Genomic DNA, 139,631 nt, shown 5'->3' with positions numbered 1-139,631 from the left:
AAGGCAAATCCGACTTCTTCAAGAGACTTCATGAAACGTTGATGGATTATTTGGATTACAATATGATAATCATGGGAGACATGAATGGCGTGGTCTCCACCAATATGGACAAGGCACAAAGACTAACAGTCACCAAAGAAGGGAGACTCCCTAAGACTTTTTTTGAAATGACTGAAAACATGGACTTGATAGACATTTGGAGAACAAGGAACCCTCTGGAAAGAGAGGGAACCTTTTTCTCCCAAGCAATGATGACCTGGACCAGAATCGATCAAATCTGGGTTACTAGTGGAATGGCTCCAAAGATTAAGAAAGTGGAAATCTGCCCAAAAACTTGCTCCGACCATAACGCCGTGAAGATGGAGATGAAGCTCACAATAACTGGTCAATTTAGATGGAGAATGAATGACACCCTCTTTCATGATAAGGAGATCCTCGCGAAGGCCCAAAAGACTCTAAAAGACTATTTTGAAATAAATTTGAGGACCGACGTGGAGAAAAGAGTGATCTGGGATGCAAGTAAAGCGGTTATGAGAGGATTTTTGATTCAACAAAATTCAATAAAGAGGAAAAAACAAAATGAGAAAAAAGAGAAGATTTTGGAAATGATAAAGGAAGGAGAGAGGAAATTAAGAACAAAACCAAAGTCTCAAGACATTCTAAGAGAGATCAAGTTATATCAAACACAATACATGGAATTGATGAACCAAGAGATTGAATGGAAGATAAAGCAAATGAAGCAAAAGACCTTTGAATCAGCAAATAAATGTGGTAAACTTTTGGCATGGCAACTGAAGAAAAGGCAGAAACTAAATACAGTTACAAGCCTTGAGGTGGATGGAAAGAATATATCTAAGCCCAATGAAATTAGAAATTGCTTTTTAAGTTACTTCAAAAAACTCTACACTCAAGGCCCACAAAATGAAGAAGATATAGACAAATTCCTTGGAAAATATGGATTACAAAACATCTCTCATCAAAGTAAGATGGATTTGAACCAGAGAATCTCAGAACAAGAGATAGAGGCTGCCATTCAGAATATGCAACTGGGCAAATCTCCGGGACCAGATGGACTGACTTCCAGATACTACAAATTGCTGAAGGAATGGTTGACTCAACCACTAAGAGAAGTTTGTAATGAGATCCTTGAGGGAAAAAGGGCGCCTGAATCGTGGAAAGAGGCATATATTTCACTCATACCAAAGTCAGAGACTGAAAAGACCCAACTCAAGAACTACCGCCCAATATCACTCCTTAATGTGGATTACAAAATTTTTGCAGACATTTTGGCAAAAAGATTTAAAAGAGTTTTGATGGAGAAGATTCATAAGGACCAAGCAGGCTTTCTCCCTAAAAGACACCTGGCAGATAATGTAAGGAATGTAATAGACATTTTGGAAAAGCTAGAGGTGAACATAAACACTAAGGCAGTATTGATCTTTGTGGATGCGGAGAAAGCCTTTGACAATATTTCTTGGAGTTTTATGAAGAAGAATCTTCATGGGATGGGGGTAGGCCGGGGTTTTGAGAATGGTATGGCTGCAATATATTCTGAACAAAAAGCTAAACTGATTGTAAACAATGTTGTGACTGAGGAACTTAAGATAGAGAAAGGAACACGACAGGGGTGCCCGATTTCCCCATTACTTTTTATTTCAGTTCTGGAGGTGTTGCTGAATATGATAAGAAATGACCAGCAGGTTAAAGGTGTGCAGGTCGGAGCTAAACATTATAAGTTAAGAGCGTTCGCAGATGACCTAGTATTGACTTTGCAAGAGCCAAACACTAGTACGAAAAAGGTATTAGAAATAATACAACAGTTTGGCCAGGTAGCTGGATTTAAGTTGAACAAGCAAAAAACCAAAGTTTTAGGGAAAAACCTAACAGATATGGAAAAGGAGAAATTTCAAGAGGAAACAGGTTTGACTGTGGTCAAGAAGGTTAAATACCTAGGGGTTTACTTAACATCTAAGAATCAGAATTTGTATAAGGACAACTATGAAAAATGTTGGTCAGAAATCAAAAAAGATTTAGAAATATGGTCAAATTTGAAACTGTCAATGTTAGGCCGAATTGCAGTAATTAAAATGAATGTATTGCCTAGAATGTTATTTCTGTTTCAGACCTTGCAGATTATTGATAAGATGGAATGTTTTAAGAGGTGGCACAAAGACATTTCGAAATTTGTCTGGCAGGGCAAAAAGCCCCGAATTAAATTTAAAATATTGACAGATGCTAAAGAAAGAGGGGGTTTTGCCCTGCCGGACCTAAAACTGTACTATGAGGCAGCAGCTTTTTGCTGGCTCAAAGAATGGATGCTCCTCGAGAATACGGACATCTTGGATCTGGAAGGTTTCAATAACGCTTTTGGTTGGCATGCATATCTTTGGTATGATAAAGTTAACAGTGCCTTTAAAAATCACATTGTCAGAAAAGCATTGTTTAATGTTTGGATAAGATATAAAGATCTATTGGAAAACAAAACCCCTAGATGGGTGTCACCAGTGGAGGCTAAAGCAGTGAAGAAACTCAATATGGAGGTCGGATGGCCGAAGTATTGGGAAATTTTAGAACAGGATGGAGATAAGTTCAAACTACAAAGTCAGGAGAAATTGAAGCATAAAGTAGAAAATTGGTTCCAATATCGCCAAATAATGGAATTTTTTAAACAGGACAGGAAAGTCGGTTTCCAGGTGGAAAAATCAAAATTAGAAACCGAACTGTTAGAACCCAATACTAAGAATTTATCTAGAATGTACAGCTTGTTGTTGAAATGGAACACACAGGATGAAACAGTTAAATCGGCTATGATTAAGTGGGCTCAGGATGTTGGACATAACATTATGTCAGCTGACTGGGAATGGTTATGGAACACCGGTATAAAATTCACGGCATGTAATGCCTTAAAGGAAAACATTATGAAAATGGTATACAGGTGGTACATGACCCCAGTCAAGCTAGCAAAAATCTATCATTTGCCCGATAACAAATGTTGGAAGTGTAAAGAGACTGAAGGTACCTTTTATCACCTTTGGTGGACATGCCCGAAGATTAAGGCCTTCTGGGAAATGATCTATAATGAAATGAAAAAGGCACTTAAATGTACCTTTCCTAAAAAACCAGAGGCCTTTCTCTTGGGCATTGTCGGCCAACTGGTGACAAAGAAAGATAGAGCTTTTTTCATGTATGCCACAACAGCAGCAAGAATACTCATCGCAAAGTATTGGAAGACACAAGATTTACCCACTTTGGAAGAATGGCAGATGAAAGTGATGGACTATATGACACTCGCCGAGATGACAGGCAGAATCCGTGACCAACGAAAAGAGACGGTGGAAGAAGAATGGAGAAAATTTAAAAGCTATCTTAAGGACTACTATAAACTTAATGAATGCTAAAATGTCGTGGTTTTCAGTAACAAAGGGGTATAGGGATATAAGGTTAGACTATAAAAGAGGACTAAGATGACAGAGATTGGAAAGTAACAATTGGGAGTTGCTAGTTGAACTATGGACATTGGGATGCAGAGAGGGGGGGTATGGGGAAGTCCAAGAAAAGAGGTTTATGAAAGTATGTTTGAAACTATACGTGTATGTTTGTCATTTTTAGTGTTTGTCTGTTTTTCTTAAAAATTTTGTAAAACCAATAAAAATTTTATAAAAAAAAAAATCAAATAAAATCCTGTTAATAACCTGCAAGGACGTTTTGCCGCTTTGTGTGAATCTGTGCTTCAGGGACCCAATAGCAGATGTGGTTGGTCCTTCATAGATGGGGGCTCGTCCGGGATAGAACAACACAAGGCTTCCTAACCCCCATCACACTCCAAATTTATTCTAGCACAGATTTGGCAAGCTCTCCCATCTTTACTTTTATAAAATTGGCAAGTGTGATTTGGTGAGGTGCTGGGAATTTTCTTTTAGGGATGCTGATGCTCTAGAGCTACAATTCCCATGGTCTCCTGGGAAGAGGGAATAATCATTACATCACTTTAACCAGGTGCAGCAGATTTGCCCAAAGTTAAGGTGCATGATACAGAAGTCCTTATATCGGATCCTGTGGCATATTTAGTGGATGGTGAATTAAGAACAATATATATTTCATAGGGTTGCCATATTTTGGAGAGCGAAAAAGAGGACATGTTTGCTGACTTCTACTTTTAACTACAGATCGCTATGACGGCTCTCATTTTAAATTTCCCTACAATGTTCTTAACTTTCAACAACAATATAAAAATAATTATAATACATATTGCTGCCTCGTTTGCCAAATGAAAGTATTTTAGCTCATGTTCACATCTTTGTAAACGTAAGTGTGCACAGAACAATATATTAAACTGTTTAGCACGTACATATGGGCTCTCCTTATGGGCAGGGTGTTGTTAACCGTTGCCCTCCCTAACGCCTTCTCCAGCATCTTGCAGCTGGGACAGCATCCTTTTAGTTCAGTCACAAGAGAAGGGATTTATACAGTACGTAGCTAGTTTAAGATGCTGCTCTGTTGCAATTCTCTGCTGCAGACTAGCTTAGCCATGTGCCTTAGATCTGAGTCTAATGCACTAGAAAACTTTCCTTGGGTTACTGTAAAGAAAAAACCTCAGACATTTTGCCACTTTAAAAATTCCACCGGGACAGAACTGTCCAGAATTTCCCAGACATAGCCGGGATTCGGCCATCTGTAAAAGTGCCCGGATTTTCACTTTTTGAAATATGGCAACCAGACATGGAGAACTCACAAACCAAGTGGTTTTTATGTTTATGGTGTATTCTTCCCTTTTGGTGTAAATTCTCTAGTGAGCAGGAGAGAGAGACAATAGTTTTGCGTCCTTATTCCCATATCAAATCATCAAGAAGAAGCAAACATTCTAATTGTTTCTATAGGGAGCTTATTGAGTTATGCTGACTTGGGGAGACTGTTGGGGAAGAACTGTGGTCACTTTAGCTTGGCTGGAGCAAGGGGAACATTTCAATATAAGCCACCTTTTGCAGGCAACAGGAAAACCCACTGAGCTTCATACAGGTAAGTCTGCTTCTTCCTGGTGTAGACCATAGTGATGTCCCCACAGTCGGTTTCCATGCTACTCTTTGCTCAGCTTAAACTTCCCATCTGGGCAGCAGACCACTTTTCTTGCACCACATTCCCATGTGCATTCAGGAAATGTGTACACAAAAGCATATGCCAAAGTGTGCATAAGAATGCATATACTGGTGAAAGTAACATAAGAATGTGGAGGTCTGAGCTTAAAATTAGAAAGTTGAGAAACTGAGAGGTCCACCCCACCCCCATCCCCAGTGCCTGAACACTAATTTCCTGTTCTCTTCTTATCAGAAGCCCAACCGATCAGCAACAAGACATTGTCTCTTCTCAAGAGTAATTTTTTCCAAGAACTGGAAATATATGACTTTCATCAGAACCATAATCCTTCATGAGTTCTGGCTATAGCTTATAATAAAGCATATAAGTTTACAGAAATAACTGAAAACCAAAAAAGGAATCCAGTCTGCCCCATGGAAGACCAAAATATTTTGATTCACATTTTTGTCCCTGCAAAAACAAAGCACGGTTTGTCATTCAAACCTCCTAATTTCCAGCTTAATCCAATGCAGTTAGCTCTTGAAGCAGCTGTAAAATCACTAAGTGATTTCATGGGTTCAAATGACATGTTTCTTTTTGTACAAGAGAGTACAAGAATATAAAGTAATGACTTTATATAGCCAGGTGAATTACTAATTCTGGTCAGGGATAGCCTAAATTCTGTCATCTATCCGGTATCCCCTAGGTTAGATTGCTGCAATGCATTATACGTAAGGCTGCCTCTGAAGAAGGATTGAAAACTTCAGCCGGTAGAGAATTCAGCAGTCAGGTAACTCACATGGGCAAGGGGGTATGAGCATATCAAACCAATCCTGCAGTGGTTGCTAATTTGTTTCTGGAACTAAATCAAAATGCTTTTCTAAAAAACCCCTCTAAACCCCTAAATGGCTCAGAACTGCAAACGAATTTATTCTGTTTTTCAGCTATTTTGCAATGCTTCCCCAGCACTACTGCTGTCCAGAGAAGCTTTAGCACAACAAAGGAGGGGAAATAATAAAACAGAACATATGTGGTATAAAAAGAATTTCAGCAGGAAATTATTATGGGATATGCACTGACAGAAAGTGAAGTCTTCTTTTTGGCAATCACTCATAGCCGAGTAAGATTGTCTTCCATAAACACAGTTTTAACAGTGAGTCCGTAGGTGACTGTGGAAGCCAATTTTGGATCCACACGTCCTTCCACAGTGGGAACGTTGGTTTCTGGGCGGGAGTTGATCATGGTGTAGATTTGCCAAGGGTGCCTTCCTCCTAGCATGTTTCTCCCAATGTCAGCCTGGAAAGACTCAAAATTACTCCTCAGATTCATTTTCTCAGCACAATGTCCTCTCAATTCACCTCAATTTCCCCACCTATTCTCTGTATCCCATCCACCAAAACTTCTAGTCCCACAATATTTGAGGCAGAAAGAGCATATCCATCTTTCACTGGTTAACTTTAGTAGTGGTTAATTTGTGAGGAGTTTCACATTGCCAGATGGAAAAAGGAAATATCTTCTTTTGCTATTGTAAAACAAAGGGGGAAATAACATATTACATTTTGTATGTCGTTTTAATAAATCCATCCCTCCAAATCACAGGTCTGCTCTATATAATACCACTGAGGGGAATGACAGCATTACTCTTCCTCTTCCCTGCATCAACTGGTGAGATCCATGGTGATGATGGAAACTGAAGGCAACCGCACGCATCTCACCAACTTCATCTTGATGGGTTTCACGACAGATCCACTCCTGAGGATCCTCTTCTTTGTTCTGTTCCTGGTCTCGTACACTCTCACATTGACTGGAAACCTGGGTCTCATCACACTGATCTACCTAGATTCCCGCTTGCACACACCCATGTATTTCTTTGTGGGCAGCCTTTCCTTCCTGGATATCTGGTACTCCTCCGTCTACACTCCCCGGATCCTGTACGACTGTGTGTCTGAGAACAACGGCATGAGCCTGGCAGGCTGTGCAGCTCAGTTCTTCTTCTCAGCTGGCTTGGCCCAAAGTGAATGTTTCCTGCTAGCTGCCATGGCCTATGACCGCTATGTGGCCATCTGCAAACCACTTCTCTATACCACTGCTATGCCTAAGAAGCTCTGCACCCAGTTGGTCATTGGCTCTTACGTAGCTGGCTTTGCTAATGCTATTGTACATACAGGAAACACTTTTCGGCTAAGCTTTTGTGGGAGCAACATTATCAACCACTACTTTTGTGATGCGCCACCACTTGTGAAGATGGCCTGTGATGATACCCGGGTCTATGAACTCATTGTGGCTGCAGTCATTGGTTGCAATGTGCTGGCAACCACTGTCCTCATCCTGGGCTGCTACACAGGCATTGTGACAGCCATCATACGCATTCGCTCAGCTGCAGGACGGCGCAAGGCCTTCTCCACTTGCTCCGCCCACCTACTCTCTGTCTCCCTCTACTATGGCTCCATCCTCCTCATGTATTCCCGACCAAGCTCACAACACACTCCAAATGCGGACAAGGCAAATGCTCTTTTCTACACTGTGCTCAACCCCCTGATCAACCCCTTCATTTACAGCTTGCGCAACAAAGATGTGAAGGCAGCCTTCAAGAAACTCCTTGGAAGATTCATAGCACCCAAATGAATGTCAGTGACGTTGCTCAGCTCCCCACATAATACAGATTTTTATCAAGGGTGGTGAATTGGTGGCCCTGCAGATGTTGATGGCCTCCAACGCTCATCAGTCCCACCAGCATGGACAATGCTCAGGGATGAAGGAGGTTGTAGTCCAGCAAAATCTTGGCAAGTCACAGGTTCTCTGCCTCTGGATTAGAGACTAGTCTCCAGTAGGTAAGAACGTAGTGGACAAGGGGAAGCACTAGAAAAGATGGCCAGTGGATAAATGGTTAAGCATCCCACCTACATGTCAGGGGCTGAAGAGGAGGGCTGAGGATCACCCCCTCCTTCTCTTCAGCTTGCCCCCACCCCTAGTAGTTTCAAGAGAAGAGGAACAGGAATGAATTACGGCAGAACTCAGAGTTGCCAAATTATGAGGTGTTAAGAGAAGGAGGGGGAGAACAGCCAATAGAGACGTCCTTGGAGAGCATAGAACCGCCGCCATCCCCATGGACTCGACTTTCAATTAGAATTCAAGAGCAAAGGGCCAAGTACTGTTGCTGGGCAAGGAAGGGGAGGAGCTCAGAGTGGGCAACATCACTAAGGAGTTAAGAACTGGGTTCTTTGTCTTGCAACTCAATGACTGAATAAAACCATACATACAAACTTTCTTGTTTCTTCCTTGATCCTTAATGCTACTGGGGAAGGAAAGAATTTCCCAAGCTTGACACTACACTACTATTCACATGGTATTTGCATTTAAGGTATACTTTTGAAAAATTAATTGTAAAAAAAATTAAAAATAAAAGAATTGGTTCAGATAATTTCCCACAAGGCTTCCTAACCCCCATCACACTTCAATTTTATTCTAGCACAGATTTGGAAAGCTCACCCATCTTTACTTTTATAAAACTGGCAAGTGTGATTTGGTGAGGTGCTGGGAATTTTCTGTTAGGGATGCTGATGCGCTAGAGCTACAGTTCCCATGGTCTCCTGGGAAGAGGGAATAATCATTATGTCACTTTAAGCCAGGAGAGCAGATATGCCCAAAGTTAAGGTGCCTGATACAGAAGGCCTTACATCGGATCCTGTGGCATATTTAGTGGATGGTGAATTAAGAACAATATATATTTCATAGGGTTGCCATATTTTGAAGAGCAAAAAAGAGGACATGGTTGCTGACTTCTACTTTTAACTACAGGTCGCTATGACAACTCTCATTTTAAAGACCCCTACAATGTTCTTAACTTTCAACAAAATAATAATAATAATAATAATAATAATAATAATAATAATAATAATAATACATATTGCTCCCTCGTTTGCCGAGTGAAAGTATTTTGGCTCATGTTCACATCTTTGTGAACATAAGTGTGCAAAGAACAATGTATTAAACTGTTTAGCACGTACATATGGGCTCTCCTTATGGGCAGGGTGTTGTTAACCCTTGCCCTCCCAGACGCCTTCTCCAGGATCTTGCAGCTGGGACAGCATCCTTTTAGTTCAGTCACAAGAGAAGGGATTTATACAGTATGTAGCTAGTTTAAGATGCTTGTTGTTGTTTAGTCGTTTAGTCATGTCCGACTTCATGACCCCATGGACCAGAGCACGCCAGGCACTCCTGTCTTCCACTGCCTCCCTCAGTTTAGTCAAACTCATGCTGGTAGGTTCGAGAACACTATCCAACCATCTCATCCTCTGTTGTCCCCTTCTCCTTGTGCCCTCCATCTTTCCCAACATCAGGGTCTTTTCCAGGGAGTCTTCTCTTCTCATGAGGTGGCCAAAGTATTGGAGCCTCAGCTTCAGGATCTGTCCTTCCAGTGAGCACTCAGGGCTGATTTCCTTAAGAATGGAGAGGTTTGATCTTCTTGCAGTCCATGGGACTCTCAAGAGTCTCCTCCAGCACCATAATTCAAAAGCATCAATTCTTCGGCGATCAGCCTTCTTGATGGTCCAGCTCTCACTTCCATACATCACTACTGGGAAAACCATAGCTTTAACTATACGGACCTTTGTTGGCAAGGTGATGTCTCTGCTTGTTAAGATGTTGTCTAGGTTTGTCATTGCTTTTCTTCCAAGAAGCAGACGTCTTTTAATTTCGCAGCTGCTGTCACCATCTGCAGTGATCATGGAGCCCAAGAAAGTAAAATCTCTCACTACCTCCATTTCTTCCTCTTCTATTTCCGGCTAGGGATTCATCCAGCCCAACCTTTCACATGATGAATTCTGCATATAAGTTAAATAAGCAGGGAGACAATATACAGCCTTGTCGTACTCCTTTCCCAGTTTTGAACCAATCAGTTGTTCCATATCCAGTTCTAACTGTAGCTTCTTGTCCCACATAGAGATTTCTCAGGAGACAGATGAGGTGATCAGGCACTCCCATTTCTTTAAGAACTTGCCATAGTTTGCTGTGGTTGACACAGTCAAAGCCTTTAGCATAGTCAATGAAGCAGAAGTAGATGTCTTTTTGGAACTCTCTAGCTTTCTCCATAATCCAGCGCATGTTTGCAGTTTGGTCTCTGGTTCCTCTGCCTCTTCTAAATCCAGCTTGCACTTCTGGGAGTTCTCGGTCCACATACTGCTTGAGCCTACCTTTTAGAATTTTAAGCATAACCCCACCTTGGAAGAATGGCAGATGAAGGTGATAGACTATATGGGACTGGCAGAGATGACCGGCAGAATCCAAGACCAGGGAAGAGAGACAGCGGAAGAAGACTGGAAGAAATTTAAGGACTATCTTAGGAAACATTGTAAAATTATTGAATGTTAGAATGACGTGGGTTTAGAAATTATGTGGTTTCTAGCTGTAATGATTAAGTAAAAAGAAAAGAAAGTCTAAAAATTTAAATGGATAACAAGGGAGAGGATTTGCTGAATTAATAATTGGAAATTGGAATACTGAAAGGGGAGGTATGAGGAAGTCGCGGAAGTAAGTTACAAGAAAATAAGGGATTGAAACTATACTTGTTTTTGTTTCTTTGTTTGTTTGTATTATTGTCTTGTTTGTTATTATATAATTTGTGAAACTTCAATAAAAATCTTTTATATTTTTTTATAAAATATTTATTGCAAATTTTAAACAAAAAATCACCAAACATATAAAATACCATCACCAAAATATAACAAACAAAAAAGTAAGCATAGAATAAAACAGGTACAACGAAAACAGCTGTCCATGAATCATATTTCCATAACCTTTGGACTTCCTCACATCTCCCTTTCCTGCGTTCTCAATAGAAAGTTATAAGCAGCAATTTATTGCCTTATTTCAGTTCTTATTTTGTAATTCTCAAATATTATGTCTCAAACTTTAAATATTTTTATCACATACTTAACTACTTAATTTAAACATAATATTGCTTCAAATTTCATCTTTTTCTGAAATATCACTTATTCTCATATATCTTTCAACTAAATTGCTGATGCCTTGTTGTTTTCTATCGTGCATTTTCTTAACATTCATACAGCTTATAATGTTTTTGTAGATAGTCCTTAAACTTTTTCCAGTCCTCTTCCACTGTCTCTTCTCCCAGGTCTCGAATTCTGCCAGTCATTTCTGCCAATTCCATATAGTCTATCAGTTGCGTCTGCCATGATTCCAGCGTGGGCAAATCTTGGGTCTTCCAATGTTTTGCAATAAGTATTCTTGCTGCTGTTGTTGCATACATAAAAAAGGTTCGGTCCTTCTTTAACACCCTCTGGCCGACAATGCCCAAAAGGAAGACCTCTGGTTTCTTAGGGAAGGTATACCTAAATACCTTTTTAAACTCATTATAGATCATTTCCCAGAAGGCCTTAACCCTCGGGCAGGTCCACCAAAGGTGAAAGAATGTTCCTTCAGTCTCCTTACATTTCCAACATTTATTGTCAGGCTTATGGTATATTTTTGCAAGCTTGACTGGGGTCATGTACCACCTATATATCATTTTCATAATATTTTCTTTCAAGGCATTACATGCCGTGAACCTCACACCGGTGGTCCATAACCTTTCCCAGTCATCAAACATAATATTGTACCCAATATCCTGTGCCCATTTTATCATGGCTGATTTCACTGTTTCGTCTTGAGTCTTCCATTTTAACAGCAAGTTGTACATTTTTGAAAGTACCTTAGTCTTAGGTTCCAACAATTCTGTTTCTAGTTTCGATTTTTCCACCTAGAAACCTGTTTTTCTATCCAGATTAAAGACCTCCCTAATCTGAGCATAATGTAGCCAATCTCGCACTTTATCCTTTAGTTTCTCAAAACTCTGCAGTCTCCAAGTATCTCCAACTTTTTCTAATATTTCCCAATATTTCGGCCATTTGGCCTCCATATTGAGTCTTTTCTGAGCCTTAGCTTCCATAGGTGACAACCACCTTGGGGTCTTGTTTTCTAATAAGTCTTTGTATTTTATCCAGACATTAAATATTGCTTTCCTGACAATATGGTTCTTGAAAACCTTATGAATTTTTACCTTGTCGTACCACAATAAAAATCTTTTTTTAAAAAAAGAATTTTGAGCATAACCCTGCTAGCATGTGAAATGAGTGCAATTGTGCGGTAGTTGGAGCATTCTTTGGCACTGCCCTTCTTTGGGATTGGGATGTAGACTGATCTTCTCCAATCCTCTGGCCACTGCTGAGTTTTCCAAACTTGCTGGCATATTGAGTATAGCACCTTAACAACATCATCTTTTAAAAATTTAAATAGTTCAGCTGGAATATCATCACTTCCACTGGCCTTGTTATTAGCAGTGCTTTCTAAGGCCCATTTGACTTCACTCTCCAGGATGTCTGGCTCAAGGTCAGCAATCACACTACCTGGGGTGTACGAGCCATCCATATCTTTCTGGTATAATTCCTCTGTGTATTCTTGCCACCTCTTCTTGATGTCTTCTGCTTCTTTTAGGTCCTTACCACTTTTGTCCTTTATTATGGTAATCTTTGTACGAAATGTTCCTTTCATGTCTCCAATTTTCTTGAACAGATCTCTGGTTCTCCGCATTCTGTTGTTTTCCTGTATTTCTTTGCATTGCTCATTTAAGAAGGCTTTCTTGTCTCTCCTTGCTATTTTTTGGAAATCTGCATTCAATTTCCTGTATCTTTCACTATCTCCCTCTCATTTTGCTAGCCTTCTTTCCCCCGCTTTTTGTAAGGCCTCGTTGGATAGCCACTTTGCTTTATTGCATTTCCTTTTCATTGGGATGGTTTTCATTGCTGCCTCCTGTATAATGTTGTGAGCCTCCATCCACTGTGTGGAACTGAGGAACAGGTTCTCTGTTGCAATTCTCTGCTGCAGACTAGCTTAGCCAGGTGCCTTAGATTTGAGTCTAATGCACTAGAAAACTTTTCTTGGGTTACTGTAAAGAAAAACCCCCAGACATTTTGCCACATTTAAAAAATCCACCCAGACAGAAATGTCCAGAATTTCCCAGACAAAGCCAGGATTCGGCCGTCTGTAATATGGCAACCCAACATGGAGAACTCTCAAACCAAGTTGTTTGTTATATTTGTGGTGTTTTCTTCCCTTTTGGTGTAAATTCTCTAGTGAGCAGGAGAGAGAGAGAATAGTTTTGCGTCCTTATTCCCATATCAAATCATCAAGAAGAAGCAAACATTCTAATTGTTTCTATAGGGAGCTTATTGAGTTATCCTGACTTGGGGAGACTGTTGGGGAAGAATTGTGGTCACTTCAGCTTGGCTGGAGCACAGGGACGATTTCAATATAAGCCACCTTTTTCAGGCAACAGGAAAACCCACTGAGCTTCATACAGGTAAGTCTGCTTCTTCCTGGTGTAGACCATAGTGATGTCCCCACAGTCGGTTTCCATGCTACTCTTTGCTCAGCTTAAACTTCCTAGCTGGGCAGCAGACCACTTTTCTTGCACCACATTCCCATGTGAATTCAGGAAATGTGTACACAAAAGCATATGCCAAAGTGTGCATAAGAATGCATATACTGGTGAAAGTAACATAAGAATGCAGTCTGCTAGGGAGGATTATTTCTCACCGCCCCCCAAAAAATGTACAGGAGGCAAAATTACATACAAATATATAGTAGGTAAAACTTGCCCTAAGATGCTAGTGAATGTTAATGATGGGGTTTTTTAAAATCACAAACCAACATCGAAATGTGGAGGACTGAGCTTAAAATTAGAAAGATGAGAAACTGAGAGGTCCGTCCCCCCATCCCCACTGCCTGCAAACTCATTTCCTGTTCTCTTATCAGAAGCCCAACTGACCAGCAGTAAAACAGTTTCTCTTCTCAAGAGTATTTTTTTTGCAAGAACTGGAAATATATGACTTTCATCATAACCATAATCCTTCATGAGTTCTGGCTATAGGTTATAATAAAGCATATAAGTTTGCAGAAATAACTGAAAACCAAAAAAGGATTTCAGTCTGCCCCATGGAAGACCAAAATATTTTGAGTCACATTTTTGTCCCTGCAAAAAGAAAGCAAGGTTTGTCATTCAAACAACCTAATTTCCAACTTAATCCAATGCAGTTAGCTCTTGAAGCAGCTGTAAAATCACTAAGTGATTTCATGGGTTCAAATGACATGTTTCTTTTTGTACATGAGCTATTTAATGGCTTTATATAGCCAGGTGAATTACTAATTCTGGGCAGGGATAGCCTGAATTCTGCCATCTATGCTCTGGTATCCCCTAGGTTAGATTGCTGCAATGCATTATACGTAAGGCTGCCTCTGAAGAAGGATTGAAAACTTCAGCCAGATCAGAATTCAGCAGTCAGGTTCCTCACCTGGGCAAGGGGGGTATGAGCATAAAAAACCAATCCTGCAGTGGTTGCTAATTTGTTTCTGGAACTAAATCAAAATGCTTTTCTAAAAAACAACTCTAAACCCTTAAATGGCTCAGAACTGCAAATGGGTTTATTCTGTTTTATCAGCTGTTTTGCAATGCTTCCCCAGCACTACTGCTGTCCAGAGAAGCTTTAGCACAACAAAGGTTGGGAAGAAATAAAACAGAACATATGTGGTATAAAAAGAATTTCAGCCGGAAATTATTATGGGATATGTACTGACAGGAAGTGAAGTCTTCTTCTTTGGCAATCACTCATAGCCGAGTAAGATTGTCTTCCATAAACACAGCTTTAACAGTTAGTCCGTGAGTGACTGTGGAGGCCGATTCTGGATCCACACCTCCTTCCACAGTGGGGACATTGGTTTCTGGGTGTAGATTTGCCAAGGGTGCCTTCCTCTTAGCACATTTCTCCCTTGCGTCCTGAGTTTGAGTGTCTTCAAAGCCCATGACATCTTTGGTATAGGCTGTTCTCCAACTGGAGCACTTGCAGGCAAATGTTTCCCAATTGTTGGTGTTTATACTACATTTTTTATGATTTGCCTTGAGACGGTCTTTAAACCTCTTTTGTTGACCACCAGCATTACACTTTCCATTTTTAAGTTCGGAATAGAGTAGTGTGGCCATCCCATGCAGATGCAAACTGCGTTGAAAACAGGACTGTGGATAACTGCCCTCAGAGCAAATCATCATGAGGACCTCTTGGCCTCCCTCCTCTTCTGCGTCTGCTTCAGCTTTTGACTCTGTATTTCTCTGTTCCACAAACTCTCCCTTCTCACTTAAACCCTGTTACCTCTTGAGCTTCTGACACCTCCTCTTCCTAGTCTTCTCCCTCTGACCACTCACTGTCATCCTACCACCGATCCCTGGGCTCTGAGCTGTCTTCCCTTAGAGAGTCCCCAGCTGGTGCCTCCTATCATTCCTCTGTGACCAAGCAGTCCCTGACGGCTGTGAACACACTCAGGTTGGATAAAGCATATCCAAAGGACATTCTTTTCCTTAAAGAATTATGTGCATTTTATTTTACCACTCACAGAGTTACACTTGCCAGTAACCCTTAACAGAGTGTAGTGCCTAGAATTCTTTCAGGCAGAGAATGTGTTTCAGATATGCTTTAACGGTATTGTGCTGCCATATGCTGCCGGTTAAACTGTTTCTTGATAAGGCATGTAGAATTATTTGTTTACACATAGTTTTGTCAATTCCTTGCCTGAGTATGCTCTCTGGTGCTGAGTTGCAGTAATTCCTCTTGTGGCATTTCTTTTATAAACCATACTCTGGACAGTTACACCACAGTAAACTTTTTCGATTTAGCTCCCAGGAAAAACACTTTTGAAGAGTTTTACATTTTCTAATATAACCTTTCAACTGGAGGGTGGGTGGGAATATTCCACATTCAGTTATTTAGAGATAGCCAGTATTAAGAAGGGTTTGAAAGGCTGCAATATACTACTTAATCAGAGTTGGAGGTGAATTCCATTCTACTAATCTGACTTTGGCCAATACTCTGGTGTTTCCTGCAGTATATATTTTAAAAGGTAAAAAGATGAGGGATGTAATACACCAGAGGTGGACAACCTGCGGCCTTCCAGATGTTGCTGGACCACAATTCCCATCATCACTGACGAGTACTAGCTGGGACTTTCTGACTGAGTTTCGGAACTTTTTAAGGAAATTTTGGCACGATTTAAACCCCCACTGCCTGTTTTCCAAGACATTTGTCCTATTTCTGAAAAATAATCCAGGAGGCCATTTTCGGAGGCGAATTCCAGGACATGTCCTGAAAAATTAGGATGTATGCCAACCCTAGACTGATGGGAGGCCACCAGGGTCTTCCAAACTCAATCATAGACTGTGGGATACTGATATAACTATAGACAAGGCCAAATTGCTGCAAATACCTTTTCCCCTTTTTGTCACTTGCAGGATTCCCTGTGACATCAACTGCATCATTCATCTTCATGATTCATATCTACAAAATGTGCCTTAAGAATTGATCAGGTGAGTGCAAGGAGTCTGCGTTCCAAATTGTATGTCTCCCCTTAGCGTATAATCTCAGTAGAAGGTGAGCAATTGCTTCACGTGTTACTTTCCTCCATAACACATTGGTGAGTGCCTTCCCTATGTGTGTACCTGGAACAGAACAGAACAGAAGATGTTTGTGCTACCTTCCACATATGAGAAGGCATCTTGCTTTTACCAGCATGGTTGTCAATAACCATGGCATAGCATAGTCAACTACATCAAATGTCCAGCAATGGACAAGTGATCCACCAAATGTAGCACACTAATGTGCAACCAGCCTGTCACCTGCATTGCACATATCTTGCTACAGCTGTTATCAAGTTGTCAGTCATGCAACTTTGGTTTTGGCGACCAAAGTCAGCCTGCAAAGGCTCAAAATTACACCTCAGATTCATTGTCTCAGCACAATGTCCTCTCAATTCACCTCAATTTCCCCAGCTATTCTCTGTATCCCACCACCAAAACTTCTAGTCCCACAATATTTGAGGCAGAGAGAAACCATCTTTCACTGGTTAACTTTAGTAGTGGTTAATTTGCGAGGAGTTTCACATTGCCAGGTGGAAAAAGGAAATATCTTCTTTTGCTATTGCTATTGTAAAACAAAGGGGGAAATAACATATTACATTTTGTATGTCGTTTTAATAAATCCATCCCTTCAAATCACAGTTGTGCTCTATATAATACCACTGAGGGGAATGACAGCATTCCTCTTCCTCTTCCCTACATCAACTGGTGAGATCCATGGTGATGATGGAAACTGAAGGCAACCGCACGCATCTTACCAACTTCATCTTGATGGGTTTCACAACAGATCCACTCCTGAGGATCCTCTTCTTTGTTCTATTCCTGGTCTCGTACACTCTCACATTGACTGGAAACCTGGGTCTCATCACACTGATCTACCTAGATTCCCGCTTGCACACACCCATGTATTTCTTTGTGGGCAGCCTTTCCTTCCTGGATATCTGGTACTCCTCCGTCTACACTCCCCGGATCCTGTACGACTGTGTGTCTGAGAACAACGGCATGAACCTGGCAGGCTGTGCAGCTCAGTTCTTCTTCTCAGCTGGCTTGGCCTACAGTGAATGTTTCCTGCTAGCTGCCATGGCCTATGACCGCTATGTGGCCATCTGCAAACCACTTCTCTATACCACTGCTATGCCTAAGAAGCTCTGCACCCAGTTGGTCATTGGCTCTTATGTAGCTGGCTTTGCTAATGCTATTGTACATACAGGAAACACTTTCCGGCTAAGCTTTTGTGGGAGCAACTATATCAACCACTACTTTTGTGATGCGCCACCACTCGTGAAGATGGCCTGTGATGATACCCGGGTCTATGAACTCATATTGGCTGCAGTCATAGGTTGCAATGTGCTGGCAACCACTGTCCTCATCCTGGGCTGCTACACAGGCATTGTGACAGCCATCATACGCATTCGCTCAGCTGCAGGACGGCGCAAGGCCTTCTCCACTTGCTCCGCCCACCTACTCTCTGTCTCCCTCTACTATGGCTCCATCCTCCTCATGTATTCCCGACCAAGCTCACAACACACTCCAAATGTGGACAAGGCAAATGCTCTTTTCTACACCGTGGTCAACCCCCTGGTCAACCCCTTCATTTATAGCTTGCGCAACAAAGATGTGAAGGCAGCCTTCAAGAAAGTCCTTGGAAGATTCATAGCACCCAAATGAATGTCAGTGACATTGCTCAGCTTCCCACAAAGTACGCAGAAGACCAGGGATGTGGAATCTGTGGCCCTCAAGATGTTGTTGGACCCCAGTTCTCATCCGCCCCACCCAGCATAGCCAATGCTCAGGGACGATGGGGGCTGTACTCCAGCAACATCTTAGTGGGCCACAGGCCATGACTTTGGATTAGAGAATGAAGAACCACTCTCTGGTATCCTTATTAATTTAAGAGACAGCAGAAACCAGCAGGAGACCAAACTGATAACTTTGTGGTGATGCTGTATGTTAGGCACTATCTAGTGCTCTACTTCTCAATACTTCCCTGCCCACCCTCCATGGATGGTTTGTCTCCTCCTGCCCTATTTCCTCATAGCCACATCCACAGTTTTGTAGCACCTGAGAAAGAGGGAGACAAAGCCATCATGGGACAGTAGAGACCTATTAGGCATTGGGAAAGGTGGACACTCATGGGCCATTTTCCAACTCGCTTGTCATGCCACCCATCCTTCAGCTATATGGCCCTTGGGCATCATCTTCTCTCTCTCTCCCGCCCCGTAAATTGTACTGCCTTGAGCTGGGTCTCTGATAGGTATTTCCAGACTCTTTTTTTAATTTCCGCTGCCACCCCAGATACCAAGTATTTGAATGTTTTCCACCTCTAGCGTAGGCAGTCAAGCGAATGTGTGAATGAGACGTCCATTTGTTGAAGCCAAATGAATAAAAGCTTTTATGATAATTCAGTATGGTTTCAGTTATGTACTTTCTCATTGGTTACTTTAATTATACAGTGGTGCCTCGGGTTACATACGCTTCAGGTTACATTTGCTTCAGGTTACGGACTCCGCTAACCCAAAAATAGTGCTTTAGGTCAAGAACTTTGCTTCAGGATGAGAACAGAAATCGTGCTCCGGCGGAGCGGCAGCAGCAGGAGGCCCCATTAGCTAAAGTGATGCTTCGTTTAAGAACAGTTTCAGGTTGTGCTTTCTCAGTGGTTACTTTAATTCTATAGAACAAAGACTAACAGCAATGTTGACCCTGCTCTATCAGACTATAACCCTGCCACCTTGTCTCTCCATAATCTACCTCCAACTCCTCCCTCCAAACTGTTTCTCCCCGGTGTTGAAATCACCTTTCAAAACTCCTGTCCAACTCAAGACCAAGATTCCAAGCTGTCCTTCTTCCACCCTATAACATCTACCCTAAATCATATAAAATGTCAGGAGAATATTCATGACTCTCCTGTAATATTCATTAATATCCACAGGTCTCCTGCGTCACCCCAGGTTTAGCCTTCAAAGAACCCATGAGGAGAGTGGTGCAGAAGTTCTCTCTTCAAAGCCCAGGGAGACAGTGTCTGCTGTAGCTTCTTTTCGTCATGGAAAAGAGCCACACATGTTGTCTAAAGTTGGCATTTGGTGCTGCTTTTTCTACTACTGTAAAGAAAATAGCAAGTGGTGTCTTGGAATGAGTAGAGGGCACACCAGTCAGGAAACTAGACAGGAACTTTATTTGTCTCTCTTGAACCAGATCAGGAAGCTCCTGCCTCCACCTGGATTGAAAAAGAGCTATCAATCTGTCACCTAGGACTCAGCTATACAGCTGCATATAAAATGTTTTAAGTGTGTTGTAAAGTGCAATATACAAATGTGACACTAGATGGTGACAGTGAGCTATAGCAAATTTGACATATTTTCCAAAACGTTTTCTAAAAATACATTTTCACAGCGTTTTTTATATGTGTGTAGATTCCACCTTAGTGGCTGAAAATAGATGGTGATACTTTCCACATAGCTAGGCCCTCCTTAGCTACTGCCATTATCATCTGGGGGACCCAAATCCTCTTGCCGCAGAACGTGGCTCCTACTTGGAGAGGAGAAATATATGAAACCTAGGAAGCTGCCTTCTACAAAACAGGCCACTGGTCCATCTAGCTCAGTATTGTCCATACTGACTGGTATAGAGATGCCACACACGTTCTCCATTCTCATCTTGTTCGTTAAAACATTTATTGTAATTACAGATGGGAAATGAGCATAGCAGAAATTCCAAGCCTAACCCAATGCTGTGCGGCTTATAGCAGAACCAGTGAATTAATCCCAATCTATAACTGCAAAAGATTATCTGCAGTTCACAGCTAGTTAAGCAGAGCCTTTTGTCCCTGTTTGAATGAAGAGCTGTTCCATGTTGCAGACAAATTGGGATCATTCATTACTTCCGAGGGAGTGCGGGGGGGGGGGCAGTTTAGGAACTTCTTGCTCTTGAAACAACAGGGAACCTGCTGTCAATACAAGCAGAAAAACATTGCACTGCATCTCCTCAGCTGACCACCTACATTTGCTTGTCTCTTGGCTTGGGCATAGAATAATAGTACACTGAAGGGAAGGATATAAGTTTTCTAAATAGAATTGGGCCAGCAGCCAAAGCACATCGGTGTCTGTCGAAACCTCTGCCCACGGTGGGGAGGAAGATCGGGTGTGTGTGTTAGGGAACCAGTTGTCTGGGTTAGCAGCTGATGAGAGAGAGAAAAAAGCTGAGGTGCTTAATAAGAGAGAGATCTATGGAATGGGGAGAGGTCCATGCTGGCGGGGGCAGACATAGAAAGCCCTTGGTAAATGAACCTAGAATCATAGAATCATAGAGTTGGAATAGACCACAAGGGCCATTGAGTCCAACCCCCTGCCAAGCAGGAAACACCATCAGAGCACTCCTGACATATGGTTGTCAAGCCTCTGCTTAAAGACCTCCAAAGTAGGAGACTCCACCACACTCCTTGGCAGCAAATTCCACTGTCAAACAGCTCTTACTGTCAGGAAGTTCTTCCTAATGTTTAGGTGGAATCTTCTTTCTTGTAGTTTGGATCCATTGCTCCGTGTCCGCTTCTCTGGAGCAGCAGAAAACAACCTTTCTCCCTCCTCTATGTGACATCCTTTTATATATTTGAACATGGCTATCATATCACCCCTTAACCTCCTCTTCTCCAGGCTAAACATGCCCAGCTCCCTTAGCCGTTCCTCATAAGGCATCGTTTCCAGGCCTTTGACCATTTTGGTTGCCCTCCTCTGGACATGTTCCAGTTTGTCAGTGTCCTTCTTGAATTGTGGTGCCCAGAACTGGACACAGTACTCCAGGTGAGGTCTGACCAGAGCAGAATACAGTGGCACTATTACTTCCCTTGATCTAGATGCTATACTCCTATTGATGCAGCCCAGAATTGCATTGGCTTTTTTAGCTGCCACGTCACACTGTTGGCTCATGTCAAGTTTGTGGTCAACCAAGACTCCTAGATCCTTTTCACATGTACTGCTCTCAAGCCAGGTGTCACCCATCTTGTATTTGTGCCTCTCATATTTTTTTTGCCTAAGTGCAATACTTTACATTTCTCCCTGTTAAAATTCATCTTGTTTGTTTTTGCCCAGTTCTCTAATCTGTCAAGGTCGTTGACCTCCAAGTCACCAGGTGTCTATCCTTCATCAGGGTCCATGTACACAGCAATTCCTATATTTAAAAGGCTCAAACATGTTGTAGGGTGTGCATCATCCACCTCAAAATCTGAATAAAATAAAATTTTGTTGTTATTGTTGTTGTTGTTAATATCCCTTCATCCAAAGATCCCAGGGCGGTGTACAACATTAAGAATATAACTTACTTGGCATGTATATTTATGGTATGAGAAGACGAAAGTGCATAAAGGGATTTTTAATCACTTGGAAAGACTATCAATTTATGGTGTATGGGGGAAATATAAAAACCTGTTAGAGCAGAAGACACCGTGGTGGCTTTCCCCATTGGACGCGATATCCTTGAAAAAGACTAAGGCAAAAAGTGAATGGGCAACCTATAAAGAGTTGCTCATGGAAGTAGAACAACAAATGAAATTGAAAAGCTTTGAGGACATAAGACATTTAGTAACAGACTGGTTGCAATATCACCAATTAAATGATGTGTTTAAAATGGATAAGAAAAATGGATTTAGTTAGGAAATTTCAAGATTTGAAAAAAAATTATTGGAAAATAATATGAAGTTACTTTCTAAAATATGTAAATTGTTACTAGGGTGGCATACTAAGGATGATGAAGTTAAATCAGTAATGATACAATGGGCACAAGATATTGGGCACAATATCCAATTTTCATCTCGGGAAAAGTTATGGAGGGATGACTTAAAATTTACAGCATGCTGTGCGTTGAAGGAGAACTATATGAAAATGATATATCGGTGGTATTTAACACCTACAAAATTAGCTAAGATGTATAGAACTGCTTTAAATGTATGTTGGAAATGTAAGGAGAAGGAAGGCACATTCTACCACATGTGGTGGACATGCAATATGACAAAAGCATTCTGGGAAATGATATATAATGAGTTGGGGGGAAATGTTTAAAACAACATTTGTGGGAAAACCAGAGGATTTTTTACTAGGAATTTTAGGTGCGGAGATACCAAAGGAACAGAGACGATTATTTCTATATGCAACAATAGCAGCACGGATACTACTGGCCCTGAAATGGAAAGAAGATAAAGTCCCGACCAGAGATGAATAGGTGGTGAAAATGATGGACTACGCCGAAATGGTGAAATTGAACGGGAAAATCAGAAACCAGGAAGAGAAGAACTTTAAAAAGGAATGGGAAAATTTTATGTTGTACTTAAGAGAACACTGTAAACAACTAAAACCTTCGGTAGGATTTGAGTAACGTTTGTAATGTACTAAAAACTAAGGTAAAAATGTTTTAAATAAGAAAAATAGAGAAAGTTAGTGAAGCAGTGGGAAAAGTTTGAAAATAGAAACCATGGATGGGTGGAGGGGAGTCAAGGGATTCAGGGAATCCTAAATGATGGTGGTGTTTATTGTTTGAATTTAAATTTGCAATGTAAAACTCAATAAAAAATATTTTTTTAAAAAAAGAATATAACTTACTCAGCATAATAATACAAAGCATGATGATAACAGCCCCCCCCCCCCGCATTTAATAGGACATAGATAATTTAATGGCTGAAGGCTTGGGTAAAGAGAAATGTTTTCACCTGGTGCCTAATATATTTATGTATCTGCTTTAGCCTCTGCCTTACATTTATGCAAGCAAACTGCTTAGAGGGGTGTTTTCTACAGCATAGATTTTCTTGTTTATTTTGATGATCAACAATCTTGTTAAATAAAATAAAGAAAAAGAAATCAGTACAAATGCTCAACAAACAGGTCATCTGAAGAAGCACTCAACATGAACCTGAACAAATTTCAGTTTGTTCAGTAACAAACTTTTCCCCCTGTCACTAAATACTGGGAAGAAGTAACCATCTTCTCCTTTCTTGTGGTTTCTTCTGTAAGTTTCGCCATCTGAATTACAGCTAATGATTTCTAAGAAAAGACGTGCAAAGGAAAGCAAGTGATTTGAAACCCTTCACTTCCGCATGGGACAGTTTTGCAAGAATCAAGTCTGCAATGTGTACTCAGTAAACCAGCAGAGAGAACTATTGCTTGGCAAGACAGTCCTCCTTTTTCCTTTTCCTGACACATGGATATATTTGGGGGGGGGCAATTGGCCATTTAAGTATTTTTATTTATTTACTTGATTTAGGGGGCCTTCCCTGGCTATGTCCATGTCCTGACACCTGTATCCCAGTGCATAATGGATATTGGGGGAAAGGTTGTAGCAGAAAGAAGGCCACAAATCAAGGACAACCCATCAGAATTAGCAGCCACAAGAGGAACACAGTAACAACGTATTTAAAGAACATTGCAAAGGATTCTGGGAAACACATTTAGCAAGTTCAACGGCTTGGGTCTTTTTCAGAATGAGGATCAGAAACTTGCTTATTGTTTCACTTCCCGTCTCTCTCCCTTCCAACTCCTTTTTGTACATTTCTTACGAAATCTCTGAATTTAACCCTGACTTCCCTCTTAATGACGATTCCTTTCCAACTCTCCTTTTTTGTTGCGCTATCTGCCATAATGATGTGGCTGCGTGCAGGTGCCTGCACACCTATGCAAGCATGTGAGAGAATAAGCCTAGGCATGTTTTACTCCCAAGTAAGTCCTTACTTTCTCCTTTAGGGCTTACACCCTAATAAGTGTAGTTAGGATGTGCTTCCATTAAACAGATGAATTATATTTCTTTTTAAACTTTAATAATTATTGCTAGATTTTGCCTCTGGTAATGACACACATGACGTAACAGGCTGTATGTAACAGTATAACTTCTATTTCAAAAAACAATTCAACATATCATGCCACAATATGTAATTCCATAGACCAAATTATCATATGAGTGGAACATATTCTGAGAGATTAAAGTCCAGTGGATTGTTCAGGAGATACAGTCTATTCAGTTCTTATATTAGCAATAACCACAATGTGAAATGCTTATTTCAATCTTGTAGTGTTCCACGTGTCGATGCTTTTGAGAATTCTAGCATTCCTTGTAAGTAGGTATCAGATGAAAAACTTGAAAGTATGGCACATGCAGAAAATAAGACAAGGATTCCAGGATAATTCCTTGTTTCGCCCAACTGGGCTTCGTCAGCCGTGCATACGTTGGATTATATAAACGAACATAATGTAATGTAATTTTATATAAAACTAAGTAACATAACGTAAACATTAAACAATAAATTTACATACTATATTCTTGTGTACCAGAAACATGGAACATGGAACATAATGGATTCAGTCATCACAATAACTGATCAGAAGTTTCTTTATATGAAGAGAGGCAATATTGACTCCAACTGTTCATAAAAAATGGGCATGTGCACATATCATAGAATCATAGAATTGTCCCTTGGAAGATGCTCACGAGTGTCATCTAGCCCAACCCCCTGCAATGCAGGAATCTTTTGCCAAACGTGGGGCTTGAACCCACAACCCTGAAATTCAGAGTCTCATGCTCTACCCCCTATGCTGTAAACATGTGTCTTATTTTGTCCTCTTCTTTGGTGATCTTTAAGTGGATGTCCTATCCTCCACTTGAGCCCTTAAGTAGCATTGAATCAAGAAAAGGAAGCGACCTTTTATCATATGTGGTGGGAATGTAGAGAGATTAAAAATTGGGAAATGATATATAATGAATTGAAGAAAATGTTTAAAATGACATTTGTAAAAAAAAACCAGAAGCATTTCTGTTAGGGATTGTAGGACAAGACCTGCCAAGAAAAACAAAGAATTTATTCATGTATGCTACAACAGCGGCAAGAGTATTGATAGCACAAGGATGGAAGAATGAGGAAATCCCAACAAAGGAACAACGGTAAGAGAAACTGATGAGCTATGCAGAATTGGCTAAACTGGCATACAAACTGCAAGATAAGGACAACTGTGACTTTAAAGAAGAATGGGAACTTTTTGCAAATTACTTTAAAAGACAACAAAATGAACTGCACTCCTTGGCAGGCTTTGAATAAACATAAACAAATTTATTGATCGATAATATGGTAGATAGATAATATAAAGATCTATACAATTCTATAATATGCAGAGAATAACGTGTTGAGAAATCAGAAAGAGGAGCTGAGGGAAGTCTCGAGGGGAGGGAGGGTATATTGGGGAGGGGGAAAATAATGAATATGATATGTTTTTGACATTTTGTTATGCTGAAATTGCAAATAAAAACTTTAATGAAAAAAGTAGCATTGAATCATTCGTCATTTTTCCTGTGCTTTCTCTCTCCCCACTCTTCATTTTTACCTTCCTCTGAATTTCTAGGAAATCTCTTTCCTTTTTCCATGGTTTGAGCAATTATTACATGAGGCAATCCCCTCAAGTTCTTCATCGCACCATACATTTAAAGCACCACGATACCACTCCTATTCCCCTCAGAGAACCACAATTCCAAGAGTTCCTGGTGAACAGGGATTGACTGTTAAACCACTCTGGAAGCTTGGGGCACACGCCTATGATGTAAAGTTGCCTCTGAGTATATTAGGATGACCGGTGCCTGAAGTCTCATGGGCTCTGTGGCTGCATGCACACGATACATTGAAAGCACATGACTTCCCCCAAAATAATTTGGGGAACTGTAGTTGAACTAGGAGCTGTAACTGTGAGAGGTAAACCACCATTCCCAGGATACTTTGCAACGGGATCAGGTGCTTTAAATATACATTGTGTACACAGTGTGCCCAGCCACCCTTTAAGCAAAGTAAAAGGAAGGAAGGAAGGAAGGAAGGAAGGAAGGAAGGAAGGAAGGAAGGAAGGAAGGAAGGAAGGAAGGAAGGATTTTAAAGGGAGGGATTAGACAAGAAATCCAGCACCCTGTTCCAAAGACTCTGGGCCACATCCTAACAATTCCCAGGGCTGCAGCCTTACGAATTATATCAATTTTTGTAAACAATTTTGTTCTTGAATAACAGCTCAGAGTGAGTGAACCAAATGCCTCTAGTTCAACTTTCCAGCCTATTTAGGAACTCCTTAGAGAAGCCCCTCTCAGCCTCAGCAACCACACAGCTCACCTGCAACTTGAGGATAATACTTACCCGACCTTGCAGGGCTGCTGCTGCAACAATGACTTTAATAACGCATGAAAAGCATTTTGAACGCCCTAAAAACAACGTTTGCGCACCTTTATCGATGCTAATAACGTTGCCTACCGGTAAGGTTGCGTCCCTCTCTTTTCCCTCACTCTTTCCCTCTCCAAGCCCCCGATTTTGACAAAGCTATAATTGTAACTGTTCTGGCAGGTAGGCAAGAATGTGTTTATTGCACAAGAAGAACTCCGGGAGCAGAAAGGCAGCTCACGAACGCCAACTATCAGCTCCATTCTGCCCCCTGCTGGATCCTGGCCATTCGTTTCCAGGGAGAGAAAGGCAGGCGAAAGCTAAGCTCTAGGAGGATCCCTCGCGACCATTTGCACGGGAGACACCAAGAGAGAAACAGAGGCGGTAAACATTATCTAGACACGGATCCTGGCTTCCACTGACGCGCCTTCCAAAAGGGCGAGACCAACCTTTGCAAACCCCTCATTTTGCAGGCGAGCACGGCTTCATCGGAGGTGAGCTTGTCCCTCCTGTTTGCATCCCCTGCTCCAACATGAGCGTGCTTTTGGGGGGGTTGGGGGAGGAAAGAGTGGCAGGTGGGGGATAAATCTGCAGCTTAGTGGAAACCCCAAGGCAGGAGGGAAGTGTGTGCATCAGATACAGTTGAGGAAACGTCCCCCGCCCTAAAAAGAAGAAAACCCACAGGATAATTTGACAGCTCGTGAGAGAATCAATTCCCGTCTTTGATCATCGTTGCCTTTTTAAATATATATATATATATATAGACTGCTCCACATTTGCTTCCGAAGCAGCCAAGGGTGTTGCGGCAGCTTAAAGACTAGTAACAAATGTATTCTGGCAGAAGCTTTCGTGGGCTAGAGTCCATTCATCGGATTCGTGAAGTGTTCTCCGTAGTACATGGGGGAAGAGCATAACAGTGAGGTCACAGAGAAATACAAGACTGGCAGTCCAAACAGGGATAAGTACGTAGTTAACCGTGGCCATTCACAAAACAGTTGTTGATGGTAATGCATTATCTCGACATGGACAAACTAATGAATCACAGGCCGTTGTTTTAATGGGGGGGTATTAAACAGCATTAAACCTCTTAATGACCTGTTGCCTCCCTCTGCAATTCCTTTGTTCAAGGATGGACACTTTAAAATCAGTTACAAAGTGGTTGAAATACCCACCCCCAGTTTTTACCCCAGTTTTTTTATTGCCGTTACTGATGTCAGAATTGTGCGTTCTTTTGCTTGGAGACTGACTTGTTTGTCTTATGTAAGAATGCAGACGGGTATTTGCTTCTGTGCTGATTCTCTGCTTGCTTTTGTCCAGTTTCGTAACAGTCCCCTTGTCAAATCACCCTCCTTTTATGCCATGTCTTAGTCACATTATATATAATTTGGAGCACGGGTCTTGGACAGGTGGGTTGTTGTCATAACCTATTTCTGGGTTGCACCCCCAGTCTGAGGAAGAAGAAGAAGAGTTTGGATTTGATATCCCGCCTTTCACTGCCCTTCAGGAGTCTCAAAGCGGCTAACATTCTCCTTTCCCTTCCTCCCCCACAACAAACACGCTGTGAGGTGAGTGGGGCTGAGAGACCTCAGAGAAGTGTGACTGGCCCAAGGTCACCCGGCAGCTGCATGTGGAGGAGCGGAGACGCGAACCCAGTTCCCCAGATTACGTGACTACCGCTCTTAACCACTACACCACACTGGCTCTGCGCCAGAGAGATCAATGCCTTTTAAAATGTTGTTTAAAACACAGAGGAAGAAGGAGAGAGTAGAAGAGTGACTCAAGAGTGTCAGCATTTTGTACCAGAATTTTAGCTTTGCGCATTTAGGCTGTGTAAGCATTACCAGCTTAAAACACAAGTACATCCTTCTTTAGGTTCTCTCCCCCCCCCCCCGCTGCCGCCGCCGCCCAATTCTGATCTATGCAGGTTTGAGGGGAAAATGCATCAAAATGTAAATATTTCATTTTAAAAAGTGCAAGATAGGTGTGGACTTTGGTTAATGTTGTGTGCCTGTCACTTCCCAAATCAGCAGAGGTGATATATACTGGATGCAGTGTGCACACAGTCTTAAAGTTCTCTGTAGACCTGCACATTTTGATTTCATCGCCATAAGTGAAAGGGTAACAGACTTCTTAAAACAAGTGAAAGCTGGATATTCAGGCTATACTCAGTCGGAATATCCAACAAGAAGCCAGGTGTGCGCTTCTGACCCCCATCCCCACCCCCACCCTGGCCACTCTTGCTTGGGTGCCCTGACGGATGACCTCGGGGAGAGAGGCAGGAAGTGTGACCCTGTTGTTCCCACCACATTTCTCAGCTGCCTTTTGATACCATAGCTGCAATATTGGTGTTGCATACATATCACTGAAGGCAGCTGGTGCGCAAATGTTTCATGCATGCGCATTACTGTGGAAATTGCCCTTACGAAGAAGGCTTTTGTGGCAGCAACAATGGCAGGAAGAAATATATAAATTGGTCCCCTTAAGATGTCACAGGGGTCTGCTTGCTAAATCAGCATTATTTCTTTAATGCCACCCATGCAATTGCTAACATGTGCGAATTGCTCCTCTGTTGGCTAGAGCTAGGCCCTTGGTGTGATGATGCTGCTCTTTTGCTCTTTCCTAACTTGTTGTTTTACAATATGTTACCATCCTCTCTGGAACCCAAGGGTGTTCCTGCTAGGACTGCAACATTAGAACAAATTGAGCAATCCCATGTAGAATATGAGGCAATAGGGAGGAATTAGTTATCATGAGAGTTTTTGACCACAGTGACGAGCCCATCATGGTTTTTGGTGAAACCAGAGAATGTTCTTAGGGTTAGCAGGGTGAGAGAGCACCAGTCATCCCTTGCGGCCCATATTTGGCCAGGGAAGGGGCTTCCAAGTATACTGGCAGGAGGTCTTCCTTTGAAGGATGTCCTTTCATGGACAACAGTGTCCAAAGCTGGCAAGTGAGAGTAAAACTGGAGTCTATTCAGCCTCTGTTAAAATGCTGAGCAGGCCCCAAAGAAAGAACTGTTCTTGCTGCCACAGGTGAGAATGGAGGCTTCTTAGGTTTTTAGCATATTTTGGAGAGGAGATGACATAAGAAACTCGTCACAATTCTTGTATATTAAATGATGCTCTCCAGAGTGACCGCAGTGGAGCCATATAGTTCAGGGCTGCCAACCAGCAGCCTTAATCGGTTTGAGAGTTTGCAGGTATTACTGAACAGAGCTGGGAAGATAACACCTCCTTTTAGGTAAAGAGACGCCATCCACTCGTGAGTGCTACCAGTGCATCCTGCGACAAAATGCAGAGTGCTCCTAGTCAAGGTGCCAGCTGCACCCTTTTTCAGGATGCTGCATTCTGTCTCACCTGCCGACAGCCAGGTAACATTCTGCGTCCACTGTGTCTGCTTTGGCTGGTCATTTGGGGGGCATGGGGGAGCAAGGGGTCCTTACTAGAGTTTTTTGTGCTTCTGCAAACCTCGAGGTTCCCTTAAGCCTCCTGCTTTTGTGTGAATGGTACCATCTAGGCCACATAAGTATAGGAACTTGGAGGATGAGTTGCCTAATATGTATGGAACATAGCTCCCAATGCAGACTGGGGCATGGTGCCATTCTGTAGAGAGCATACATGTGCATGTTATGAGCAGCCTCTGGTTCCACCTTGTTCTGCTCATCCCCTGCTTACTAAGTCCATTATCCTCTCTTTTGTCCAGAAATGTCCACCACTGTGACAGAATGCGGAAACGTGAGGATCATCTCAAAAGTCGTTCAGCCAGGCCAGCAGGAAGCAGGCACAGCAAATACGTCGGGAACTACTGTCACTGTATCGCACGGTGCATCAACCTATAGCAAAAATACCAAGAATATGCTTCCCAAGGCCCTTGGGGTAAGGCCCTATAGGCTTGTCAAACTAGGCCCAAATCCTGGAGGGACCCTATGTTCTGTCTCTATAAGGTAGCTTTCTATGTTCCTCATAGTGATGAGGGAGGTAATTAGAAACAGAACAATTTGTAGGTAACGCTAACATGTGGAGGAGGAGAGTGGTGGTGAAGCTGGCAAGGGTTATAGCACTTGTCCACGATTACTGATCCACAATACCATTGTTCTTCCCCTCCAGACTGTGCAGATCATCATGGGGGCTATAGAGATATGTTTTGGAGTTGCCCTGACAGCAGCACAAGAAGATTCAAAGACCCTGACTGTGAAGAGTGGGCTCTACTTCTGGTTCGGGATCTTGGTAAGCAGACTTTGGCTGAGAGGCTTGGAGGCTCTTTCACCTACCAAAGCTTCTGAGGAGGCCTCTCTTATTTTAGACACAGAGGCCTAGAGCCACAAAGAGGCTGAATCCTAAACCAAGGTAACCATTTCCCATTAGGGCAGTGTTTCCCAACCACTGTTCCGCAGCACACTAGTGTGCCGCGAGATGTTGCCTGGTGTGCCGCGGGAAAAATTAAAAAATTCGAAAGATTTTTTTTTAAAGTCAAATTTTTGATTGGGGCGCCGTCACTAGATGACCCCTGGGGTTCCCTCCCTCCCTCCCGCTCTGCGCCTCCCTCCTCCTCCTCCTCCGGGGAGGCCCTTCCTGGCTCTCGGCGAAGGCTTGGCGGCTGCCGCTCACTCACTTGCTCGCCCACCCGTCCCTCCATCCCTGCACCCGGCCTCTCCCCCTCCGTCCCCGGCGCGGGGGCTGCCGGGATCCGTAGTCCCCTCGCCCTTGGGCTCCGCGCCCGCGCGGGGTGCGCAAACTACGTTTCCCAGCGTGGCCTGGCGGGCCGGGCGTTTTGTTTGAAGCGCTCTTCTCCTGGCCATGGAATGAGCGCAGCGGCGGCGGCCGGGCGGGCAGGGGCTCTTCTGCGCAGACCCCGTGCAGCCTGCCTGCGCCCCCGCGGAGATCGGGCGGCAGGATGGAGCCCGGGGATCCCCGCGGAGGCGGAGGCTGCCCCCCAGGTAGGGCTGCGTCAGGGGTTTTTTATTTTTGCAATGCTGCATCCGCGCCGGAGGGGACGCATCGGACCGCGGGGAGACCCCTTGGCGGGCGTGCAAGGCAATGCATGCGTGCAGGCGTTGCATGGAGTGCAGTGCAATGCAATGGCAATGCGGCGCCCTGCATGCATGCATGCAACTTCCACCGGCGCTCCGGACTTGGCAGGTGAGGGGGGTCCCCAGTGGGTGGCAGAGAGAGCCGGGAGGGCGAAGGGGAGTCGGGGGGAGCAACGCTGCTCCCCGAGCCGAGCCCGGGGGGAAACTTCGGCGTCGTTGCGCCGGGTGTTGGAAGCGGAGGCTGGCGGGGGCCCCTCACCTGCAAAACCTGGTCGCCTCTCATATATTTCGTGCATTGCATTCATCGCCCGCTTTCTCCTCCAAGGAGCTCCCGGGGGCGCGCGTGGTTCTCCCCGTGTTATCCTCACAACAACAGCCCTGCGAGGTGGGTCAGGCGAGTGGCCCAAGGGAGCACCCAGGGATTGTCCTGGCCAGGTGGGGTGATTTGAACCCTGCTCTCTGCCCGGTCTTCGTCCTCATTTAGCCCCCACATGTGCATGACTCTGCATGACTGAGGTTTTCCCCCCTCGTCTTGGCTATGGTGTGAGTCTGTGCTGTTAATTAATGGGGTTCTGCCTTCGGAGAAGATGAGCCAGCCCTCAAGGAGGTGATTATGTAATTTGCTAGCAATTCATGTCCCTCCCGGCGTGACGCTGCGCGCTGACGTCACGGGGCTGTAATGGTGGTGTGCCTCGAGATTTTTTTCATGAAACAAGTGTGCCTTTGCCCAAAAAAGGTTGGGAAACACTGCATTAGGGTATCCATGTTGGTGTGTTGTAGCAAAAACAAAAATGAATCGTGCAGCACCTTAAAAGGCTAACAGAAATATTATGGCAGAAGCTTTTGTGGATTACAATGCACAAAAGCTTCTGCCATAATAAATTGTTGGTGCTTGAGGTGCACCAAGACATGAGGTACTCAACACCCCTGCCTGTGGCCTTATCGTCTTCCAAGGCAACTACTCTATTCCCAACTTAAGAATGGAAAGTGAAATACTGGTGGACAACAAAAGAGGTTTAAAGACACTCTCAAGGCAAATCTTTAAAAATGTAGTATAAGCACTGATAACTGGGAAACACAGGCCTGCAAGCACTCCAATTGAAGAACAGCCTTTACCAAAGGTGTCGTGGACTTTGAAGACGCATGAACTCAGGATGAAAAGGAGAAATGGGCTAAGAGGAAGGCATGTTTGGCAAACCCTCACTGTGATCAAATCCCACCTGGAAACCTATGTCCCCACTGTGGAAGGACATGTGGATCCAGAATTGGCCTCTACACGGACTCACTGTTAAGACCGTTTTCATGGAAAACAATCTTACTCAGCCACGAGTGATCGCCAAAGAAGAAAACTCAACACCTCTGCCTGTGGTCTGCCCAAGTGTTTGTTCTGCTGCAAATCTATTTGGGGAGATGCCATTCTGTCTAATAGGTACTTGCATCTTCTTCCCAAACAACAGTGTTTGTTTAGTACTCAAGCTTAAGACTCTTTACAGAGGTAGCTTTTGAGTTGGTTCACATGTTACTAACCTCAGTTGGTAATGTAAAAAAGCCTCTGGTTGGCGTGAGCTTAGGAGGTGGTGGGGTTAGAGAAGGTTTTGGCCTTTCTGACCAATGCAACCTGACTTGAGAGTCTCTGTGCTCTAGTTTCTGTATGGAATGAGACTCAGCCTGGTGATTGTTCTTGGTTTTTCCTTCCCTGTGTAGCTCCTGATCTCTGGGTCATTGTTGGTAGAAATGGAGAAAAGAGATCTTCAATGGCTGGTAAATATTCTCCTGGGTATCTTTTTCGAAAAATTGACATGATAAAGGTATGTCTAAAGTTGTTGCCAATACGTCTTCAGGGTTATTTGCTGGGCAAACAGATCCTTGGTTTGTTCTGGCCAAGGCCTTAAGAAGACAAAGCTCAAATAAAGATAATTGTTGTAATGGAGGCAAGGTGAAGTTGCTGAGAGGTGGTCAGGTTATTTTCGTAGGATATGTGAGTCAGTTTAACAATTCTCTAATACAATCATAATGTCTGTGTTGTTGTGAGAAAGTCCAAATTTGGGACATTCACTGCAATCTTTCACAGGCAATCTGCCTAGCACAGGGTGAGGAAAGTGTAGTCCCCCAAATGTTCTTGGACTACAGCTCCCAACATCCCTGACCATTGGCCATTTGGGCTGGGGCTGATGGGAATAACAGCATCTGGAGGGCCACAGCTTCTCCATCTGTAGCCTTAAAAAAAACTTGTGAATATTGGCAATCAGGAAAGCAAACTTCTAGAGCACAGGGATCGCTCAGGAATGTATATGTAGGGCTCCAAAGAAATCAAGGCTGTAAATTCTGAGACCAACTACAGGTGATTACTTTCAGAGACATGGAAGTGATGTAATAGAGCAACTCTTAATTTATTTTATTTCAATGTACTGATATAGGTGAAAGCTAGCTCCGCTGCCAACTTGCTAGTTTGTGTTGCTGCATTGGTTGCTGTAATCCTCCATAGTACTGAGATTGCACAAACCCATCAACAAGGAGACTTGTGTGACGATTCTGCTATGTATTATGGTTATTGCTTCAATGCTATTCCGGTAAGTTTTCCCCCATCTCTTCATGTGCATGTAGTAGCAGTCCATAATTTGCTAAAAGTGATCTGATTCAGCAAAGGCTTCAGGCATCTAGAGACTCTTCAGAACTGTTCTGTGCCTAAATGAAATAATTCTGCCTTTGTGTTGTTGTTTAGTTGTTTAGTCGTGTCCGACTCTTCGTGACCCCATGGACCAGAGCATGCCAGGCACTCCTGTCTTCCACTGCCTCTCGCAGTTTGGTCAAAAATTCTGCCTTACCGTTGGCTTATAGGAAGCCAAAAATAGCTAATTCACAAGTGAGAGGCTCTACTAACCCTCATAAGACTTTGTCAGTGACCAGCAAGGAGCATAAAGACATGGTGTCTCCCAGTGGATCAAAATTCATTTTGTATAAAATTTATTTTTTGGTGTGATATTTTAGCACACTATGGAGACAAATTGCACCTGCCTGTGGATTAGTTGCAAAGAACAGCTGGCTCAATCACCTTTTCAACTTCAAACAAACAAAATTAAAGAAGTGTCCAAATGAGGCAATGAAATTATTATTATTATTATTATTATTATTATTATTATTATTATTATTATTATTTATACCCCACCCATCTGACTGGGTTTCCCCAGCCACTCTGGGCAGGTCGCAACAGATTAAAAACAGAATGAAACATCAAACATTAAAAACTTTCCTAAACAGGGCTGCCGTCAGATGTCTTCTAAAAGTCAGATAGTTGTTTTTTTCCTTGACATCTGATGGGAGGGTGTTCCCCAGGGCGGGCGTCACTTCTGAGAAGGCCCTCTGCCTGGTTCCCTGTAACCTCACTTCTCACAGTGAGGGAACCGCCTGAAGGCCCTCGGCACTGGACTTCAGTGTCCAGGCTGAACAACGGGGGTGGAGATGCTCCTTCAGGTATACTGGGCCAAGGTTAGTGGCAAGCTTGGAAAGCCTTCTTGATGGTCCAGCTCTCACTTCCATACATCACTACTGGGAAAACCATGGCTTTAACTATACGGACCTTTGTTGGTAAGGTGATGTCTCTGCTTCTTAAGATGCTGTCTAGGTTTGCCATCGCCTTTCTCCCAAGGAGCAGGCGTCTTTTAATTTCGTGACTGCTGTCACCATCTGCACTGATCATGGAGCCCAAGAAAGTAAAATCTCTCACTGCCTCCATTTCTTCCCCTTCTATTTGCCACGAGGTGATGGGACCAGTGGCCATGATCTTCGGGGGTTTTTATGTTGAGCTTCAGACCATATTTTGCGCTCTCCTCTTTCACCCTCATTAAAAGGTTCTTTAATTCCTCCTCACTTTCTGCCATCAAGGTTGTGTCATCTGCATATCTGAGGTTGTTGATATTTCTTCCGGCGATCTTAATTTCAGCTTGGGATTCATCCAGCCCAGCCTTTCGCATGATGAATTCTGCAGATAAGTTAAATAAGTAGGGAGACAATATACAGCCTTGCCGTACTCCTTTCCCAATTTTGAACCAATCAGTTGTTCCATATCCAGTTCTAACTGAAGCTTCTTGTCCCACATAGAGATTTCTCAGGTACAGATGAGGTGATCAGGCACTCCCATTTCTTTAAGAACTTGCCATAGTTTGCTGTGGTCGACACAGTCAAAGGCTTTTGCATAGTTAATGAAGCAGAAGTAGATGTCTTTCTGGAACTCTCTAGCTTTTTCTATAATCCAGCGCATGTTTGCAATTTGGTCTCTGGTTCCTCTGCCCCTTCGAAATCCAGCTTGCACTTCTGGGAGTTCTTGGTCCACATACTGCTTGAGCCTGCCTTGTAGAATTTTAAGCATAACCTTGCTAGCGTGTGAAATGAGTGCAATTGTGCGGTAGTTGTAGCATTCTTTGGCACTGCCCTTCTTTGGGATTGGAATGTAGACTGATCTTCTCCAATCCTCTGGTCACTGCTGAGTTTTCCAAATTTGCTGGCATATTGAGTGTAGCACCTTAACAGCATCATCTTTTAAAATTTAGTTCAGCTGGAATATCATCACTTCCACTGGCCTTGTTATTTGCAGTGCTTTCTAAGGCCCATTTGACCTCACTCTCCAGGATGTCTGGCTCCAGGATGTCTCACTCTCCAGGATGTCTTGGAAAGAATAGTGGTGGTGTTTTATTGAGCTACTTAGTGTGGGGTTGGCCTTGAAGAAATGTCACTTGGTGCAAAACGATGCTGCCACACTTCTAATTGGGACTTGCTGTATCAAGTGTATTATTCCAGCTGCATTGTTACCAGGTGGTGCTAGCCTGGGTCTGGGATGCCTGAAGGATCACTTCATCCCACAGCTGCCTGCCCGTGTACACTCAAGTCTGCCCCTGACGTCCATGTCCTTCCTGCCTTTCAGAGCCTTTTCAGTTATAGCATTGCTGCTTTGGGGTGACCTTTCAAAAGGGGGCTGTCTTGTGCCTGTCTTTCAACTGGAGATCAAAATCTGATGTTTTGAATGAGCTGTCAGGCTAGAATGGTGTTAACTGGATATGCTTTCGTTTTGATGTAGTTGTGCCATTTTCTTGATGCAAATATATAGATTAAAAGTTATTTTGCATTGTCTTAACATACTACATCTCTGTGGGCCCTGGTGGATCAAAAGCATGGAGTATCAGTACTGAAAATAAATAAAAGCGAGCTTGTTACCATTCCAGTAGGCACAGAAATAGGAAACATTCTCAAAGGGAAAACGCACTAGCCTACATAAAATGTAGTTGAGGGAAATAATGGATTGATACCTGGCAGTTATAGTTCCTTAAATTGTATAATGTGTGTACAGGTCTCTTGCTATAAAAAATACACAATGTACATGGTTCTTTGGATTTGAAGATTTATTCCTCCCATGTTTTCCTGCCAAGCGTCCACTTATTAAATCCTGCTTATGTGATTGGACCCCAAATATCTGTTTTTTCTGGAGAAAGGGTAGAAGATGGGGGAGGGGGAGCTCCTTTGCAATCTTCCTAATTCTCAGGAATGAAGTTAAGGTTCTTTAGGGATATTCCTAAATTATCCCTTCCAACAAGGTCTAGAACAAACATTTAATGGAAAGTAATGGAAAACAGTGTGCACACGACACTAGATGCTATCCATTATCTATCCTGTCCTTTCTTATGATGCACTTTGTATGCACTTTTCACCTCAAACCAGCTTCAATTGATAAAAAAGGACAACCTGGCTGTGTTTTAAACTGGTCATGTGTACACAGCCTAAGTCAACCTTTCAACCATTAGGCTTCAGCACGGAGACCCTCTTTAGATTTGTTCACCTCCCTGTCCCTGGAGGATTTCGTGTATCTTCTTCAGAATCTTTCAAATTGGTGTCAGTGAAAGAGACATCACAGGACTCAGCTGCTTTGGAAGGTTAACTCTTTCACTTCCAAGCGATGGGTTTTTGGTTGTGTTTTCAATTCTGGAGCTGTGTAAATAGCAACCCGTGCAACTGTTTATTGCCTTTTCCCACAGACGCTGATATATGGTCTGAACGCGGTGTTTATCATCTTTTCGCTTCTTGAACTGTGCATAGCTGTCGCTGCCCTGGTAGTTGGATCCAGATCTGCACAACAACGACTCTATCGGCAGATGGTGAGGCTGAATCCCTGCCTTTTTCTGTCACAGGTTTGCTGTGGCTGGGACAAACCCAGCCCTAAATCAACACTGTTCCTCACTCAGCTATGTGGAAAGAAAATCATAAGCTTGGTAGTAGCCTGCAAATTTCAAATGTGTTCTCTCCCCCCTCCCTGACATGGCTTTGAGTTATGCCCTTTTCCCATCAAAAATTGAACAGAATCTGATCTCAATGAAATAATTTCAATTTTTTGTGATCCTCACTTTCCCTCTTTGCAGGGATTTCAGTGGTACCTGGCTCTCCCCTGAAAGGGCTGGCTCCTACATTTCTCTTAGAATAATGGAAGGAGGCAAAAGTTGTGTCTGGGTAGAGGATGGGTAAAGCTTGCAGAGAACCATTACCAACTTTGCTCTTCTTGTTGTTTTTTCCAGGCGTAGTGATAAGGCTTCTCTTGGCACTTCTTGGCACACCATTTGCAGCAATTATAGAGGTCTCTCTTGCTTAGAGCTACACAGCTGTGAACTTCTTGCAGATACTTCACCTTTTCCAAGATGGACTGCAGGAATCCTGCTAATCTCTTGCCTGGCTTTCTTTAGAAAGAGAAAACAAACTATAAACTTGCCTGTGACCCTCCTCTATGGGTCCTGCCACATAAGCTGAAAAGAAGGTTTTCCAAATCCAAGACTTCTCTTCACTTTTGTGCATTATCAAGAAAGGGAAATCTCTGTACCTTTAAAAAAGTTTACATTTTGGGCCTTTCCTGTGTGTTCCTGAAAGACAACAGTCTGATCTCTAAATTCTCCTGGGTTTGGTGAGGAGAGAGAGCCCAAACAGATTGTTTGTGCTTATTCCAACATGAAATTTAGGTTTGTGGTAATGAAATGGACACTGTGGTGATGATGAGACCCATATAAGCACACACTATATTGGAAGGGAAAGTGCTTTGAATTTTTCGAGAAAATATCTAGCTCTTTGAGCTGGTTAGAAAACTGCTTGTGGATCTTCCTGCAGGGAAAACTGATGTGGGTTTTTAATGAATGCACAACACATATTCTTCCACAGGAACAGTTCACATTAAATCAAGCATTCTCACACTGGAAAACATTTCATCAGAATCTCAGCCTGTCTCCAACCAGAGAAGAAAGATAGATAAAGTCTTCGCCCACATACCAAATGCTATATCCCTTTCATTCTTCAGGTTGCCCGGGTACCCTAATGCAGCAATCTTGTACACACCTGGGAGTACATCTCACTGAACCCAATTGATCTTACCTCTAAGTAGACATGCATACAATTGCACTGTAATGCTGCAATCTTATGGACGCTTAATCTCGGAATAAATACCAGTGAAGAATGTGACTTCTTTCTGAGTGTATAGAATCAGGGGCAGTTAAGGAAAGAAGAACACAATGTTCTCTTTTACCTCTCCAGACCACAATCAGACTTTCCGATGGGCTTCTGAGCCACAGCATGCAAATGGCTCAGTCGCTGGCATCTCCAGACAGAAACTACTGTCTGAAACCTTGAAAATCTGCTCTCAGTCACTTTAGACAATAATGAGCTAGAAAGGTCAACATTCTGACTGGTATGAAAAAGCTTCCAATCTTCCTACATGTTGGTTCCGCTTGGTTCCCATAGCGATGTTTCTTAGACAGCTGAAAATCTGCCTGAGAAAATTCACTAGAGGTAAGATTATGATAGCTCACCTCTACTGTAACTGGGAGGCAGTTACTTCATGAAAGTACTCAATAGATTATGAAGGAGATGCTCTTAAAAAATGTTATGCAGAAACCTCATCTGGAGACTTAAAGGCTGATATTTGAAAGAGAGAGAAATCTGCTTAAATTTGTTTACTTTTGTTACACTATAAAAAGGGATGGGATCAAAGAGTAGTAAGATACAGTGGTACCTCGCAAGACGAATGCCTCGCAAGACGGAAAACCCGCAAGACGAAAGGGTTTTCCGTTTGCGAGTTGCTTCGCAAGACGAATTTCCCTATGGGCTTGCTTCGCAAGAAGAAAGCCCATAGGGAAATCTCTGGGGACCTCTTTTAAATGCTGGCGGTGGGGAGCAAAGCCTCCCCTCCCCTCCGGCCTTCAGAAGAGGTCCAGGAAGGCCGGCGGGGGCCAAAAGGCTTTGCTCCCCACCGCCAGCATTTTAAAAGCAGTCCGGGATAGCAGGGAAGCGCTTCCCGCTATCCCGGACGGCTTTTGAAGGCAGGCTGGGGGGGGAGCAAAGACTTTCGGCCCCCGCCCGCCTTCAGAAGAGGTCCTGGACCTCTTCTGAAGGCTGGCGGGGGCCGAAAGTCTTTGTCCCCCCTGCCTGCCTTCCCAGAGGCTTTTAAATCGCCCCGGACAGCGGAGAAGTCCTCCGCTGTCCCGGGGCGATTTTAAAATGCCGCCGGCCAGCATTTTAAGATCGCCCCGGACAGCGGAGAAGTCCTCCGCTGTCCCGGGGTTTTTTAAAATTCTGGGGGCGGGAAGAAAAGCCCTTGTCCCCCCCCCCCAGCCTTCAGAAGAGGTCGGGGGAATGACTGTCCCTGGACCTGGTCTGAAGGCGGTTTCCATAGGAACGCATTAATTGATTTTCAATGCATTCCTATGGGAAACCGTGCTTCGCAAGACGAAAAACTCGCAAGAAGAAAAAACTTGCGGAACGAATTAATTTCGTCTTGCGAGGCACCACTGTACACTGATAATGTGTTGCATTTGTAACAACTGAGATGTTGACCAAAGTGGTAAGACAGTGTGACAGATTCCGTATTCATAGCATGCAAACAAGTTTGTCAAAGCTTGTCCACATTGTGATATCATACAGTATTATTTCCAGAGGCAGAAAAAAAATGTTTAAATCTTTGTGGGGCAGTTTGGGCAATCAGCAGAATGAAGTCAAAAGGGCTGTTTCCAGGGGACAAGGTTGAATAGTTCTTCCTAAGGTGCTAGTTTTGTAGTTGCAAGGAATTGTTCAGCTTGGGGAGCATTCGAGAACACCAGGTAGGGAACATGTAGCGCTGTGGTCTAAACCACTGAGCCCCTTCAGGTTGCTGATTGGAAGGTTGGTGGTTCAAATCCCCGCAACAGGGTGAGCTCTTGTTGCTCTGTCCCAGCTCCTGCCCACCTAGCAGTTCAAAAGCACACCAGTGCAAGTGGATAAATAGGTACTGCTGTGACGGGAAGGTATACGGTGTTGCCATGCGCTCTGGCTTCCGTCATAGCAGCGGTTTAGTCGTGCTGGCCACGTGACGTGGAAAGCTGTCTATAAACAAACGCTGGCTCCCTTGGCCTGAAAGCGAGATTAGTGCCACACCCTATAGTCACCTTTGACTGGACTTAGCCATCCAGGGGTCCTTTACCTTTTTTTACCTACCAGGATAGGCTTTATAACTTGATTTCTCAGTGAATTCACTGTGCTGGGTGTAGGCAGGCCATCCTCTCAGACATATTACTGTTATAGAAAAAAGAGCCCAGAGTCCATATAATGACTGTGCACACTTTAGGAGACATCATCATTATTATTATTTATTGGATTTATATACTGCCCTATAACTGGAGATCTCAGGGCAGTTCACAGAACAAAATCAAAATGAAAAACCACAAAACATATGATCAAAATAAAAACAGCCCATGCGTTAGTTTTTCTATTGTTAGCATTTTTTTTATAGCAGTGAAACTGAAGAGCAAGCACTTGTTTTAACAGAAAATACCAATAAAAGAGAGCCTTTCAATTTATAACCAAGTATATAAAGATGAATTGCTGCATCCATTTAAAGTATGTATGGAAATAAGCTCCTGTCTTAAACTACTGCACATATATATATTTTTTGGATAAATATATTGCTGGCATTGTGTGTTTATCAGAATCTTTTTGTGCCTAGTCCAAATCAACTTTCTAGTTTTTATATAGTATCTCAGGTCTGATTATTGAATTGAATGTTGTTTTACATCACCTGGCATGTGCCTTCTGCATTCAGACTAAAATATATTTGTCATTTGGTGTGTGAAGTGGTTTGTTAATAAATTTCAATGCTTCCCCGTGATTTGTTCTTTTATGGATGCTCGTCTGCAGGTTCTGCTACTTCCTTCTGTGGTGTTCAGATCTAGAAATGAAATGTTTATGATTAAAATTAGTGCTGCTGAGAGCTACAGTGAAAACTTTAGCTTACAGCCTCCACTCCTTTTTATCCTAAAGTAAAACAACTTGTAGATTGCAGCCAAATTTCCTTTTAATAAATAAATCACAACAGTCCCTTTAAGACAGTATGCATACGAGGGTTATCTAGTCCAACTCCTGCAATGCACTGGCGGGTGTGTGAGTGTGTGCCAGTCATCAAGGGCTATTTTATTTTTAAAATCTTTCTATTTATTGATTTATTTAATTTTTCGATCATTTCAATGCGCTGCAAGAAGGTCAACTTCCAGCCCTTTTGAGTTCCATGCATTTCCGATGATGTTGCCCCGCATGTGAAGAATCACACCAAATACAACCGGAAACCGGAACTGTTGTTACGGAACGGGTAAGACCGCATCTCTTCGCAGCCGAAGTACAATTGGCCAATTGCGGTCAGGCGGCTGTCTCCGCCCACGTTTCCCTCACGCACCTGGGCGGAACAAACCACTCGCGTTGCTCTACGCATATGCTTGAGGACGAAACGTCATCCGAGGGGGACGTCCCTGTATTTCTCCCACGTGAAGGGAGGCAGAGCAGCAGTTTTCGGGGGATCCGGCGAGTAGGCTATGGCGGCGCTTGTTTCTGAAGCGGAGCCGCTGAGTGAGCAGCCCCCTCCCGATACTGACCGAGGTGAGCAGGTCCAGCAGCCCGGGAACGGCGAGGAAGCGGCCGCCTCGGTAGAAGCTGGACCAGGGAAACCGCAGGCAGCTGCCCCGGGCACGAAGCGGAAGGAGGCGCCCGCCATCCCCAGAGGAAAGCCTAAATCGGGGCGGGTATGGAAAGACACCGGCAAGAAGCGGTGAGAGTTTGATCTTCGCCTTTAGGCGGCGGGACCTTGTTTTGCGCTACTTACTGCGTTTGCGTATGGTGCAAACTGAAGGTTAACAAGCAAGTCGCGTGCAGTTAATTTTTGCTCTGATTTTGAAACAAATTTGACTCACAGGTGGTTTGCAATGCTTAAATAAGCCCCCTCCAATCGTTTCCACAGAATAGTTCGATTGTTCTACACAGTGTCTTTGCCAGTCTGTGGAGAGCATGGCCTGCGAAGTGTGTAGCCCCGTCTGATGAACAGGAACTTAGAAACAAGCTTCACTTGAGTTTTTTGTTATCATCTATTTATTAAGCACCTTCTAAACAACCATATCAAGGCGATGCACGCTAAAAATAACTAAAAAGAGTTAAGAGAGGGGGGAAAATAGTGTATATGTTTAAAGCCAAAGCCTATACATTTGAAGCCTTTGTATGGTTTTACGCTCATGGCAGTGGTTGGTAATGGCTCCGTTTTCTCCTTGCTAGGTTTTCTCTCATGACTCTGGATAAGCCTTTGCGTACCTCCTGGGAACGCAAGATGAAGGAACGTCAGGAAAAGAAACTAGTCAAAGATTTTGCACGGCAATTGGTGGAAGAAAAACGAAAGGAGCGTGAGGTGAGAGAAAATTGTGATATAAAGTGGTCTGTTGAATAGTGGTTCCTAGGTCTGGAAGCAGGCAGGTGGCCTGTTCTGAATAGAGTCGGTCTCCTTCGAAAGAACAGGTGTGTCACCCAAGGATGTGCCTAGATTTATCTTTGTCACTGGAGACCCAAGTGTCTTAAGGAGTGCCCGCTCTGACTAGATCGCCAGGTACTGCCATTCCTGGACCTGGGATAGACTTTTCACAGTAATACATGTTCTGATAACCTCTTAGATTACTGCAGTGTGTTGCATGCGGTGCTGCCCTTGAAGACAACATGAAAGCTACAGTTAGCATACAAGGCAACTCCCTGGTTATTAAGTGCAGCAGCTGACTGAAGCCATATGTGTACTGAAAGACTTGCACTGTCTTTCAAAATATTACTAATCTGAACTCAAAAGTTTTATCGAGATCTTATAAAATTTAGGACCTAAATACTTAAAAGAGCACCTCCCCACTCCAGTATTGTCCTGCCGACAGGTTAAGATATTTGGATAAGCCCTTCATGTTCAAGGACTATCCATTATGCAATACTAAGTTAGAGGGTCTTCTTTGCTGTGACACATGTCCTTTCTTCTGGACAGTGTTAGAAACTCAGGAATATAAGCTAATTTTCAGTGCCCTTAAACCTGGGTTACGGTCGCCACAACAGAATATCTACGCACCAATTAACTTTATTATTATTATTATTCATTTCATTTCTGTACTGCCTTATATTTTAAAATAAACTGCTTTGGGATTTCCCCCCAACACATTAAAACATCAAATAAAATAATCCAGAATAAAACAAATTCAAGCTTCAAGGAAAATATTTCAGATCCTCTAAGTGACATTTTGCTTTCCCCATTATTTGCCTATTTAATATATATAGCTGTCCCATAGCAGAAGTACTCTAGGAAGCCAGTGTGCTGTGGTGAATAGAGTGTTGGACTAGGACCTGGGAGATCAGGGTTCAGATTCCCACTGCTGTGGCTCTAAAATAATACATATAACTGGTTTCACTGTCTTCTCCTTCAGGAGAAAAAACTGCGAAGGGAAGAAAACTTAAGAAGACGACTGGAGAATGAGCGGAAGGCAGAGGTTGTGCAAGTGGTGAGTTTCCCCTTTTAGTTTTCTCTTGAAGAAGAAACTTGCCTTCTGTGAGAAGGGGAGCACTGCTGCAATAAACAGATCATTTGTTCTCTCCGTGTTGTGCTTAGCTTGATAGAAATGACATGTTAGACCATGCTTCCTAGTTGCCGCTAATCAAGGAGGAGTGTTTAGGGGAGGTGTGGGCATGTTTTCATCTAACAAATATACAAAGTTTATCCAAACCCTCACTTACCCTAGGTTGAGTTTAGCCTAACACACTCGTTTTACGTATAAATCTGCTTAAACTAGGACGCCATTTTTGTTTCCAGTGAGAGTGAGCCAAGAGAGGTGTAGGCTAGAAATTGTCTTTGTGGTGGTTGGATGATGGAGAGGCTGCTTATTTCACCTTACAATTACTATATATCCACCACTTATTGAGCCAAGACAACGCAGGATTTTTTTGCCCAATGTAGTAATGGAGATATAATGTTGTATAGCAAAATGGGTGATACTCTAGCCAGACTAATACCATGTGAATGTGGATGAAAATCTATAATCCTAGTTGCTGATCAATGCAAGAATGGGCTGGAGCCAAAATCTTGCAAGAATAGTATCTAATTCAGGAGTAGCCAATGTGGTGCCCTCCAGATGACTACGGCTCCTATCCTTGGGGTGCTGAAAGGACGTTGTTTCATAAATGGATCATTTTCCCCATTCTTAAAATCTGTGGATTGCAAGACTGACATGGACAGTTTCTGCGCTCGCAAAGCACTTGCATCATCTTTCGGATGCCCATCTGAATACCTCTAGGTCCCAGGATTGCAAGGCCTTTTCAGGCTGTGTGGCTCAAACGTCATAAATTGTTTCCTTATCATGGTGCCTTTCAGGTCTAGGCAAATGGGCACAGCTTTTCTGGATGTGCAGTTTCATCTCTCAAGAGATGCCGTTGATCTGATGTTTTGCTTAAAACAGTCCTGTTTACAGCAGTTGGCCACCCTATTTTGCTTTTCCTGACTGGCACCATTGCAGAGCTGCTTTCCAAAGATTCACTCATCGTTCTCTCATGCATACCAGTTATAATTGATCTATATTAAAAATAGTAATGTTCCGTCATGGTGTTCCATTGCGCTAGAAGCAGCTTAGTCATGCTGGCCACATGACCCGGAAAGCTGTCTGTGGACAAACACCAGCTCCCTCGGCCTGAAAGCAAGATGAGTGCCACAACCCGGTCGCCTTTGACTGGACTTAACTGTCCAGGGGTCCTTTACCTACCTTTTATTAGTAAGAATAATGATGTATTCACAAAATCTTCAGTCTCATGTTGTAAAACAATCTTGGACATAATATGGTGCGTGCCAAATGATAGATCAAGATTCTTCTGCAGATCTCTGGATAATTTGAAGGCCGTCTCCAAAGATGCATGACCCCCAATTGTTTAGTGATATCACACATACCTTAAAAAAACCCTCCATCCATCCTAAATTATACTGATGAAATGAAGAGTGTGTATTGGCGGAGGGCAGGTGCATGGGAGAACTGTGAATTCAGTTCTGCTACTCAGGATCAATCTCCTGCACTCGTAATCCTTTCATTCAAAGTGTACTATATCTTTTGCCCTTGGTATTCTTGTTGGTGGATTTCTGGATCCAGTAAAAATCAAAGAATGTATCCCCAAGTCCAAAGTCTTGTCTATCCCTGTTCTGAAGCCTCTGGCGAGGATAGGAAACTTGTTCTTCCTGAGAGTTCTTAAGTCTCATATACAAGAGTGCTGGCAGCACCATTGTCATTTCTTTTCTGCTCCTTCCTTCAGATTCGGAATCCAGCAAAACTGAAGCGTGCAAAGAAGAAGCAATTGCGTCGCATTGAGAAGCGGGACACACTGGCATTGCTGCAGAAACGCCAAACGCAGCGCAAAGCAGCCAAGGAATGAGTCCGAGACGGGTCTCCCTCCCTACTCTCCGTAAATAGAAAATGGCTTCTTGAGATGCGCTGGCCAGATGCACTGCTGGTTTGCTCCCTGGCTTCTCTTGGCCCTGGAGATCAGATTCTTCCAGAGAAGGCTACATTGCATCCAGATGCCCCTTAGCTGAAGCCTCCCTTTTGCTTTTCTGTGGTGATGGCAAAGCAGAATCTTCCAGCGTGAAGTGCTTAGACGTCTTTTTAAAAACTAAACGTTCTCCAGGATAGCAGCAGACCCCAGACTTTATGAAATAGGGCAATGCCCTAAAGGGGTTTGTCTGAGGATTCGCAACTTCCAGACTGTAGGGTTATATATAAAAGATCATAAATAACCTGGTTGCTCTTGGGTATTCTTCTGGGTTAGGGATGGAATGGGACATTTGACTGGTTCTGCAGTTATTAAAACCATTGCTTTCTGGATTTATGCGCCTGTGTGATATTTTAGCTTTGTGGTGTCAGACGACTTGACTGTCAAGGTCAGTGATGAAAGTCTCCTATCTGTATTTATATGGGGGGGGGCTTGTCTTTCATGGAAGCCCTCAGGCTTCAGCATTTTTTATTAATGGCAAAAGTCACCCTAAAAACACGCTTTGTTTTTATTTTATCACATTGCTATCTTAAACTTTCCTTGAAGGAGATCAAGGCAGCTTATGTGGAACTTTTCTCCTCACAACAGCCATATTGGGCAGAATGGCTGGAAGATGGCCCATTGTCATCAAATGTGCTTCATGGCTAAATGGGTTTCAGTAGAGCAAAGGGTTACCTCAGTCTCCTGGTCTTGTCTAGCTATTGCAGCACACTGGCTCAAATCCAGAAGCTTTTTCTGTAAGCTTCTGAAGTAGGTAGTGATCCTTTTGTTGGGGGGGGGGGGGACCCAGGTTCTGATTAGCTGGGAACATTTTTAAGCTTCGGCATAATTTTTGGCATACGTTCAACCAGGCTAAGACTCCAATCTAGCAAATCTCCTTATGAGCAGAGAAAGGGATGTGAACAAGAACTGTTGTACAAGCCTCCAGTTTCAGAAAGAGCTTGTTGTATGATTCTGCTGTTTTCAGAAAATAAGGGAGGGGAGTGGTTGAGTTTTTGTACACTGTATAACATGATCCTGATCTTGCCTGATGAAAAACTAAGGTTCATTCACCTGGACCAATGTCTCTGTCAATGATTACCCTGTACTTGGTTGCCCAACATAAAAAGTTGCAAATTAATTGCAGAGAGCAAAGTCTCATTTTTTACTGATCTGGGGCTTTGAATATCGACATGAGTTAGGTCTCAAGGAGAATTCGTGTGGAGCAGGGTGGAAATGGGCAGCCCCCTCCACTACTGAAAATATTGGGTTCTGAGGGACAAACAGCAGAGGTCCCACAATGCCCAATTTCCCCTACCTCCTGAAGGGACCTTTTTGCAACAGACCCAGAGTTGTCCAAAGCAGCAGCTCCTGAGCAGAAACTAGAGCAAAAATCATTTACAGCCCTTTGTAGGGGAAAACAGCTTTATCTTCATCAAGTGTGAAATACCACAACATAAGCACACCTAAACGTAGCATGGAGTGCTCTTGTTTGAAGACTCCAGCCAGCCATGCCCCTTCCCAAGATTCTTCATTCCCTTCCCCCCTCCCTGGTTTTCATTTTTTGGAGGGGGGGTGTTCCTCCCCCCATAGATAACCCCCCCAAAAAAAATGTTTAACTTCTGTGAACCTTGGGATTCTCTTTGTTTCCCAGAAGCCTTAAAAAGCCCTCTGCTGAGAATAATAGTAACAAAATATGTCACTTTTCTCATAGAGTGACGACCCAAAGCAACTTACATTATTAAAACCAATTAAGAACATTTGATAAAAATATAAAAACACAGTCACACAAATAAAAATGAGGATTTACAGATCCCATCCCCACTCAAAAAGGCCACAACGTCTCACTTCAAACTAAGGTCCAAAAACCCGTGAAAAGAGAAAGTCTTTGTCTGATGCTTTAAAACAGTTAAAGACAGTGTCAAACATCCCTCATAGAGTTTGCTATTAGAGGGAATGATTTCCTCATCCAATACACCTTATAGTTGGCTAAAATATTATTTCTATTCAGAATGAACCATCTTACCAAAGAACAATATTGGAGAGGGGCAGAGTTAATGTTACATGTGAGCTATGTATTTTTCCACACAAAGAGTTATCTACAGTTACAGGGGGAGAAGGCTCTGTGGTAGAGAATACACAACATCTTCACTCTCTGACACAGCCTGTTAAAAAGCTCCAGGAAAACAATTTCATCAAAAGCCATTTATAGATCACCAAAATGACCCTGACCACTTTGAACTAAGTTCACACTGGCATATGGGATTCAGTCACCCAGTTTAGATAAATTCCTTTGTAGCTCATTTGCAATTCCTTTTTGTTTTATACACCCTGAAAAATCTGGTCTCTTCAACAAACTTGGCTACCTACCTCACAGCTCCCCTGTAGCTCTATCATTTGCAAAATTAGAGGTCTGACTTTAACAGCAAATGGGATGCACAGAGTAGAAGTGCCCACCTTTTGCTTCTAGAATTGGACCTCCACCTCTTCTTTCTTGAGTGAGTGTGTTTACCACATGTGACACTGGGAGTTGCAAATCAAATTGCACGTTTGTATCTAAACTGCATACACAATTTCTTAGCCAGCAAGGTAAGCTTTCTAAATCAGGGTCAATAATGTTTAGAACAATCACATACCACCTCTCTACTGATGTTAGCTGTATTTTATTTATTAATCAATTTCTATGCTGTCTCCCTGAGCTAGTTGACCTTTCAAGGCAGCTTATAGAATGGGGGTTTAAACATAGATAAACTTTATTTGCATTAGCCAACGGCCATAACAACATAAAACAAGCAATATATACAAATAAAATATATACAAATAAAAAAAGACAGCAATGGCTAAAAAGGGCAATCAAATGGCCAAGATAGTTCAGATAGTGGCCCTTAATCTCATTGCACCCTCGATAAAGGAAGGATGGGGCTTAAATACTTTAAAATGCCATCTAGCTAACTGATAAATACAACAAACATGACAAAGTGAAGCTACCCATTTAAAAAGCACCGGCAGTTCACACAGAATCACTGGCATGTACAGCCCCTGGAACATGTGTACTCTGTATCCACGGGGCCTCTTTCAAAGGACTCACCCTGTACATTTGTTTAGAGTTCTCTCAAAGGCCAGGGGAAGGACTGAAACAATCGGATGAGATGCAGAATCACTGCAGAGTAGGAAGGGACCTCTAGGGTCATCTAGTCCAACCCCCTGCAATGCAGGGATGTCATCTAAAGCATACCATGACAGAAACAGCAATCTGGAAAACTAAAGGAAATAACTTTACACATTTTTGAGCCAAAGGCCATGAAAGCTGGAAATGTGGGGAGGACGGCTCATCTGGCGGTGAGGAGGGGCAGCTACCTCCCCACCCACCCCCAATGCCCTGAATCCTCTCCTTGAGTAACACCAATCAGCGCGGGTGTGGGAAGAGGTTTCACTTCTCGCACCGACTTGCCTCGCCTTATCTGTCCTCCTTTTGCTCCAGAGGGAGCCGCGCCAAGTCACGTGGCGCAGGACAGAGCAACTCCCCGCTTGGCGCCCTTCCACAAGATCGTGCCCTGCCCGGGGAGGCACTACCCTGGCGAGGATCCGACAAGGTACTGGGCACCTGCGGAGCAGCGAGAGAGAGGAGCTGGCGGCTGCAACTCCTCCGGGTCCTGAGCCATTCAACTCGCGGTGAGTGCAGAACCCACCGTCGCCTGGGCGCGCGGGGAAAGGCGGGGAGGATTTGCAGACGCCTGGAGGGGAAGGAAGATCCGCTCGCCGCGCTCCCCCAAACCTTTAGCGGGCGGAGCGGGAAGCGGCGACCTCCCAGCCGGGGTTGTTGCGCAGTTCCCATCAGCCGCAGCCAGCACGGCCACAGCGGCAGCGGGAAGCGAAGGCCCCGCTTCCAAGTGCAACTTCGATTGCAAGCGTGCGCAGGCAGGCGGGCTTCTTGCAGCGCGCAAGTGAGCAAACCGTTCGGTGCATGGAGTTTCAGCTCCAAGGAAGAAAAGAACTTGGTTAAAAGCCCGTGTCAGCTGAGTTTTACTCAGAGTAGATGCACTGAAATTAATCAAGCTAACTTAGTCATGTCAATTAATTTCAGTGGGCCTGCTCTGTGTAAAACAGAACTTTCCAAACTTTTCATATTGGCGACACACTTTTTAGACATGCATCGTTTTGCAGCACGGTAATTCAGTTTTATTAGCAATCCAGTGGGCTGCCTCCACCCTTTACCGGCCCCAGGAGGAGTGTGGGGAGCGTTTGAACGACACACCCGCACACTGTTGCTGACAATGCACTCATGTGTTGCAACACACAGTTTGGAAAGCTCTGATGTAAAACTTGGTCGACTACCAACCTTGAACTAGGACAGAATGGAGTTTTAATTTTCTCCTCAGCCATAAAGATTTCTGGATTATCTTCAGCCAGTTGCTAACGCTCATCCCAACCTACCTCACCAAGTTCAGAGGATTAAAAGTGTGTGTGTAAAAGAGGAAAGGAGGGATATAAAGGAGAGAGCTTCAATCAGAGGTTAAGGGCAAGAATTGCCCTAGGGGAAGTAGGGAAGCTGAGCTCCTCCTCCATTCGTTCTTACAGTTCCCAAACTTACTGGAAATGTCACTGATTCCCTTTCCTCAGGTTGCTGCCATGGCCTGCCTCACTGTCACCCCAAAAAGCTCACTAGCTGACTCACCCGTGTGGATTCGCGCCTCTGGCCTGGACCCTTCCCAGCTGGTAACCCTGCATGCATTGCTTACAGATGACATAGGAGAGAAGTTTCAATCCAGAGCCCACTTCCGGGCAAATCTGTCTGGGGAGGTGGACGTGAAGCAGGCGGCTGCTCTAGGCGGGGACTATGTAGGTGTTTGGCCCATGGGCCTCTTTTCCTCCCTGAAGCCAGAGAAAAAGTTCCGCAGGCTGATGAAACGCAACGTGACAGGCAGCCCTTTCCGCATCCAGGTCAGCCTCTTTGGCTCTGTGGTATTAGTTCCTTCACCCAACGCTGTACCACTGGCCACTTGCACTGTGGAGAGATGGTACGCAGCCCATGGAGTGGAACGTGTCCAGGTCAAAGAAGGCAAAGTTCGGGGTGCCCTTTTCTTGCCACCAGGTAAGAAAACTGATTTGTACTTTCTCTCCCCTCCCGGGTGATTCACTACAATGAGGAATGGCCTAGTGCAGTGCCAGCCCACCCCTGTTTCACAACTTGTGGTGAAATGGGAATGGGCTACCCTCGCTGCTGTATCCCACCCCACTTCCGCTGTTGTCAGAACATCCCCACCACCACCTGCCAAACCCTGCGAGAGCAGGCACATTCCTCAAGGCATTGCCCCTCGTCTTTCCTGCCTCAGGGGCAGAGAAGATGAACGGCAACACCACATTCCATAATGCCTCTCTCTCACTAGCGACAGGGGGGCATTCCACCAGCAGTGGGGCAGGCAGGGTGAGGCAGATGCTTCACACCGCCCCATCAGTGGGCCTGCTGTGGCCTAGTGGGCTCAGTAGATGGTCTGTGAGCACCTAATGCATAGATGAACCTATGTGGGCTGGGGCTTCATCGGTACCTGGATGAGAGAGTCCTATTATACATTATGGGTTATAAGAATAAAGAGAAGTGTCCCCCCCCCTCTCCTTTACCTCTTCACTTCATTTTCCTTCTTCCCACACATCTGTATGCAACTTTCCCATTTGTTTCTGAACCTTCCCTACAATCGTGCAGTCCTTCTCTTCCCTCATTGTGGGACACACATTGCTCACATGCCCAGGTTGCTTTTATTGTCCTCTCCAAGGTCACCCCCTTCCTCCATCCCACCCTGCATGGTCTCAGAGAGGCAGGCAGGCAGGGAGGTTCTTATTATAGACAATTACAAATACCTTCACTCATAGTTGCTCTCCCTTTTTCTTGGACTCTCTGCAGGGCCTGGGCCGTTTCCAGGGGTGATTGATCTATTTGGTGGGTCTGGAGGTCTCATTGAGTTTCGAGCCGTCCTACTGGCCAATAAAGGCTTTGCTGTTCTAGCTCTGGCTTTCTTTGGCTATGATGACCTCCCACAGACCCTGGAAGAAGTGGACCTGGAATATTTTGAGGAAGCATCCACACTACTCTTAAAACATCCCAAGGTGTGTCTGAGAGGGTATATTTTCTTCTATCTCATTACAAGGGCATTCTGTAGTGGGACAATAGAGATTAAAATAGATCAGGAGTGAGGAACGTTTTTGGCGGGCGAGCCACCTCACAATCATCTGACATCATAATGATGTTAAGTGACTTGTAGGTGTGTGGTCCCACCCACCTGTCAAAACTGACCCACGAGGGTGCAGGAGAAGCCTGGATCCCCACAAGGAATGCACTGTCAAAGTGGCACCAAACAGGGTTCTGGAATATATAGTGATATGCACTTGATCAGACAAAGGTAGACTAACACAGGCATCACTAGGTAGTTCCCAGGTTTTGTACAATACAGTAGGATCTCCCAAGCATCATTTTGTCTTTGTATGGAATTGATCTGGCTAAAAACGGACACGCCTAAGACAGTGCACACGCACACACACACATTTTGTGGGGGAATCTGACTGTGTATGGCAGAGGTGGGACACCTGTGGTCCTCCAGCTTGTTACCAGACTCGGTCTCCCATCAGCCAATGATCAGGTAGGACGTGAGCTGGAGCTCAGGTTAGATTGAAGGGGTAATTCCTCGCTAATTCCCCAGCCCTGCTGAAGAGGAAGCAATACATAGAAGGGGAAGGAGCTCCAGAGAGGAAGCTGCTCATTAGCCTGGCAGGAGATCTCTGCTGAGCAGGACTCAGTTGTGTATAAACCGTTTAGAAAGAGCTTGGCTGTAAGGAAGGGCACCACTAGATAATATTCCACTATATTCAATGCTGTGTGAAAGGGCCCTAGTGCAGAAGGAGCCAGTTAGAAAGGGTTACATGCAGTCTGATGTACGATCCAGCATTCGGCCATCTCAGTCTACTAACTCACCCTGCACCATGTGTAGAATCACTCTTCCTTCTGAACAAACCCATTTATAGCCTTCCTTCTTGCAAAACACTACTTGCATCTGCCTCTCATGCTGTTGATGAAATAGCTATGTGTGGTTCCCTCCCTCCTCCCCCCGCCAGGTCAGAGGCCCGGGCCTTGGAGTCGTTGGGCTGTCCAAAGGATCGGAAATCGCACTGGCCATGATTACCTTCTTAGACCAGATTGTGGCTGCTGTGTGCATCAATGGTGCCACAGGTATGAGAGGCGCATCACTTCGCTTTCGTGACGTCTATATCCCTGCCATCCCTTATGCTGTTGAGAAGGTTCTCATCACTGAAATGGGGACAATGTCCTCTTACCACGTCATGGAAGATCCTTTGGATGAAAGACATCACTCCTCTGCCATCCCTCTAGAGAAGGCCCAAGGGCCCGTGCTCTTTGTGGTGTCAGAAAGCGACCAAAGCCTAAACAGCAAGTTATTTGCTGAGGCGGCCATAGCCAGAGCAAAGCAGCATGGGAAAATGAACTGTGCTTTGCTGTCGTATCCGGGGGCTGGGCACCTCCTAGAACCCCCCGGTTCCCCGCTTTGCTACTGCTCTGCTTTCCGGAGTACTCTCTTGCCTAACCAATGGGGAGGTGAAGTGGAACTGCACGCCAAAGCCCAAGAGCACTCCTGGAAGGAGATCCAGAAATTCCTCGAGCTTCATCTTGGCCCGGTTGGAAAGAGCAATTTCTAATAGCGGAAGGAAGGAAAGCCAGCTCAGGTGACGTATTCTAGTTCTCCAGACTTGATCCAATGAATCCGCCCACACACGGAAGACCGTCAGAGTGAGAATATCCCTGTGACATGTTATTTCGAGAACACTCACCAGAAAGACAATTGCGTGGCCAGAAGCCTGTGACAGTGTTAGGCCTCTGCGAACTGCACCCAGTCCTTTTGCCTGTCTCATGCTTCTTTTTTTTTGGGGGGGGGTGATTGGGGCCACTTTGCTACACTTGCTCATCTGTCAAATGGGGACAATAATCCCCCCCCCCCCCGTTCTGTCTGATCTTAAGCACTTGGGTGAAAGGGACATTTCAAGCTCTGCAAAGCTAGCACATTAGAAATAAAATAAACCGCAACTACAAAACACAAAAGGTGATTGACAAGATCAAGGTGACAGGAAAAGGCACCAGATTCAAAAAAGCACTCACTTTTGACTACAAAGGAACAATGGGCACAGCACTTAACAGTGTGCTCCCAAATCTTCCTTCGCATCCCTGTCTTGAATTCAAGCTGGGCTGCAAAGGGTGGGGGGGGGGAATCATTTTTCTTCTTGTTGGTAGTTTCAAACTAAGCTACCTGTGTAAAGGAAGGAAGGAAGAACTGGGAGCGCACTCCAGACTATTTCGTTTGAAGTTTTGTCAGGTGATTGGCAGGTGGGCAATCGGTCCAAGTAGCCCATGAGAGTGGGCTGCCACTCCCCAAACTTCTGAGGGCAGTGAAACTACCAAAAGAGCCCCCTCTGCTGCTCGTAGCCATGCAAAGCAATCCTAACTATAAGAAGCTGGCTGAATTGGACAGCTAAGTAGATCATGGGTTTGGATTGGTCCCTAGGCATGTATGTGGGCACACTAGCATAACTGACAGGTTCCTTTAGCTACAACTAAGGTGTTAGTGACAGAAAAACCATTTGTCATGCTCCCATTGTGGCAGCCTCCTCAAAATTGTGCTGTATACAAAGAAACCAGCAAAGCTGAGGTTTCTCTTTCTGTCTGAAGTGTGTCTCTACATTTGCATACATACTTCTATTTTTATAGAATGTGAACATCTGGATTTGGATCACAGATCATGCACTGAGTTATATGACAGCACCTGAAGACACCTCTTAAAATTAAAAGAATCACAGTGGTTTTCTTAAACCGCTGAAATTATGTAAATAATAATTTATGTACAGTTATTGGGAAATCATTTAGAATGAATTGAAAAAAATGTTTAAAATTGTTTTCCCAAAAAAACCAGAGTCCTTTCTGTTGGGGATAATTCAGACTGAAATTCCCAGGTGTCAGAAAAGGTTATTTATGTGTGCAACAACTGCGGTCCATGTTTTGCTAGCCCCCAAATGGAAAACAAGCGAGGTCCCAACCAAAGAAGAATGGCAACTGAAGTTAACAGAATATGCACAATTTGCAGACTTTACATACAGAATAAGAGAACAAGAAGAACATATGTTTAAAGAAGATTGGAAAATGTTTATTGAATATGTGGAAAATAATTGTGTACGGCTGAAAACGCTGGCACCATTAAGGTAAAGTCAGCAGTGTAAATAAGTTTTGATGGATGTAATAATGGAAAACTGATTGGTAGTTTTTGTAAAATATGCAGGGATATAAGATGTGTAAAAGGAACTATGTAAAGAGAAGAGGGGAAGTCATTGGTATCTTAAGTATGTACACCCTTCTGCCATGTGGGGTGGCCCCATGGAAAAGCAGCTCTCACTTGGCTGTGTCCGAAGGAGATATAAGTTTGCCACACGGGCTCCTGTAGGTGCCAGCGTGCTCACTAGTGCTCACCAGTTGCAATTACATAATGCCTCAGCAATGGTACCAAATAGTATAGGAAATAGCCCTACTAGAAAAATTAACCAACAAACTGAAACTGACACCGGGACAAATAGAAGAAGACACCTTCACCCCGGTATGGCTCCCCTTTATCACATAAACAGCCCAACAAGACAACAACAAAAATCCACCAGCAGCATACAAATCAATATGGCTAACCTGAACCAAAACACCCACCCACCCCACTCACACATGAAAACAAAAACCGCCACAGCCAACCACAAATGAACAACCACACCCTAGGCCAACCCCAACCTCTCTCACCACCAGAGGAACACAAGCAAACAACAGAGAACCTGCACAAGCAACGCTGACACTAAACCCTACATATAGTAGGTAAAATAGAAACATCGCCACCTGACCCCAACCCCACCCATCTCTCCCCCCTCCACCTCTTTCCCCCTTTTCTTCCTAATGTCTCAACAAATGAAAATGATTTGTAAAAATGTTACATGGGGGAAAAAATATGAGAGAGAGATTGCAAACACTTTTGTAAATCAAGAAAATCTTTAATAAAAAAAAATCAAAATTACATAATGCCTCAGTAATCCCCTCAAAAATCAACAAGGCACAAGAGATTGTTTGCACTGACTCATCTTCCCCTACCTTAAACACACCCACCCTTAAACATGTGCACATTTCATTGGATGCCAGGATGTTCAGAACAGAGGTCAGGTTCAAAGAGCTTCCTTCCCTCTCTCTCTCTCTCTCTCTCTCTCTCTCTCTCTCTCTCTCTGCAAGCACGGTAGTGGCTGATGTAGGTACCTTTCCACTCTCCTCACCATTGATGGGAAGTGGAGGTTTGCTTGCATTTTTGTAACTGGTCCCATAGTACTTTCTCTAAATTCCAATTGTGCACACTGGTTCAGAAAGACGGGTCACCTCTGCTGAATAATAAAAAAAGTATCTACCAAGGCTCTGGCAAATTCTCTTCCCAATTAAGCACTACTTGTTTCAGTCAACCCACCCAAAAACAATTTCCAGCTCAGCCTTGCTCAGTAGAACCATTTCTGACCATTTTAGGAGCTTAGCAATACCAGAAAAGCCTGATAATTTTCAGAAGCCAGAACAAATCTGTGGCTACCTGTTGCACGCAAGGAGGAGGGACAAACAGCCAAGGCAGTAGCGAAAATGACTTGGCAAAGAGTAGCTACTGTCCGCATGTGTTGGCACTGTACAATGTACTGCCGCTATCTATGTGCAAATATCTGCTGCAGGCTACCAAGACTAGACTGTTAATTACATGGAGCCTTAAGGTGAACTATAGTAGATAAAGGAAGAACAAGGATAAACAAACCCCATGAAACCCCCCTCCTCTAGTGAGTGGCAAAGAGCAACACCCCATTTTTTAACATGCCACCTTTGGTGATCTTATTCATATTCATAACAACATGCAGCCTCTCTAAGTCTGAAGTCACAAGCGTATACATTTTGTGTGCACAGTCAAATGCGTTGACTGTACATGTGCCAATTTTGCCATGTGCAGCTACAAAATATTCCCAGTGTGGGTGATTAGCATGCCAGTGATGAACAAGCTTGCAAGAGAATTTGATTCTGATGGAACAGTGATGAATTAGGCTTCAGTCTTAATAAGATGCAGGGTTCCTTCTTTGAAGGCATACCATTTTCAGATTTAATTCAGTTTGCAGAGATTGCACAGTCTTTTCAAAGACGTACAAACAAATGGCTTCCCCCAGGGATGACTTGAATCTTAGGCAAGCATTAGCAACTGGAAAAAGTAAAGATGGAATGCAGAGCAGTGCTGATGAAGAGTGTCAGTGAATTATGGGATATAGGAAAGACGATACTGTATGGTGGATAAAGAGAAAATAAATCAAAGAGTGAGAATATGCAAGATTAAGTCCCACACTAAAAACACCCATAATGATGACATCTTCTGTTTAAAATGCAAGCAAGTCATTGGCAACAGGTTTTCTCCCCAGCCTCCACCTTATCTTTTCTGCAGATTAAATGGGGCAGCAGGGCTGTCATTTTGGTACCATTATATGGATGCTGTTTTGCATTTATACAGTTTTCATTTATTGTTTCAAATAAAGCTAAGAGCTGTGATTCCTGCATTGCAGGGAGTTGGACTAGACGACCCTCAGGGGCCCTTCCAAATCTTCAGTTCTTTGATTCTGTGACACCCAGGTTGCAGTCCTAATCCTGTTTACCAGAACCTCAGTCCCATTGAATTTAGTGGGACTTACACCCATAGGATTGTACTATTAATAGTTGTTGCCTAGCAACTACTGCTTTAATTTGTACTTTAAAGAGTTTTCATCCCCAGTCATATCTGAAGTATCAGGCATTTAACTGAGGCTTAGCATTTCCCTTTTTTGTCCACTAGATGCCCCTAGGGAGCTGATTTTTGCAGCAGCAATGCTGTTTGCTAGCTTTTCTTATGATCAAAAGGACAAAAGGACTTGGTGCTGACGTATTTGAAACATTCAGCTAAAAGGTTAAAAGGTAAAGGACCCCTGGATGGTTAAGTCCATTAAAAGGTGACTATGGGGTGTGGTGCTCATCTCACTTTCAGGCCGAGGGAGCTGGCATTTACTGCCCGGTCATGTGGCCAGCATGACTAAACCACTTCTGGTGCAACAGAGCGCACGAAAACACCATTTACCTTCCTGCTACAGCGGTACCTATTTATCTACTTGCACTGGTGTGCTTTCAAACTGCTAGGTTGGCAGGAGCTGGGGCAGAGCAACGGGAGCACACCGCATTGCGGGAATTCGAACCACCAACCTTCCGATCAGCGAACCCAAGAGGCTCAGTGGTTTAGAGTACAGAGCCACCTGCGCCCTTCCAAATTTGTTTTTCAAATAAAAGACAATCATCATGACAGTTTTGTTTTGTGGAACTGTGGTCTTTATCAAATAAATAATCACTAAAATAATGATTGCATCCAGTGCTATCTTTCTAGAAAAAGAGATGCTGGAACTCACCTTGCACACCTCCCTTGTTCTCTTAGAATGGCAATGGGGCATGTCTGGGAGGTGCTGGAACTGAGTTCTGGTGAGTTCCAGCTGAAAAAAAGCCCTGATTGCATCCTGATTGCAGCCCAGAGCACAGCCTGATGTACATGCACACAGAAAGCACTATAATCTCCCCCACAAAGCGTCAATTGTATATTCTCATGTCGCTTACAGAGGAAGAGTAATAATGGGTGAGGGAGCCCTAAAAGCCACAGTTGGGAAGTACCCTTGACTCTGGACAACGCGAGCTTCCATAAATGTGCCACCAAACTGCCCTGAATTCCCTGTTAAGCACACACTTTCATGTGTTGACCCTTTAATTGACTTTGGGAAGTGTCTTTGTGCAAAACTAGCATAACCCTGGAGGACCAGAACAGTATATTTCCAACCCAGATCCTTTGATAGCTTTGCAGAAATATGGAGAGGTTGCTCTTTTTAATGTGAAATTGTGTGACGAGCGATTGCATGCCATCATAGAATGTCCGCTGCTACTCTTGTTACTGAAATGAAAAGGGAGAAAAAAGATGAACTGAAAACGTGCTCCTAATAAGATGGTACATATTAGAAAGGATTTTATTTCTGCAGCACCTTCTTCCAAGAGAATTTCTAACTGTTACTACTCACCTCAAAGTCTCACAGCCTGACCCCAGTATGTTTGATCTTGGCGTTGTAAGCAGATATGCAACCTTTTTCCAAGCACAATGTTTTATTTATTGATGATGATGATAAACACAAACACATTTTAATGGTGATCAGTCTTCTGTCTCAGTATGCACTGGCATTGCCTTTAAAGGACAAGACTGGTAGAGAGGTTTTAAAGCAGAAGTTGGAGGCCATTTGTCATGGATGCTTTAGCCGAGATTCCTGCACTGCAGGGGGTTGGGCTAGATGACCCTCAGGGTCCCTTCCAACTCTACAATTCTATGAAAATGTGAATAATTAAGAGAGTTTAATTAATGCCAGGGTATTGTTAGGGAGCGGTTCAGGGGGCTTCACATTTCTCACACACCACATTTTTATTAAAACTTTTAAAAATTATGTTGGTTATAGAGAGGCTCTGAAAACCAGTCTAAATCTGCCTTTGTACATATAAATTAGTATATGCAAATATTGTTCATATTTGTGTTGTGAGACTCTGCCCTAAGTGTTTTAAGGGCCAGACAACATCCCTGCCTTCTGTCCTGCCACTTCCATAGCAGAGGCACATCACTGGCTCCAGGAATGTCCCCAAAGGCAAAACAAGGACTATCGGTTAATAGAACCTCACACTACAACATGAACGAATGAATGAAAGGAGGACATCCCAAACAATCATCAAATGAGCTGAGTCTGCTGTGTTTTCTGACAGTACTTGCTTTTGGATTTAAGCAGTGCGGGTTCAAGGGAAAGAACCAAGCTTCACTCGAAAACCTATTATAAACCACATTCTGTGGAAAAGTGTAAAATGGTGGGGAATCTCAAAATAAAATTGGTTTGGCAAACCTATTTTCCCATCAGGGTTCCATTGTCTTTATCTGCTGTGTAACAGTAAGGGGTGCAACAGAAGAAGCTTCAACCAATGTGTGTGGGGGTTTGGGGGGAGGGGTATAGGTAAAGCTCCTGCTTCCCCATTCCCACATCCCTTAAAGACACAAGAGTCCTGCCAGGAAGGGCAAGGATGAAATCTCAAAAAGAAGAGTGAAGCAGAAGGAAAGAGGTGAAGGAAGAACAAGGGGCAAAAGATAAAAACAGAAGGGCAATCAGGTGGATGGAAAATTAGGAAAGGGCAGCTATCACCTGGGAACTCTTGATATAGGACCCATTAAATTCAGTGAGATCGATTGAGTCCCAAGTACAGTACATAAGTGTTCACAGGACTTGAACCATCCTTGTCTCCTTCTCTTTGCATGGCGTGTTTTCTTTTTGGAGGGGGTGGGGCTTGCAAGCTGGTGTATAGGGACTGTCTTGTTTTGACTGTATGAAGGCTGGTCTGGGAGCTTTTTTGGATGAAGAGTGGGGTACAAATGTGACCAAAAAAAAGGGGGGGGAACAAGTCTTTCTCGATTTCTGCTGCCTCGTGTCCATTCAGAGCAAGTGGAAGAGAGATTACTATTGGGAGAGCAGAGGCGTTTTCTCTTTTGGCCGGGTTTTGCACTTTTGACCCGGTCCCCTATTAATTCCCTGCGGGTAGCTCCCCAGGTGCAGGCGCTGCTCCCTGATGAGTTCTTGCTTCAGCCAGCCCACCTCCACTGACCCTATATAATGCCAGCGTCCTCACCAGCTTTCCTCCTATGGGGAGGGGCTGCCAAGGCTCTGCTTCTGTTTTTCTTTGGTTGCTGCAGCCATGGACTGGGGCTTCAGAGATTTGGGGGGGTTAGCAATCTTGTTGATTCTGGGGCTGTGCCAAGGGCAAGGTGACGTTTGGAGGGTGGGCTCCTTACCCTCCCCATATCATTACAACTGTGGGGAGTACAGCATGCAGCTGCTTGTGTTTCCTAGCCCAGGCCGAGATGTCCGCTTTAAAGTTGTGGGTAAGGAAGGCTCTCTTTCCTCTTGAAGAAATAATAAGTCTGGTCTGTTAGAAAGAAGGGGGGTGGGTCAGGTGTGTGCGTTTGTTGGGGCATGAAATATAGGGGAACTTCTTGAAACGTTATCTGGGCTCCTCAGTGGGGCCCCACTGTGCCTCCCTTGGTGTCTGCCAAGTCTCCCGCCCCTCTCAATTTATTTTTATTATGTCTTCATTGTGAGGGTTTGGAAAGGTTATTTGGTGGAATGGCTGCCTGCATTTTTGTTTGATTTGTTTTGAGGTGTGTGTTTAGGTGTCTTCCACTTTGGGGAGAGTTTCTCCAGCGTTGCCAGTCTTTCCTCTGTGAAATGGGCATTTTTTTGTGGTGCCCACAACAGTCCCTTGGCTTCTCAAATGTGTCTCTGGGTCTTAAAAGGTTGGAGTGGTAGGACCCCTGCTTTATGCTTACCTATGGCAGAATGGTTCTTTGGAAGGTGGATGCCAAACACCAGGGAGTAACCTCTCAAAGGAAGAGGTCACAGGGAAGCAGAGGTATGTAGTTGCCCTCTTATTCTGGTCGTCTAAATGACCAAGAAAAAAGATTTCTGGCAAGCTTTAGAAGCTGCAGGCTTTTAGCTCCCATTAAATCCCACAGTACTATTTTTTTAAAAATGCTGCAGCAGCTGCCTTGCTCAGCTGTATTTAAAGCTGTGTTGCTTCAGTGGAGCACTTCAGAATACCCCACACTCCTTGTAATGGGAGTGATGCTCCTTGCCAGCCACCTCCTTTGTGTTAGGCTGCGACAGCTTTGTGGCAATGGCAGCTTTTCTCTTGCATGGTTTTGGATATCCATATCTAGAATGAGAAGGTTTAGTTTAGTTGAAGAAAATGCTCAAAGCTGTGAAACTGGAGAGGCCACGGGGAGAGTTGCAGTTCCTGTACGTGTGGCTAGAGCCAAGGCTTGGAGGGCGTGGTGGTGAGAATAGAAACTCAAAGAACGGCAAACATTCTCCCCAAACTAGGCTTTATTAAAAAGCTTGTTTTAAGACAATTGTTCTACTTGTTAAAAAAATTAGGAGACTTAACAGTATAATTTAGGCTCTATCTGCACTTCCCATTTAAAGCAGCAGTATGCCACTTTAAACAGCCATGGCTTCTTCCCCCAAAGAATCCTGGGAGCTGTAGTTTAAGGGCATGTAGAGTTAAGGTACGCCCTAGTCCCATCAGAGTTAAAATTTCCAGAGTTCTCTGTGAAGAGGGATTGATCAACTACTCTGTGAACTGTAGCTCTGGAAGGGTCTCCAAGCAACTCTCAGCACGCTTAATTACAGTTCCTAGTATTCTTTGGAGGATGGGAAGCAGTATGATTCTGCTTTAAATGTATGGTGTGAATGTGGCCTTAGTCTGGCATCTGATTAAGCCTGCAATTGTTGGCACATATGAATTCCAGCAGAGTCCCCTCTCGAGTTAACAGGCATATTAACTAGTGTAAAATGTTTTTCCTTGGTCCTATGGGGAATACTCACTGAAATAATTGCAGCAGTAATGAACATGTTGGTCTAGCACAAGCACCCCAAAACCTGCCCTCCAGATGTTTTGGGACTACAATTCCCATCATCCCTGACCACTGGTCCTGTTAGCTAGGGGTGGTGGGAGTTGTAGTCCCAAAAGTTGTAGTCTGGAGGGCTGAGTTTGGGGGTGCCTGGTCTAGCACCTGTTGTTGGAGGCATAGCTCTTGAATTGGCCTTATTATTGGATATCAAAGCAAGTGAAAAGTTCACTCTTTCTGTGTGGTTCAGGCACTAACTGATAATAAGGGACACACATCTGAAGAACTTTAGAAGTCTTAACCAATGCAAATAAGTTTTCTTGAGCTGTTGCATCTCTTGGTGGCTAATGCATTAACCTCTCATCAACAGATGAGTTTGGGATAGCCTTTGAAGTTTCGAATTGCTCAATCTGCCGCCACTGGATCACATCTAATGGGGCTATTGCTTTCTCTGCTGGCTACGGTGGCTGTCACGTACTAAATAAGGTGAGGCTCTTCTGGATTTTGTGTTGCAGGCTTCCCTGGAAACCCTATACTGCATGACCAACATTGTCATTCTGAATAACGCAATATAATTTTATATGGACATCTGGATTGTGCCCTTAAGACCTCAGGGGAATTGTATAAGCAGCCCTTCTGAGAGCATGTTTAGGGTTCTGTTGTTGTTTAGTCGTTTAGTCGTGTCCGACTCTTCGTGACCCCATGGACCAGAGCACGACAGGCACTCCTGTCTTCCACTGCCTCCCGCAGTTTGGTCAGACTCATGTTTGTAGCTTCGAGAAGCTACACTGTCCAACCATCTCATCCTCTGTCGTCCCCTTCTCCTTGTGCCCTCCATCTTTCCCAACATCAGGGTCTTTTCCAGGGAGTCTTCTCTTCTCATGAGGTGGCCAAAGTACTGGAGCCTCAGCTTCACGATCTGTCCTTCCAGTGAGCACTCAGGGCTGATTTCCTTAAGAATGGATAGGTTTGATCTTCTTGCAGTCCATGGGACTCTCAAGAGTCTCCTCCAGCACCTTAGTTCAAAAGCATCAATTCTTCGGCGATCAGCCTTCTTTATGGTTCTTTATGGTCCAGCTCTCACTTCCATACATCACTACTGGGAAAACCATGGCTTTAACTATACGGACTTTGTTGGCAAGGTGATGTCTCTGCTTTTTAAGATGCTGTCTAGGTTTGCCATCGCCTTTCTCCCAAGGAGCAGGCGTCTTTTAATTTCGTGACTGCTGTCACCATCTGCCATGATCATGGAGACCAAGAAAGTAAAATCTCTCACTGCCTCCATTTCTTCCCCTTCTGTTCGCCAGGAGGTGATGGGCCCAGTGGCCATGATCTTCGGGGGGGTTTTATGTTGAGCTTCAGACCATATTTTGTGCTCTCCTCTTTCACCCTCATTAAAAGGTTCTTTAGGGTTCTAGGACTCGGGAAAAGAGCAATGTAAGCTTTTGCTTGCAGATGTTCAGCTTGGGCAGATGGACTCCAAAGGCAGAGAAGTAGCCCTGTTCTGTATGAGTCCCCTTCATGTGTGATGCACATGTGAATGGGGCTGCTGATCTTCCCAGCTCCTTCTGTTCTTCCAACAGTCCTGTAAGGTACTTGAGGTTGAGAAGGAGTGATTGGCCCAGGGTCAGCCCATGAACTTCTTGACTGTGCAAGGATTTGAGTCGCCCACTCTTCTAAGCACATAATTTCAGGAAACCTTGCTGTAAGGCAGGTAATAGGCCTAACTTGGGGGTAGGGAGCCTGTTACCCGACTGCCAGTTTCCATGAGACATGCTGGCTGGGTTTAGTTTTTACATTTATAGCTACCTCTGGAACCTAGCAACATTTGAGAGGCACAGGTTCCCCAGGTTCCCTGGTCACTTCTGATTTTTGCTTTAGTGATTTTGCAAATAGCTGGCTATGCAGAAAGTCCAAGTATAAGAAAGGGTAGAATTGTCTTCCAAAGTATAGCAACATGTGCAGTAGAGAACTGAACAGCCTAAAACCAGGGTGTAGAACTCAGTGAAGCCCAAGGGGAACAAGATCCACGAGGGGAAGGAGCGCAGGCAAAGTCCTGTTGAGTAATTGGACCTCATGCCATGCACACCGCTTAGTTGTATCCTGCCCATCATCTTGGCCAACTACTGCAGCAGAAATCCTCTGTCAGGAAAATTAGCTCTGTTCTATAGACATTTAAGATGAGCTTTTAGATGTTTTAGGAGGATGCTTCTCACCTGGTACCTAGCAATCCAGTCCGCTAGCTTAGTCGGTATTTGGCCAAATAAATTTAAATTTATTATCAAAACAAGATTCATATGTCATAGCAAGACTATGATAATGCCTTGTAACAGGTACATTGGTATTTGACTCTAAAACCTCAGTATTCTATATCCGTCCTGACTCATCAATGTGTCAGAAACTTGCAACTACTCTATAACATTCTGGTTCAATGCATCTTGCAGGATAACAGCAATAACTTGAAAGTCCGGATAGAGGAACTAACAAGCAACAGAAGAGTTGTTGTCTCCCATGATGTCAACATAATATGCCCCAAGCCACAAGAATATGTCCCAGCACCAGAGGACAACATGCGTCATGTGCCTCAGCCCCAGCCTGGCGTGGCGCGCCCTCTGCCTCATTCCCAGCCTGGCCTAGAGTTCCCACTGCCTCAGCCTTGGCCCAGCCAGGTGCGCCCACAACCTCAGCCCCAGCCTGACCGAGAGCGTCCAGTGCCTGGCCTAATACGCCCAGAAACCCAACCTGGCATAGTGCGACCGCAGCCTGGCCTAATACGCCCAGAAACCCAACCTGGCATAGTGCGACCGCAGCCTGGCCTAATACGCCCAGAAACCCAACCTGGCATAGTGCGCCCACAGCCTCAACCTCAGCCTGGCCAGTTGCGCCCGCAGCCCCAGCCTAAGCCCCAGCCTGGCTTAGAGCATCCAGTACCTAGCCTGATACGCCCAGAGCCCCAGCCTGGCATAGTACGCCCACAGCCTCAGCCTGGCCTGGAGCATCCGGTGCCTGGCCTAATACCCCCAGAGCCCCTGCCTGGCATAGTGCACCCGTGGCCTCAGCCAGGCCAAGTGCGCCCACTGCCTCAGCCTCAGCCCGGCCTAGTGCGCCCACTGCCTCAGCCTCAGCCCGGCCAAGTGCACCCGCTGCCTCAGCCTCAGCCCGGCCTAGTGCGCCCACTGCCTCAGCCCGGCCAAGTGCACCCGCTGCCTCAACCTCAGCCCGGCCTAGTGCGCCCGCTGCCTCAGCCTCAGCCTGGCAAAGTACAGCCTCAGCCCGGCCAAGTGCGCCCGTTGCCTCAGCCTCAGCCCGGCCAAGTGCACCCGCTGCCTCAGCCTCAGCCCGGCCAAGTGCGCCCGCTGCCTCAGCCTCAGCCTGGCCAAGTGCACCCACTGCCTCAGCCTCAGCCCGGCCAAGTGCACCCACTGCCTCAGCCCGGCCAAGTGCGCCCGCTGCCTCAGCCCGGCCAAGTGCACCCGCTGCCTCAGCCTCAGCCTGGCCAAGTCCGCCCGCTGCCTCAGCCCGGCCAAGTGCACCCGCTGCCTCAGCCTCAGCCCGGCCAAGTGCGCCCGCTGCCTCAACCTCAGCCTCAGCCCGGCCTAGTGCGCCCACTGCCTCAGCCACAGCCTGGCCAAGTGCACCCATGGCCGCAGCCTCAGCCCGGCCAAGTGCGCCCGCTGCCTCAGCCTCAGCCCGGCCTAGTGCACCCACTGCCTCAGCCTGGCCAAGTGCACCCACTGCCTCAGCCTCATCCTCAACCCGGCGAAATACAGCCGCAGCCTCAGCCCGGTCAAGTGCACCCGCTGCCTCAGCCTCAGCCTCAACCCGGCGAAATACAGCCGCAGCCTCAGCCCGGTCAAGTGCACCCGCTGCCTCAGCCTGGCCATGTGCACCCGCTGCCTCAGCCCCAGCCCGGCCTAGTGCGCCCACTGCCTCAGCCTCAGCCTGGGCAAGTGCGCCCGCTACCTCAGCCTGGCCAAGTGCACCCACTGCCTCAGCCTCAACCCGGTGAAGTACAGCCGCAGCCTCAGCCGGGTCAAGTGCACCCGCTGCCTCAACCTCAGCCTGGCCAAGTGCGCCCTCTGCCTCATCCTCAGCCTGGCCAAGTGCACCCATGGCCGCAGCCTCAGCCTGGCCATGTGCACCCGCTGCCTCAGCCTCAGCCCGGGCAAGTGCACCCGCTGCCTCAGCCTCAGCCTGGTCAAGTGCGCCCACTGCCTCAACCACAGCCTCAGCCCGGCCTAGTGCGCCCGCTGCCTCAACCTCAGCCTCAGCCCGGGCAAGTGCACCCGCTGCCTCAGCCTCAGCCCGGCCTAGTGCGCCCGCTGCCTCGACCTCAGCCTCAGCCCGGCCAAGTGCACCCGCTGCCTCAGCCTCAGCCCGGCCAAGTGCGCCCGCTGCCTCAACCTGAGCCTCAGCCTCAGCCCGGCCTAGTGCGCCCGCTGCCTCAACCTCAGCCTCAGCCCGGGCAAGTGCACCCGCTGCCTCAGCCCAGCCAAGTGCACCCGCTGCCTCAACCTCAGCCTCAGCCCGGCCAAGTGCACCCGCTGCCTCAACCTCAGCCTCAGCCCGGCCAGGTGCACCCGCTGCCTCAACCTCAGCCTCAGCCCGGCCAGGTGCACCCGCTGCCTCAGCCCCTGCCCAGCCAAGGACACCCATGGCCTCGGCCTCAGCCAGGCGAAGTGCAGCCGCAGCCCGGCCTGGTGCGCCCACGGCCTCAGCCGCAGCCTGGCCAAGCGCACCCATGGCCTCAACCTCAGCCTGGTCAGGTGCGCCCACTGCCTCAGCCTGGTCAAGTGCGCCCACTGCCTCAGCCTGGCCAAGTGCGCCCGCTGCCACAGCCTCAGCCTGGCCAAGTGCGCCCATTGCCTCAGCCCGGCCAAGTGCACCCGCTGCCTCAACCTCAGCCCGGCCTAGTGCGCCCGCTGCCTCAGCCTCAACCTCAGCCCGGCCTAGTGCGCCCGCTGCCTCAGCCTCAACCTCAGCCCGGCCAAGTGCACCCACTGCCTCAACCTCAGCCACAGCCCGGCCAAGCGCATCCATGGCTTCAACCTCAGCCTGGTGAAGTGCAGCCTCAGCCTGGTCAAGTGCGCCCACTACCTCAGCCTGGCCAAGTGCTCCCGCTGCCTCAGCCTCAGCCCGGCCAAGTGCACCCGCTGCCTCAACCTCAGCCTCAGCCTCAGCCCGGCCTAGTGCGCCCGCTGCCTCAACCTCAGCCTCAGCCCGGCCAAGTGCACCCGCTGCCTCAACCTCAGCCTCAGCCCGGGCAAGTGCACCCGCTGCCTCAACCTCAGCCCGGCCTAGTGCGCCCGCTGCCTCAACCTCAGCCTCAGCCCGGCCAAGTGCGCCCACTGCCTCAACCTCAGCCCGGCCTAGTGCGCCCGCTGCCTCAACCTCAGCCTCAGCCCGGCCAAGTGCGCCCACTGCCTCAACCTCAGCCCGGCCAAGTGCGCCCACTGCCTCAACCTCAGCCCGGCCAAGTGCGCCCACTGCCTCAACCTCAGCCTCAGCCCGGCCAAGTGCACCCGCTGCCTCAACCTCAGCCACAGCCAGGCCAAGCGCATCCATGGCCTCAACCTCAGCCTGGTGAAGTACAGCCTCAGCCTGGTCAAGTGCGCCCACTACCTCAGCCTGGCCAAGTGCTCCCGCTGCCTCAGCCTCAGCCCGGCCAAGTGCGCCCGCTGCCTCAGCCTCAGCCCGGCCAAGTGCGCCCACTGCCTCAACCTCAGCCTCAGCCCGGCCAAGTGCACCCGCTGCCTCAACCTCAGCCCGGCCTAGTGCGCCCGCTGCCTCAGCCTCAACCTCAGCCCGGCCAAGTGCACCCACTGCCTCAACCTCAGCCGCAGCCAGGCCAAGCGCATCCATGGCCTCAACCTCAGCCTGGTGAAGTGCAGCCTCAGCCTGGTCAAGTGCGCCCACTACCTCAGCCTGGCCAAGTGCGGCCGCTGCCTCAGCCTCAGCCCGGCCAAGTGCGCCCACTGCCTCAGCCTCAGCCCGGCCAAGTGCACCCGCTGCCTCAACCTCAACCTCAGCCCGGCCTGGTGCGCCCACGGCCTCTGCCGCAGCCTGGCCAAGTGCACCCATGGCCTCAACCTCAGCCTGGTGAAGTGCAGCCTCAGCCTGGTCAAGTGCGCCCAATGCCTCAGCCTCAGCCCGGCCAAGTGCTCCCACTGCCTCAGCCTCAGCCCGGCCAAGTGCGCCCACTGCCTCAGCCTCAGCCCGGCCAAGTGCGGCCGCTGCCTCAGCCTCAGCCCGGCCAAGTGCGCCCACTGCCTCAGCCTCAGCCCGGCCTTGTGCAACCAGTGCCTCCTCTCTATCCTGGCCTCATGCACCCTTCTGGCCTCTACAGTATAGGTATGTGATCATTTTGCTATGTTATCATTAAGCACAACTCTGATCTGTGCTGTTAAGTAAAACAGAAGCATTCTGAACTAAGTAAATAATACTGATGGGTATTGAGTAATAGTAATGGGTATTGTGTAATAGTTGTTCTTCATAAAATTCAGACTATTGATTGATTGACTTTCTTGATTTAGTATTGCATACTAATTCCGCATATGGAGTGTCAGGGAAACTGTATTATATTTATACCACATGGGCAAGGATGAAGCATGGATTCAAGTATATGAAGAATGTGATCTATTTCTGATAAGCTTCTAGGAGAGACCTTTAGTTCCTTTAAAAAGAGCATTCTACTTCCTTTAAAGATTCATTGGACACTAAAAATATTTGTTCTTGCCTTCCCACTTGTTCATTGCGGGGACTGACCCACTACGCATTCACATCAAGCTATTGCTTATTTTAAAATCTGGCTTAACGTGGCATGCTAGCCAGTCCTAATAGGGCATACTTTATCATGCTCCAGGTAACGCTGTAGCTCTTTTCTTGCCCTCCCAGGTTCTCCTCTAACCCAGGAGCAGTGCCAGGTTTCATCTGGAAAGATTCCCTGTGCAGGTTCACTAGGACAAGCTGAATGTTACCAGACTGGATGCTGTTATGATGAGAGGGACCAAACTACTCCATGTTACTATGGCAACACAGGTAAAGGGCAAAATACTTTTTCTTTTAGTTTCCTGCTAATTGTCTGGCGTGCTGGTGGTAAATTAGGCTGGCAACCATGGTAATGATTCATTTACCAAGGGGACTTATTGCTTGTACTAAGGAAATAATAGCCCGGTTTGCATATAATGCTAAACCAAACAATGGCTAAGCATGGGTGTATAAGTGGTTGTTCACAGTAAAAAAATGCAGCCAATTCACTCCTTCCCTAGTTGTTCTGCTGCTACTGAATCATGGCTTTTGGCTTAGCATTGCATCTGAACCAGAGCCCATGGTTTGCCCCAACCCACAGGCAGCAAGCCAGGAACAAACCTTGGCTACAGCTTGTGTCTTCTCTAGATCAATAGAAACCATGAGCCTGCATTTAGATGTCATGCTAAGCGAAATCATGGCGTAGCTCCAGGTAGCACAGCAGGTTGGCTGGAGGGAGGAGCAAAGCACTCTTAACTACTACTCCCCAGTATCATGGTTTAAAAACTCCTACAGGTGAACTCCCAGCCATGCTGAGTTCAATACACCTGACACTAAAAGCCACACTGGGATTCTGTCCTGTGCTGGCTACTGCTGAGAATCCAGAGGCTAGCAGGATGAATATGTATCCAGCACAGTTCAAAGCATCACGAACCAGGATACTATACAGTCATACCTCGGGTTGAAGTAGCTTCGGGATAAGTGTTTTCGGGGAAGTAATGGAGCGCGTTACTTCCGGGTTTCGCCGCTTGCGCATGCGGTCAAAATGACATCACACATGCGCAGAAGCGGCAAATTGCGACCCGTGCACCCATGGGCGCGGATTGTGTTCGCTTCTGGATGCGAATGGGGCTCCAGAACAGATCCCGTTCGCATCCAGAGGTACCACTGTATAGTACTGGTTAAAGGCTCCTCCAGGCTAGTGTTTTATTACGGTTGTATTTTGTAACATGTTCTTGACACAATAATAGTGCACTAGTGATGGTTTCATGTTGCTTTGTGGTGCTTCCCTGATGCTACCACATTATTGCTGTCTGGAGGGGCCTATAAAGCAGCAACAAAACTCATAACATTTATGGTATGAAGAGAGACCCAGGATTTCAACAGGAATTTATAGGACATGCAATGATTGCAAATGAAGCAGTATGACTGTCTCCCCCCCCCCCCATTTTTGTTTGGCACAAATAGTATTGAAAGCTGGGCTGCATGTGACTGCTCCAGTAGCATCAGGAGTGTAAATCATCATGACTGCACAATAAGAACATCTAAATTGGTCCTTATTAAGTGGGGTAGAAACAGCTTCTATACCATGCTAGCTGGGGTTACTTTGAGTTACCTTCCCGTTCCAGGCTCTTCAGGGTTCTAAACTCTGCTTGAAGGGATTCATTTGTGCTGCGGGATGGGGTTCCCTCTGTTTCTACTTCCTGCTCCCTTTGTATATCGTATTGTATGTTTTATTGCTATGGCTGGTGGCTGATGCAAATAAAGATTCATTCATTCTCTGGAAGCTCTAGAAATCTCAGGTCATTTGGGGCATGCATGCAGATATTTTATAAAGAAATATTTTGTCTGTGAAATTGTGCAACAACAGACCTCTACCAAACAAACATTTAAGCATGTTTCACAGTAGCCAAAATGTGTGGGGTTGTTGTTAATTAATTGAACAGCATGTGGGGGTTTTTACCCATTTTGCCAAAACCACATTTTCAAAAATTGTGCGTGGTTACCCCACCAGAGAACCACCAACCCTCTGAGGAGCATCTCACCAGGGCCAAAAACAGCCAGATAGACAGAGGGGAAGAGTTGCCTCCTAATTCCAGATTCTACCCCTCCTCTTGCCTCCCAAACACAGAAAGCCATGGTCCATCTCAGAAAAACATAAAACAGTACCTTCCACACATAGGCATGGCAGGATATGGAGACCATATCCTGAGGGAAGGGATTTGAAGAATATTTTTTATTGTTCTTTCCCCTTTCTTGTCTCCTGTATCTGCTGTTTTTTTCCCCTTGAAGGACCAATTTTATTTTTATTTTTTGGTGGGCAATGGTGCAATTGTAACACTGCTGTGTGTATAACTTTAACAAGCTGGTGTACAAAGCGATGTCTGAAGGTATAAAATTCTGAAAACAAATTGTGTACCATTGCATGTCCATCGTCTGGAGAAATGTGATGTTGCAATTCAGTGGACAGCTTAATATGGCTATGGTGCAACCTGTGAACCTGGGCTCATGCTGCAGGTTCACAGTATCTAGAGCTGTCACAGTTAGGGCTCTTTCTGTCCCGGGAAACCAATTCTTCCTCTACTGGCAGTGTCAATTGTATATTGATTCATATGGAGAAACCAAGTCCTGTGAGCATTTCCTAATAGGAATTGTGTGACTTAGCAGCAAATAGAGAACTTGTCTCCTGACATTTTAGGGCAGCTGAAAAATGAAGTTCTCCCCTCAATCCGAATAGTGCCTGCCCCAGATTTGTGCAAGAAGACAGAAAGCTCATATTTCTTTTGAAACTTAAGAGTTTCAGGTTCTGCAAAAGATGGCAAATTCCAGCTTGTGACTCTTGTGTTGTGTTTGTGCTTTGCAGTCACTGTCCAATGCCTTCCAGATGGCCACTTCATTCTGGTTGTCTCCAGGGATATGTTGGACTACCCCATCTTCCTTGACAGTGTCAAACTGTCCTATGCCCAAGGAGGATGTGACCCTGTCAGGAAAACGGAGTCTTTCTTGGTCTTCCACTTCCCTCTCACACACTGTGGTACGACGATTCAGGTGAGGACGCATCTTAGGCGCGTGTCCCTTCATCTGGACCTTGAAGCTTGATAAAAAGAATTATACATGTGCTGCTGTTCCTTCCTAGATGACTGGTGGCAGACTGATATATGAAAACCAGTTGGTTTCGGGTGTTGAAATCTTAAGGGGGCCAGATGGTTTTATTACCCGGGACAGCACCTTCATGTAAGTTGATCTCTCCCACACATTACTGAGGTGGTGGTTGCTCTCTATACTATGTCTAAGAGGCGTCATGCTGGTCCTAATCAGGGCAGGCCTACTGTTCCTATCACCGCTAAGCTTGAATAGCAGTCTTCTATACAGTGGTATCTGTTGAAGTCGAACGGAATCTGTTCTTGAAGTCCATTTGACTTCCAAAATGTTCAGAAACCAAGGTGTGGCTTCCAATTGGCTGCAGGAAGTTCCTGCAGCCAATCAGAAGCTGCAGCAGACGTGCGAGTTCCAAGATACAACTGTAATTTGGATTTTCCAGTAGGGTAACAGCTGTTGGTTGCAAACTACTTTTCCAGGTGCATAAGCACAATCATTCCTCAAGTGAGGAATCTTGCTTCAAAAATGAGACATGTGGAGGAAAAGTGTGGTTTTTTAAAAGTGTGGTTTCAATCAACAGTGCTTTTGGAAGACAGTAATTTAAGTCACATCCAGTATTGTTTGAAAGAGGTGTTAACAGGGATATACGCATCAAAAAAGATGTGCTGCCTAAGTGGCCAGGAAAACGTAAGAATCTTTTGAGAACTTCAGATATGTGACAAGGCTACTGAACATGGCAAGACTATGCATCATTCCACTGTCCTGTCTTCCATATGCAGCCTCAATACTCGCTGCATCTACAACGCCACTGACTTCTTGCCAGTTCAGGTTGAAGTCTTCTTTCCTCCCACACCTGCTCTGGTTATCGAGATGGGGCCTCTCCGCTTTGAACTGCGTATTGCTACAGGTAGGTGTGCTTCCAAAGCTTCTGGTTCCAACAGTGCTCCCTCTGAAGTCCCATGTAGGTGCTAACTTTCGCTTTGCCTCTTGCACCCAGACTACAGTTACAGCTCCTACTACGCGGATGCAGAATATCCTGTGGTGAAGATACTGAGAGACCCTGTGTATGTGGAGGTTCGCGTCCTGCAGAGAATGGACCCGTCCTTGGTTCTGGTTCTGCATGAATGCTGGGCTACTCCGACCCCTAACCCCCTTGAGAAGCTGCAGTGGCCAATTCTGATAGATGGGTGAGTTAAGTAGGAAGGGGGAATTCTGCTGGTTTCTCTCTATGGATGGCCACCTACTGTTCTCTGCTCAAATGGCAATGCCTCTCTTCCCTAGGTGCCCATTTGAAGGCGATAACTACAGAACCCAGATGGTTCCTATGGGGCCTGCCACGTCTCAGCTGCAGTTTCCAGACCATTACCAGCGTTTCACCATTGCTACATTTACATTTGTGGATTCTGCCCATTATATGGTGCTGGATGGATTGGTAAGAGACAGGATTCCTACTGCAGCTGAGCTCGAGTAAGGGCTCCGAAATTGTGGTCTGCAGACCTTAAGTGGTCCATGAGCTTCAGTCAGGTGCTCTGTGGCACATGAGCAGAAGTAGGATGAATGCTGAATTCAGCTGTTTAAATTTATCTCAAAATGCAAGCTATCTTGCTCTGGGCAGATATCTGATCCCCCTGTAAGCTGCAGTCAAGAGTCCCTGAGTGGATCTGACCCTAGGTATCATGGCTTGCATTAGGTGCCAAATTTAAATGGTGCTGAATTTAATTCTACTTGAATGGCAAAGGAACCATCAGGAGAACACTCATAATGTTCCTTTGCAGCATGTTTTACATGTCCCTCACTTGTCAGGTGAGCGGCAGTGGGGCAAAACTAGGAGGCTTGGCAAGCTTAAAGATTAGGTCCGTGGGCCAGAGGTTCCCCTCCCACTCCCATTAATGCGCATTTAGAATTATGCCTTAACTGTAAGGAGATAATGTACTTTGTAAATGTTTACGTCAATGACCATGAGGATTTTATTAAAATATCTTGGAAGACTTGGGTTGACTCCTCTGCTAGCAAGCTTATCTAATGCAATGTCTTTCCTAGGTGTACCTCTTCTGCAGTGTGTCTGTCTGCCACCCCTCTCACCTGCAGCCCTGCAGGAACACGTGTCAAATGCCAGTGGCTGCAAGTAAGTCCAAACGGCTTTGCTGTCGTACCGTAAAAGGCTTATTTGAATCCAGATAGGTTGCCACCAGTATTTCCAGCATGCACACATGGCACTTACTGCCCATGACTAGTAAACAAAAATAGATCTTGGTACTGAACTTGGAACTGGGGGCATAAATGCAGAGCACTAAGAGCTGATGGGCTGCAACTAGAGACAAAGAATGAATGAATAGGTACCTGATAAACACACTCCCTGTTCAAGTGGCTCTTATGTGCTATTTTTAACAGCATATTGCCTCTCTTCACAAACTTTGAAAATAGGCTGCTGGCACATACCACCAATTCTAATAGCCCATCTACAAGGACACTCCAACAATCAGGTGCTCTGACTCCTAACCTCAAATGAAGATCCATCTCAGCAGAATCTTCCCACTTAGCAGTGCTGGCCTGCTGATGTGATGCTGGGGCTCAGCAACACTCCCCCCCCCCCCAATAAAGCTTCAGTCCTGATGTGTAGGGCTCTGGCTATGGTTCTTTACTGGGGTAAAGCATTCAGAATGCAAATACTTTTTTTTGTGAAGGGTTGTATCTGTCTCTAGTCATTGAGTGTATAAATGGGTTTCTAGGGCATAGCCCTCCTGCAGGCTTCCAGCTCTAACAATATGATCAATGCGGTGCTCCTTTTCCTTCTTACCTTCAAAATTGTATATGGCACAAGGTGGCCTAGTAGAGCTTATACATTTCCTTCTCCAACTCCCTTTTTAGGAAGTCGTCGGTTTCTGAAGACGGGCAATGGGACAGAAACCTTGGACCTAGTAAGCACTTATGGAGGTGTGATCTTTCAAGAAAGCAGCCAGACTCAAGATAAACAAGTCAAATGGAAGAAAGGTAATTGGTGGTTGGCACTGCAATAATTCATGGGACCAGTAAGTGAGTTGAAATGATGAAAATGCTGTATATTTTTGAACAGGTATTAACATAGTTTCGCCATCAACACTAAATTTCAGTCATCTTATACATAGTCCTTTGTAAGATACAAACTCTGTATGGATTTATGCCTGAAGCAACCAACTAAAACTTGGGGTGGGGGGTCACAAGTTATAAACTTGACTACCAATGTCCTCCTAACAATGTCACAACTTTTTAGCTCGTGAGGAGTACTACTCAGCAGGGCACGTGGCATTTATCTGCCCTCCCATCGCTAGTGGCACCATGGCTTATCAGTGGGGCATGGGGCAATAGCAAAGTGCACTCACACCATTTGCTGTCACCATGCTGCTTTCTGCTGACAAGCTGCAGCAACATGGGCTCAGGTGAGCACCTACCCTGACCACTGCAGTTCTTGAACATGCACATAATAAACCATGTCTCACAAATGCGGTTTTATCCAGAGTACACTCTACTAGCTTTGTCCCAATAGAACATACCATGGGTCCTTGGCTAGGGAAGTCATGGATGGCACAAATGTGTTTCAGGAGGTGCAAAGAACTGCCATACCCCAAATGTGCCAGCTTTGATCTGTAACTATCACCCTTACAAGTGCCAGATAGTGTTCATTCTGCACTTGGCATGACATTTTTTCATGGAGCAGTATTTGCTGGGGAAGGACCTAGCTCAGTAGCAGAGCTTGTTTGCATGCAGAAGGTTCTGGGTTCAAACCCTAGCATCTCCAGGTAGGGTTGGAAGAGCATCCCTGCCTGAAACCCTGGAGAGCTGCAGCCAGTTAATGTAGACAATATGGAGTTGGATGGACCAATGCTTGGTCTTTGTGTATGGCAGCTTCCTATGTTCTGTTCTCAAGTACCGTATTTTTCGCTCTATAACACGCACCCAACCATAACACGCACGTAGTTTTTAGAGGAGGAAAATCTGTAGGCATGCCACCCGTAGGCATTTCCTCCATAACACGCACAGACATTTCCCCTTACTTTCTAGGAGGAAAAAAGTGAGTGTTATGGTGCAAAAAATACTGTACTTATTGCCTATTGATATTGGGCAGACCCTTCACTGTACTTCTTATGATGTCTGCTAAAAATGTTTGTTTGAGCAAGCCTACTCAGAACTTGTAATTTTATGATGTACGTTTTAAAAATCTACTGGTTTTATTATGTTTACTGTTTTTAGAGTTTTAATTGCTATTTCTAAATTATCTATACCACTTTATAGAAACCACTTAAGATTTCTTTTTTTATTAAGTTGTACATAACTCTTGCAAAATAAGTGCAAGCCTCTTTTCTTTTCCACAGACATGAGCTCCAGTGGAGATCTGGCCCTGATATGCTTGGTGGCACTGCCGTTAGTGGGTGTAATCTTGTTTGTTGTTGTGATTGTACTCTGGAAAAAGAGAAGCAGAGTGACAAAGCTCTAGTACTGATGGGAAAATGCATAGAATTAAAGAGTTGTAAACTTTCATTGCTTCCAGTAATTCTTCTGACATACCAGTTGCTTCAATGACCAGGTATGCCGTCTCTTTGCTGACAAGTTAAAGGCATCTCCACTTTCCTCCCTATCACCTACATAATTTTAGTGGAACCATCCCTGGTGTCAGTGCTTCATGTGACCCCTTCGTGTGCTTATAAGCCTGGAAATACAATATTTTGTGTTCTTAATGGTGCCTATCATGGTAGATACTTGGATCTGTAGAACTGTTGTTCCCAGTTCCTCCGTTCTGCTGCAAGAGGAAACAAAAGTGCCTCTCGACAGAATGGATTTGAATAAAAGCATGAGATCTATCCAATTACCGCCCAGTTTCGAATCTTCCATTCCTGGGTAAGGTGATTGAGAGAGCGGTTGCTGAACAGCTTGGTAGGTTTCTGGATGAAACATCAGCTCTGGATCCATTCCAGTCTGGCTTCCGCGCTGGTCATGGGACCGAGACGGCTCTGGTCACCCTAACAGGTGATCTCCGCAGGCAGCTGGATCGAGACGGGTCGGGGCTGCTGATTCTTCTAGACCTGTCAGCAGCCTTCGACATGGTCGATCACGAACTCCTGGACCTTGCCGGCGTGGGGATCCAGGGCACAGTCCTTCAATGGCTGCGCTCGTTTCTCTCCGGTCAGGGACAGAGGGTGGCGCTTGGGGGGGAACTGTCATCCCGCCACTCCTTGGTGTGTGGAGTGCCCCAGGGTGCGATACTCTCCCCGATGCTTTTTAACATCTTTATGCGCCCCCTCGCCCAGCTTGTCCGGAGTTTTGGGCTGGGCTGCCATCAGTATGCTGATGACACCCAACTCTATCTGTTGATGGATGGCCATCCTGACTCGGCCCCAGACACACTGACCAGATGTCTGGAAGCTGTGGCTGGATGGTTACGTGGGAGCCGGTTGAAGTTAAATCCTTCGAAGACAGAGGTCCTCTGGCTGGGACGGGACGATATGGGATTGAGGGGGCAACTCCCATCTCTTGCGGGGGTGCAATTAGTGCCAGCACCGTCCGTTAAGAGTTTGGGTGTAATCTTCGATACCTCCCTCGCCATGGAGGCGCAGATTGCAGCTATAACAAAGGCGGCATTTTTTCATCTCCGCCAAGCTAAGCAGTTGGCTCCTTACCTCTCTCGCCCTGACCTAGCACTGTGATCCACGCGACGGTGACCTTCAGACTGGATTATTGTAACTCGCTCTACGTGGGGCTGCCCCTGAGACTGACCCAGAAACTCCAGCGGGTGCAGAATGCCACAGCGAGACTCCTTACGGGGTCTTCGCTGCGGGATCACATTCATCCGGTGCTATACCAGCTGCACTGGCTCCCGGTGGAGTACAGGATCAGGTTTAAGGTGCTGGTTTTAACCTTCAAAGCCCTATACGGCCTAGGACCCTCGTATCTACGGGACCGCCTCTCCTGGTATGCCCCACAGAGGAACTTACGGTCCTCAAATAAAAACATCTTGAAGGTCCCAGGCCACAGAGAGGTTACGCTGGCCTCAACTAGAGCCAGGGTTTTTTGGCTGCGGCTCCAACCTGGTGGAACGCTCTGTCACAAGAGACAAGGGCCCTGCAGGACTTGACATCTTTCTGCAGGGCCTGCAAGACAGAGCTGTTCCACTAGGCCTTTGGTCAGGGAGCAGCCTGACTCCCTCCTTTGGCAATCTTTACAATACTTTAGTTTATGGTTGCCATCAATTTTGATTTTAATTAATTCTTATGATGTTTTTATAATGTTGCACCATTTTAGTGTTGTTAGCCGCCCTGAGCCCGGCTTCGGCTGGGGAGGGCGGGATATAAATAAAATTTATTATTATTATTAAATATCTAGAACAAATCCAGAACATGAAATAAGAAAACCATTTCCACACAGATCCTGCTTGAGGGTTTCATGCAAGTACCTGGATGGCCACTTTTAGAACAGGATGCTGGACTAGATGGGACATTGGTCTAATACAATTGAGGGTAATGGTGCATTCTATGAATGTTGATCAGTGTATACTGAAGATACATAGAAGTCCCACTTGTTTCAAAGGGCTTACTCCCAAGAAGTTGAATTGTATTGCAGCCCTAAATTATTCCCCACTGCGTGGATTACTTACATAGAGAAAAGCTTATTGGTGACAACCAAAGATAACATAACTGGTCCACAGAACTGCTTGCAATAAAAGCAGGTCCAACCTCCAGTGTCCTACAATTCTTGCCATTACCCTCCAGTTAGTTAAACATCAGGCGCTACAACAAGCTAGAAGTTCCCATCCAAACTGGGAGCTCATTAGCATGGCAAGGGGAATGTCTGTCCCACTTTCAGATTTTGGTCTGTCAGTATACGTTCTCATCCCTTTAAAGTTTAATTTCTTGTGCATAAAGGGGAAAGTGAGAGCCTGATATTTCACTCCACTGTGTCTCATAAGTTTCTAGTGATATGAAAGTACCTAGTGAGGCTGAAATGTTTTTATGCTTGAGTGTGTGTGAGAGAGGTACAGCTTCCCTGCGCATTTGCTTATTGAGACACTTAAATGGTTATAGTTTAATATTCTTTTTTAATGAAACTAGAGAGTTGCATACAAAAAACCTGAACATCTCCCCATCCCTTTCCTCAGCCTTAATTCCTGCCACCAACCCTAATTTGATGGTCAACACTGGATGGGTTTGGCTCAATATTGTTACAATCACAGCACAGACAAAGCTGAAGGAACAGAGGAAAACAAATCCATTTAGTACTGGGCTCAACTTTCCATTCTACAAGTAGCCTGAACCAAGATAAAAAGCTATGATGCACCCTATTTCCCCCCCATATCCCTCCCACCCCCCACCCATGTGCCCCATGGTTGCCCCGATTATCTCAACACTACAGTGAAGAATAGGCTCTGCTCTCATCGCATCCTGGTAGGAGAAACTACACACTGTAGAATTTCAGGCTTCTGTCCATGCCTGTCGAAGCAAGGAACTTAGCATGATGCCCAAAGGCCACTCCTGTGGTCAGGCCGCTATGCTCTGTAGGAAAGGAAACAAAGACAGTTGAGTGAGAAATTGTTTCATTGTTTTGTCACCTCACACACCACAAACAGTGATACCGGCCAATAGTACAAATGTCTGAATATAAAGCCCCTCAAGAATGGCACAAAGGACCCAGAACCTCCCTTACCTGTGAAGTGGAGAACCTCCGTCCATTGCTTACAGATGTAGACTTGGACATCAGTGCCTCCTAGGGCCAAATAGGTGCCACTCTGGTCAAATATGAGGGACTTCACCTAAAGAGGAAAAGGGTATTTGAGATGAACACATCCACTTCAGAAGTTGCTGGGCCCAGTCCTCTCAGGCTGGGGCAGAAGCAACCTCTTTCCATTTAAAGGAGGAGCGCCAAACTAGAGGAAGCAGCTGTGCAAGGTTCAGAGAGCTGCCAAAAGTGTAGAGAAAATGGTTGCACTGGGCTTTAAAATGATGGGGAGGAACCTGAGAAAATTCCAAGTGCTGTCAAGAAAAGAAAGGGAAGGAATACAGGCCTACTAGAGCAAGAGAGGGTCACACAAACCTCAAAGTTGTTGTCCAGTTGCAGAGTCTTAAAGTTCTTCAGTTTGCGCAGATCCCAGAGTTTGACAGAGGAGTCGTCAGCAGCAGTAGCCAGGTAGTACCCATTCTCAGAGAAGGCAATGCTAGTAATAGGGCCAGAGTGTCCTGGGAAGTTTGCAACGTTGGTCCGTTCCTGAGAAAAACAAGTCAGTATGTGTTAGAGACAGGTTAGGCCTGATCCTATCTTCCCAAAGGATGCAAAGCTTCTACACCTTCCCTGCCTGCACAGTGAATAAGAGAGTGAGTTTATCCTCCCTGTGACATACTTTCTGCATGGCATTTTGAGTCTGGCTCCTCTTTGGAAGTGATAGCAACTTTCAGGTAGACAGGTAATTAAAACTGGTCTTTCGGTAAAGGTAAAGGGACCCCTGACCATTAGGTCCAGTCATGACCGACTCTGGGGTTGTGGTGCTCATCTCGCTTTATTGGCCGAGGGAGCCGGCATACAGCTTCTGGGTCATGTAGCAGCCGGCATACAGCTTCTGGGTCATACAGCTTCTGGGTCATGACTAAGCCGCTTCTGGCGAACCAGAGCTGCACACGGAAACGCCGTTTACCTCCCCGCCGGAGCGGTACCTATTTATCTACTTGCACTTTGATGTGCTTTCGAACTGCTAGGTTGGCAGGAGCAGGGACCGAGCAATGGGAGCTCAGCCTGTCACGGGGATTCGAACCGCCGACCTTCTGATCGGCAAGTCCTAGGCTCTGTAGTTTAACCCACAGCGTGGGCCCCAAAACAGGTTAAGAGTCACTGAAAGAAAAGATGAAGTGCTTCCAAAGAGTTTTCAGTGGCAAATGAATCTTTTGATGTTGGAGAACTTGCAGTAGGGGCCCTAGAAGACTCCTGCTGAAATTGTATAGAAAATTTAAGCATGTTAATAAGCACCACTATCTCATGACATCCATGTGAGATGTCTCTAACTCAGTGGTTCTCAACTGGTGGTCTGTGGACCCCAGAGGGTTTGCATAACCCACTCAGGCGGTCTGTGGCACCATTCACTTAACAAAAACTACAGGAGATATCTAGAAGATAGTAGTAGAATTTTTGGCTATTCTAAATCTAGTTCCAACTCTAGAATGGGCAGTAGTAGCACCTCTTGAGTATTCCTTGCTCATATTAGTACCATTATAATCAATGTCTATCAGTTAGTTTCTAAACCACTGTCTCAAGGCAATTTATACATAATATAATCAAAAGCAGTTAAAACAACAAAAACAACATATACATTTAAAACAAGACTAAAACCCTAACAAGTAGACATTCCTGGCAAATACCCATTTATCCACCTGGGAAAGCCTGTTGGAACACAAATGTCTTCCATTTTCCCCAAAAAGTGCAGATAGCGTGTGGCTGTCATATCTCAACAGGAATGCTCTTCCACAGAACTGGGACAGTCATGTCAAAAGCCCTGTTCTGAGTTATTGCAGAGCAGGCTTTTGAGATCTCAAATGACTGTGCAAGCCTAGCTTTTATGCAATTTCTCATTCAACAATATGGACAAGGAGTCAGCATTTATAAAGCACTCTGGAATATTCTATATGTGTCACATAACATCATCAGCTATCCTTAAGGTAGATATCATGAAGAAGCTCAATATTCCAAGCCTTTTCTCACCTTCAAGTCCCAGATCTTAATCTGAGAGTCCATTGTTCCTGTCCCAAAAATAAGCCCATCGGGATGAAACTGGGCACAGGTCAGCGCTGCAGAGAAAGGAGATAGTGAATCATCACAAAGCTGAGAGTAAGCCATTCCTATAGGGAAATGAAGTCCCTACCCAGCCTTCTTCCACCCATGTGGGTGGAATGAGCTGTGCTTGGGAATGACACTAATCTATAGTTCAGCTTTATGAGAATGAGCCTAGCCCTCTGCACAAGACTCATCAAAAGTCTCCCTTCTTCCCCAGTGCAATCATAAGTAGACTAGAAGCTGCCACTTCTGGTTTAGATTAACCACAGTTTAGAGTTTGTGCAACATGCTAAACTGTGATTAACCTTAAATAAGCTCAGTTGAAATAAGCAAATAAACTATTACTTGATATTAACTTGTTTCCATTAACCACAGCCGTGACAACTCGGTTTGTCCAGGTTCAGCCAACACTGCAAGCTGTGGTTACACAAAAACCAGAAGCAGCGGTTTTTGGATTTCTCCTTGAGGCTGTACTGGAAGGGGAGTGAACAAGGCTGGAGGAAAGCTATGCTTGTTCTCAGAACACTAAACTATGGTTTAACATTATGGCGAAACAAAGCCACACTAAACATGCAGACTCTCCCCTCGCCCAAGCAAGTTTCACCAAAATACCAAATGCAGAGCCCCTACCACAGCCAGAAGTTTCATCTGTGACCTTGGTGAGAACACGGCCGGTCTGGATGTCGGAGAAAGCCCAATACTGAAAGAGAGGAAAGGTGGAGGTTTTGTATATGGCAAAATGTCTCTTCTGGAAAGCTTGCTTTGACTAATCCTTACTGTTTTATGTTTTGGATTTTTTTAAAAAAATGTCAATGTTTGTACCTTTTCATTGTGAACTAGATTGTTTTATTAATTGTTATCTCTAAAGTGTGAACCACTTTGGAAGAATTGTTATGTTAAGAAATGTTTAAAAGAAAGCTAATAAGCAAATAAGCAAGTGCAGCTTCACATTTTGCAGATGTCATTTTAGCATGAAGAGCTTTACAGTTAACACAGTCTGGGCCTGACCACCTCTGGTTTCGATCTCACCTGGTCATCAGAGGAGCTCAGTAGGTAATCGCCTGTGGCATGGAGACTCAACCCTGTCACGGCACTCTCATGGGCACGCACAACCTGCACACATGAAACACTGGGGACTGACCAGATCCGGATAGTAGCATCTGGCGAAGCCGAGAACACCAGTTCCTGCAGGGGAGAGCAAATAAAGCCCAAAGAGTTAGGCTGAAACAAGAGCTTTGTTTATTGAATTCAGAACAGTTGTGTCCTTAATCATCAGCTCATGAGACGACCTATGGAGTGCATTCTCTATCTATGAGGGGACCTCAAGGGAGATCATACAGTTGTTTCAGGCAACTGCAGAGGAAATTCAACAACACGCTAAAGTTATATTAAATATTTTAATAAATATAAATAATGGGCATGGGGTGGAGGGAATGGGGCAGGCAACAAAAGACAGTCTTTACCTGGGAAGGATGGAAGACTACACTGGTGACCTTCTTGGTGTGACCTTTCAGTGTCGCCAGGATCTGCTCTGAGGTCTTGTCAAAGACAACAACATTCTTATCAGCTCCACCTGGAAAACAAAAAGACCACAAAGGCCCAGTGAAGGAGAGCGCCCTACACTCCTTCAGCACATCTTGTATTGGGACTCATGCATTGCAAAAACAAAATTCATAGAAAAATGAGTACCGTATTTTTCGCTCTATAACACGCAGTTTTTTCCTCCTAGAAAGTAAGGGGAAATGTCTGTGCGTGTTATGGAGCGAATGCCTACGGATGGCAGGGGAATCCGCTGCAGTTGTGAGCAGTCCGTGGCTCTCTTTGAAACTGCAAAGCGGGGGTAAGCGGCTCCTGTCAGCGAGCCGAGCCGGGGAGGAGGGAAAAAAGCAGAGCGGCGCTGGCTGCTTTAAAACAACCCGTGCTCTCTGTCCCTCTCTCCCCACTGAGCTGCTAAGTAGCAGAAAAACGTTTCAGCCAGCCTAGCCGAGGAGGGAAAAAAGCAGAGCGGCGCTGGCTGCTTTAAAACAACCCCGTGCTCTCTGTCCCTGCCTGCAGTTTTTTGCTGTCCGATTTTGGATCAGCCACTGTAGGGGCTGTGTGTGTGTGTGTGTGCTTGAGCTATCGTTCTCCTCCTCCTGCTTCCTGTTCTCTCTCACAGCGCCCCAGCGCTCTCCTGCGACTTTAGGATTGATACTGTGTGTGTGTGTGTGTGTGTGTGTGTGTGTGTGATCGTTCTCCTTCTCTTGCTTCCCACTCCAGCCCCTACGCTCTCCTGCGACTTTAGGATTGATAGTGTGTGTGTGTGTGTGTGTGTGTGTGTGTGTGTGTGTGATCGTTCTCCTTCTCTTGCTTCCCACTCCCAGCCCCTACGTTCTCCTGCGACTATAGGATTGATACTGTGTGTGTGAGAGAGAGAGGGGGGGGATCGTTCTCCTTCTCTTGCTTCCCACTCCCAGCGCCCCTGCCTCTCCTGTGACTTTAGGATTGATACTCCGTGTGTCTGTGTGTGTGAGAGGGATTGTTCTCCTCCTCCTGCTTCCTGTTCACTCCCCCAGCGCCCCTGCGACTTTAGCATGGATCCACATGGATCCTCAGGATTTTTGCATTGGGCTACCCCAAACTCACCGTCAGATCACATGTCTGTGGCCACAGCATGAACCACAAAAATCATACATCCACTGTTTTGTTTAGAATATTTTTTTCTTGTTTTCCTCCTTTAAAAACTACATGCGTGTTATGGTCTGGTGCGTGTTATAGAGCGAAAAATACGGTATTTTAGGGAGAAATGCATTGGAAAGCATACAGAAATGAGTACTTCACAGGACAAATGTATATAATATCTGAAATGTTTTTGTAGTTTCATTTTAATCTACAAAACCCCAGACAGGATAGACCCAAGATCAACCACAAGCAAAAGTAACCTGGAATGAAAATAGGTTGATCTGCCCATACCTACATGCAAACCCAAGCATGGAACCAAAGGAGAAGAAGTGGCTTTTGAAGAGAGCAAAGGACCCCATTGGCTCAAACTGTCCTAACACTTTACTCAGGAAAGGAACTGAAACAGAAGTCTTAACATACCTGTGAGGATCTTGTTGGTGTCAGAAGGACACAAGTCGAGAGCAAGGATGCCAGGAATACTGGCACTGTGTAGTCCCTGTGCAAAAGCAACATTGTTGACATTAGCGTTTCAGTGCAAAGGATGAGAGAGGGCCTACTGCTTCATCTCAACAAGAGTCAAGCAAAACGACTCATCTTATACAAGAGGAGTGTCTGCAAACACTTGGCTTGATCCCAAACTTTTCCCAATTTGTATCCCTGATAGAACAGTCTTTCCTCATGATTTGACAGGAATCTGCAGACTCGGCTCCAAGCCCACAGCAACAGTAATGAAAGAACAGTGGTGATCCTGGTATTAATAATTACTTCCTTGTGCAATCAAATGGTAAATGAGCTTGAAGCTGTTCCAGAATCAAGAGAGAAGCTGGTAGCAAAGAGCAACACCAGTTTGGTCTCGGCCGCAAAAGCAGCAAGTATTGTTAATTTGGAAAGGCTGGAGGAGGCAACAGAGGTCCAAGAGCTCAGAGCCTTCACACTCCAGGCCAGCATGTTGCAAAATATGGTTAAACTTCCAGAAGACAAGGAAAACCTCCAGTCCAAGCCTGGCATATAAGAGATCAGGTGTGAGGCAGGCAGAGATGCAGCTTCCAATTCACAACAGAGAGCCTTAAAGTGTACTCCTAATTGTTCATTGGCAAAGAAGGGTTGCTGTCATCATGTATCAGATGGTAGGTGGTGACAGCATGCCCTCCAGCATTGGGTGACCCCTACAGAAAGCAGATTTCAAGACAGCACCGGTCAGTGGTGCTTTCAAGTCTTGCTTGTCACCTGACATCAGGTGATTGACAGGTGAGTGGAATCCTGCCCATCTGTCAAAGTAGCCTGTCATGGTTCTCTACCCCTGGCTTAGATCAATGGATAGCTAGTGCAGAGTAGTTCAGATGGAGAGAGGATGCTCAACAGTATTTTTGGTAAAACCCAGGAAGTGTTCGGCTTAAATGAGATGATTCCTTCATGGTAGCCTTCCTAATAAATTATGAGCACCATACTTACCACATGTGAAGCCACCTGCCGGTACCTGCTGAGTTCTTCCGGCTTCACCAGCTCCTCCGGCACGGTCTTCCCTCTCTGCCAAAAAGACAACATAGAACTAAACTCCTTGTAACAGGAGCATCCTAGCACAGGGAGTTGCACCTTTGCAGCAATCATGAGAACAAACATACTGCAAGCACCCCTGGATAAATCAGTGCTTCCCCACCTGTAGAGCAAATATTGAGATAGGGGCACTCACCTTTTTACGCTCCGTGGTCAGCACCGTGGCTTTGTCTTGAAGCTGCAAAACAGAACAGCATTAGGAGAAGCCAGCTTCAAGCATGGTATGCTAGCACCTCAATAAGCAGGGGACAATGCTGCTGACCCACTCTGCTTTTTGCCTGTTGCTGCTGGGGAATGGCCCCAGGACAGAGAAGAGGCTATTGCATCTGTCTGCCCACCCTTTTCTGCTTGCTTTGCCAGCCAGGGTGCTATCAGTGATTCCCGAAGAGCAGGAGAGCGGAAGAAGCTGCAACTGATTGTCCTGTTAGACACGGCAGCCGTAATGTAGAAAGGGAAGGCACAACAGTGTGAAAGTGGCATGTTCCTACAAACAAAGCCAGCTATAGAGCTCAGATTGGGAGATTGTAACTGTATAGCTATAGCATGATCTGGATGGCAAATAGCAAGCCAGGGATATTTCTTACCTTCTGGATAATCTCTGGGGTCATTCCAGCCAGCTCTCCTAAGTCCATTGGTTCACCAGCACCCTGCAGGAAGACAATGAAGAGCATGATTAGCCCAGAGAAGAAAGACAGAGCACAAAGAGAATTATTGACTGATACATGTGTGTGACTTACCACAGCATTGGGTTGTGAAGAAGGTACAGCCTGGGGAACGATGAGGCCAGCCTGGGGTTTCAGAGTTGCCAAAGCTGGGAAGAGAGAGAGAAAAGGTGGTTTGGCAGGTTAAAGCTGGCACTGTGGACTGCTTCCCTGGACATCACCCAAAGAACATATCATCTTCTGAGTCTTTACCTTCTCTCGCAGCAGTGACCTCTTTGGTGAGACGGGCAATGACACGGCAGGCAGCATCATGCTGGTATAGTGCATGGGACAATTCCTGACGTGTAGTTTGCAGCTGCTGGCGTAGCGTGAAACTGTGCAGCATGACAGCATCCTAAGGAAGCACATCAGCATAGTAACTGATCTTTACAGAACAACAAACCCCTGTGTTGCAAACTTAACACAACAAACAACACAAACAACACAAACAACACAAAGACCAGTATACCAGATAGCACTGTAATTCTTATTGCATAATATACATGATTTAGTACAACAAAAACAAAATGTGTATACTTGTAAACTCTCTGATACATTTGAAAACAAATGAACACAGGTCTGTCAATCTTTGAAAGTCCGTAGAAGTATAATAAGTCTATGGTTGAAACAAAGTAATAGCTGCTATCCTGTGGGCTAAGCGGTAAAAGTTTTTAGGCATTCATGGTTTCCAGTTCCATCATCTCAGCAAGCAGAGGAGGCGCCCCCCAATATATATATTTTAAAGATACTTACCCATTCATCTTGAAGTGCCTTTAGAATGGCTGGAATGCTAGTAGCAGATGGTGGCTTTGGCCGAATTGGGTGGGCAACTGGGGATTACAAAGGAACAAGAAAGAATTACTTCCAGAAAGAGCCGTCCATTATTATCCTTACAAACCTGCCTTACACGCCTTTAAAATCAAGGCTGCTTGGAAGAATGTTTCAAAAGGCACATGCCTTTTGCAAGCTTTTTTAACTGCTGCAATTCAACAACCACCTATTTGCCTTTATCCATTGCTCATGACATCCATGCATTGAGAAGTCAAAAAAGTGAACTGTGGGAGGGAGCAGAAGGCCACAGGGATTGTGGGTCAGATGGAAGGAACCACAAGCAAGCTAAGAAGAAGAGCTGGGGTAGAGGGAGTTTTGCTGAAGTGGGAAGGTAAGTGGGAGGACATAGATGCTGATGTTACTGAGGCGAGTATGCAGACTGCTCTTGGGTTAAAAGCAAAAGTGGGTAAGCTGTGGCCCTCTAGATGGTCCTACACTCCATCTTTCTCAACCAGCATGGCCAGTGATGGTAAGAGAAGTAGACCAACAGCATTTGGAGGGTCACAAGCTCCCTACCTCTGGTTTAAATCACCAAATACTTTTGTTAGCAACCCTTCCTTTATCTAGACCCATTTATAAGCTCACCGGGCCCTGATGCGTTTGGAACAGTCATATTAGACAACAAAATAGCAAGGCAGAGATTTGATTTAGCTTTTCCTGTTGTGCAATATGCTAGACTAGTACCTCATAACATCCTGGTTTCAGCATACCCTGGAACAAGGGTAACTAATGTTGTGCTCTTCAAGTATTTTCAGACTCTATAATCTCTGACCATTTGTTCAAGCACAACACCCTTTATCAGTCAGCAATCAGGTTTCAAGAATTCCCTGCCACCCAAGGTCTTAAAAGGAGAAGACTAAGATTGGCAACTCCACACTCAACTGTTTATCAAACACAAGGGAGACTCCAGTGCCTCTGACTCTTCTGTCCTTCCTCACCTTTGATATCTATGAGTTGCTCTTCAGACAGTGGCTGGTTGTTCACTGGATCAGTCCCATTCTCTGCAATATACTTTTCAATCAGCCTTCTCTCATAGACATGGTTTGAGACAGGAGACACACAGGGATGCTCAGGCACCTCATTTGAAACTGCAAGAAAAGGGACAATAGAAAGAATTGGCAAAAGTCATTCAACCATCCATGTTTCACAGCACTTTACGAAGTAGAGATACAGAATTAATAGGGGAAATGAAGTATCCCAGCCCAATGGAATCTACAGTAAAAATGTTGTAGCACATCCTGTTTCTTTTTGATTATCTATACTTTTGTAAAACAAGAGCATAACAAGAGCATGAACTACAAAATTAATCAAGCTCCAGAATTACTAGTTTAGGCATTGTGTGAAGAACTGGCCCTCACAATGGAGGCTGGTTTGCAGGGAGAATGGAGCACTGCACTGGCAGCCTGTGTTTGCCCTCAGCCCTCAGCCAGTGCTTCCCCCACCACATATGCCTTCTTTCTTACATCCGGTCCAAGGAGGTGGCCCTTGTTGCCTCCTCCACTTTAGACTCTTGTGTTACCTTTGTAGAACTCGGCTGGGAGAATGGGGACAAAACTCTAATCGTTTGAGTCTGCTAGTCATTGCCTCTGGCTCCACCTACCCTTGGCCTCTGACTTCTTGCTCTGCCCTACCAAACTCAATGGGCATCAGCCACCACTGAACTCCTGACAGGCACAACTTCCAGTATGTACTCATGTGCAACTTATTCTTCCTTGCCTAAGCTGACCTGAGCCATAACACAATGCACTAAACTACACAATCTTTCAATCAATTTGGGCTGTGCCCAAATCCTGCCACAGAAAAAAGCACATTCATGTGCTCTTTAAATTGCAGCATGTATAAGCTTTGAAGAAGACTGTGTTCCTACTACTTATTTAAGTTTAAAAAGGAAGACATTTAAATTTCTTCTTCTGATTCTTCTTCTGTCCCAATAGTGATTAAAAAAAAATCAAATGCAACTGTTTTAATATTTGTATTCCTTCATGTCATATTTGTAAATTGACACCAAAAGCAAAAGCACAGAATCAAAAGACCTCAGAGTCCCTTTTCAACTCTACAATTAAATGATTCTAAGACTTCACAAAGCCTACCAACCAAAGATGCACAGTATGTCACATACTATGGGTTGCGTCAGGATCAAGTTTGGGACTTGGGTTCAGCTAACTTGGTATGGAACCAACCCGATGTCTAACACACAATTGCTATACATCAATGCACAATGGTCAAAGCTGAATTTTAGCCCTTCCACTTGTTAAATTTCAGTCATGGAAGCACATATATTAGAAAATCCTGCCAACTAGCAGCCTAATGCTGAAGGGTTACATTGTATGTCACAGATCTATTTGTTCCTGCCTCATGACATCACTGCACTGCCCATTTCCCCACCCCACAAGCAGCAGCCAATTATGTGGAGCAGGAGCAGGAGCAGGAAAATGTTACAACATGGATAGCAATTCCTGGACATTACCGGTGAGATCTCAACATAGGAATGTTTTTCATAAATTGACCATAATGTGAACCCATCCTCAGAGACCTGCTCCCTGCCTTGGAAACATTTTTCTACCTGACCTGGGAGGGCGGGGCCCTGAATGACTCCAGTTACAAAAGCTGAGGCCGCAGAACAGAATCCTCGGCTGCAGTATTGTTTAGAGGGGGTTGTTGCTGTTAACTTTTTGTACCTTTATTTTGTATCTTATGATTTATGTGGGAATTGTTCGATTTTGTTGTATGTTGTGTTTATTGTTTATGTGGTGTTCAAAATTAGCCAGGCGCATCTTGCAGTTGGCTTTCGACCACTTGTGACCAAGTGAAGATGCTTGGGGGCTAGGATGGCGCCTGACATCTCCATCATCTGGGGATCACTGAATCTGGACTGTTTCCGCACCCCAATACCTCATCCTGTAGAATTCTATCAGTTATATTTTACCTGCACAATCGCAATGAATTTCTGGAACCAAATTGCTTTTTCTGTGCAGCCTGAGCAGGAGCAGACATCATTAAAAAAAGAGAGGTCGGAATAGGGCAATATATATACGCTGTCCCTGGATCAAGTGACTTTTCATCTTTAAGTTCTCAAAGCTCTTAACCTAGCTCAAGCTCAATGACAGATGTTTAACTGAGAATCAATCAGTCCATCATTTGGAAAATAAGACTTTAGAACTGTCTTGCCCAAAAATGGCAACTAGACATTTCATTTTGGCGACTGCAACCTTGGGTTAAGGAGCTATTTGGCACCTACCTTATATATCTTAATTTTTAACACTGTGTTTATGAGTACTTTTGTTATGTTTCTAGTTATGTATTTTTTGTTGTTGTAAGCTGCCTTGAGCATGGTTTTAACTTTGGAAAAGTGGCGTACAAATAAAAGATTAAAAACTAATGGCCTGAATTCAACTAACTGGCGTTCTAGCAGAAGCAAATGAACTAGCCTAATGGGGCTCTCCTCCCCACACACCCTGATGAGCAATGTGTAAATTCTAAACTGGATTAGTGACTGGGGAAGAAATCAGCAGGCGATAGCTGTATTGATAAAAAAAAAAGGCAGAAATCATCTACATGTGCAATAAACTGCAAGTGTGTAAGAACTGTAAGTGTGTGCCACCCATGAATGCAGACCTTGAGAGAGTATTACTCCTTTGCCAAAAAAATTACTGTCTGCTGCTTCCCATCTAGTACTGTTTAGGTAATAATTTAGATTTTCCCATTGAGAGTCAGAAAACCTGTCCATCTTAGCCAAGTCAAGCCTAAATAATTTTGGCCTAAAGTATAAAGAATCCAGATATATAGAAATAACTAAACCTAAAGAGCTGAGGGTAGAGGCCATTCGATAATCTTAACGATCATAAAAACAATGCTCTTTAATATTTGGCATGTGGTACCTGTGAAGCACAAAGTTAAAATTAGTTAACATTCAGTTAGGATTGTCATAGTCTCTAAAGAGAATTAGTAAGAGCTTCTGAATCTGATAGAATATGATTGAGAAAGCCTGAAGTCCTAGAGAGAGAAGTCATGCATTCAAATCACACCCACAAGTTTTTTTCAATGCCTCGAGATGCAGAATTCCAATTACACCCACATACCTGAATGCACAATTACAGGTGCATTAAAACAGCCTAAAGAGTAATTAAAAGCAAAATCTTAAATCCACTTCACTCGGCAAGTCTGTTTTCTAGATACATTGAGCAGGAGGTGATCTACATATATACAAGATGTCTGTGCTACTCTGTTGTACCTGCTAATTCTGCAGAACTATACAAGTTTGTTAAAGATATATTCCATCTGTAGAATAACACGGGGAGGGGGAAATAGCACACCACCAAAAGTATTTTTAAAGTGCTAACCAGAAGTGTGCAAACACCTCTTTATAATAATGTATTTCCTGCACTAAAAATAACTCAAATAAGGTTCTCTCATTACAGACTATGTAGTAATGGTAAACTAAATTTACATTCTGGTTTGATTAAGAAGGTTAATCAGAGGCTGGTGCCTGTTCAAAGAAATGCCTGTACGATCAAAGACTATTTTGCTTATTGAATGTATAATAACCAAGTTTCACATTATAACTCAGCAGCTTTGGGCACCCCACTTATTCCCAGTTGCTTATCTGAAAAATAGGAACAGCTGCTCTGATATCATTACCAAATTCTGTAAAGCACTCCATCACCTTAATATGACATTAATTAATAACTTTAATTAATTACAGACAATTACAAATATAAGAAAACTAAATGGTTAATAAATACAATGTAACAACAGTGCCCATTGCCAAGCGAATCTTTTAAGTACCTGTCCATGATAACAACAGTGGCCCAAATTTTGCTATCTTTTTATTTATTTACATGATTACAGACTGCATTTTCGTATAAAATGTTGCAAAGCAGTATACAGAATAAAAGCATATGCTATCTTGTCTTCTGGCAGAGATCAGTCTATATGACCCAATGGGTCCATTCTCATCTCTGAGCTGACAGATCAGGGTAACCCATTGTTTTTGTTACCAGAAATGAAAGGCAAGGTCATAAGAATGTTATTTACCTGCCATTCCAACATCTTTGGACCCTCAGAAAGACAATTAAGATTAATCTTAAAAGATCCAACCCAGAGTTTTGTGCTTCAAGATTGAGGCTCAAATGTTGAGGCTGCAAAACTAAACATACTTACTAAAGATTTAGCTACTTCAGGTATGCTGAGACTTACTCCTGAATGAACATGCATAAAACCAAGCTGGAAAATGTCACAAACACCATCCCTAAGAGACAGAGCTGCAAAGCAGGAAGCCCCCCCCCCCTTGTTGGAACCTCATCTCTTCTATAAACTCGTCAGGCAGTCTTGGGGAAACCACACACTCTCAGCCTCAGCATCTCCACCGGGGACCAGAAAAGCACTGCTGCTGAATTGTACTACTGGGTTATTTTAAAGGTCTGGGGCAAGTAGATTGGGCATGGGGAGCTCTGTGGACACAGGAGAGAGCCATGCAACCGCCCACAGCAATGTATTTAACACATCCTCATGACCAGCATTACTGTGGTTGGAACCCTCAACCCCCCCCCCCTTTCCCTTTCCCCACCAACTGTAGACCACTGGCTGCTCCCTCCCCTTCCCCCCTGCCCCCTCATGCTGTGAGGAGCCGGAAGGCCGAAAGGGGCACGAGAAAAGGCGAAGGCGAGCCACTCACTGGAGCAGATGAGGGACATGGCGAGCGCCTCTTCGGTCTCTGCCTCACGGCCACTTCCGGGCCACGAGATCGAGGAGGAGGGTTCTACTTCCGGTGGCCGGGGCCAGCTTCTTTAAACTGTACCGCGCGCCAGACGCCAGCGCGCGGGAGACTCCAGCAGTCGGCCGGAAGCGGAATCTTCTTCTTCTTCCTCCCGCCCCCGCACTTCCGGAAGGAAGGAAAGCAAAGGAATCGCTGCGAGGCCAAACGGACCAGGAAAGGCAGCCACCTTCCGGATCCGGAGGGCTCCAGCGGTGCCGATCAACAACTACAACTCCCGGCATGCATTGGGACCGAGGAGAAGCCGCGTTCGGCTGTGCGCGTGCCAATCCGTATTTGGAAGCCTTTCCGCTCTTGCTCCGCGCCCCTCTTTCTCGCGGCAAAATTCAAGAGAACAATGGAGAGCTAAAGAATTGGAATGCATCCATCGGGTTGCAGTAGCAGATGGAGCAGCAGCTGCTGCTGCTCCTTCTAGCTCTTATTTCGTAGGTATTTGTTTTTAAAGTACTGTACATTGGGAAGTGCAAGGGTGTTCGCACGCCAGGGCAGCGGGGCACAAAGACACCTGCCTGAACGCTGTCCAGGAGAGCAGAAGTGGTTCTTGCTGTCCTCTGCAGTTTAACGAGGTTATTACAGTGGTACCTCAGGTTAAGTATTTAATTCGTTCCGCAGGTCAGTTCTGAACCTGAAACTGTTCTTAACCTGAAGCACCACTTTAGCTAATGGGGCCTCCTGCTGCTGCCGCGCCGCTGGAGCACAATTTCTGTTCTCATCCTGAAGCAAAGTACTTAACCCGAGGTAATATTTCTGGGTTAGCGGAGTCTGTAACCTGAAGCGTATGTAACCTCAGGTACCACTGTAGTGCTATCCGATACGCGTTTGGTAAGGAGAATGTTTTGCTGAAAATCCAGCCCGGTCTCAACTCCATCTCTGCCCTGTGATGTTAATACACCGCAGGAGCGTCGTAAATCCTTTTCTTAAGCGTGCAGAAAACGCTCAAAAGTCAGATCATAGGTTTCGCGTGATATAAACTCCCCAAGTTAGAGGGGAGCTGCTCTTTTGCTATTTCTTCTTGTTAATTAAAGCTACATGCGCTGCAATATAGGTTCCCTCCTGACTTCCTAAAAAGATCTCCCCTTCCATCCCAGGGAAGAGAAGCGGCAGCAGAAATGCCTTAAGGAGCCTTGAAGTTTCATATCGAGATAAGAACCTAGATATCTTCCATAATTAGGAGCCTGAAGGCGGCACCACCCACCGAATGACAATGTAAAATCCCAGTAACGACCCTCGAGCCTAATTGTGATTGGATCCGACGCACTATTTGCGGCGGGAAGGACTCTCGCGGGAAGCAGACAGCAAAGTATATCTGTCGCTATAATTGGAAGCGCGTGGTTGCTTTAACTGGTGTGAAAGTCGCTGTAAAGAAGAACTGCAATTCCCGGCATGCTCCTGGATAGAGCGTGGCGCCCCTTGCTCGTTCCTTTTGGACTGCATTTCCCAGAGTGCAACGGGGATTGGAGCTATATTTGAATGGAAAGACGGGGGGGGGGCGATAAAGCTGCTCGCTCCGGACTTCCCCTCTAGGCCAAGTACCCAGGTAAGCAGCCCCGTCTCTGCTTTTTCTCCTCGGCGGCGGCCAATCAGCAGCCCCCGTTCGGCGCGTGCGCCCTCCTGCTCAGGTCGGTGCTGCTGGTGGGAATCTTCGCGCGAATCTCTCGGGAGCAGCCAGGAGCAAGAGCTCCCTCGTGCCATTAACTACTTCAAGGCGGGAGCAGGCCATCCCCTGCGCTTCTGTAAACAGGTGCAGGGGAGAGACTAAGTCAGGCTAAGGAGGGGCTTCAGAAAATGGGAAGAAAAACAGGGGAGGGGGAATTGTGTTTGGGAGGCGGAGTGAGGTTGTAACGGGAGGGGGATGTGGGGTCGTGGCCCTTTATTTAGACTTTTCACCCAGTGACTTGAGACCAAGTCAGTCCTGCACCCGCAAGAGAGAGTCTCACCTTCCTCTTTGTAGACCCCCTGCGTCCTTCTGTATATAGGTTGCTAGAAAAATACTGCAGAGCAGACAGGAGTACGGTGGTCTTCAGCGTTCATTAGAGAGCTGCTTGATCTGCCTATTAGCCTGGGGCTAATGGGAGCTGGAGCTCAACTTAATCTAGAGAGCCATAGGTTCCCAACCCCTGGCTTAGTGTTTGTACAGAGGGTGTGTGCTTCATCCAGTTACATCTATTGTTCAACACAGTTTGTCTTGTTGCATGCAAAATGTACTTAGTACAGGTCATCCTCTTGCATGAAGTTCGACTTTTTGTTTGTACTGTATGCAGAATCCATTTTGCTTACATTTGACTCTGGCATGGGGCAATGGAACTAATGGTTTCATCTAGTTTAGTAGTCTGCTCTGCTCACCTTCCTACTTAATTTCTCTTTATGTAGTGGGTGTTGTAGTGAGAAGAGGTAGCATATATTTGCATGGCTAAAATGTCATCCTTGTCACTCCTTAGATTGCTTGCAGTACCAGATAAACATGACTTTAGGGATCTCTCCTATTTTGCAGAGAAGTTCGTTGCAAAGACAACAGCAGGAGTCATGACTCGATGGGGCCTCTCCTTACGGAGCTGCTTCCAGCCCCTGCCAAAACCAATCTTGGCCGTAGTAGCACTGCTTGTGCTCACTCACATAGGAATAACCGATGCCCAGCAGTACCGGAATGAGCCAAAGCGAGCAAAGTATGCCGAACCGGACTTTCTGTCCCAAGTGGGTCGTGCCATGAGCGAGACAATGGAGGATTTGATTGGACGAGAGAACTTTAGAATATTGAATGAGGTAAGAAAGAAGTTCATGTGAACTGCCCCTATACCTGGGAGTATAGGGTGGTATATAAATTCAATAAAATGATGATGATATTTAGTGGTTTTCATGTATCTGTGGCAAGTCGCTAACTGGTGGACAAATAAGCTAAATGTTTAGGGGGAAAAGCACAGTGAACAGATCTTTCTGGATTGAACCACTTTAGAATTCAGTTGGGGATTACAGAATTGAACACTTTGCTATGTGGTGGTGATGGGGAAACCAGTCAGAGTTTTGCCTTGACATGCTAGTTTATTTTGTGTTGGGATTTTGAACAAGAGGGAACATTTCCAGCATACATTCCTTTAGCTTTGTTCAGAGTTGGTATGAGTCCAAGGAGAGTTGTACCATCTGCTTTTTCTAGATGATTAAATTAAATCTATGACAAAACTGATTTTGACCAGTTTTATGTCATCTTGTTGCTCTTTTCCCACTCATTTCATCAGCTGAGGGAGCTATCCATCGCTACATTTTGTTACCCAAGCAGATGGGTTCTGACAAAAGGGACAGCCCTTTTGAATTCTGACAGCTGGTAGTGGAGTGAATAGAAAACACCCAAGTGTGCATCTTCTCTTCTTGCAGAATATTTCTTCCCTGGTCTGGATGGTGTCCTCTGGGATCTCTTCAGCACTATTTGTTGTGGCTCAAATTACAGGGCAGCTCCTTACTTCCTTTGGAATAGCTGGTAAGTGACCAGGGGATAGGTTGGATGGAAAGACAGGGTAGTGGTGTTCAACTAAATTTTACTTAGAGCAGACCCATTGAAATTGATTAACATAATTTAGCCATGTTTGTTCATTTCAGTGGGTTTACTCTGTGACAAACATAGCTGAATACCACCCCAGGAGTCCAAAAGATGTTGCATATTCAGTCCCCCTTTCTTACTTATTTGTCTTTAAAGCATGAGCAACCTAGGCTGCAGCCCTACTCAACTCAGTAGGACTGTCTTCCAAGCAAACAAAGCATAGGTTTGTGATGTTAAACTTATGTCAGTGGTGGTGGTGGGATGGAGCAGGGTTGGGATTGGCATATAGGAATACGATTGAACCCATACTGGTTCCTAATTTATTATTGTTCTTATTGTTATTTTGGCTCAGAGATGCAGCATGAGTCATGTTTGCCCAAGAGGTGTTTGCATTTCTCAGACATACACTTCCTGCTTGTGAACTGGATGTGACTTTCCAAATGGTGTTTTTGATTGTGGCAGATAATGTTGTACAGATTTAAATCCCTCTAGGCATATCCAAGTCTTTAAGCATCCAGAAGTGGTTAATTAGATTCCAACCCCATGTTTCGTCTGTGTGTATAAAATTGATTTTCAGGGTCAGTGGGTTAAAGCTTTCAAATTGAATCTGATCTTTTTAAAATGACAAAGGTGACAACAACACCAAAAGTGAAATGGATTTTGTAAAAAGTGTTCAGAAAATATTGTTCAAAAGCCGTTTATTATCTAATTTTAATGTATTTCAGGTAAATAGTTTCTTTTAAATAGTTTTTTTTAATTATTTTTATTCAGTTTCCAATACAAGATTTAAACATAAATTTTCAATATTATCACAAATACATAATTTTGACTTCCTTCAGCTCATCCGTGAATCTTCCGTTTTCTAATCTTCTATCCGCAATTCTAAATTTAACATTGCCTTTTATTTTAAATAAACCTATTCCCTTATTCCCTTTTTTACAGTGTTTCTAATATTATTTCTTCACAAAGCTTCCTGTAAACCCACAAACATTATTTGTGTATCACAAATGCTTTTCATATAGTCAGTCCATAAATTTGCTCCAGTCATTGGTAAACTTGTAATCTCATGGTTTCGGATCCTTCCTGTTAGTTTATCTAATTGTGCGTAGTCCATTAATTTCATTCTCCATTCTTCTATTGATGGTAATTCTTCCTGCTTCCATTTTTGGGCCAGTAGTATTCTTGCTGCTGATACTTATTATCAAACTTATTATTATTATTACTACTACTACTACTACTACTACTACTACTACTATTAGCAGCAGCAGCATCTTAGGACTAGTAGCGGAGCCTTTACCCATGCATTGTGGGAGGAATGCTTCCTTCTGGAATGTAGTGGTGCCATAGTCATGAAATGGTGTAGTGCCACACTGGGTTGAATGATTTTATAAAACTTTTCCCTTTCTCCTTTGTGTTCCAGGGGAGCGTGCAACTCAGTTCCTGAAGCTAAACCCTGAACAGGTGCAGACAGCGCTGCTCTGGGGCCTGGCTGCTCTGATTGGTTATTGGGTGTTGTCGCTGCTGTTGAGTGTGTTGATCGCCATCTTGAGCCGCATCATGTGGGGCCTCAAGTTTGTCCTCTTTGGGGCCTGCTTTATGTTTATTGTCACCTCAGTGCCTGATCGCTCTGTGCAAACTATGCTTCTGTCAGGTTTACTTACACTGTATGTCCTGCTTGGTTGGCTGAGTGGGTCAAACCACTCCGGGGCCCGACTAGAAGCCGAAGTGCGCAGCTTGAAGTGTCAAGTGGCAGAGCTGCAGCGCAGGCAGAGGCGCTCTGCCAAGCACCTGGATGAAGAATGAAGTTCTGGGAAGCTTATTATCTCCATGTATCTTCAATAAGAGGCAACTGTTTTCTGCCTGTCTTCACTTACTCCCTGATTCCCTCCTAGACTGTTGATGCTCTCTTGTAAGTCTTTCACTCATAGCTAAGCAAGAACATGCAAATACTTAATGGAACTTCTGTACAGGAGAAGAAAGATTCTGGGATACTATCTTACCAATTGTCACTCCAGTGACTGTTAAAAGCTCTCTCCATCTCTTGACTTTCCTGTCGTGTGTTTTGTTTTGGGTTCTTTCATCTTCCTCTTGGATGATGAGCTTGCTGGTGAAGTGAGGGGTGTTGAAGAGATTGCTCTGAGAATCTCGGTCTCGTATGTTTCACCAGCATGCCAGTATGTATATCGGACAGTAAAGGCAAGTGCCTTCTTGAAAGCTAAAGCTGATTGTCATGATTGTGATGACAACAGAACAAACCACAATGTTGTGTTTTTGTGTGTGTGTGTATGCATGCATATGCTGGAAAAGCGTGTTTCATTTCCAGCTCCTTATAAGCCAAAGATACTCATGTAGAACCAATGGCAAGTAGCGTTCAGCTGCTTTGTTCTGGGCAGAAATAAGCCATAGACAAAAGTGAATGTTTGTAGCTCTTCCCTCCAGACAGAATTTGTACCTCTACCAAATGGAATCACAAGCCCAGACTCAAGTACTTTTTCTGCTTGTTTTGGCTTGGAGGCATAACTCACTCAATGGTATAAGCCACATATCTCTTACCAACATATATTTTTAAACTGCCAGTTTTTAAACAAATGGGGTATTTTTACACTTCTAAATAAAACCGTATTTAATCATTTTCTCTTTGGTTTTATTGTGCGTGTTTCCAGTCATCCTTTCATTTTTTAAGCAGAGGTGATGCAGAATCTGCTACGAGGTGTTTGTGACTTGTTAGGCCAGGGGTTGGCAACCTTTTAGGGCCATTGGCACATTGGGGAATTTTTGTTTAGCATGTTCTCTGAATAGCACCTTCTGGCTGCTTCTCTCCCCCAGATAAATTGTAAGAGAAGCACACCCCACCACTTTGCCAAGGGGTCTGAGTAAAAGTTGGATCCAATAGAATTAAACTTTGCCTTTAAATGCATATAAAGCTGAAAGAGGACATGGGATGTCAGCTGCCTCCTTCATTTGGCTTACTCTTCAAGAAATTAAACGTTAACCACCCCTAATGCTGCATGACTAAGAGGGGCAGTGACTAGGGAAGCAGGGCTCAGAGACTTCATGTTTGCTGCGGAAGACCTCAAAGTTGCCAAACTGTCAATCCCTGAGCTAGACCACTATAAGCCCCTCTCAGCAGCAATGTCTAAAGTATGAGCTGGAACTGTTCTTGGTTTGACCCAGTCACTAGGCAATATTTTAAAAATAGGTGCACCTATGTGTATGTTTGCAAGGCTATCTTGTGATCTGATCATGTTCAGTGATCATACCCCATGTTCTGATGTGTATTCAATGGCCCTTGCTTCTAAGTTTGCATAGTATTGCAACCTTATTCTAACACAGAGGTGTGCATTTTCACAGTTCATACCAAACTGCAATGTAGCTGAAAATATTGGGGCTGCTTTGGTGAATGTGTCTAATAACTATTTCAGTATGTCCCTGAGTTCATTTTTACCAGGATTCTCCCGGATGACTCCTCTCCAGGCTTTGATGCACTAAAATGTTGGCGGACGCTGATACCTTGAGACTTTGTTGGGAGTGGGTATCAGGAGCAGGTCAGCAATAAATCACATGGCACAAGTGACGTTAACTATTCAAGGAAACATGGTCTGCTCAGTGCTCTATGACTGAGTGGGGATCTGAACCCTGCTCTTTTATTTATGAGTAATTGGCTTAGGATCAGGGTATCTGATTATTGAAAATCTGCACTTAGAGCAGCAGTGGCCGGCCGTAGATAAATTCCTATGGGAACCCTACATTGCCTCTGCAGCAGAAAAGCTGTGCTTTCTATATTCCCACTACACTGCAGTAAAAAGGGTGTGGTACATGAACCATAGAGACAGGCCTAGTACCAGGAGTGGGCATTTGTTGGAGCCTTCTCCCAACCTCCAGGTTCCCCTCCTGTTGCTGCTCTGCTGTCACTGCCTGCTGCTGCTCACTTTATGGGTTTTTCCCAGGTAGCTGTACAGCTTAGACACGGGAAGAGGACCCTTGAATGGACAGTGGTGGGGAGGGACTGCATTCCTTTGCTCAAGAACCCTCAAATACCTGAAACTACTGCATACAGGTGTGAAGCCAGAATATGAATCTGGACAGACAGCATGCAGTTGGCTAAATGGGACTTAAAAAGCAGATAACACTTGGGTGGATTGTGTGCCCGGTATTCCCAGGATCTGAATGTGGAGCTGTGCAGGGCACGCATTAGACCATTGAAATGCATATCCCACTCTGCCAACTTAAGCCTTCTCCAGATGCCTCCTCTGTGAGGTAGAAATGTACTGTAAGTATATGGATGCCCAATTTCTTGCCATCCAAATCTATAGAGCCCCTGCATGTGGGATCCAAACACAGTCAAAGGCAGAGATGCTGTGTCTTTTATCATCCTGCACAGGAGCCTTTTGTGTGCTTGCCTGGATTAGAGGGGTGTGTGCGTGCAGGTGAGCAGGGGATGGAGTTTCACAGAAGGGAAGCATTTGTGCCATTCTCAGGGAGTTAAGAGGTAATATTCAGCAGAGCCAACCTGCTTCACATCCACAAATTGCAAAAATGAATATAGTCAGTAACACCAGCCAGCCGGTAAATCTCCTGGCCCAGAAACCGAGCTCTTTCCTCTGGGTGATGCTAAGGACCTAATGAGAGATTAGTTCTGGCAATTCTCTGCTCTTCCTGGGTAAGCTGAAGACGCAAAGAGTTTTCAACGGTTTCGTTTCTCGTGCCTGGTCCTCTCATTGTTATGTAATGATTTTCTCATCCCTGCCTTTTTGCCTTTTATAAATACGAATTTGGCTCGAAGCCTGCTGCAGAAGCCTCTCTTTAACTGTCACGCCACAAACAGCAATTTGCACAGTGGCACCTCTGGGCAGCATCTCTGGGCTTATTAAAAAGCAGTCCATAGCTTTTCACCACCCACCATTTATACAGCAACCCAACTGCTTACACATCTGCACCAGCAAATAGCTCTTGGGGTGAGCTGCTGCTTTAAAGCCTAATCAGTTCCACAAGTTCGAACCTGAATAACCTCAGCAAGAGAAAGCAGACACTAGGAGCATAGGGAATGGCCTTCTACCGAGAGACCTTGGGCCCATGAACCACTCTTATCTGCAACTCTACAGCTTATTAGAAGTTTAGGAAGCTCTTCAGCCTCCACCCATTTCCTGATCTTAGCTTTGCCCTGTTCTGCTAACCCTAATAGGACTGAATCTGCCTCCACATCCAGTAGCCATTTTTTAAAAAATCCTGCATCAGGAGGACATTTCAGGTTACCAGGCTGGAGAGTGGGTGTTTCAAATTAAAGTTTGGCAAGTTTGCGGTTATTTTTAAAATAATAACAGCACAGTCTTTTTTATTTTTAAATGAGGTGCCAGAAGACCCAGACTTCCCATCCCCAACCGGCACACCAGATCGCCTGCTGCAGGAGCAGTCAATGTGAGGCCCCCCCAGATGTTGTTGGGCTCCAACTTCTATCAGCCCCAGCTATCATGACCAATGGGCAGGGATGATGGGAGTTGGTGTCCAACAACCTTTGGAGGTCATTACATGGGACCCCTGCCATACTGTATGAATTGTACCTATGATGCACCACATCATTGGTTACTGTTTCCTGACAAAGAACATATTGCTCTTGCTTGTAGTGGAGGGGTGGAACTGAGCTCAGATCTTAGCTCCCAGCACCAGTTTTGCCCTCATTCCCGTGCTGGAACTCCCTGACCTAATCCCATGAAGACGCTGCTGTATCAACAATTCAGCTTTTAATAATGAGACCGCGGGAGGTCGTTTGCGAGATATAGAAACTGATTTTGTTCACTTCGCAACCTTGGGTTTACAGTGTCTTCTCATTCAGTTGTTAATCAGCTAACAATATGTTAACTGATCTTGCATGCTCTGCAGACCTTTAACAAATCTGATTTTTGTCTGTTTTTAATAAATGAATTAATTGATGTATAAATAAATCAAAAGCAATCCTTTGATTAGTCAAATATTTAAGCTCAGCTCATTAGAGCCTCGTGTCACCCCACACTTATTTATTCACTCATCCATCAAATAAAAGGTTGCCTTGTGAATTGTGATGGCGAGGAGACAATCCCATAATACGAAAATAGCAAATTAATAAGACTCAAAATAATAACTATTGGGAAACATCTGGCTGAGGCCAAATGTCACAGTCTCCTTGTGAATTTCATTTTCAAATGGATTCTAAATGCAACGGAGGCAGGAACAAACAAGCAAAATGTGCTGAATATACAAATGGCTTCAAATATTGATTTAGCCTTTGTTGGGTTTAAACTAGCATCCCACAGATAAAAAGCTTTCTATCCTCTATATCCTGCTGCCACTCATATGGCCCATCCCCTAGGGACAGGCTCTGGGAAGACAGCGGTTGGGATGTTCTGATCTTAAAAGATGCTTATGTTCTAATCCTCTCTGTGTTCAGTCTTGCTCTCTTTTCCGGATCCGTCTCTAATTGCTTCCCTGCGCAGCCACTGTCCTCTTGTGTTCGGTTTGCTTGCAAGTTCTAGAGTGTCTCCTTGCCTCCCCCCCCCCCCCCGCGCCTCCTTATCTCATCTTGCTGCACTGTGACTGTTACATATCAAGTGCAAAGCTGATTGTACCATTTCAAAAACACATAGTTGTGTCTGGTGCCTTATTAGACAGGAAGACTGTACAGTACAGCTCACTTTACAGTCACCCCTCAAAGCATCTAGCAAGCCGACCTGTTTCAAATGTCAGGGCTCAGCTGTGAAACCGGTGACGTATCATAGGGAAGAAGGGCTACTAACCATGACAGCTATGTTCTCTCGCTATGTTCTACCAGTGTGCCTCTGAATATTCCAGTGGCTGGGGAATCAGACCTATAGAGACTACTGTTGCACTCAGGTCCCATTTGCAGACTTTCCATAGGCATCTGGTTGGTCACTTTGAGAACAGGGTGCTGGACTTGGCCTGATCCTGCATATCTGTTATGTTCTTATGAGTATCTCAGAGCCCATGGGGTCAGTGCTCTGCTTTTGGCACAGAGTAAGACCAGTCTCAGGTCAAACGGATTTGGCAGAGTTTTGATGCCCAATAAAAAGTTGCAAAACCAGACAATAAAAAAATGTCAAAAATTGCAGGTCACTTTCTGTGTCCCAAAGGCAACATACCCCATTTAGCAATTAACTTAATTAATTAATCAATTAATTAATTAAATTAAATTAAATTAGCATCAACTAGTGAGTGCCCAAACAGATGCCTATGGAAAGGGCTGCAAAATACAATTCTCGTTGTCTTTTCACCTACAAGAAGAGGTGGGAGAGATGCTTATGAGCTTTTGTTTTGTCTTCTTTGCCTCAGGCATCAAAATAACTTGACCTGTCTTTGCTACTGATGCACTACGACCAATTGCTGCACTGCCTCAGGCAGCAAAATGTCTTGGGCTGCCTCTGAACCTGCTTTGGACAACTTGAAAGTACTTGAGCAAGCAAAGATGTCTCTTTAGCAGTGCAGGGTCAGCTAAAGATGAGGAAAATGACCTCTGGACTGCAAACTGACGATCCTTCTGAGCCGTTAAGGGGAAATGTTTCTCTGGCTATGATGCTGCAACTGTTTGAGCTATGCACAGTGTCCAAGAATTTAACTTCCCCACAATTCCCTGCATTTGAGGCCACAGAACAGAAAACAGGTTGTGCTCTCAGTCTCCATTTGCTTGCATTCCCCCCTCTCTGTTTCCCTTTCTTTGTTTCCACTTTTGACACATACAGTACAGAAGAGATGGGGAACCTGCAGCCCATCAGCTGCAGCCAGCATGACCAATAGTTGGGGGTGATGGGAGGTGTAGGCCAGTGATATATGGAGGGCCACACAGTATCATCTTATAAGCTAAAAGCAATCGCAGATATTCCACGGCTGGTCTGTATGTCGCTGACTCAGGGAAACCCTTGTGAAAATGCAGTACCGGTACTTCAATCCCACACTTTCAGCAAGGCGCTGGAGAACCTGTGTGAGGTAGCAAAATTTTGGGATTTTTTTTTTCTGGAAATGGACAAAATAATTGGTACCCATATTGTAAAAAAACAAAACAAAAAAACCCCTCCTTGCTCAAGAACATGAGAATGTTACATTTTAAAACTTTAATCAGTCATAAGCTATTAGCAGCAAGAGTGACAATGGCACATTACTAGAAAGACTTGAAAGGGGCAGATTTGGACTGTTGATACATCAAACCATGGCAAATTGCACTGATGGAGAAGCTCACCAAGGAACAAAACAAAAGCAGCTTCATATACTGTGTACAGATATCTTGTCTCCTGTCTTCGAATAAGTGTGTTAATCTGTTGCTGATTTGTACGGTTATTCAAAAACCACAAATAGGAAATAAAATTTATAGATGTACACACACAAAATACTGAAGGCAACGTAGGCGACTCAGCGGAAAGAGAATGCTAACTGTTGGATGGTGGGGCAGAAAACAGATGGGCAATGGAATAAAATACAGTGGTACCTCGGTTTAAGAACAATTTGGTTTACAAACTCCACAAAACTGGAAATAGCGTCTTGGTTTGAGAACTTTACCTCTGTCTAAGAATGGAAGCTGAATGGTGGAAGGGCACCAGCGGTAGGAGACATTAGGGAAAGCGCACCTCGGTTTAAGAACGTTGGTTTTTTTTTTAATGATATTTATTAAAGTTTCAAAGAAAAGATTACATAAATAAAAAGAGGGAAAAAAGAAAAATAAAAAGGAAAAAAATACAAAATACAGAAAAAAAGATAAAAAACACTTAAAAAACACATCAATCTTTCCATGCCTTACATTTCATTTCCTTACTTCCCTGACCTCCTCACACCTCCCTTTTTTGTATTCCAGTTCTGTTAGTTAATTCAGCAATTCCTTTCCCTCTTTGTTTTTGTCTTAATCCTTTAACTTAACATATTATAACTTTGGATTTTCACCTGTTAACAATCCATTTTTACATACACCTTTATAACATTACTGCTAAAACCACTTAACTTCATTCTGACAGCATTCTAACATTCATTAATTTTGCAGTATTTCTGTAAATAGTCTTTAAATTTCTTCCAATCTTCTTCCACCGACTCTTCTCCCTGGTCTCGGATTCTGCCAGTCATTTCCACCAGTTCCATATAGTCCATCACCTTCATCTGCCGGTTTAAGAACGGTTTTGGTTTAAGAACGGACTTCCAGAACGGATTAAGTTCATAAACCAAGGTAAGAACTTAATTCATTCTGGAGGTCCATTCTTAACCTGAAACTGTTCTTAACCTGAAGCACCACTTTAGCTAATGGGGTGTCCCGCGCCGCTGCTGCATCATTTCTGTTCTCATCCTGAAGCAAAGTTCTTAACCCGAGGTACTATTTCTGGGTTAGTGGAGTCTGTAACCTGAAGCGTCTGTATCCCAAGGTACCACAGTATCTATAACAGAAGCATCCGTGCTGTAACATTTTGTTGCAGGCTCTACTTGTATATTCCAGTTTGTACAATATGTAATGGTGTCAATTCAACCTTGTAAAGTCAATGAGCTGAAGCATGCTAAATCAGCACTGAGCCTCTATCTATAATGGGGATCTTCTGCATTTTAACAGTGAGAATAAGGTTGCCAGTGTTTTAACAGACGGAGACGTAATGACAGAGCGGGTAAAAGAGGTAATCCTGTGGACAGGCATTTCTGTGCTTCCTCTCGGGGCTTTTTATCTCCCCTGACATTGAGAAATGGTCAGATAAGTCCTTCCACTGAATGTGCCTTCACTCCTCCTTGTTTGCAGCTGGTACAGAGAGAAACCATCTGCTGGAAATAGCATGAGTAAAGTATGCTAATTTAGCATGTGCACTGTGCACATCCATAAGGTTGCTATTCATCATGAATAAATCACATCCTATGTAAATGAGGCTGCCTGGATTTGTGAGGCCGCGATACAGCAACCGTGTTCATTAAATGAGTGAATAACTTGCAGTGCGGTAGCCGGTGATCAGACAGGCGAGTTCCAACAAGCAACAGCTGCACGCTGCCACCTCTCTGTGCGACTCGATATGCAAATGACAGCTTATTGCAAAATAGAAAACATTTATTTGCCACATAAGAGGTTGGAATTCATTTACCAGTCTAGAAATTTGAACAGAAGCCTGCCTAGAAATTGTGGGCTCAAAAAATAATTGCACATTTTCAAGGATTTGGCGTATTTGCTTCAGGAATGAAGCTCCTGCAATCGGATCCTGATCCCCCCCCCCCTTCAGCAACTTTCTTCTTCCTTCCTTTCAAAATACAGGCACGTTAAATGGAACCCCACATTTAACATAGCGTGTTTGACGCATGTCGCCGGAATGCAGGTGCCATTCGCACTCGGCCTGCATTTTGTGAACTGGGATTTAAAGTTATCTTGCATTGTGAACGTCTCACTTCCCTCAGTCCTCAACACCCAGTGCTGGTAGTGGTGTACACCAGAGCAGCAGCAACAGCCACAAAATGGCAGCCATGATGTCATTTCTGCAATCTGGATTTCCGTTTTGAATGCAGGAAGTGAAAGAGGGTGGGGAGGGCCCCACCACCACCCAAATATATCAGTCAGTGCCTTTCTCTAGGCTGAAAGGATGGGGCACTTTTCTAAGAGCAATGTAATTGTGCCGGTAATTCTTCTTGCTGGGCCCAGAAATACATTCACTCATTTTCTTGGGGGCAGGCGAGCTGGAACTTGTCACTTGGGTATGAAAGCCCAGAGGTGATGATAATACCACAGGGGGGTGTTAGGGAACCTCAGTGTTCATGACAAGCCACAACACGACCCCTCCGCTGCTCTTCAACAAAGGAAATACCCTCTTCAACTCTCTAAATGCTGAAATCCATTAAAAGCTCCTCTGTGGCTTTTGGTTCATACAGTCTTCCATCTCACTCCAGGTTTCTAACTTTTGATGTGATTTTTTAAACCTGGCATCTTGCATAGTGTGTGTGTCACAGAGAATCAGCTTTTGAGTGTCGTTGTCTTGACAACAAAGGTTTATATTTTCCAAAACAGGATTTGAGGGCACAGGGTCCCTGAGCATGTATTGAATGTATTGAATCAGGATGCCTTTCTTTTGAGAAGGAAACCCACTTCTGCTCAACCCCATCCTATAAAAGAGGTTATAGGAAGTTGGAAAATATAAAAGACTCAATTCGGTGTTCTCCCCAACAGAAATCTAACAGTACCAATATTCTGTTCTCTTACATGTTTTCGTGCAACACTAACAGGATAACACGGCACTGCTTTTGTAACTGTGGCAGTGTGAACACTAGGTGAAGCTGCAACTGGTGGAAATTCTCCTTTTAATGCAAATCTCCTACCCCACTCCTGGCTTTTCATCTTCTTAGTCTGGCAGTTACCCAAGTCAATAAACATTTGCTTGATTCGCATCTAATATTAAGAGACTGATTTGTTTCCCTATCTGTCTTGCTGTACAGACCTCTCTATTTTACATTCTATTTGCTTACTATGAATAAGTCTTATTCTTACTGCATTTCTTTGCAATTATATATATATTTAAACAACAGAACAGGTTGCCTTCTTAACCACTGGGTTTAAATTGGCTAGCCAAGTGCTTCTGCACTGTGATTTGATGTGCATTTGTGCTAGAGCATCCCCTGAGGTAACCAACACAATTCTACAAAGCGAACTACATTTGGGGCTGCATACTATATAAAAACATGGCCTGCCTAGTCCAGCATTCTGTTCTCACTGTGGCCAAAACCCACAAGCAGCATCCTGAGTGCAATAGCACTCTTCCCTCCTGCAGTTTCCAGCAATGGGTATTCAGAACACACCGTCTCTGGCAGTGGAGTTGTGAAGCACAGCAGTTGTGGCTAGTAGTACTCGGGTTCCAGCAGTGGCCAAACTCTTGCCCCAAGGAAACTCAGAAGTAGGCCATTTTGGGGGCAGCCATACCTCTTTGTTTCTTCCCTGCAGGTGGGGATGTGAGGTCTACTGCCTCTGAGTAAGGAGATTCCATTTTTGTTTATAAGGACTAGTAGAGGTATGTGAGCCAGCATTGCCAGAGCAAATGAAGGCATCCTAAATGCCTTCTCGGACTGCCTATCTTTAGTTAGCCAAAATGGCACAACCCACTCATAAAAGGAAGGCATTAGAAAGTTCAGGGAGACTCTGAGGTTTGCATAAGTACAAAAAACAAAAGCCACTTTACAGAAACCTATTGAGATGGAATGCAATAGTGTTTCCTGGCAAAGAGCCTGGCTGACTGGTAATATGAACAGAAGGACTCTCACATTTTGGTGCATGCCTGACTTCTGAAAGACATTCAGGTCTCAACTTACACGCCACAGAACTCACTTGATGGCCTTGGAGAAAATATTATCTCCAAGGCTTTCTGATTTTCAGACTAAATGGAATGGTGATAAAGTCTGCCCGGGAGCCGTCTCAGCAACTCTGGAAATCCTGTTCCTTAATTCTAAACTCCTTAATCCTAAATGGCAGAGGTTACTTAGTGGTGAGAGAGATGCATTCTGCAAACGCTCAGAGGTATTTTCTCCATTGTTGCTTGCCTGCTCCAGGACTCAGCAGTGGTTTTGAAAACAAAATCCTGAGCCCTTATTCTACCTCAAATCATACACTGCAGCTGAGTGTCAGCCTCACTTTCCCTTCTGCGAAAAGGAAATTGTGCAGAGCAATCCTATGCACATTTGCTCAAATGTTAAGTTCCACTGATTTCATGTGGTGTGTGTGTGGATTTCAACATACTGGGGAAGTGGATCAAGTGTCAACTAGGCTAACTAGGCTTCCTTGAATGCAAGAACTCCATCTGTCCATGGGCAGAAGTGAGATCCTATGGAAGATTCAGCCAGTAGAAAGGAGGAGGGATCTGTTGATCTTTTAGTTGAAGCAAGCTAGTCCTTTTGAGAGGCAGCAGAAGACAGGAGTGTCTGGCATGCTCTGGTCCATGGGGTTATGAAGAGTCCGACACGACTAAATGACTAAACAACAACAGTCCTTTTGAATTGGCATTCGATTAGCTGGCTGAAACTACACCTAACTTCAGTGGGTTCAGACTGTTGGTTTTTTACTCATGTGATCAACAGTGGTGGTTCCATATAGTCAGACTAATGTGAACTGGGGAATTATTTTAGGTAGATTCTCCTCTGTTGTTTGACAGGCTGTCAAAACCTGTAAATGAGGGCTTGATCAAACCTGACAAGAGTTCTTTCTGTTTCTTAGGATTGCATGAAGTCTTGAATTTAAAAGGTCCCTTGTGTGCTGCCTGAATCCTACTTCTCCAGGCCATTTCCCTGTACAGCCAATCCAAATGTTGTAAACTAATGTGAATAGGAAATAATGTCACCTGCAAAATTAAAATTTAAAAGGCGGGGGGACACACCATTTGCATGCCTCTATAAGGCTTTGTTCAAAAGAACAAAGCTTGGAAATCCATCCTATATCAACTGTTAAATTTACTTCAGGCCTCAAAATTAACCACATTGGAGGGGCAGATGGCATTAAGGAAACTTAACCAGTGTGAAGTATTTATTAGTATCCAGTCGCTTTTTGTGGTTTTTTAAAAAAAATATTAATATTGAAATAGCACCTTATTTTTCTTTTGCAACTCAGTCAGATGAGCGGGGTATAAATAATAAAAAATATTTATTATTTATTTTATTTTCCCAGGATACCTTCAGGAAAACTACGGTGAATTTCTCATCATCTCAAGACATCATCCGCGTGGCCGCTTTCTTGTCCGAACGGGTGAAAGCTGGAAACCACTGGAAACAGCAGCAGAAGTGAAGTGTGCGAAGAGTTCTGTATTGGATAATGCAACGCGCTCGAATAAAACAGCCGCCTGGAAGAGTCCCCTCCGCGATCGCCCTTTCCTTCTCCCTGCTCTTTCGCGGGAATCCACTTTCTTGGATTTCCTCCTCCCCTTCGCGTTTTGACCATGCCACTCTCGCTGCCCTCGGCCTCCCAGATCCGCTCAGCGGCTCGCGCTCTCCCGCCGCCCCCGCCGCCGCGCCCCTTTTCCCCGCCTTGTTCGGAGCTGGCTTCGAGCCTCTCCCGCCGGCCCGGGGCGGCGCGGCTAGTGGGGCACTGGGTCGCCCGTCATCTAGGGGGCTCTCAGAGGCGCTTTAGGACCCAGCGGCGCAGCGGGAACGCGCTGATCCCATGTGCTCCGGTCCCCTCCCCCTGCCTGCCTGCCTGCCTCTATTGTCTGAGGCTGAGCAGCCCGGCGGCGGCGGCGGCGGCCCGGGCAGGGATGCGCGGCTTGCGCAGCGCACCGGCGAGCGCGCACGGCTGGCGGCGCTGACTGCCCGCTCGCACCTGGAGTTTGGCGCCGCAGCGGAGCCGGGCTGCCGTGCGTGTGTGTGTCTGCGTGTGTGTGAGAGAGAACATGCGCTCCCCAGCGCCGGGAGTGGGGATCTGAGCCGGAGTTGGGAACGGATCGGCTCCTGGAGAATGGAGTCCCCTCGTGCAGCTGCCCGCTGGCTCCTGCTGGCCGTCGCGCTGCTCCACCTGCGCGCCCCCGGAGGTGAGTCCTGGCTGGGGCTGGAGCCCCCTCGCCGATCTAGCTGCGTTTTTTTGCCCCAGGCTGGGAAATGGGGGTGCGATCGCGACTTGGATGTGGGGGTCTCGCATGTTCCTAAAGCGATGGACCGCCCTCCCCCGTCAGAAACCGATGCCGTCCCTTCCCCCTGGTTAGTAGGGACCCTCTTTTAAAAAGCGGGTTTTGAAAAACTATACTGCCTTCACTTCGGATCTCCATGGAAACAGCTGAACACCTCTGCGCGTCTGCGGGGTTTGTGTGCGCGGGGAGCCAATGGGCTCTTCTCCCCCTGCTCCCCCTCTTCGGACCCTTGAGCGCTGCTCCCAGATCCCCAAGGAAATGCCCCTCCAGTTGTTTCCCGGGCCAGCAATGCCCCCACCCCACTCCATCTCCCCGTACTGACAATCCGGTTGAAGTGGAGCATCCTTTTGACCCCCTTCACCCCGCGTTTTCGTTTATTTGTTTATCGATTTACATGCCGGCTTTCAAAACAGAAGTTTTCCCCAAGGTAGCTTCGGAACCGAGCCAGCTCTGGACCCCCACTCTGCACCCTATAGGACCCCCCCCCATATGCTTTGCCGTTGCTATCGCATCTTTTATGCGTCTTTCCTCTACCTGCTGCTGAAAGGGGGGGGGAGTGAGGGAAGAAGCAGATTTCCCCAGGACTTATCTGGAAATGCAAATGACTCTTCAGTTGCTGCTGTAATTCAATTAGCTTTTGGTAACCCCACCCCTTTTTTTCAGCAAGACATGATTATTCCCCACAGTGTATCTCCCCCCCCCCCCACCCTCCAAGCCTGCAAGATGGGTAGGCTACTTGCAAATGATTCCAGCCTTAGAGCTGATACTTCTTCCCTTGGGAAGCTGAAGCTGATGAAATTGTATATTGTGGGGAGAAAGAGAGAGCAGAATTCTACCTGTTCTGGCTGAACCTCTCCCCTCAAATGCTCCACCCGATTCCCCACTCCTCACTTCAGCCTTCTGAAGAAGCTTTTCTCCCAATATGGGTCCTTATGCTGATTTATTTGCGCCTGCTCTGAGACTGTTACTGTTCTCTGACTTTGATGTTCTACAGTCATTTGTCCACAGGCAATTTGTTGTAGTCAGAATGTGCCACTAGTCTTGCGTTGGTTTAGAATCTGGTATCAAGGCTTATAGATGACCACATACCACTGTAGTGAGTAGCAGCACTTTTCAGCTGTGCTGAAGAGCGAGCATTTCCTCCATCATTTCCTCTTTTAAGCACAATTGTTGAGATTATAGCACCAATTCTCCCAGCTCTAGTATAAATTCCTATTAAGCAGAGGGTGCCAAGCAATGCTTCTGCCCCTTTACTAATGTTAACTGCACAACTGTGTGCCTGGCTGATTTAAAAACTGCCTCCAGAGCCATATGCACAGCCATTGACGAAGGAATACGACCTAAGTCGATCCCTTAACGCAGATGGCTTTTGGCTGCACGCATGATATCCTCCACAACGTATCTTTGATGGTTTTGGCCAAAGAAGAGGCGCCCAACATTGTTTTGATCAGATTGTTCCTGTGTTGAATTCCTGACAGAAAGCTCATTTAGTCTCCTTGGAGCAAAGGATGTTTCTGAGCATCAGTCATCATCGGAACCATTTAAAAAGTGACGAATAAATCCTCCCCTTGGTCCTGTTCATTCAAGGGGAGCCTGTGAAGCTACCAGGAAATGGTTATTGCCTGCAATATCTGAAAGCTGTAGTGGATTCATTTATTGTTCGCAGCCGCTGCTTTTGAAGTGATTGCAGAACTGGTGGGTGCTTTAAATGGGAGCATCCCTGGAGAAAAACTGGTGTACAAGATGGCATATCAAAGGAAGAGGGCCCTGATGGTCAAAAGAGAGAGGGAGAGAAACACAGGGAGATTAGATAGATAGATAGATAGATAGATAGATAGATAGATAGTTGGACCTTGAAGGGTGTAGCACCCACCCACCCACTGAGGTTTGTATGGAAGGAAAGGGGGAAAACTCAATCAATTCAAGAATGAAGAGGACAGGTTATATATCTGGATCATGTTGTCAAGCTGACGAGCGGGAAATTGATGGAAGAAATGGTGATTAGCAGAGAGGGGGAGCGGAGGTGACAAGAGGTCTCACCCTAAGGGAAGAAGAAGCTAAATTTGTAAAGAGGCCACTTGTTTCCTTTCTCCTTCTGCAACCTAGAGGGGCAGGGGGTGATGTCACGGTATCTCTCAGCCATCTGCTGCTTCCTCAGGGGAAAGTCTGTGACCCGACCCAGGACCTGTGGGAGGTGCGATAAGGGGATCCCCGCAGGGCTCAACATCATTAATGCTCCGCATTCAGAGGATTGCGTGGGGAGAGCAGAACTGCTCAGGTTTATGGAGGTTGCATTATGGCCAGGGATGCACAGCTCCGTCTGTGTGTCAGCTTCATTGTTAGGCAGTTTCCAGAGGGGCAGCTGTATTGTTAGTAGGTCACAGCAAAGACAACCAAAAGCGTCTTGTGGCACCTTAAAGTATTAGCCATTTGAAAATGACGTATGCCATAATAAAATTAGTTACCAGTAGTCTTTAAGGTGCCACAAGACCCTTACTGTTGGGCAGAGCACTTCTACATCCCCACTATTAATGGCTGCTAAATCATGAAGAGTCGGGCACGACTAAGCGACTAAACAACAAGATCAGTGCAATATAGTCAAGATATTGTCCTTGTCTGGCAAACATAAGCTGAGGAGGACAGGATTGCACTGTCAGTTTGTGAGATATATGATTTTCTTTGGTCAAAAAGAAATTTTTGTAACTTCTACATGACTGTCACAAAATTAAAATGTGCTGTTCCAAGTCTGAGTGAAGGGTATCCTTGCTCAACAATTGTAAAAAGTTGTACATGCTCTCAGGAGTAGGTTTAAATTTTTTGATTTTCAAAAAATATGTGTTTTTTTTTTAAAAAAACTATCTGTGGAAAAAGAGGGGAGTGTAAGTTTTCCTTTAAAGCATGCACACACGCATGCACACGCACACACACACACACACAAACACACACACACACTTTTGTGGTAAATGTCCAAGAAAGCCTAAAATAAACTTTCTTTTGTAATTCACCCTTATCTCCAGATTATTATTTTTTGCAGTCTCTGACTTTCTCTGTTACTTTCTTGGTCCCTTCATGTCTTTTATTTGCTTGCTTAAGGGAATCTGATCTCCTCTGAAGATTTCTTTTTGTGTGTGCCCTTTTTGTGCCTGCATTTCCATTTTCTTTGTAGTGCTGGATGGCAGACTGTAATATTTTGGTTGGGGCATTCCTAATTCCCTGAGCTGGGATGGCATATGCAGAGCAAGAGGATTTGGGTGGGGAATTACTTGCCAGCTCCCATCTAGGGATTTGGCTTTTTAGTCTTTTTGAAGTCTTACTGCTTTCCCTGAATCACAGCCAGTATCTTTGGTTTGGTTACTCCACTGATGCCTAGAATCTGACTGATGCTGACTCTCCTATTTAGCCTGAAGAAGAGAAGGTTCATTTATGTATTAAATTGATATCCTGCCCTTTCTCCCAAAGGAGCCCAGGACAGCATCAAGATTAAAGGGATACAGGATAGTGCACTCTGAGTATCTGCCATGTGGAAGGTGGAGCAGACTTTTTTTCTGCTGCTGCTGCAGAGGGCAGCTCTAAAACCAGCGGACAGAAATGGTAGGGAAGAAGATTTGGGTTAAACATTAGGAGAAATGTACAAGATGTTCAAAAGTGGGACTGGCTGCATTGGGAGGTGGTGGTCTCCTACATTTAAGCAGACTTGATAGCAATCTGTCAGGGATGATGTCATTGCACCCTGTATTGTTGGTGCTGCCTTGAGCAGGGGTTGGACTAACATGACCTCTGAGGTCCCTTCCAGTTCTGTCCTTCTATGATTCTCACCCAACATCACTTGGCCAACTCTAGCAGAGCATGAATGTGTATAGCACGGGGGAGTGGGAGGGCTTTTTCTTCATTCAGTGCATGCAAGCCCACCCCTGCCTATGGCTTGGTCCTTGTCCTCCAGGGCAGCACCCGTGTGACACCCTGAGCTCATAGCATGGGAGAGTTGGAAGGGACCCTGAGGGTCATCTAGTCCAACCCCCTGCAATGCCGGAATCTCAGCTAAAGCATCCATGACAGGTGGCCATCCAACCTCTGCTTAAAAACCTCCAAGGAAGGAGAGTCTACCACCTTCCGAAGAAGTCTGTTCCACAGCTCTTACTGTCAGAAAGGTCTTCCTGATGTTCATTCAGAATCTCCTTTGACCTTGTCACGAACAAAAGGTGTTTGGTTTTGTGCTGTACCCTTATTTCTAGATGCACGCGAGGGGGGGGGGGAAAGGTGCAGTGTTAAAATGTCCACGGACAGAGCTGTGCCAGGACCACATCCTGCTTTGGTGCTTTCACTTTAACCCAGAAGAATTGAGTGGAATCCTTGTAAAAAACAGGGATGTGACAACTCATATTGATATTATACGCTACCCAACCCTACAAAACATGTGATAACCACAAGCACAAAAGGAAATGTGCAGATAATATCAGAGAAAGAGGGGAGAAATAGATAGTTCTGATCTCTGCTCTTGTCTGCAGGGCAGATGGGTAGGGGAGCAGGGTTGGACTCTATGGCACTTGCAAGATCAGGGACACTGGGAAGATGCATTCAGTCCCCCCAAACTGCCCTCTTCTTATACGCCCTTTGTGTGCAGTTTCTTTGCATGTGGTGCCCTCCGAAGAATTGGCTGTACATTAGCTTCTGGCATTGGGGGACCGAGCCAGAACAGTGTTAATGGGTTGGATTTGAATCAGGGAAACCTGGGTTCAAACCTCCACCCAGCCAGAAGGAGCTCACCTACTGTGCATCATTTGGACAGGGCATTATCTGTGAACCAATTTTACAGAACTGTGGCCAGAATCTATTGAAAATGCATACATAAAGACCCTATCTATATCTATCTATCGATCTATCTATCTATCTATCTATCTATCTATATCTGTCATACTGGGATATCTCAGCCAGCAGAGCACGAGACCCTTAATCTCAGGGTTGTGGGTTCAAGCCCCATGATGGGCAAAATATTCCTGCGTTTCAAGGGGTTGGACTAGATGACCCTTGTGGTCCCTTCCAACTCTACAGTTCTATGATTCTTTCTATGTATGGCCAGAATAGATACACTGGAGGAATGGTGGGACAGGAATATTCTAGTGTTGGGGAAATGATCAGCGTCATTTTGAGAGAGCACCCCGCCTCCTGCATGCTAGAATATGGCGTTCGGATGATTGGCACTTCCACTTCACAGTTGGAGGGGAGGGGGTGGTGGACTTTCTGCCTGCTAAAAAAAAATAACAACCCTTCATTGGCCCAGTTTTAAACGGATACTAATAGCCTTGGCAACCATCCGCTGCCCCAGTGGCTGTAGCAGCAACAGTGCTTGACCTAACCCCTCGGACACAAGTGGGCACCTCTGCATCTTGCTGAGGTTGCAGCTGGAAGGCTGTCTTTACAGCTAGAGATGTCATTCTTGTTTTTGAAGGGCAGCTGAAAAACAGCGAAACCTCAAGGCAGCCGGCTTCAAAAGATTCATCCCGAGTGATGTGCTGAATGCCATTTCCATGACCGCCTCCCCCCCCTTCCGATGGACCGCTACAACTGTCCTCCCAATGGGGCAGCCTGCTACTACACACCACACGTGCCCCCTCCCCCTCAGGCTCCTTTAAAGCTAGGATCATGATGCCTTTTTTCCCAGATAGATAATTCAGCGGAGCCTCTAATTAGGTTTCAGTTAATTAAGAGCAGCATCATTATCATTTTTAACACTGGGAGCTGGAGAAATCCCAAATTAAAGCTAAACCCCAAAATCTATTTGAATATTTCCCCCCATACACAAAATAATTGCTAGGGGAAGAAAAACAACATTCACCAAAACAGAACAACAATCCCTCCCTCACACATCCTACAGCATTAAAATGGCTGCTTTGGAAAACCACAAATCCCAGGTGGAACTGGGGTGTGGATAGAAATGTTAACAAAACTGAACAAAGCATATTAGTGGACAGATCAGACGTTTCATTAGATACAATGGGTGCCAAAGGAGCTCTTTACTGGTTTATTCTGGAGGGTTCCACACCTGTCTTAAAATGACCCCTCGTTAACCAATTTTGACCAGCATATTATTCCCCCCCCCTTTTTTATTGAAACCCACCAAACAGATGCAATGTAAGAGTGCACAAACTTGATTATAAGAATGCCAAGGCTTTGTTCCGTTCTTCTATCAAATCGCAAAAATTAAAAATAAAGGGCAGAGCAAAATTGTGGTGTCCATTCTCTGGAGCTTTTGAAATAAGGGGCATCCATTGTGTTTGACAGAGCTTTTGTGTGGAAATAAAGAACATCCCTTAAAAAGATGTGTATCTGCTCTCCCTAATCCCTGCTTTCCCCTGCTTAATTAATGCTGGTCTTTGGCCACCTTCTGAGTACTACTCTTCATAAAGAAAAACAGGGGGGGGGGGGTGTCTTTCTGACACTGGTGTAGTTGATATATTCACCCACCTAACTGATGTTTGACCTGATTATGGTTTATTAATTCCAGGGAGGGAAGATTAAAAGATGATACTTGTTAGAAAAATATTTTTTTGCTGACTGTCACTCAGTTCTTTGGCGATGGACAACTATGATGTGTGGTCCAAAGAGTTAAATGATCTGACTTGAAATCCCTTTCTCTCTCAGCTACTTGAGCTTTTTCATTCCATTTTCTCATCTGATGATGTGTTTGTACCGCTCTCTGGGTGTCCAGAGAATTCAGAGAAAGATGAGGCTTGCATTTCTAATGGGAAACAAGCAGAAATGCAAACACCTTAGACTTTTTAACACACACACAAACAAAATCTCCCCAGGCTTTTCATGAACACAAAAGCAGAATTGCCAGCTCTAGGTACTCCTAATAATTGGATGTGTCTTTAAAAAGGATGTCATTTTCCTTCTACAATTCCATTTATTTTGTATTTGTCTTGTGCTTCTGGATTCTTTTAAATGCCTTGGTTAAAAATCCTTCATAACGGGAGCATTTTCTCTTCCCCAAAAGGCAGCTACGGTTTCAGATAACAGCCTGACATTAAGACAACTAAGGATTTTAAATTTGCTCATGGCACAATCCACCACGGGAGATCTCTTGTTCAGGCTCCACTGAAAACAACAGGGGCTAGCTACACAGGAGTGCGGCAGGGCTCCTGCACAGCTTCCATTCATCTCAGTGGCGCTTGTGCAGGAGATCTCCCAGGTGAGTGCTGCCCTAGGATTACTAACACACTGAGGAAATTAAAAAGATGTAAACTCGATGCTCTCGTTTTGCAGTACGCTTATGTCTACCGTGCCCCAGGTAAGACTGGGGGCAATAGTCTGCAAACTGATGTATTGCTGCATTGGGAGAGAAAGTCTTTAGTTGAAAGAGCCCTGGCACGATTCCATTTTAGTAAATATCTATTCCTGCGAGAGGGGAGTCCTGTCATCCAGGCAGCCCAGGAACTCCATATACACTTATTTAAAGTAGATGTATAAATGAGTAAATTAAGCGAATTTGGAATATGCAGAAAATATTAAAAACGAATTTAAGGAACTGCAGAAAGAGTGGGAAGGAAGTCGAGTTTTGAAATGATTGTAAAATTATTGAAATGCATAAGATTAAAACAATAATAATGATGATGAAGGAATGAATAAATTGTGCTACTTCTGAAAATTTACCTCCCCAACTGCTCTTACCTCAGCTGAAGAAAGGAGAGGTGTATACACATTTTTTTCCTTGGTAAGTTTTTTGTGTGTCTAGGGTATTTTTGGCAGGGAGGCAGCTCAAGAGAAAGGGTTTATGAAGCCTCTCTCACCCTCTGTGCCAATGCTCTCCTTCAAAGCTCAGCTTTGTCGGCTGCAGTGTACAGAAGAGGAAGGAAATGCCACTAAAAAGAATCATGGGTCCACACGTAACATGTAATTCTGCCCCTGAATGAGCTTGAAATCGAATCCACAGGGTGTGTGGGAAGCTAATGGATTGATGAGAACCAGTAGTAAGAAGCCAGAGGAAAGTGAAATTAGGATCTGTTTCTTAGGTCTCTCCAAAGCATGGTACAAAATCTCTGTGAGTATTGAAAATACAGGCAGTTAAGGCGTCCGTAATCCTGAATAATGACCTAATCTTTACTTTTCCTATCATCTCATATACTCTGCTCTACCACCTCAGGCCTCTTAGGCATAATGTACCATGAAGTGCAGTTTACAAAATCATAGAGCTTGATTTTTTCCAAATCAGTGAGATGCCCAAATCAGCTCAGCTTGAGTTTGCAGTGGTAAATTGGAATGAAAGGCTCTCGGATTCATTCAGAAATATGGTTTGTTTTTGTTTTTTTAAAACCACACACACACACGGTAGGATTTCTGTGCCTTAGCTGCCATTCAAGCATGAAGACATCCTGAGATGGACCTTGGCAGGAGGTGGAGTAGCACTGCCTTGGGCTAGGAATCTGTCTGATCCCATAAACAGAACTAGGTTGGCTCATATCTAACTGCCAAATGTCATGCATCTCACACTGCCATTCATGCATTTTCTGGTTGCATGCATTTCCATGCTACCTTTGTGGGATTTTCAAAGAGAGCTGGAAAATTCTCCGTGAATGTGGCATAATTTAATCTCCTTTTCCAGACCATTAAAAAAATAATCCTGCATATTTAATCTTTTAGAAGCTTGAAATGTTATGCTTATTGAGCAGTTTAAAAAAATTGGTGGCATTGTCCTTGTGTTAGAGTTTATTAGATTACCAATTATAGGTCCCGTTTTTCAAATAACTGATTTGAAGCTAAAAGGTGATGTGGCCTATATATTAATAGTGAGTGAGTATGGATTGTTATGTAGCCAAAATAGCACAATCCGTACATGAGGAAGATATCAGCAGGCTTGGGCAGACCCCAAGATTTCCAGAAGTACACATCTTATTTGTAGGGGGAGGGGAATCTCAAAACAGCCCATAGAGGACTGAGTGTGTTCAGTGGGCATGGAATGTGGACTGACTATTGAGAATGAAAAGGCTGAAAATGGGGTCAGGAGAAAGGAAATGGAATGGAGTAACCTGGTAGAGTGCATGATTGTTTGGTTGGAACTCTGAACAGGAGCATTGTGCACTGACATGTTTGCTGCAGGTCCCTCTTACTAACATTGCTTCCAAATCACACCCACAGCACGGTTAACGCCAATCAGCTGTTCAAGACAGGCCAAATAACAACAACAACAACAACAACTTATTTATTTATACCCCGCTCATCTGACTGGGCTTCCACAGCCACTCTGGGTGGCTTCCAACAAAATATTAAAATACAGTAATGCATCAAACATTGAAAGCTTCCCTAAACAGGGCTGCCTTCAGATGTCTTCTAAAAGTCTGATAGTTGTTGTTCTCTTTGAAATCTGGTGGGAAGGTGTTCCACAGGGTGGGTGCCACTACCAAGAAGGCCCTCTGCCTGGTTCCCTGTAACTTCGCTTCTCGCAGTGAGGGAACTGCCAGAAGGCCCTCAGAGCTGGACCTCAGTGTCTGGGCAGAACAATGGGGGTGCAGACGCTCCTTCAGATATACTGGACTGAGGCTGCCCATTCACTGCCTTTAAAGGTCAGCACCAACAACTAGAATTATGCTCGGAAACGTACTGGTAGTGGATTTAGGTTCACCCCCACCAAATAAATGATGAGCGCTGCTCAGAATCTTTAATAATAATAATAATAATAAATTTTATTTATATCCCGCCCTCCCCAGCCGAAGCCGGGCTCAGGGCGGCTAACAACAATAAAACAGTACAAAAGTACAACATAAACAACATTCTAAAATCATTCATTATAAAAATGGGCCAGAGCTCTGCGAAGATTGCCGAGGGAGGGAGTCAGGCTGTGCCCTGGCCAAAGGCCTGGTGGAACAGCTCTGTCTTGCAGGCCCTGCGGAAGGATGTCAAGTCCCGCAGGGCCCTGGTCTCTTGTGACAGAGTGTTCCACCAGATCGGAGCCACAGCCGAAAAAGCCCTGGCTCTAGTTGAGGCCAGCCTAACTTCTCTGTGGCCTGGGACCTTCAAGAGGTTTTTATTTGAAGACCGTAGGTTTCTCTGTGGGGCATACCAGGAGAGGCGGTCCCGTAGGTACGAGGGTCCTAGGCCATATAGGGCTTTAAAGGTTAAAACCAGCACCTTAAACCTGATCCTGTACTCCACCGGGAGCCAGTGCAGCTGGTATAGCACCGGGTGAATGTGATCTCGCAGCGAAGACCTCGTAAGGAGTCTCGCTGCAGCATTCTGCACCCGCTGGAGTTTCTGGGTCAGTCTCAAGGGCAGCCCCACGTAGAGCGAGTTACAATAATCCAGTCTGGAGGTGACCGTCGCGTGGATCACAGTGGCTAGGTCAGGGCGAGAGAGGTAAGGAGCCAACTGCTTAGCTTGGCGGAGATGGAAAAATGCCACCTTTGTTATAGCTGCAATCTGCGCCTCCATGGAAAGGGAGGTGTCGAAGATTACACCCAAATTCTTAACGGACGGTGCTGGCACTAATTGCGCCCCCGCAAGAGATGGGAGTTGCCCCCCCAATCCCATATCGCCCCGTCCCAGCCACAGGACCTCTGTCTTCGAAGGATTTAGCTTCAACCGGCTCCCACGTAACCATCCAGCCACAGCTTCCAAACATCTGGTCAGTGTGTCTGGGGCCGAGTCAGGATGGCCATCCATCAACAGATAGAGTTGGGTGTCATCGGCATACTGATGACAACCCAGCCCAAAACTCCGAACAAGCTGGGCGAGGGGGCGCATAAAGATGTTGAAAAGCATTGGGGAGAGTATCGCACCCTGAGATACTCCACACACCAAGGAGTGGCGCGATGACAATTCCCCCCCAAGCGCCACCCTCTGTCCCCGACCAGAGAGAAACGAGCGCAGCCATTGAAGGACTGTGCCCTGGATCCCCACGTCGGCAAGGCGGTAGTCCAGAAGTTCGTGATCGACCATGTCGAAAGCTGCTGATAGATCTAGAAGAATCAGCAGCCCCGACCCACCTCGATCCAGCTGTCTACGAAGGTCATCTGTTAGGGCGACCAGAGCCGTCTCGGTCCCATGACCAGCGCGGAAGCCGGACTGGAATGGATCCAGAGCCGATGTTTCATCCAGAAACCCACCAAGCTGTTCAGCAACCGCTCTCTCAATCACCTTACCCAGGAACGGAAGATTCGAAACCGGGCGGTAATTGGATAGATCTAAAGGATCTAATGATGTTTTCTTTAAGAGCGGGCGCACCACTGCCTCCTTCAGTTCCCCTGGGAATGTCCCCGTGCCAAGGGACAAATTGATGATATCCCCCAGGAGGGCCCGCACCTCGTCTGGACACGCTCTAATCAGCCAAGACGGGCACGGGTCGAGAGGACAGGTGGTGGGCTTTCCAGCTCGGAGGACTCTGTCCACATCGGCTGGGGATATCTGGTCGAAGTGGTCCAATACTGGACCCGAGGACAGTCGAGGGGCCTCCAGTTCCTTTATTGTATCCAAATTGGCAGGGAGGTCATGGCGGAGCGACAAGACCTTCTCCGCAAAAAAGCTCGCAAATGCCTCACAGCCGTGTGTCAATTTATTATTTAAATTTGGCTGTCCCTCAAGGGACGTTAAAGACCTGATTATACTAAATAATTGCGCTGGGCGAGAGCTAGCGGATGCAATGGAGGCCGAGAAGTATGACTTCTTAGCAGCCTTCACCGCCATCTCGTAGGTTTTCATAAAAGCCCTATAAGATGTTCTTGAGGCTCCGTCACGGGCACCCCGCCATACTCGCTCTAGCCGTCTGAGGTCCCGCTTCATTTTCCGGAGCTCCTCGGTAAACCAGGGAGCCCGGTTTCTGCGGGGTCGCAGAGGGCGCTTAGGTGCGATCTCATCGATGGCTGCCAGGAGCTGGGCATTCCAGCCCTCAACAAGCTCAGTCAATGAGTCGCCAGGGGGAGCAAGGTCCCGCAAGGCTTGGCGGAATTTCTCAGGGTCCATCAGCCTCTGCGGGCGAGCCCAAATTAGCTCGCCACCTAAGCAGGGTGGGGGTGGAAAGTCAATCCTGGCTTTCAGAGCGTAGTGATCAGACCATGGCACCTTCATCGAAGGAGACATGATAAAATCTATACCGACGCCAAAGATCAAATCCAGCGTGTGGCCTGCTTGATGTGTGGGGCCCGAAACAAACTGGGAGAGCCCTAGTGTCGCCATGGAAGACACCAGGTCCAGAGCCTGTGAGGAGGGAGTGGCATCAGCATGGATGTTGAAGTCCCCCAATACCAATAGGTTAGGGAACTCCAAGACCCAGCCGGCCACCGCCTCCAATAGGCCTGACAGGGTGGCTGCTGGTGCGCTAGGTGGCCGGTACACCAGCCAGACAGCCAAGCTCTCCTCGGAGCCCCACACTAGGCCAACACATTCGATGCCGGGGATCGATGGCGATGGTAGAGCCCTGAAAGGACAATCTTCCCGGATTAATAATGCCACCCCTCCCCCCCGACCCACAGTCCGCGACTGGTGGAGGACAGAGAAACCCGGGGGCGCCATCTCTCGTAAGGTAACTGTTGCCCCTTCGCGCACCCAGGTCTCCGTCACACAAGCCAGGTCAACCCCCTGCGAGATAAAGAAATCTCGCAGGGTGGCGGTTTTATTGCCTATAGACCTGGCATTGCACAGCACCAGTGACGGAGGTGAGTAATCCTTGCTCACCCTACCCTCGTCCCTCGGGATGGGGCGCAGATTGGAAAGGGTACGAGCGTATCCATATCTCGATCCCCTTCGCCTGTAACATCTGCCCCCACCGCCATACCTCCCTCGCCCCTCCACGGTAGCAATCCCAGGCCTCATAGTGGCCTCCATTGATGGCAATTAATATTATTCTTTCGCAGCCTAAACCAATAAAACCTTAAAACAATAAGCCCAATTCAAAAGCAAGAACTGCTTGTCAGTTTTTGTGGTGTGCCTTTTCACGCGGCCATTTTTGTGGTGTACCACATGCAGCCCATTCTTTAAGCTTCTACAGACAGACCACCTATTATCGATCAGGCTCAATATACTGTAGCTAAATTGAGTTATTCTGATAGGCCCCAATTCCTGTAACTATTTAGCTAGAAATGAATGCAAGGTTTGGGTGGCTCTCCTTGTTATTTTTCTCTAGTTTTGTATATGGACAACTGTGCCCTTTTCCCCCTTAGTGGCATATCTACCACACTTATACTAAACAGATGGGATAGCTAAATGCTAAACTCTGAATCCTAAAATATACAGGGATATGCAAATAACTGTTTGGGTTTTCTTGGTTTGGTTTAGTTTTTTACACACATTGCTCTGTGCTCATTTGGCAGCTGCATAGACAGCTGAACATCAAGTTTCTAAGGAGGGAAAGAAATCATCATAAAAAACAAGACAATACAAGATCAGCCATGAATCAGAGACGCTGTCCTGGGGGCCAAATCTATAGTCTGACTCTGTAATAGGAGTGGGTATCAGGGCTCCACAGTTATTAGAACATCAATTGGAGAGAGATGAGAAACTTCCTGAAATACCTTCCCGAGAGAGAAATTAGAAGTGGTGATTTTGCTTTCCAGAATGTGTATGAGTACTGCAACAGCATGTGCGTGAAATTTATGTGAAGAATTGTCACTGCTTTTCCTTTTTCCACACCTTGATTTTGGTTTAGTAGGGTAAGGAGGGCCAGAGGAAGTCAGAGTGCTTCTAGCTCTTGAATCTTAGGCCTGAGGCTGGAACACATGAGGTTTGACTTGGATTCCTGGTTCAAACAAGATTAAAGGTTCCCAATGCCCCACCTATGCATTGAAATAGCATGTGAGGGCTGGTGTTGCTGATGCATGCAGCAGCCACACATCTGTCCATGCATTCAGCCAGCGTGTGAAGGGGATTTACTGACTGATGAACATGTCTAGGACGCCCCCATGTGAGGGGAGCATCCTGATTGGGCGGCAGAGTCCTCCATTGCATCAAGGAGCTGGGTCTGCGCATGAAAGACCCAGACATGCAGACACCAGGGGCCATGACTGCTGCACGTGTCTCTGGGGATTATGACTAGTCTGTATGACCCCATGCTCCCTGCACCCATTTGAACACATGGAAGGTGGGACACCTGAACTCTGGCAAGTATTCACTGCCTTTATTTCAGCCTTTCCTATCGCTAGTCAGGGTTTTGTGGAACAGCACTTGCATATCTGGACTGGGGTATGGGGAGAGGTTGAAAGGCTGATGTTGACGGACGTGGTTCTCCTCTTTGCAGTGGACTGTGAATCTGAGTCTCCTGATGCGGTGTACCTTCCAGCTGAACTAAAAGTGCTAAATGGCCCAGACTACTTCCGTCTTCAGCGTACGGACCGCTACATGCCAGGAAATGCCTCCCTCAGCTCCCGCTCAGAGACCTTCCTTTTCCTCAACCGTCGACTGTCAGGGAAGCCCACCATCCAAGCTGGCTACCCGCCTTTCACAGCTCAGCAGGTAAATAGTCACATGCAGCTGTGCAAGGGGACTCCCTTTCCTTTCTTGATTCCTGCTGTGAGGTGCTTCAGCAGAGCTCAAGACTTTCTCTCTTCCCCAGGCAATACCAGCTGATGACTCCCAATCCACAGACGTCTCCACTGCCTGGGACATCCGGGCTGTGTCCATTGAGGGCACAGTGTCCCCTTACGAGCCATACACCAGGGTGCTCTTCCACCTCCAAGGGCAGGACTGGATGTCAAGACAGCAGGCCCTGCCATGCGTCACTTTACATGTCTTCCACCAGGCCCAAGTGGTTCATCGTGCCTGCCACCTCCAGGTTGGTCAATGAGATGCCACTCTTTTGGGTAGTCGTCGTCGTCCCTGCCAACTTGGGAGAGATTTGGTACATGACCCTGAAATGTCATAGGATAGTCTTCACCAGCCTGATGCTCTCCCCATGTTTGGGACTGCAATTCTTATCAGCACTCTCTCCTCACAGGGGCTGGTGGGAGTTGCAGTCCCAAATATCTGGAGGGCACCAGCCTGACTGAGGCCCACAGAATAAGTTCTGGTATGAGTCACTGTAAGGATTCTCTTGTAAGCATCTATCAACAAACTAGAAAGTGGAATGTTGAAGCTGGCCAAGGATGTCATATGAATCCCCTTCCTTGGATTTTTTTTTAATTATTAAGAAGAGAATGGACAAACATCCATCTGCTATGGTTTACGTCTACAAATCCCTGGTGTTCCAGGTGGCAGGACTCATGAGGCTCCTTCCAGCACTGTGATTCTAGAGCAGAGATGGATAGCATGAGACTCTTAATCTCATTGTTGTGGGTTCAAGCCCCATGTAGTCCCTCCCAACTCTACAGTTCTGTGATTCTATGACATTAGGGCTCACGCACTTGTAATGTTCGCAAAGGAGAGTGAATTTCAGGAGAGGAAGCTTGTCATTATAGTTCTCCAGAGGTGAGAAAAATCCCCTCTTACACAGAACATTAAATTTATACAACGGGTGCCTTTTTTCTATAGCATTGTTATTTCCATTGCATGTTGGATAATATGAAACTGTTTCCAAAATTGGAAAAACCTTTTTGCCCCCCCCCCAAAAAAAAAGATGAACGGGCTCTTTTCTAAATATCTCTGTGTGGGGAACATTTCTGCTTTTAAAATAACTGGTTGTTGTTTTTAATTACACACTCATACCACTCATCAAAAGAAAGCAACATTTAACAAGCTCTCCAATGTTCATTCATAACACATGTGAAAATGTTTAGTACTTTGCTGGGAAGAAAACCGAAATGATAAAGCACTGGAATTACCCTAGGCAGGTGTTGGCTTCCGTACTGAGGACGCTTCACTGCTCACTGCTCACACATTGAGAAATGCAGGGATTCTACTTTTGCAGGTTTCCTGGAAGTGCAGAAATCAAATGTGACTCACAGCTCTACTTACCAGGACTTTCTGTAATGTGTGAAGCTGCCCTCAGGGTGCTGATACGGAGAAGGGAGGGTGCATATTCTGTTCTTCCGTGCATTCTCTAGGTGGTGGGGGATAGTTCAATCTGTTAACATGGGAGAGGCATTTGTGAGCAAGTCAGTGATTCTTCAAGCCATTCCGTTGCTCTTGCTGAAGCCTGGGAGGTTTAACATCCAACTTGTAAAGGGCTGCAAAATGTCAGCAGTTCAACTTGGCCTTCCCTGTAGTAGCCCATTAGCTTTATTCCCCGAGTCCCCTGTCAGTTACCGGTGGCAACTGGTTGAGTGGTGGCCAAGCTCAGCAGAGAGCTCCCTCTGCACCCTGAGGCCAAGCATGTGGTAACTGTCAGGTCTGCCTTTTTTTGAGCTGGTGGCCTGGTAATGTCAGAGTGAGTCTGTGAAGTTCCGCCTTGACGTGGGCTTCCTGCTGCATGCTGGGCCTGCTTTACTGACTACTCTGGCTTCAAATCCCCACCAGAAGATTTGTGGGCTAGGTGAGACAGAAAAGACAGGGACAGAAGGAGAGAGAAAGACGATGAGCAAGAACTAGTGGAAATGGAATATGGTGACAAGCAGGATGGGCCCTTCCATGAACCAAGGTGAGCCTCTTAACTCAGGTGGCAGAATGCGCAGGGCAGCAGATGGTGCTTCTCACCGCCCAGTCCCCCATGGCTGGCCTCCCACAGTCCCACCCACCACCCCGCTGTCACCTACCCACCCTCTGGCAAATTTGGGCCCTGTGTGTGTCAGCCAAGGCCACAGAGCCACCATCACTGACCACTTCCTAACTAAGTGGCACAAGAACAAAACAAAAGCTAATTTCTGGTCACTGGACCAAAGTGGACAGCAGCTATATTCCTGCAGCTACCCTGCCCCCAATCCCCTTTCAGCAGCGTGAGGTATTATGGCATGAGATAGGCCCAGAAAGAGCTTGCACCACAGCCCTTGCACCACAGCGGCACAATATGGGACCTCTGAGGCCCTCTTGGTCAGTCACTCAATGTGTCTTTCAAAGTGAGGTGGGATAGCTGCCCTACCAAGGCTGGTTGAGAGGAAAAGAGTGGCAGTTGCCACTTAAGGTGGGTTGGGCGGAGGGGCGGGGAGAAAGAGCAGCTGCCGGGCGACATTCCTTGGTCTGCTTCAGTCATCAAAGTGTATTGGGCTGACCCTGGTTGTAGAGTAAGGGGAGGTGAGAGTAGCTTTCTTGGACTCCCAACGTAAGGGACTATAGCTCAATGGTGGAGCTGTTGCTGCACGTCCAGAAGGCCCATTTCTGGCATCTCCAATTATAAGCACCCCAGAGAGCTAGTCTGAGAGAGACCTTTCCTGAGATCCTTGAGGCTCAATCAGAGCAGGCCATACTGGACTAGACAGACCAATGGCCTGACTCAGGCTGCTGCATGGGTTCACATACCATGAGGAGGGACTTAAAAGGAGCACATGGTTTGTCTCTCTCTGCTTCTCCTGACCAGGCACCGCTGGGTGTGTGTGTGGTGGAACTCGAGCTCCCCCCTCGCTGGTTCTCTCCTGCACCCGCCAGCAGCCAAAGGAAGGGGGAGGATTCCACCATCACTCCTCTGCGGGCTGAGCTGTACTACACCCTGGAGCCCACGCTGCCCGGGAGGACGCCGAGAGAGTGCCCCCATGTCCGACCCCGGGAAAGGCCACGTCCGGGCGCTGAGGGCGGCAAGGAGCGACTGCACTACGTGGGCCCGGTCGATATCAGGGTAATGAGCCTGCCGCGGCGCCAGGAAGTGCGGCTGGACGACAACGTGATGGTCCGCGTCCCCGACATGGCCCTTCGCCCGGGGCAGCTCTTCACGGCCACCCTCATCCTGCAACAGAACTTCACGGCTGACCTGCTGATCCTCCGGTGAGTCAGGGGAGCCAGGCTTTAGGATTCCAGCCATAACGTTCTCATTCCAGTCAATGACAAAGGAATCTGAATTCTTAGGGGGAGCTTTCTAGTCAATGGTGGTTATGTTAATTCTTAACAATCAGAAAGCACTTTCAAGTGTTCAGGCGCTTTGCATGTGTTATTTAGTTGTGATCCTTACAAAAAAACTTGTGCATCAGTATTCTTATCCCTCAATACGGTTTATCTAAGGTCACTTCATGACAGAGGCAAGAATCAAACTGGGGACTTCCTGATCCACAGCTCATTCTGTTAGCCACTATGTTACACTAGCTCGCTGGTGCCGTCTTCCCTCAATTATAGGCAGTTCAAGCCTCGGGGTGCTCATTCCTCCGGGGCCTGGCCCTCGTTATTCCTTAGCCTATCACCAGAGCTGCTGTGAAACTGTTTTGCTGGCTTTTTCCTGTCTACACACCTTACTTTGCTGCTTTTCCTTTCAGGATCAAGGTGAAGAAAGGGTTACAGGTTTTGGCAGCTCGCCCTACCAGGCCAGAGGCTTGGACTGCAAAGCTGGACAAGTTCAAGGGTGCCAAACACCACACCGCTCTGGTCACTTGTCGGCGTTCCCTTACTAGTGGCTTGGACTGGAGGTAGGTGCTCATTGGACTTCTCTTGGTGTCATGAGGGCTAGAAACTTTTTGTTTATTTCAAAGGAAAGCTGAGATTTTCAGGAAATAGGAATCTGTACCCAGTATCACTTCTGTGGTGTTTGTTTTTTGAAGTTTTTGTGGAATTGCAATATACTCACAGCCCTTACTATATCTCTTTCAGTGGAATTGTTTTGTCTGCTGAACACAAAGACTATACAAGGGACTCTTGAGGGAGAACTATGCTGTTTAGCTACAGTAATGTAGATAGTCAGTCTTGTTTTGAGAGGCTCACCCTTCACCTCTCTCTGTGAAGAAAGTAAGGAGATAAGAGAACATTGAGACAGAAAAACACACCAAACCCTCTCCTTATCCTCTATAAAGGAATGTCAACTAGGTGACTGGAGCAACTTTCATTGGTCCAGACTGTCTTTAAGCAATATTTGATTATAGTGTCTCCTCCTTATTCTCTGCTGTAGCCTGAATAAAAGACTGGGTCTGGTGATGTGTGAAACTTAACTGTTTGTCCCCCTGTAAGCTTGGTCAGCCAGCTAAATAGAAATTCAGGAATTTATTTGAAAAAATTATTGGGTGTTTTTCTTCCTATCCAACCTTTCCACTCTGTAATGAACAAAAATTGAGAACAAGTCACATAAGCATTAAGAGACAGTCTAAATCTCAGCATTGTTCCAGAGGTTAAGCCAAATGCCTGCTGGAATAAAAACCTTTCAGGTCATGACAGAAAACCAAGACTGAGGGGGCCCAGGGCAAAGTGCTCCACCTCCTGGGCTCCACAGAAGAGAGTGCCCACCACCCCTGCTTCTTCCAACTGTGCTTCTGATAGTAGCAGGTAATCTCGAAAGGCCTCCATCACTGATCTAAGTTGAACAGGCCCAGTGAAGTTCTATGATCTGCTCAGCTTCTCCTGGGCTCTGTGTTTACTTCTGCTTTACACTTAGTGTGCTGTTGCCTATCCTTATCTCCATCTAGGGCAGCAGATTCCCCAGAGTTCCTGTATCTGGATTTTGTCGTGGAGAATGGCACAGGGGGCCTAGCTTCTAACCGTCCTGTCACCTGGCAAGTGGAGTATCCTGGCCAGGACCCTGAGGCTGAGAAGGACAAGATGGTGTGGGAGATCCAAGTGTCGGAGCGAGATGTGCGGGCCTTGGTTCCACTGGTGAAGGTGAGGCCTAGAAGGGCTGTGCTTCCCCTCCTCATAAGGTACCCCTGAGGGGCATCTAACACTGGTTCCTTACTTTTTTTCCCCCTTGACCCTCTTCAGGAGCAGGAGATTGTGAACACTGCCCTCCTCACAGGAATCCCCCACTCAGTGCCTGTGAAGCTGGTTGTGGTAGAGACTGGGGGAGCAGTAACTGAGGTCACGGACCAGATGGGCTGTGAGTCTTCCAACAAGCAGGTCCTGCAGGTGAGAAGCTAATATGCCTCACAAAGGGTCTGTTTCCCTCTCTGTGGCCACAGGATTAAAATCCGCTTCCTAGGGGTCTTAACTCCAGACTTCATTCTTTGTCCATATCTCTGGGACAAGTCTCTGTAGCCCCCAAAATGGCCAGACGCCCATTTTGTGTAAGTCTGGTATTTTTATCTGTCCACCTTATACATGCAATGCTGTTATGCACCTGTCTTCCTATACTCCTTGCAAGCCTCCTCTTTGTTTCATCTGTTCTTACACAGTATCCTTCCTCCTGCCTCCCAGCTTCAGGCTTGGCAAACCATGGATTTGTCCCATTCTTTAATGTAGGCCTCAGCCTTCTAGTTGCCTCCATGACAGGTCTTGAGCTAACTCTGTCCTCTTCCTCTGTCTTTTCATGGGTTGGGCTAAAGTGACTGTGAAAAATGTTGGGCCACAGGAAAGACAAATGTACCTCTCCCTGCCCCCCTCAAACCCCCCCACTCTCCTCTTTCCCCTACAACAAATCTTGGGCCCCTGCCAGATCTACCTTCTTCAGTAGGCTACAAGAAGCCCCATAAGACTTCCTGGCTACAGTCGCTGAATGAACTGCACATCAGGGGGAGGGAAGAGGAAGCATATAACAGGCCTATGGCCAGGTCCATAATCAGAAATGGGACCTGAATATCTTTCTTCTCACCTGCTCTGCACCCTTATGCGGTCTTCCAGCATATACTTGGGCACTTGTCTCTGCATTTGTGGACCTTCTTGACATGTTCCTCAATTTTCCCTCAGGTATCCGACGTGTGTGACGCTGTCTACGTAGGGGGGAAAGAGAGCCGAGGGGCACGTGGCGTACGGGTGGATTTCTGGTACCGTCGGCTGCACGCTTCACTGCTCTTTACTGTCTGGGCCCCACTGCTGCCCCTGCGCATTGAGCTGACAGACACCTCTCTAGAGCAGGTGCGAGGCTGGAGGGTACCTGGTCCAGCCCCAGATGGGTAAGTGCTATGGAACCAAGTTGGGTTGACTGAGCCCTGTGTTTATGCCACAGAGTGAGGTCTGTGTGCTCTCTGTGCTTAAGCAAGAGGAGAGGGAAGATATGAGGGATAATCTCTAAGGAGTGTTTAGAGCGGGGATGGGGAACCTGTGGCTTTCCAGCTGTTGTTGGACTCCCCAAGTCCCATCAGCCCCAGCCACCATGCCCAGTGGTGAGGGGTGGTGGAAGTTGCAATCCAGCAACATCTTGGCAGGCGGGTGTCAAAGGATCCCCTTCCCTGATTTAGTCAACGGCCAGAGCTTTGATACTTGTAGGGTGGGCGACTTCTCATTCCTCCATGCAAGCCCAGTGCTTCCATATAGACAGCTGTTGTCATGTGGGCCAAAGAGAACAAAGAATGCAAAACAGAATGATGTATTAATGGACAGTGTTCAAAATTCCCCAGCCACGTTTTGCTACTGGTGCGGATCAAGTTGCAACTACCTGGAGATTTCTGGGCGCCATCCTGCCTTGACTTGTGCATAGCAAAGTCTTGTGCTTCTGTGCAAATCATGGCCCCCTTGTTGGGCCTCTTAGTCCTCCATCATCACATCAAGGAAAGTAAGTGCAGGGCTGAGTACAGATATATTTGACTGTGCTTCAGCCTTTCCACAGACCCCCCCAAATGGACTCACAGATCACAGCTTAAAAACCTCTGTCTTAGTCTGTAGTTAATACCCTTTCCATTTCCACTGTGTGTTTTTCTCCTTCTTGCATACAGAGCCAACTGAATTGCTGTAAGAGCAAGCTACAATCAAGCAGTGTAGTTGAGATAGTAGGATCATGTGGTGTTAGAGGGGACCCTGAGAGTCATCTAGTCCAACCCCCTGGCAAATAGACATTCCTTTGTGGCAACCGTAACCTAGCTTGTATATCTGAGTTTCTGCTCATGGATGGTCTAGGAGCATGGTTTCAAAATGCACCATAGTCTTTGTCGACATCAGCCTGTTGGTTGATGCTGGGAATACATGGCTCCTCTAAGGCAAGACAGAGCACTGCTCTGCTCCCCTCCCCTTTGATTCTTCTCTTCATGGAGGCTTTCCCCTGTGTGGGTATCTTTTCTGGCACTGGCCTCTACGGTTCTTTAATAAATGGTTCCTGTTATCCTGTCAGGTGGCTGCTGGGGAGATACCTAAATCGCTGAAAAATAACTTGGGGAATTGATTATTTCCATTTGCATTTTGGCAGAGAGATTAATGGCGATAGTGCTCCAGACATATTGTATTGTCTGGAAGTTCCTTGAACATCTTTAATGATCAACGAACAAACAAAGCATGGCTGCTGGTGGTGCCTTGATTAATACCCAGTGCACAGCAAGCAAGAGATGATGATGTTAATTATGGTATAATATAGTGCCTACAAACTACTAGGTGCTTTACACATCATTCTCCCTAAGAGCTCACAATCTAAAATAACACACAGAGGAGAAAGGGTAAGGGAGGAGAAGGGAAGAGAAGCATGAGAGTGTGCAAGGAGATAAATTTTTTTTGCCTAGGTGCAAAGTACCTAAGCTACACAGCAGGATGGCCACCTGACTCAAGTTATAATGGAAATGTCATCTCGATCTTTGGAACTCCCCGCCCATTGATGTGGGCAGGTGCCTTTGCTGTAGCATTTCAGCACCTGCTGAAAACCTTTATTTGTTTCAGAAACCCTACCCGGGCATATAATTTTAGCATGTAATTCTACTACGTACCTTTTAAAAGTTCAGGTTTAATTTTAATTTGTTATGTTTACTTGGTTTTAATCTTTGCTTTTATCGATTTTTTTCCAAATGAATATTTTGGGATTTTTCATTGGAAACTACTTAGAGGTCTTGTGTTGATACAGACTGCTAAAATAAAATCTAAAAATGGTAGGAATTACATTGTGCACACTTGGAACACTCGGTACTCTTGTAGGAAGGTGGAGTAGATGTTAATTTCATGTAAGGGTTTACTTGGGGATAATTCCAACCTCTTTTATAAAGCTTTTGTCGGGATTACTGAGATAATGCACCTCGAGTGCATTGCTTGAAATGTGCCATTATAAATGCTCAGTACAAGTTATCCCTCCTCTTCCGAGCAGCAGCCCAACAGAGCCTGAAGACGGTGGAGAGGAAGCCGAGAGAAGAGCTCGTGGCTGCCGTCTCCAGTACCAGCGTGCCGGAGTCCGTTTCCTTGCCCATTTTGTGGCTCACCCACTAGATGGTGGCCGTCACTTGACCTATATGCCAAGCTCTGATTGGCTGCTGGATGTCTCTCATCTGGTGCAAAAGCACGCTAGAATCCAGGACCCCCGAGTGGCAACACTGGAAGGTGGAAGTATAGTGGTTGGCCAGGAACCAGGAATGACATCTGTGGAGGTAAGGAGCTGGCCAGGGGGGAAAGAGAGGCGAGGGTGCTGTTTGTTGGCTGCTGAGATGAAGTGGGGCAAGAAGCTTGCTTGATGTGTGATGATAACCTCAGATGGGTTGCCTAGAAGTCTGGGCATGTGCTTTGGATGTTACAGGATAGCAGAGGTATTTGGGGAAAAGGTGGAGCAATGGGAAGAGTGAACGCTTAGGAACAGGTGGATGTGATCTGAACACAGTTAGGATAGGTGATATGGTTTGCTGTGGGAGGAGGGAGTCAGAAGACAGGACACTGAAGTGGGGAACACAGTGGGAAAGATCCCAGGGTAGGATGACAGGTACAAGCACAAGCTGTACTGACACATGTACAAGCGTTTGTTTGAAACCGTTACCTGTGTACACTTGTTTATTTGTACAGCTCAGCTGTTGGGTACACAGGCGCACAAATGGTACGCTCGCTGAACATTACATGTGAATAATTATGCAAGTGTGCAGCTCAACTGTTTTGAGTTCACATACTCTACACTTGTTGAATGTAATGTGTGAACGCCCCAGTGGTGAATGCAGGGAAGCTACAAAGAAAGGGGAATATGGCAGTCTTGCAAAAAGCCCACAAGCATTTTCCTTTTATATATATTTGTCAATCACAAGTGGGAAACCAGCTTCCCTTACACACCAGAGGATGCTTGGTACTAGTTATCTATTTACAAGCTGAAGCAATTCAGAGGAATATCAAAGAATAAAGATACTGGTTCTGCAAAAAGTCTCCTCTTGAGGGTCATCATGTCCTCTCTATCCCCTGGTTCAGGTGCGTTCTCCTGTTTCTGACTCTATCCTGGGGGAGCAGACCCTGGTGGTGACGGAGGAGAAGGTCTCCATCTCAGAGCTGCAGGCCCAGCTAGTCTCAGGCCTCTCGCTGACACTCTCCGTGGAGCCAGGACACCTGAATGTCTTCACTGCAACGTGTCAGGGACTCTCTGCTCTGCGCTCCCTGAAGCAGGTGAGAAGATGCTGCAGTAGATAGCAGAGGAAGGGCCCTATTGGGCAGTTGGTGGTGTGGCAAGTTTAAGGCTCACCAGCCATTTGGTCCAAGGAAGTGATGGAGGGTGCACATGGAAGATGAAGCCCCCATCCTGCTGTGGTCCACCCAGGTAGGAGCTGGATTTCATGGCTGCCACTGAAACCTGCAGCTTTGTGTCTCCTCCTCCAGTCTGGCAAAATCTACCTGTACAGACATGTGGCTTGGCACAGTTGTGCTGTGAGTTTCCTTGCCTCCACAAATGAGGACCTGAAAAAGGGGAACCAACCAAAGTCCTCCAGGCAGATTTGCAAAATGCAATTCAATAAATAAAAAAGCTTCAGTACAAATGACATAAAAAACATCAGAATCAACACCAAAGCAACACCAAAAAAAGAGGCACAAATCAGGCGAGCATGAATTCATATAAAAGCCAGCCTCTTGAGGACTTTTGACGTCCAGCCCTGAGGGGGCAATTACCCAGGTTACAGGGGGTCAGTCCCAGCATGCACTGCTCCAGATATGGCAAGCCTACCTCATATTAAACTCAGGGCTGTGTCTTATCTGTGTGGTCTCCTCCACCTCCTGATCCCACATCCCCTTTCCTTGCAGGAAGCAGTGCTGACCATCTGGCTGGTATTCACTGACCACACCTTGGCCCCTGTAGAGCTTTATGGCTGGCGGGATGCGGTGCTCTCGCTTTCTTCGCTGAACCCTCGCGTGGTCTCCGTGCGGCTGGATGAGGAGCAGGCTCGCCCTGTGGCCGTGGCGGAGGGGCCGGGCCGAGGACCCCTCCTGCAGCTGAGCCTGCACCCCCCAGACTCTTGCCGCAAGGGCAAGCATAGGGCCCCCCTCTCCCAGGGCACCATGTGGCTGGAAGTGAACTTTGGCCAACACCTCCCAACCACAGGCAGCCCACAGCAGCAGGACCCCGGTCTCCACGGCGAGCCCCCTTTCCAGCGAGCAGAAGGCGCCATGTCAGGCGAAGCAGTGACGGTTGCAACCGTCACCGAAAGCGGAAGGGGGTCACGGAGGCGCAGCCCGGTGGGAGTGGGGCCACCCATGACCAAATTTGAGGAGCCTGGCGGCAGCTCCTATAACAACCCTGAGAAGGTGGAGGTGGAGGAGGAGGACGAGATGGTGAAGGCCCCTGCCAAGGTGACGGATCTGGAGATAGGCATGTATGTTCTGCTGGGGGTTTTCTGCCTCGCCATCTTCATCTTCCTCATCAACTGTGTGGTCTTTGTCCTCCGCTACCAGCGCAAGGAGCCCCCTGACGCTGGTTCGGGGTCGGCTTCTTCCGCCCCGCAGCCCCACAACTGGGTCTGGCTGGGCACTGACCAAGAGGAGCTTAGCCGGCAGCTGGATCTGCGCCACCAGCACTGCCAGGACCAACCCCTGGGCCCTTCCGGCACCAGCGACGGGTGCTGCTGCTGTGCGGGTCCAGAAGGGAAGCTGGAGGCTGTGGCTCAGGAGAGCCCAGGTCCGCCTCCACTGCCACCGCCGGGGCCAGAGACGGGCATTTCTGCCAGCACTCTGGGCCTGCCTGCCCCCGGGAGCCCAGCCCTCACCACCACCTTGTCTAGGAAGAAGGAGGGCAGGGAGGTGGGTGGCCGGCGGAAGCGCGTGGAGTTTGTGACCTTCGCCTCCCCCCCTGGCTCCGCTCCCAGCCCCCCGCCTTCCGCTCCTGCCGTTCAGTCCATCCTGGTGGCCAGCGAAGACGACATCCGCTGGGTGTGTGAGGACATGGGGCTGCACGACCCAGACGAGCTGCGCAGCTACATGGAGAGGATCCGGGGCAGCTCCTGACCTCTGGCTCTCCCGTGCCCCACCTGTACCCATAGGGGCAAACCAATAAGGGATTGGCACCTGCAAGCTCCCCCCCCCCGGGTGCTCTCCTAGGGTCATCCAGCTGGGCGTTCTCCCCTTTCCCCCCTTTCTGAAGAGGAAACCAGCCTTGGGTTACTCGGCCAGGGATACTTGGCTGCTCTCTCTATGTTAGAGATCTCCTTCCTTGGCTGCACCACTAAGCCCACTCTCTTTTCATACCGGAGAGGGATGTGCTGGGTTGGAGTCCTCCCCTTCCTGCTATGACCTCAGCGGAGCTCCCTCTCCCTCGCGGGGACAGAACCTGGGTTTCCCTCCTTGCTTCTCCCCTACTCCCACCCCAGGAGGTTTCTAGCTAGAGTGGGGGGGGGGGGGTTTGAGGACTTTGCAGGCTGGAAATCAGCTGCCCAGAGCAAGCCAACTGCAGTGTGTTCTGGAGGGGGATCCTGGGGGGCAGTGGGGGTGCCTTCCTTCCCCCAGACCTCCCTTATTGCTTTGACCCTCATTGCCAGTTTGTGTCCATTGTGGTGGTTTGAACAGCGAGTGTCCCTTCCTTCCTGTGGTCTTGAGCCTGGGGCTCTTCCCCTCCCCGCAACTCCCACACCCCACCTCCAAAAAAAGAAAAACAAGCCGGGCAAGGGCAGAACTCCAGCAAGCACCGGCCGGTCCTTTTTCACCCCAGCTGTGTGCCTGGTGTCTTTTAACAGTTTTGTACAATCGCTCATATTTTATACCTGTAGTATTGGGAGGCTGCCAGGCAAGTCCTTTTATTTATGGAAGATTTTTAATTCTTACATTGTTAATAAAAAATAAAGGATAATTGAAAATGACGAAGGTTTCTGTGTCTTGGACTTGATGGCTTGCTTGTGCTTTCCTTGCTTGGTTGGTCATGGGCAACACTCCCTGCTAGCCAGATTCAGGTCAGGCACTCAGGAGGAGGATCGGCATTGAGGGATTGGCGCAGTCAGTCGTCTGCCAGGGGGCCACACCTCCGTGGCAAGAGGACCTCCTCCTCTCCACCTTTGCAACCTACTTGCTTATTCACCTGCCTGGGTGCTCATTGGCTTTCTGCAGCTAACAAGCAGGTGGTAGCAGGAGGAGGCAGAAGAGGAAGAGGGGCAGCAGCTGGTGAGAACTGTGATGAGGGGCTGGACTCAATGCAGAAGGGGTGTCTTGCCCAACCTAGAACTGATGCTATCCTACCACCAATTTTTCCCTGTA

The 139,631-nt window shown here is 45.7% G+C and overlaps 9 protein-coding genes across 14 annotated transcripts; 8 read left to right on the top strand and 1 right to left on the bottom strand.

Annotated features, from left to right (window-relative positions):
- Positions 1–6,622: 6,622 nt before the first annotated feature.
- Positions 6,623–7,905, top strand: LOC310685744 (olfactory receptor 9G4-like). Its single transcript, XM_083458579.1, has one exon. It carries the CDS (start codon positions 6,745–6,747, stop codon positions 7,693–7,695), a length of 951 nt encoding a protein of 316 aa, XP_083314705.1. The 5' UTR covers positions 6,623–6,744; the 3' UTR covers positions 7,696–7,905.
- Positions 7,906–17,163: 9,258 nt separating this feature from the next.
- LOC310697508 (olfactory receptor 9G4-like) lies at positions 17,164–18,322 on the top strand. Its single transcript, XM_083484218.1, has one exon. The coding sequence runs from the start codon at positions 17,243–17,245 to the stop codon at positions 18,191–18,193; it is 951 nt and encodes a 316-aa protein (XP_083340344.1). The 5' UTR covers positions 17,164–17,242; the 3' UTR covers positions 18,194–18,322.
- An 8,680-nt stretch (positions 18,323–27,002) lies between these two features.
- On the top strand, positions 27,003–41,872 carry LOC310704756 (membrane-spanning 4-domains subfamily A member 4A-like). The gene is made up of 8 exons (XM_083498715.1): positions 27,003–27,175; positions 30,384–30,556; positions 30,788–30,907; positions 33,415–33,471; positions 34,128–34,280; positions 37,734–37,853; positions 38,268–39,725; positions 40,515–41,872. The coding sequence occupies exons 2-7, from the start codon at positions 30,386–30,388 to the stop codon at positions 38,271–38,273; spliced, it is 627 nt and encodes a 208-aa protein (XP_083354841.1). The 5' UTR covers positions 27,003–27,175; positions 30,384–30,385; the 3' UTR covers positions 38,274–39,725; positions 40,515–41,872.
- A 608-nt stretch (positions 41,873–42,480) lies between these two features.
- CCDC86 (coiled-coil domain containing 86) lies at positions 42,481–46,904 on the top strand. Its single transcript, XM_083498727.1, has 4 exons — positions 42,481–42,802; positions 43,300–43,429; positions 44,472–44,546; positions 46,336–46,904. The coding sequence occupies exons 1-4, from the start codon at positions 42,570–42,572 to the stop codon at positions 46,453–46,455; spliced, it is 558 nt and encodes a 185-aa protein (XP_083354853.1). The 5' UTR covers positions 42,481–42,569; the 3' UTR covers positions 46,456–46,904.
- A 3,126-nt stretch (positions 46,905–50,030) lies between these two features.
- On the top strand, positions 50,031–56,648 carry LOC310704593 (acyl-coenzyme A amino acid N-acyltransferase 1-like). 2 transcript variants are annotated; one of them, XM_083498251.1, is made up of 4 exons: positions 50,031–50,223; positions 51,172–51,643; positions 52,451–52,653; positions 53,656–56,648. In XM_083498251.1, the coding sequence occupies exons 2-4, from the start codon at positions 51,181–51,183 to the stop codon at positions 54,250–54,252; spliced, it is 1,263 nt and encodes a 420-aa protein (XP_083354377.1). In that variant the 5' UTR covers positions 50,031–50,223; positions 51,172–51,180; the 3' UTR covers positions 54,253–56,648. The 2 variants fall into 2 exon arrangements, with proteins under 2 accessions (XP_083354377.1, XP_083354376.1); XM_083498250.1 differs by lacking the exon at positions 50,031–50,223 and having other exon boundaries at positions 50,349–51,643.
- A 2,924-nt stretch (positions 56,649–59,572) lies between these two features.
- On the top strand, positions 59,573–77,492 carry ZP1 (zona pellucida glycoprotein 1). Its single transcript, XM_083466686.1, has 17 exons — positions 59,573–61,607; positions 63,502–63,617; positions 65,576–67,077; positions 67,127–67,372; positions 67,586–68,044; positions 68,102–68,320; positions 68,528–68,900; positions 68,969–69,482; positions 70,026–70,169; positions 72,742–72,926; positions 73,015–73,112; positions 73,757–73,884; positions 73,975–74,164; positions 74,259–74,409; positions 75,018–75,102; positions 75,846–75,968; positions 77,327–77,492. Exons 1-17 carry the CDS (start codon positions 61,421–61,423, stop codon positions 77,446–77,448), a joined length of 4,842 nt encoding a protein of 1,613 aa, XP_083322812.1. The 5' UTR covers positions 59,573–61,420; the 3' UTR covers positions 77,449–77,492.
- Positions 77,493–80,034: 2,542 nt separating this feature from the next.
- Positions 80,035–94,354, bottom strand: PRPF19 (pre-mRNA processing factor 19). The gene is made up of 16 exons (XM_083498189.1): positions 94,182–94,354; positions 89,446–89,595; positions 88,430–88,506; positions 87,890–88,031; positions 87,713–87,786; positions 87,560–87,622; positions 87,112–87,153; positions 86,874–86,948; positions 85,842–85,917; positions 84,224–84,333; positions 83,790–83,945; positions 83,391–83,460; positions 82,689–82,774; positions 81,036–81,206; positions 80,649–80,754; positions 80,035–80,497 (listed from the first exon to the last, which is right to left on the bottom strand). Exons 1-16 carry the CDS (start codon positions 94,198–94,200, stop codon positions 80,400–80,402), a joined length of 1,515 nt encoding a protein of 504 aa, XP_083354315.1. The 5' UTR covers positions 94,201–94,354; the 3' UTR covers positions 80,035–80,399.
- TMEM109 (transmembrane protein 109) lies at positions 90,879–100,441 on the top strand. Of its 5 annotated transcripts, none has more exons than XM_083498616.1 (5): positions 90,916–90,976; positions 95,369–95,817; positions 96,772–97,040; positions 97,647–97,749; positions 99,230–100,441. In XM_083498616.1, the coding sequence occupies exons 3-5, from the start codon at positions 96,804–96,806 to the stop codon at positions 99,610–99,612; spliced, it is 723 nt and encodes a 240-aa protein (XP_083354742.1). In that variant the 5' UTR covers positions 90,916–90,976; positions 95,369–95,817; positions 96,772–96,803; the 3' UTR covers positions 99,613–100,441. The 5 variants fall into 5 exon arrangements, with proteins under 5 accessions (XP_083354746.1, XP_083354742.1, XP_083354743.1 ...); XM_083498617.1 differs by having other exon boundaries at positions 90,933–90,976; positions 95,326–95,817; XM_083498618.1 differs by lacking the exon at positions 90,916–90,976 and adding an exon at positions 94,512–94,705.
- Positions 100,442–109,710: 9,269 nt separating this feature from the next.
- TMEM132A (transmembrane protein 132A) lies at positions 109,711–139,240 on the top strand. Its single transcript, XM_083497966.1, has 12 exons — positions 109,711–109,796; positions 111,440–112,295; positions 126,610–126,824; positions 126,925–127,143; positions 129,757–130,157; positions 130,640–130,789; positions 131,777–131,969; positions 132,069–132,212; positions 132,990–133,195; positions 135,301–135,577; positions 136,374–136,565; positions 137,196–139,240. The coding sequence occupies exons 2-12, from the start codon at positions 111,932–111,934 to the stop codon at positions 138,390–138,392; spliced, it is 3,558 nt and encodes a 1,185-aa protein (XP_083354092.1). The 5' UTR covers positions 109,711–109,796; positions 111,440–111,931; the 3' UTR covers positions 138,393–139,240.
- Positions 139,241–139,631: the final 391 nt, after the last annotated feature.

Source organism: Podarcis liolepis, assembly GCF_965112155.1.
Source record: "Podarcis liolepis genome assembly, chromosome: 1".
NCBI classification, from domain to species: Eukaryota; Metazoa; Chordata; class Lepidosauria; order Squamata; family Lacertidae; genus Podarcis; species Podarcis liolepis.
Note: the sequence above shows the minus strand (reverse complement) of the source record. Positions and strands in the feature narration are given on the sequence as shown.

What these genes read in the sequence shown, in the direction of transcription:
- LOC310704593 (XM_083498250.1), top strand. Translation starts at nt 51,148, where the DNA reads ATGTCACTGATTCCCTTTCCTCAGGTTGCTGCCATGGCCTGCCTCACT. An exon ending in TGCCCTTTTCTTGCCACCAG is followed by an intron (nt 51,644 to 52,450) that starts GTAAGAAAACTG and finishes GACTCTCTGCAG; the next exon opens with GGCCTGGGCCGTTTCCAGGG. An exon ending in TACTCTTAAAACATCCCAAG is followed by an intron (nt 52,654 to 53,655) that starts GTGTGTCTGAGA and finishes TCCCCCCGCCAG; the next exon opens with GTCAGAGGCCCGGGCCTTGG.
- TMEM109 (XM_083498620.1), top strand. Translation starts at nt 96,804, where the DNA reads ATGACTCGATGGGGCCTCTCCTTACGGAGCTGCTTCCAGCCCCTGCCA. An exon ending in ACTTTAGAATATTGAATGAG is followed by an intron (nt 97,041 to 97,646) that starts GTAAGAAAGAAG and finishes CTCTTCTTGCAG; the next exon opens with AATATTTCTTCCCTGGTCTG. An exon ending in TACTTCCTTTGGAATAGCTG is followed by an intron (nt 97,750 to 99,229) that starts GTAAGTGACCAG and finishes TTTGTGTTCCAG; the next exon opens with GGGAGCGTGCAACTCAGTTC.
- ZP1 (XM_083466686.1), top strand. Translation starts at nt 61,421, where the DNA reads ATGGACTGGGGCTTCAGAGATTTGGGGGGGTTAGCAATCTTGTTGATT. An exon ending in TGAACTGCGTATTGCTACAG is followed by an intron (nt 73,885 to 73,974) that starts GTAGGTGTGCTT and finishes TCTTGCACCCAG; the next exon opens with ACTACAGTTACAGCTCCTAC. An exon ending in TGGCCAATTCTGATAGATGG is followed by an intron (nt 74,165 to 74,258) that starts GTGAGTTAAGTA and finishes TCTCTTCCCTAG; the next exon opens with GTGCCCATTTGAAGGCGATA.
- LOC310685744 (XM_083458579.1), top strand. Translation starts at nt 6,745, where the DNA reads ATGGTGATGATGGAAACTGAAGGCAACCGCACGCATCTCACCAACTTC.
- TMEM132A (XM_083497966.1), top strand. Translation starts at nt 111,932, where the DNA reads ATGTGCTCCGGTCCCCTCCCCCTGCCTGCCTGCCTGCCTCTATTGTCT. An exon ending in ACTAGTGGCTTGGACTGGAG is followed by an intron (nt 130,790 to 131,776) that starts GTAGGTGCTCAT and finishes ATCTCCATCTAG; the next exon opens with GGCAGCAGATTCCCCAGAGT. An exon ending in CCTGGTCCAGCCCCAGATGG is followed by an intron (nt 133,196 to 135,300) that starts GTAAGTGCTATG and finishes TCTTCCGAGCAG; the next exon opens with CAGCCCAACAGAGCCTGAAG.
- LOC310704756 (XM_083498715.1), top strand. Translation starts at nt 30,386, where the DNA reads ATGTCCACCACTGTGACAGAATGCGGAAACGTGAGGATCATCTCAAAA. An exon ending in TGCTTCCCAAGGCCCTTGGG is followed by an intron (nt 30,557 to 30,787) that starts GTAAGGCCCTAT and finishes CTTCCCCTCCAG; the next exon opens with ACTGTGCAGATCATCATGGG. An exon ending in AAAGAGATCTTCAATGGCTG is followed by an intron (nt 33,472 to 34,127) that starts GTAAATATTCTC and finishes GTACTGATATAG; the next exon opens with GTGAAAGCTAGCTCCGCTGC.
- PRPF19 (XM_083498189.1), bottom strand. An exon ending in CTTCACAACCCAATGCTGTG is followed by an intron (nt 87,623 to 87,712) that starts GTAAGTCACACA and finishes GTCTTCCTGCAG; the next exon opens with GGTGCTGGTGAACCAATGGA. An exon ending in CCCCAGAGATTATCCAGAAG is followed by an intron (nt 87,154 to 87,559) that starts GTAAGAAATATC and finishes TCTGTTTTGCAG; the next exon opens with CTTCAAGACAAAGCCACGGT.
- LOC310697508 (XM_083484218.1), top strand. Translation starts at nt 17,243, where the DNA reads ATGGTGATGATGGAAACTGAAGGCAACCGCACGCATCTTACCAACTTC.
- CCDC86 (XM_083498727.1), top strand. Translation starts at nt 42,570, where the DNA reads ATGGCGGCGCTTGTTTCTGAAGCGGAGCCGCTGAGTGAGCAGCCCCCT. An exon ending in AAAGACACCGGCAAGAAGCG is followed by an intron (nt 42,803 to 43,299) that starts GTGAGAGTTTGA and finishes TCTCCTTGCTAG; the next exon opens with GTTTTCTCTCATGACTCTGG. An exon ending in AAAAACGAAAGGAGCGTGAG is followed by an intron (nt 43,430 to 44,471) that starts GTGAGAGAAAAT and finishes CTTCTCCTTCAG; the next exon opens with GAGAAAAAACTGCGAAGGGA.